General features: G+C 39.0%; 1 protein-coding gene and 1 long non-coding RNA gene across 7 annotated transcripts; one reads left to right on the plus strand and one right to left on the minus strand.

Annotated features, from left to right (window-relative positions):
• Positions 1–39460: 39460 nt before the first annotated feature.
• On the minus strand, positions 39461–103946 carry LOC101415912 (zinc finger protein 596-like). Of its 6 annotated transcripts, XR_011650194.1 has the most exons (9): positions 103812–103926; positions 101939–101999; positions 72640–72753; positions 64808–64892; positions 63064–63190; positions 61440–61532; positions 60821–60912; positions 57109–60373; positions 50349–50969 (listed from the first exon to the last, which is right to left on the minus strand). XR_011650194.1 is itself a non-coding variant. In XM_071218754.1 (8 exons), exons 4-8 carry the CDS (start codon positions 64838–64840, stop codon positions 39570–39572), a joined length of 387 nt encoding a protein of 128 aa, XP_071074855.1. In that variant the 5' UTR covers positions 64841–64892; positions 72640–72753; positions 101939–101999; positions 103812–103926; the 3' UTR covers positions 39461–39569. The 6 variants fall into 6 exon arrangements, 4 of the variants coding, with proteins under 4 accessions (XP_071074855.1, XP_058163745.1, XP_004484358.1 ...); XM_071218754.1 differs by lacking the exons at positions 50349–50969; positions 57109–60373 and adding an exon at positions 39461–39611; XR_011650195.1 differs by lacking the exon at positions 101939–101999 and having other exon boundaries at positions 103812–103915.
• Positions 103947–140827: 36881 nt separating this feature from the next.
• Positions 140828–142158, plus strand: LOC131280726 (uncharacterized). Its single transcript, XR_009188427.1, has 2 exons — positions 140828–141013; positions 141923–142158. It is a non-coding gene; the product is annotated as an uncharacterized lncRNA (long non-coding RNA).
• Positions 142159–144179: the final 2021 nt, after the last annotated feature.

The raw sequence follows: 144179 nt of genomic DNA on the forward strand, positions 1-144179 counted from the left end.
TGAATCTGGACTCAGATGGGATCTCCCTTCATAAGACTTCCATGCTAATGTGCTGGAGGTGCAGTTAATGTTGGGGTTTAAGATATATTTAGGGGATTTGAATCTCTGGACTGACAATGTGATAGCCAGATCCTGAGCCTCAACAGACTCCAGCACCTACAATCTGATTTATTGGACTTACCACACTCAGCTAAGATGGAGGTGAAGAAGGACAACCACCACACCATGGATCCTAGAGTGATTACAACTGAAAATGGGAGGATTGCATCCAGCATCCAGGTGGAATCTGAGCCTCCTCTTGACATAAAGGTGCAACGGATACAACCAATCCAGTGTCCACATAGAAGAGGTGGCATTGGATTGGGAAAAGGGGACATAATGGACAAAGGGTAAGGGGAAAGGCAGGAAGAGATGAGAGGTGGAGGCGTCTTCGGGACATGGAGCTGCCCTGGATGGTGCTTCAGAGGTAATCACCGGACATTGTAAATCCTCACAGGGCCTACTTGATGGAATAGAGGAGAGTATGGGCCATGATGTGAACCAATGTATATGAGGTGCAGAGGTGCCCAAAGATGTACTTACCAAATCCAATGGATATGTCATGATGATGGGAACGAGTGTTGTTGGGGGGGGGGAGAGGGGGGGTGGGGGGGTGGGGTTGAATGGGACTTCACATATATATTTTTAATGTAATATTATTACAAAGTCAATAAAAAAAATTAAAAAAAAATAAATAAATAAAAGTGCGCCATGTTCCATCTATTCTATTCTTCCCTCCCCTTCACCTTGGAGTCTAGATTATTCACTTTCTTTTTCTTTAAATTTATTTCTCTACCCATCCCCCCCATTGTCTGTTCTCTGTGTTCATTCACTGTGTGTCCTGTGTCTGCCTGCATTCTTGTTAGGCAGCACCAGGAATCTGTGTCTCTTTTTGTTGCATTGTCTTGCTGTGTCAGCTCTCCATGTGTGTGGTGCCAATTCCTGGGCAGGCTGTACTTTTTACACAGGGTGACTCTTCTTGTGGGGTGCACTCCTTGCACATGGGACACCCCTACATGGGGGACACCCCTGCGTGCCATGGCACTTCTTGCATGCGTGAGCACTGTACATGGGCCAGCTCACTGCACAGGCCAGGAGGCCCTGGGTATTGAACCCCAGACCCCCTATATGGTAGGTGGATGATCTATCAGTTGAGCACATCCGCTTCCTACCACTAAGTTTCAATTTCTGAAAAATAAGGTTAATAGTTACATGCAATAATTTTGAGGGCTTCACATATTTGTCTGTTTTCTTTTATTAGGCACGGCCTATATTTTCAAGGAATGCTTGTCCCTCTAATTGATGATATAGCAGGACTCTCCAAGATGGGATTTTAATATTTCTTGGTTTTTGTGTGAGTCTCCACCCACTGAGATAACACCCTATAAGATTAACACTTAAATAGTACGTAGAAGCCCACCCCAAGGGCACCCTTTCCCACATATCCCCACCCCACTGACACCCTGCACCAGTGTCCCTCCCCTGCCATATTTGCCAAATGGACATTCCCACCACACATGAATGAATCTTGAAGGACTTTTTTTTTTGCTTTATTGAAGAAATTTACATCCAAATTACTTTCATGTTTTTTAAAAAGTCATATAAGCAGCCAAGAAGAAAATGTAGGAAAGTGGATTAGGCTCAAATGATAGAGCATCCACCTACGATATTGGAGGTCCAGGGTTCAAACCGAGGGCCTCCTGAACCCTGTAGTGAGCTGGCCCATGCACAGTGCTGATGTGCACAAGGAGTGCCATGCCTGCAGGGGTGTCCCCTGCATAGGGGAGCCCCATGGGCAAGGAGTGTGCCCCACACACCCCACATGAAGAAAGCACAGCCTACCCAGGAGTGGCGCCACACACTCAGAGAGCTGATTCAGCAAGATGACACAACAAAAAGACACAGATTCCTGGTGCTACTGACAAGATACAAGCAGATACAGAAGAACACACAACAAATGGACAGAAAGAGCAGAGAATGGGAATGAGGGGGTGAAGGGGAGAAAAATAAATAAGTAAATAAAGTTTAAAAATAAAAAATAATATTAATTTAAAAATTAAAAAAGAAGAAGAAAATGTGTATAGCTTCCACAGGAATAAGGACAAACAAAATGGGGTTGATGATTGGCCCAAATGATATTTCTTGAAAGAAAAAAATGTAATATTTAATCTTTCTTTTGAAGCAGGGTAAGTGAACTGCACATGTCTTAAATAAGATTTTCTTACTTTAAGAGAAGAAAGAACTGATAGCCTGTTTTTATGCATTTTAAATACAAAATACAAAATCCATTCCTTTGACCATGATGAGGGCAAAAAATATGGTAAGTAAACTTATGTGACAGTCACCTAAGCTCCAGTGTGTAAGCCTAGTACTGAAAGCAATTTCTACATACTCACTTGCCAAAGGTGGAGATTACTGTGCTTACTGGTAATTTATGAGATGGGTGGTCTGTTTTTATATTAGACTCAGTTCATAACAGGTTAAATGTAAACAAAGAAACCTTACATTTTCACCTCTGATATTTGATGCACATCAGCTGCCAAATTTTCTTTAGGTTCTTGATTAAGCTACAGAAAAAAAAAATGAGTTTTAAGAAAAAGGCAGTATAGTTAGGCCAATAATTTATTAAGGAAGGGAGAGAAGAGAAATGGCAGAAAATAACAGATTATGGGGCCCAGGTAGAGGAAAGGGGATGAAAAGAGATAAAGAGTTCTGATTTACAAACTACGGTTACCCATTACAGGTTACAAATACCCAGGTTTTACTTGCATGCTCTTCCAGGCAGCAGTAAAAATCTAAAAGCAGGGGGCATTTTGCTTTGCTTGCCTTTTAAACTATTAATTATTCTACCCCTTCGCTAATGATAGGTGAGGAATCCCAGCTGCTTGCTGTTTTGATTGATTACCCCCAGAAGGACCTAATGATGAGGCCCCTGGAAAATGTCCGGGGTGTCTCCTGGTTTCTGGTGGATACCTCATTCTGAATGGGAGTTCTCACAAGTTCTTCCAGTGGTCATCTTGTGAGGTATTGTGAGCACATGATCAATGGCAGCAGTTTTTCTGCCAGGTTCCAGATCCATCTATTGATTCCTAATCTACTAGCCTGCCTCACATCCACTCTTAGCAAATCCAAGAGAATTTCTCTGACAGATGGCAAATATCCTTAGATTTGCATAACTGGCAATCCAAACTACTTACTTATTGGCTACCAGCTACTAGTGAACATAAAAGTAGGGAAATTAACTACTTATATCTTATTTCACATTTATTTTCTTATGATAAATGTGGTAAAGTTTATAAGGTTCATTTTATGCTTGACCTCTATGAAACCCTATAACCTTAAATTTTGTATGAAAATATAAAAGTATCTAAAAATCAACACATTACAAATTTCTAATGTTACAGTCTATAAGCCCTTTAGACAGCTATAGTAGAAATTGAAGGAAAGATGAAAACAATCACAAATTCTGTGTTGGATAAAGAAGAAAACTGAGACACCTCCATTCTGCCAAACTAGGAAAAATAATATTCTGATTGATCAAGTTCATCCATTTTCTTATTCCAAAACACATGCTCGGCTGCAATCTTGAGCCTCACCTGTCATGGCCCCAGACTTCAACTCATGGCTCCTGCATCTTTGCTGTCTGTGGGCAGGATTTATCTGAAAGGCTCTGAAGGTGTAGAAATATGACCCCATGTGTTGTGGGGCAGTTAGGGGCAGATGCCACCCCACCACCACCACACCCTCTGCAACTCTTGCTGGCCCCCTCCCCAACCCCCATCTGGCTGGTTTTCCCTGGGTAGGTTCTCTGTGCCACAGTGGATTCTTTTTTTTTTTTTTAAGATTTATTTTTATTTATTTAATTCCCGCCCCCCCTCCCCTGGTTGTCTGTTCTCTGTGTCTATTTGCTGCGTCTTGTTTCTTTGTCCGCTTCTGTTGTCGTCAGTGGCACGGGAAGTGTGGGCGGTGCCACTCCTGGGCAGGCTGCACTTTCTTTCGCGCTGGGTGGCTCTCCTTACGGGGTGCACTCCTTGCACATGGGGCTCCCCTACGTGGGGGACACCCCTTTGTGGGGGGGCACTTCTTGCGTGCATCAGCACTGCACATGGGCCAGCTCCACACAGGTCAAGGAGGCCCAGGGTTTGAACCGCGGACCTCCCATGTGGTAGACGGACACCCTAACCATTGGGCCAAGTCCGTTTCCCGCCACAGTGGATTCTGATCTGGGCTGTCACAGAGCTCCCAAAGGTTTGCCTGAGCCTGATGGGAACACATTCTGTGATGCTTCCAAAGCTTTGATACCGAGGAAATGTGGTGTCTTTCTTCCCCAGGAATTCTGAAGACCAATTTCTGAGACACTTGAGTTTCAAAGAGAGGGTGTAATTTTGGAAAAGGAGGAAAAGGAAAAGGAGGTCAGTCACCTTAAATCTTCCAAAAACTGCCTCCTGGATCTGTAGAAATTCTGATGCTCTGTAACATCAGGATGCTTTTGAGTAATTGGGGTGAGGCTGGCTCAGGTTGTTTGTTAATGAACATTAAGGGGCTGAACAGGATGGCGGTTGGTACCAAGCCAGGGTGAGTCACAAGGTTACAGTCATTATCAGAGATCAAGGTCCCAGGGGAGGGGGATACTGAACCAAGGACAGTGAGTTATAAGGTTTGTCATATGGATATTAGGCAGAGGAAGTTGGAATGGTTACCCTTTCAATAGAAATATTCATATACAAAGGTAATATCCATCTGGAATAATCATCACAACCTTAGGTTTTTAGTTGGAAATGGCAGCATATAAAGGCTGAGTTCTATCTAGCAAGTTTCAGTAATTTCAAACATCAACCTTTAGCTGTTTTATAATTTACTAGAAGTAAAAAGGCTTCTATATAATGATTAAGAAATCATAATTACTTGTTAATTCTTAAGTTTGGGTTACGCATCCAGGCACTTCCTCCAGTCTGGCTTATCACTTGCAGGATCTTTCCTCATTTTCTCTAGTGAATGAATCCTCCTTCTGCAAATGTCCCTGATGCTAAAGTACTTCCCCATTCTGTTTCCCTTCTCTCTCCACCCAGTGGACTCTAAGTTCCATGAGAGCAGCCACTCAGTCCACTCTCCTCCCTGAGAAGAGATCCCAAAACACAGCAAGCCTGCAGGCACCCTGGGCCCCCCCACCTCAAGGGCGGCCAGATGGGATGGAGGATTTGGACATGGGCTCTCTAAGCTGGCAGGTGACTGGAAGGCCAGGAAGAGAGCTGCTGATAGTAAGGGAATGGCTGAGCCTGAAGCTCATGCTTGGGAGGGCCCAATGAAAAAGGTGTTGGCCTGGGGCCAGGAATCAGCCAAGGTTGCTTCAGGATGTGCAGCAGCCACCAGTAATGTTCTATTGTGGTCTCTCCACATCTGAATCCTGCCAGCTTATGAGGAAGGATGAATGGGCCCCTGTGTATGTCTATCTTGTGTCTGTCTATTTCTTGGGTTTATTGTTTTTCCTTTTTTGCACAGGGGCCTTGGAGTTGCTGAAAGTGTTTGGCTTCTTGTGAGCAGTGGCCAAGAACATCCCCGAGGGGACCTAAGGTATAAGTTGATGGGTCTTGTCCCATGGTGACTGGAGGACATGGGGAGTGTGTAGGATGGGCCTCTGGCAAAGGAGAGGGATGTTCCTTTGACTCATCCCTGTTATGCCGAGAAGGCAACAAGTGCCAAAGGTGACCCAGGTGTGCATCATTTACTTGCACATGCCAAATGGTTAGGGGCCTGATAACCAAGAGGAGGTCTAGCAGGTGAGGGGCCTTGGCATCAGCATTTGTGGACTCTGCTGTCTGCACCAGGCCTGGGCTTGTGCAGGACTTAGAGAGCCAAGGAAGGACCTGGATGCAGCTGGCTGGCTGTGCCACTCTGGGCAGGATCAAGGTGGAGAGGACCACGCAGGTGGTAGGAGGAGCAGAAGGTAATATGGCCTGTACATGTATGTGCATATATTCAACTTCTCTAATTCTGTATTCAAACTTGCCCATACTTCTAAGGACCAATTAAGTGATATAGACCCCATGGGCTCTGTATATTCAGGAAGGATGTAAACTGTGTGTATTCAAGCTTACATTCAGATATAATGTGGGTGGTATGTTTATTCAAGCTTACCTGGTGTCCAAACAAATCCCTAGATGTTAAGAAATTGAAACCTGATCTAACAGAAAGTTCTTTTTTTGCCAAAAGCACCACTTGACCCCGCTCCTAAATTCTCTGCCTAAACGGGACCTGGAAATTCTGCTCTGGGCTCAGTTTTTGGACAGAAGTCTGCTGGGCCTGGTCGGTCATAATAAAATTCCTTCTTCTCACAAGAGTCTTGTGTCCTGGTTCTCAATACCATGATCACTGATTTCTCTCTGCTGCCATAACATTTCCAGGGGCTCTTCCAGGATTGCTGCAAAGGCCTGAGATGGCAGCATTTGTTGCCCCTCTTGGACACCTCCACAAATGCTGGGAGGACCTAGGCAAACTCTGGCCCAGGGTGCCCCTGGACCCCATTAGTCCAGAAAAGAGATTGTGGACTCCATCAGAGTCTTCCTGGAAGAAACTGGAGACACCAAAGGGTTTGAAGAAGACCCTGAGAACAAAGCAGAGGAGCTCTGCACACAAATGGGTAAGACTCCCAGGGGCATAGTTTAGGAAAGCCTAAATCTGAAAGTCAGAAGGGGAGCCTGATCAACTCCCAAGAAAACCTGAGTACTCCCAGGAAGTTCGAGAGGAAACCATCTTCTCTAGGTCTGAAAAAGGAAAGGAAGGAGGGTGGTTGTATGTGTGTGATTGTGGAGACTGAATGAGATGCAGAGACACTTCTGTGGGGTGAGTGCGGAGCCCCGATCTGTGGTTCCATGGTGACCTCATCTGGCAAAGGGTGGTCTGGGGGGCCTCCCTGCAAAGGGACCCTCTTCTGAGTCAGGGGTTTATACCAACCCACTAAGGCTAAGAGATGCTGTAAGTCCCCACAAGGGGAGCAGCCAGAAACGGATGAAGTGAAAGGCTGAGTGAGTGTTGCTCAGTGCTGATGCAGGGTGGAAACATGAGGAACACACAAAGTAGGACCCCATTAGGGTGTATGCTGAAAAACTTCCCAGGCATTCCATGGAGATGTATATGGCATAAAGTTCCAGCCAGAGAAGCTTAGAATGCTTTGTGAATTAAAATGGCCAACTTTTGGTAAGAGCTGGCCCCAGGAGGGTACCTTTGACCCCCAGATCATCCGTAGAGTCTACGTTGTGGTAACCAGAAAACCAGGGCACCCTGACCAATTCCCATACATTGATGCCTCACAGGGCACTGTGAGTCAAAGTCCTCCCTGGTTAAGGAAATATGTAACTAAAGAAGCCAGGATTTGCCTGATACAAAAGCCCAGAGGTGCTGTCCAGGGGACCAGGTCAAACAAGTTCCTTGAGAAGGGTCCAAAAAAAGTGAGCTCCAAATCTAGTTCTGACCCAATTCTGAAGGAACCAGATGAAAATGATCTCCTGCCACCCTATGTGGTTGCTCCTACCACACTATGCTGAGGAGTGGGGATGAGGTACCTTCCCCAAGCAGCACAGCCTCATTGCTCCCACAGCCACCTCCCCCAAGCAGGGCAGCCTCTTCACCCCTGCAGCCAATCTTGGCCCCTGGCAGCATAGTGCTGACAGTTGGTCAGGAAGGAGCACCAGAAAGACAACTCAGGTAATGGGGAGACAGGTGGAGCAGGAGAAGGGCTGCCCTACAGCTACGTCTCCATGAAGCCTGAGCTCCAATTTATTATGATGCTGATGGCCAGGTCCAAGGAGGAAACTGAACATTTGTGTACCAACCCTTCACTCCCACTGACCTTTTTAACAAGGAGTCACAACCCAATATAGTCAGAGAAACTTCAGGCCATGACAGACCTCTTCCAGTCCATCATACAAACCTACAAACCCACCTGGGCTGACTGCAAACAATTTCTCATGACCTTACTCAATTCTGAGGAAAGAATATGAGTCACATGAGGAGCACTAGCCTAGCTCAAAGAACACTCACCTGTGGGAACCCTGGAGAGTGACCAATATGCCTGCACACAGTTCCCAGATGAGGACCCCAATGGGATCCCAATAATGTGACTGGGCTCAATCTACTAGAAATCTTCCACAGGGCCCTAGTTGAAGGGTTCAAAGCTGGAGGTCAAAAGGCAGTAAACATGGCTCAAACAGCTTAGATCTGGCAGACTCTCAATTAAAGTCCTGCTCAGTTCTATGAGAGACTGTGAAGAATTTCATGTATACACACCCTTTAAACCCAGATGCTCCCAAAACCCAAACAATGGTCAATGCAGCATTTGCCACCCCATCATAGGCTGACATCTGAAGAAAGCTACTGAAGTTAGATGGGTTCACTGGTATGAAGGCTTTCCAGCTCATGGAGGTAGCCACCCAGGTTTATGTCAACTGTGATGTAGAAACCAGAAGAGAGGAAAACCAGGAAATGAAAAAGAAAGCAGACCTTCTTACAGCAGCAATAGGAAAAAAAAAAAAAAAAAGCAGCACTATGTCAAGGAATGTGAACTGGGATGCCTCTGCCCCAAGGAGAGACCACCCAATCCTAGGATGAAATCAGTGTGTGTACTGCAAGGCGGAAGGGTACTGGAAGCAGGAGTGCTCCAACAAATCACCCAACCCATCACCTCCAAGAAGGTAGCCCATACATTAGCCAGGAGAGCAAATGCGGCATGGCAAACTAAACCCTCAGTTCACAGAAATTCAGACTTGTGGGAATAGAGGGCTCTGATGAAGATTATTAGGACAGATTGGGCTTCTATTCTCTCAGCTGCATGGAGCCTATGGCCAGAGTCCAAATTGTGGGCTACACCATACATATGATGGTCAACACTGGGGCTCAATACTCTGTGATGACCAGGCCAGCCAGGCCATTATCAAAAGGACATGCCACTATCATAGGGGCAACTGGTAAAAGCACCCAGCAGCCCTTCCTTCAAACCAGAACCTGTAACACTTGGGATAAAGAAGTCTCTCTTGAGTTCCTGTATCTCCTGGAATGCCCAGTCCCCCTCCTGGGTCAGGTCCTGCTGTCTAAATTACAAGCTCAGATTACCTTTAACACCATGGACCAATCTACACTAACATTTGGACCACCAAAGCCTCCAACAATACCATTAACCCTCCCTCTGCAGGAAGAATGGAGACTGTTCTGCCTCAGTCACCAACCTAAGGCCACACAGCTCCCCTTTAAAGATGTACCTAAAGTTTGGGCAGAAGGCAATCCAACAGGGATGGCATATGCCATTTCCCCAAATGTTGTTGAAATAAAGCCCACAGCCAGCCCAGTAAGCATAAAATAATATCCTGTTCCATATGAAGCACAAGAAATAATCTGGTTACATATTCAGAGACTGCTGAACAAAGGCATACGAAAGCTGCGCCAGTCTCCATGGGATACCCCACTCTTCCCATTTAAAAAGGCTGATGGGGATTACCACCAGGTTCAGGACTTGTGAATGGTCAACTCAGCAGTAGTAAGCCTACACCCAGTGGTCCCCAACCCTTACACTCTCCTCAGCTGATACCCTCATTGGCAGTCTCCTTTTCATTTCTGGATCTCAAAGATGCCTCATTCTGTATTTGAAGAGTACCCCAAAGTCAACCAATCTTTGCCTTGCATGGGACAATCTGAGATCCAGCAAAAAGCAAAAACTCACCTGGATACAGCTCCCTCAGGGATTCAAAAACGTGCCCACTATTTTTGGATATGCCATGGCCAGTGATCTTAAGCTCTTTAAACTGAAAAGCCATAATTGTTTCCTCCTCCAAAATGTAGATGACCTCAACCTTGGAAATCCCACCTATCAAGACTGTGCTAGCAGAAGCCATGCCCTCTTAGAACATCTGCAACAAAAGGTTTATTGGGTGTCTAAAAAGACTGCCCAAATCTGCCTACCTCAGTTTAAGTATCTAGATTATAAAGTAGCACAGGGGCTCCATGAATTAGGACCTGAAAGAAAAGAAGCAATCTGCAGCCTCCCCGAGCCTCCAACTCACCAAAAGTTGTGAGAATTCCTCAGAATGGCTGGATTTTGGAGTTATAATGAACCCTTTGTACAAAGTCACAAAGGGAGGAGGTTGTAAACCCCTGCTCTGGGAAATCCCACAGAAAAATGCTTTCATCACTTGAGAGTGGGCCCTGATGGAAGCACCGAGTCTTGGGCTTCCAGATCCCAGTAAATCATTCTACCTCTACATCCATAATCACCAGGGCATCACAATGTGAATACTCACTCAGTACCTGGGTTCCTGGCAAAGACCTGTAGCCTACCTATTCAAACAACTGGACACTGTAGCCCAAGGATGGCCCTTGTGCCTACAAGCTATAGCTGCTGCAACAATGCTAACACTAGAAGCCATGAAATTAACTTTTGGGCAACTATGATTGTTCAGGTTCCACATGCAGTAGTCACAATCTTCGAAGCCAGAGGATCGCCCTGGCTTACTAACAGCCACCTGGTTAAATATCAAACTTTATTATGTGAAAATCCATCCATCCAACTGGAACTCATAAAAACTCTGAATCCTGCTACTTGCTACCTGTTGAGCTGAGAGTTCCAGAGGGGGACTGGACATAGCCATCCCAGGTCCACAAGATGGAGGAATAGAGTATGGATTAGAGTGGACTTAACTGGTGTTCTGCTGGGGAACTATTGCGATTAGTAAGGGAAGAATTGTATTGTATTCAAACTTGCCCAGACTTCTAAAAGCCAATAAATGAACTGTTGGGATTAGTAATCGAAGAAAATGTGGCATTGGTGTGGAGAAAGTGGCCATGGTGGATGCTGGGGGTAGGGAATGGGAGGAAGAGATGAGATGTGGAGGCGTTTTTGGGACTTGGAGTTGTCCTGGGTGATGCTGTAGGGACAGTTACTGGACATTGTATGTCCTCCCATGGCCCACTGGTTGTAACGTGGTAGAGTGTGGGCTATGATGTGGACCATTGACCATGAGGTGCAGTGGTGCTCAGAGATGTATTCACCAAATGCAAGGAATGTCTCATGATGATGGAGGAGACAAAAAAAAAAAAAAAAAGCCAATAAGTGATATAGACTCAATAGGCTCTGTGTATTCTGGAAGGATATAGACAGTAGGTGTATTTGAGCTTAGATTCAGATGGAATTTTGGTAGTATGTTTATTCAAGCCCCCTTGGTGCCCAAACAACCCCTAGACCCTAGCAAACTGAAACCTGATCTAACAAAGTTCTTTTCACACCAAAAAGCACCACTTGATCCCACTCCTATATCCTCTGCATAAAAGGGACATGGAAATCCTGCTCTGGGCTTGGTTTTTGGACAGAAGTCTGCAGGGCCTGGCTGGCTGTAATAAAATTCCCTTCTTAGAAGTCTCACATCCTGATGCTCAATGCCATGATCACTGATTTCTCTCTGCTGCCAGAACAAAGGTACTGGGTTAGAGATAGCCATTGTCCAGGTTGGGATGGCAAAAAGAAGAGGGAGGGAGGGAGAGAGATAGAGAGAGAGTGATGGACCTAGAAAAAGCACCTCACATTTCCAGATGGCTTCCCTCCAAGTGCTAACCAGGCCCAGTTCAGCTTAGCTTCAGAGATGAGAGACATCAGTCATATTCAGGGTGGTAGTACAGAGAAATGGTCATTGCTGCAGCCTGGGCCTTCAAGAGCCTGAACTGGATGGTGCTGTGGACCCTCACCAGTTGCAGGTGCTATGGACCCCTAGTTGCCAGCTCCAGGATATGAGCCCCTGTTCCCCACCACCCAGGCACCCAGGTGGGAAGAGTATGCCTCCTGATTGGCTTGCACCCACACAACAGGGAGACTGCAGTACCTGGAAGTCAGGTTAGGCAGTCAGCCTGCCCTGGCAGTGTCCAGCTTAATGTCTGGAGAACTAGAGGCCAAGGGCTACCTGGGCTCACAAGCATTCCACCAGGCATGGACCAAAGTGTAGGGCTTCAGCTTTGCTTCTGACATCCCATTAGGCCAGATATCCACAGGGGATGTGACCTTGGTCCCTAAGTGCTGTCCCACCTTGCCCATTCCACCAACTCAATACCTAGAAGGACCCACCCTCACTCAACAGCCACACACACTCTTTCCCAGTCCACACATGCCCCACACCTGCCACTGCCAGAACCCAACTTTCCCTAACCACCCAACAGGAACCACCAATACTCCTGCTGGCTACCCCAGGAGGCAGCACCCAGCTTGAGTGTCCCTTTCTTGCAAGCCCTTGGGTTGCCAGTTCCAGCCAGCAGACTTGACTGAGCAAACCAGGCCAGGGTGAAGAGGAAGCCCAACATCTTGTTTTCTGCTCAGCTCTCAAGACCATTTCTTTTCTAGCAATCCCAATTGGGTCTCTTCCCTTGCCTAGCCTCCCATCGGGTTCATCCCTTCCACCAGGTGTCCTATCGCTGGTGAGTCTGCAGCACTCTTGCTATTAGCTGTCTTAGGATGAGCACAGCACCTGCCCCATGCCTGGCTCAGTCCTCAGCCCTTAGAACCAAACTGGGAACCACCCAACATGGAAAATTGATATTTGCCCAGAGCACTGGGGATGCAAGAGCCACAGGTGCCAAGGTCCTGCCTGACCCAACCATGTGACTGCATGCAACACAAGCTATTGTGCATTGGGGCCATCCACTCAACTTAGCAGTTGGAGCCAAATTGGGAACCCGATTGGTTCAGCTATGACTAGAAACAGCAGCCATTTGTCAAGATGGAGACTGGTAGGTTCTGGGCTTGGAGGAGGTGGTCTGGATGCATCATCACCTGGAAAGAGATGCCCTTGGAGCTGGGAACTGGTGTCAGCTATTAGGACAGGTAGATCTGTGGGTAGAGATGTGGGATACCATGAGCTGGAGCTCAGGCAGAGGTCACTTGGTACAAAAGGCAGAGCCTCCACTCACACCTCCTTGGTCTTTCCTGTCTGTGGACATGCTTCTTCAAAAGGCCCTGGCATCACAGAGCTAAGGCCCTGGAGTTGGCAATGGGGTTAGGGACAGATGCTGATCCACCCCTCACCCCCACCCCACTGGGGTTCTCTCTCGGCTTCTTCCCATTGGAGTCCTGCAGGCCTATACTTGCTCAATTTTTCTTGCAATTATGTCACAACTTCCCCAAAGGTAGTTACCCAAACACAACAGGTGGTGTTGGAAATGTTGTTACCATAACTACAGCTATTTCCAATAGAGGGGTTTGCTGGGTCTGGTGCCACAAAGGAGATACATATCTTTCAGTGAGAAGGTGATTTATTGTGAGAGCACGGCAAGGAACTTGGGGATCTTCCCAAAATTAGTTAAAAGTGAGAATGGGAGCTAGGGTTTTTATGAGTAAAAGAAGAAAAAGAAAAAGGGGTAGGTGAGAAAAAAGTTAAAAAAGAAAAAAAGGGGGCAATTCTTCCAGGGACCTTTTGAGGAGAGTACATTCAACTTTTCAGTTCTGCATTTTCAAGCACTTATTCTTGGTTTCATCAGCCAAAAAACAAAACAAAAACAAACAAACAAACAAAAAACATACAGTTTAGATATTGTTGTATGGGAACCTACATGTAAGACCTTCATGACTAACCTTCTCAGCCAACCCCTCCAGGATATCAAACTTTTTTTTGTTCTCTGAGGATAGTTACAGATTTACTGGATACTCCTGACACCATTCTGTCTGGTTTTACCTTGAGACATTAACTTATTCCTGTAACAAAACTGAGAAGGTCTGATTCATATCCCTCAGAGAACTAAGTGCAAAGAGTAAACTTCTAAAATTAGATGAATAGAAAACCAGTTCGATTAATGTATTAGAATTTAAGCAGTTCTGAAAGAGCGTAAGTGAATAAATTTTTTAGTAAACACATTTCCAGTTATCAATGTCAAAAAAACAAGTGCTTGTCCAGCTAATATATAATCAAGTTTGGCAATGTTGTTGTCTAAAAGAAGATAAGATAATGAATCTGATGCCTGGTGCTGTGCAGCTCTAGCTGTAGCAGTAGATCCAGTAAGTTTGGCTGATAGATTTCTAATTATGTTTTCATTTGTCTTAACCTCTAGCCAAGGTAGCAACAATCTGCCAAAACAGGCAAACCCAGAATCACAAACTTCCTGGGTAAATCCTTCTTTTGTCTGATAATGTAGATTGTGGGGACTAGCCCAGTAAGAAATTTCAGATTCATTATAAACTCCTAAAGGTGCAATGAGGACAGCAAGTGCACTTTGCCCAGACATTTACCACTATTAAAAGCCAGACAAATACATTATCAAAACCCCCACAATTTTTACAAGAAGGAAAAATGCCCTTTTTTCACTTTAAAAACTTTTTGTTTAATTAGAGAAGTTGTAGGTTTACAGAAAATCATGCAAAAGATACAGCATTCCCATATAAATCCCCACTTTTAACTACTTTGCACTAGTGTGGTATTTTTGTTACAAGCGATAAATGAATATTAAAACTGTACTATTAACTATAGTCCATAGTTTACATTAGGGTATATTTTTTCCATATAGCACCTTATCATTAGCACCTTTCATTAGCATGGTACATTTGTTATAATTCATGAAAATACTTTGTAATAATTAACTACACAGTCCATCATTTACAATAGGGTTCACTGTGTTGTACAGTCCTATGTTTTATCTTTTAATTCTTATTTAGTAATATATACATGACTTAAAGTTTCTCCTTTTATCCACACTTACATATATAATTCAGTGCTGTTAATTACCTTCTAAATATTGTGCTACCATGAGCACCATCCATTTCCAAAACTTTATAATCAATCTAAACAGAAATTCTTTACAAATTAAGCATTAACTCCCCATTCCCTATCCCTAAAGCTGTCCTTGGTAACTTGTTTTCTAGATACCAACTCTATAAGTTTGCTTATTCCAATTATTCCATATCATGAGATCACACAATATTTGTCCTTTTGTGTCTGGCTTCTTTCACTCAGCATAATGACTTCAAGGTACATGTTGCATGTATCAAGATTTCATTCCTTTTTATGCCTAAATAATATTCCATTGTGTGTATATACCACCTATTGTTTATCCATTAATCAGTTGATGGACACTTGGATTGATTCCTTACAAGATTCACTTTTAACAAAACATTACCATTAGATACTTTTATCAACTACATCAGAATAGGCATCAGGATGGGATACAAAGTTCTTCCATAAGGAACGTAACTCAAAGACACCTTAAAACAGATGAAATTTGAGAATTACAAGTTATCTTAAGAACTAATAAATCCAAAACCTTCCTTTTTATAAATGAAATTGAGACCAAGAAATTTAAAGTAGGATTCTTTTAAAAGGTAAGTCAGAAACAGGTGTAGCTCAGTGTTGAGCACCTGCTTCCCATGTATGAGGTCCTGGGCTCAATCCCTGGTACCACCTAAAGAAAAAGTAGGTGAGATGATCTTACTCTTTCCACAAAACCCTCCAATGGCTTATCTCATTCAGAGTGACAGTTTATTGGATCTGTACTTCCCTCCCCCACCAATCCTGTTTCCTATTGCTTTTCCTGGGCTCACTATTAACCAGCTACCCTTACTAAGGTTTCTACAAGATGCTGTGCATGCCTCACAAGAAGATTTTGCACTTCTTGTGCCCTTCACCTCTTTCTGCTCTTCTCTCCTGTTAAAGATTTGCAATAATTAACAAGCTGTAGCTCAGTTTCCCATGATATACACTGGGAAAAAGGCAAACCCCATAAGCCTATGTGTCCAAGGGCATGGCATTTCCTCGCAGGTTAAACCACATAGAGACAGGAGTAAAGGGAAATGGAAACCTTCCTTACCTGGGTATCAGAGGGAGATAAAATCCCTACAGAGCAAAGAAATATCCGCTCTTGCAGCATTCCAAGAAACCATAACTCCCTAACCCACTATATTATAGTCACTATCAGGAAAAATTTTCACCTCTAGGGCTTCCTCTTGGCCCCTGCACCTCACTCAGACACTCAAACCCCTCCCACCAACTATCATTTCCCCACCTAGCAAAGTTCTGTATAAATTCAAATTCCCCACTTCCAGGAGTGGGCTGAAGTTTCTGTTCAGACTGCCACCATGCTGGTGGTGGTGGTGGTGGGGGGAGTCTTTTCTTCAGACCCCCTCTGTCGGGAAAGCTTCCCAATAAATTCTCTGCCTGTGGTCATATCTGTCTCTGTGTCCCAGTAAGCACTGTTTTTCTCCAACATCTCCCATATACCTGTATTCTTTACTTTCTCAGTTCTTTCAGGTCTTGGTTCAGTTGTCCTTTCTTAGTGATGTTTTCCTTATTTAAAAGGACAATTCTTACCCCCTGACACCCTTACCCTTTCCAGATCATTTTTCTCCAGAGCAAGTATCACCTTCTAAAGAATAGTATATAATTTACTTGTTTAGTTTATTATCAATCTTTCCCTACTAAAATATTAGCCCTAGAGTCAGAGGTTTCATCTCTTTTGTGCAGATTTAACTCCATTACTAGGTACTCAATTAGCATTTGTTAACTTAGTAAAGTGGTTTGCCAAAGGTCAACAAAAATGTTACTGAAAAAGCCAAAAGACAATCCATGTTTATGTTGTGAAATCTATCAGAAGATTCAGGCTACTGCTGAGGATATATACAGCAAGTAAGAAATTTCCCTCTCCAGGTGGAACAATGAAAAAGGAATGGAGTGAAGGCAAGCAAGAAAGGAAAAAACAAAATAAAATCAACATGTGTATATAAGATATTTAAAAGTTAAATGCAGGAAGGATTTGCACCATATCTCATGACCATCCATGCAAATTTTCACTAAAGTGAGATAAACTCTTTGAATTTGAAACAATAAAGATGAATCATCCCAAATAAGGGTTCGTATCTTTATCAATGCTCAAATCCTTTTTGAACTGACTTCTTTTAATTCTTCAAGTGTGCAAACTGGATAGGATTTTTGGTAAACACCATGTCAGGTGGATTCAAAGAGTGTGCCATGGAGGGTGATGGAACCAGACATCATCTTTGTGGAGCAGAAAGAATACAGGCTTTGAGGTACTTGTCTGTCTTGACCATATACTAGGTTGAGCCAGATATTTGGGCAAGTTTTTTATCCTAGTTAAAATTTGGTTTCCTTCTGGAAAATGGGAATGATAATATGCTCCTCACAGGATCCTGAGGGTTATCTAATAATAATCCACCCAAAGTACTTAGTATAGTTATTATTCACAAATGTGTTGTACCTTGGCAATGCCAAGACAAGAGTTCCAAAAATATTTGAAATGAAAATATTAGTGACATAATGGTATCTTCCCCCAAGTGGATACATTTTTCAATACAGAGAATGGAAGCATCTCCTCCTGGTTTTTAGTTTCTTCATTGGACAGGACCATGTCTTCCTGTTTCTTAGTATAGCTTGCAATTTTTGTTGATGTCTAGGCATCTGTTTATCTTGATGGGTTTATTCAGTTGATTTTGTTGTTGTTGTTGTTTTTTAGTGTGATAAGGTTTCATTTCAACACTTCATTCTTCTCATTCTATTTCCTTGCTCTTGTCTATGTTCCCTTGAACAGTGGCAGGGCATATGTGCCACTTCCAGGCACAGGGGCAAAAAACTCAAGAATTTTCTTTGGCTTTATTATCTTTCCGGTACCCTCCTAGAAGACCCAAAGCACACTCCCACTCTATATGTATATAATGAAGCTGGCAGGGCGAAAGAAGTCTGTTCTCCTCTCAATCAGATACAATTCATGAGTTTTACCTTTACTCAATATCTCAGGGGTGGGGAGGGGAGCCCTTCCTTGGGAGAGGATCACTAACTCACAGCTTGCTGTTTCAGCCTCTTTCTCTCTGTCCCTGACTCTCCTGGGAGTTGTGAGACCATATAATGGTCTGCTGTAACCCACAGCAGGTCAACAAGGCAGCCCTTGGTTCCCTCTCAGTTGTTTTAGTGAGAGCTTAGTTTTATCTATCTACCCCATCAACCATGTTCCCACAATTTCCCTTGCTCTTTTTGACACTTTGTTCAGTGCAAGCCATAATTGTCCTGACTTTACAATAAGGATATCACTACCATCCTGATCAACCAGCCTGGATGGTGAAATCTTGGCACCTCACATCCAAGGCAGTCCTACAAAAAACTCTCAGTCATTTGGAGTTAAGTGGGAGTTACGTGTGGAGAGGGATCAGTTGATGTTCTAGCTGCAGCCTCTATTTAGCTGAACCCTTCAGCGACTTTCCCTCTTCTCATCATTCTGGTCTTTTAAGTCATTCTATAGTTTTCTTTATTCTGTTTCTTGTTTCATTGTTTCTATTCCACTTTCCTAATCTTATTCTTCTATATGTTTTACTTGGGTTAATTATTCAATTTTCTAGATCTTGTACAGTCCCTTTCCTATTTTTTACTATTGTTACAACTATTATTCTTTTTCTCTTCCTATTTCTCTGGTCATAACTTTCTTTTCAAGGGAACATAGACAAGAGCAAGGAAATAGAATGGCATAATCCAAGAAAAAACAGTATACTGGAAGCACATAACAGCAGATTTGAACAGGCAGAGGAAAGAATTAGTGTTGTGGAAGACAGTACATTCAAAATGAAACAGATACTAGAACAGATATTTAAAAATATAGAAAAAATCCAGTAAGGACTTAGGGATTTGAAGGTCAATATGAAAAACACAAACCTATTCATTATAGAAGAGAAGGGAAAGGGGACAAAAAGAGTGTTGGAGGAAATAATGGCTGAAAATTTCCCAACCCTATTGAGGGAGATGGACACACATGTCCAGGAAGCACAGTACACCCCAAACAATATAAATTCCAACAGAGATACACCAAGACATGTATTTATCACATTTTCCAAAGCTCAAGACAAAGAGAGAATACTGAAAGCAGCAAGAGAAAAGAGAACCATCATATACAAGCCAAACTTAAAAAGGTTAAGTGCTGATTTCTCATCTGAAACCATGGAGGCAAGATGGCACTGGGATGATATAGTTAAGGTGCTAAAAGAAAAAAAACTTCCAGCCAAAAATTCTCTGTCCATCAAAGCTGGCAATCAAAAATGAGGGGGACTTCAAAATATTCACAGATAAACAGAAATTAAGAGAGTATGTCAATAAGAAAACCGCACTTCAAGAAATATGAAAGGGAATTCTGCAGTTCAAATGGAAAAAACAAGAGAGACAGAGTTGGAGGAGAGTTGAAGAACAACTAAAAAGACAGGAAGAGAAATAAAAATAACATGACATATATAAACTCAAAGAAAACATGGCTAATGTAATTCTCTGATAGTAATAACTTTGAATGTTAATGGGTTAAACTCAACAGTCAAGAGACACAGATTGGCAGAATGGGTAAGGAAATATGACCCATCTATATGATGTCTACAAGAAACTGACCTTAGACCAAGGGATTCAAGGACGCTGAAGGTGAATGATTGGAAAACAATTTTACAAGCAAACAATAACCAAAAGAGGGCAGGAGTAGATATACTAATATCAGACAAAATAGCCTTCAAATACAAAACTGTCATAAAAGACAAAGATAGACACTACATATTAATAAAAAGAGTAATCTTTCAAGAAGAAAGAACAGTTATAATTATTCATGCACCCAACCAGGGTGACTGAAAATACATGAGGCAAACACTGAAAAGACTAAGTGGAGAAATAGATACCTCTACAATTATAGTGGGTAACTTTAATACATGATTATCACCATTAGACAGAATACTTAACAGAGAATCAATAAAGAAACAAAGACTTTGAATAATACATTAAAGGATCTGGACCTAACAGATATATACAGAACACTACACCCAAATGCAGCAGGATATGCATTCCTTTTGAGTGCATAGTGATCATTCTTCAAGATAGACCACATTGAGACCACAGAACTCTCAATGAATTCAGAAAGATTGAAATTATACAAAGAAATTTCTCTGGTCACAATGGAATGAAGCTGAAAATCAGTAAGGGTCAGAGAACCAGATTATGCAAAAAACATATGAAAGTTAAACAATGCACACTTAGACAAACATTGGGTCAAGGAGAAAACCTCAAAAGAAATTAGTAACTACCTTCAAATGATTGAAAATGACAATAAAACATACCAAAACTTATAGGATGCAGCAAAGGCTATACTGAGAGGGAAATTCATAGCCATAAATGTATATATCAAAAAAGAAGAAAGTGCTGAAATAAAAGAACTAAGTGCACACCTGAAGGATTTAGAAAAAGAACAATGAACTAGCCCCAAATGAAATAGAAGGAAGGAAATAACAAAGATTAGAGCAAAACTAAATGAAATTGAAAATAAGAAAGCTCTAGAAAAAATAAAACCAAAAGATGGTGCTTTAATAAGATCAAATAAAATTGACAAACCCTTAGCTAGACTAATAAAAAAAATGAGAGAAGATTCAAATACACAAAATAAGAAATGAGGAAGGGGATATCACCTCTGGTTCCACAGAAAGAAAGTATCATGGAGGATACTTTGAAAACTTATATCCCAGGAAAGTGGATGTGGTTCAAGTGATTGGGCTCCTGTCTACCATATGGAAGGTCCTGAATTCAATTCCTGGGGCCTCTTGGTGAAAGTGAGCTGGCCCATGTGGAGAGTTGGTCAGCACAAAGAGATGAACCACATGTAGAGCTGCCCAATGGTGATGCAACAAGATGACACAACAAAAAAGAGACACAGTGTAGGGACACAGAAAACCAGGAAATGAAAGCATCCCAAGCAATTGAATGACTCTCTCCAACATTGGAAGATCCTGCGATTGGTCCCAGCGTATCTTAAAGAGAAGACAAGGAGACACAGAGAAACATACAGCAAATGGACACAGAGAGAAGACAGCATGTGCGAGCAGCATGGGGAGGAATAAACAAATAAAGTACATCTTAAAATGTTTATATGCCAACAAGATGGATAATTTAGAGGAAATGGAAAAATTCCTAGAAGCAGAGAAGCAGCCTACATTGATGAAAGGAGAAACTGATGAACTCAACAGACCAATGACAAGTAATGAGATAGAATCAGTCATCAAAAACCTCCCAACTATCAAGAACCCAGAACCAGACAAATTCAGAGGTGAATTCTACCACACTTTCCAGAAAGAACTAACACCAATCCTGCTTAAACTCTTCCAAAATAGAAGTAGAAGGAACATTGCTTACTTCATTTTATGATGGCAATATTACTCTAATACCAAAGCCAATGACAGTGCAAGAAAGGAAAATTACAGACCAATCTCTCTAATGAAACTTGATGTTAAAATCCTCAACAAAATATATGCTAATTATATTCAATAACAAATCAAATGAATTATACACCATGACCAAGTGGGTTTCATCTCTGGTACACAAGGGTGATTCAACATAAGAAAATCAGTCAATGTAATACACCACATGAATAGATCAAAAGAAAAAATCACTGATCATATCTATAGGTGCAGAAAAAGCATTTGACAAAATATAGCACACTTTCCTGATAAAAACCCTGAAAAGATGGGAACAGAAGGAAACTTTCTGAACATGGTAAAGGGTATATATGAAAAACCCACAGCTAACATCATATACAATGGTGAAATACTAAAATCTTTCCCTCTAAGACCAGAAACAAGACAAGGATGCCCACTATCACCCCTCCTATTTATCATTGTGTTAGAAAGTTCTTCAGAATAAATAACTATAGATGGGCCATATGATCCATCAATTCCACTGGTGGGTATATACCTATTATAATTGATAGCAAGGACAAACAGATATATGCACACCAATGTTCATAGCAGCATTATTCACTATTGTCAAAGGTTGGAATCAACTTAAATGCCCATCAACAGATGAATGGATAAACAAAAAAATGGTATATACATACAAGGGAATATTACTTAGCTGTGAGAAGGAATACAGTATGAACACACAGGATAACATGGATGAATCTTGAAGACCTTATGTTGAGTGAAGCAAGTCAGGTATTGAAGTACAAATATTACATGACCTCACTGATATGAATTAAACAAATTGAGCAGACTCAAAGAGCTAGAGTCTGGAAGATAGGTTTACAGGAAATAGAAAGGGAGAAGAAGGTTGTGAACCAATGCCCATATGGACAAAATCTATGATAAGGTGTAAGTGTGTAGTTGTGCAGTAAAGGAATATGACAGGGGTGTAGTGATAATATTGGGTTGGGCAATGCAGGTTTAACAGTGGGGAGGGTGGTTTGGATGGTCCATGGAATGGTGGGGAGAGACTTGGGGGAGGTAGCATGTGAACAGTGGATATTGGTGAGTACATGGTTGAAACTACAATGCCGGGAAAGCTCTTTTGGCAATATGACAAGGAAGAGTTAATGATTTAGAGTGCTTTATGGGTATTCAGGAGAGGGTGCATCTGGAGCAGGCTTCTAGGGAGTGTGTGAGTGATCATTTTGTCATAGTGTGAAGTATCAGTGGGTGGAGACCCACATAATGAGCCAGAATGAGTTGGACTCCCATCCTGGGTAGGCCTGGTATGTTCTCAAACAGAGGAGCAGGAATCTCTCAAGAGCATGGGCAGTGCCTAATAGGAGAGGATGGGCAAGTGTGTCAAGCCCTCAGTATTGTTGAAAGTAACTATTGATCTTGCCCTTCAAGAAGTGAAGCCTGGTGGTCGTCATGGGCCCCAAGGGGAGTAGGAGGGAAGAACAGTATGGATGGAACAGAGGTATTTTGGAAATGATAGAAGTGTTCTACATACCTTGCAATGGTGGATACAGGCCATGTTAAATTTCATCAAAAATTTATGTTTTTACCCCAAAATGCAAACCCTAATGTAAACCAGTGACCTTAGTTAGTAGCTATGTTTCGATATTTGTACATGAGTTGTTATAAATGTATTATCCACATATAAAAGGATTATTAATATGGGGAGGGGGTAAAGGGGAAGGATATTGGGTAAATGGGACTTCCCTGTATTCTTTATGTTATTACTGCCAACTAAAACTCCTTTGAAGGCAAAATGAAAAAAATAAGACACTGTGAGAACAAAAGGAAGAAAATGCCATTGCACATACAGCACAACATATTTTACAGTGATGAAAGGCAAAATGGCAAAAAAAAAGTAATATTTTTCATTATTTTTAATATCCCAGTTGTTCATATTTTTTAGTTTTTAAAAATTTCCTGTATTTTATTTCTTTTTTATTTTGTTTTTTTAATTTGTTTTTCTAAAGACACATAGACCACAAAAAATGTCACATTAAAAAATATGAGGTTCCCATATAGCTCAAGCCCCACCCCCCCACTCTTCTCACATCAACAACCTCTTTCATTATTGTGGCACATTCAATTACATTTGGTGAATACATTTTGAAGCTCTGCTACATGCATGGATTATAGTTTACATTGTAGTTTATACTGTCCCCCAGGCCATTTAGTGGGTTGTGGTAGGATATATATGGTACTGCATCTATCCCTGCAATATTCTTCACGACAACTCCAAGTCCCAAAAATGCCCCCACATCACATTTCTTCTTCCCTCTCCCTGCCCTCAGCAACTCCCGTGGCCACTGTCTCCACATCAATGATACTATTTCTTCCATTGCTAGAGTCACAATAGTTTTATAGTAGAATACCAGGCTGTCCAATCTAATCCATATTTTATTCCTCCATCCTGAGAACCCTGGGATGGTGATATTCCACCTCCAAATTGAGAGGGGGCTTAGACCCCACTGTATTTTTTTCTTTTTTAAAAAGGTTTATTTATTTCTCTCCCCACCCCCATTGTCTGCTCTCTGTGTCCATTTGCTGTGTGTTCTTTTTTGTCCACCTGCAATCTTATCAGTGGCAATGGGAATCTGTGTTTCTTTTTGTCGTGTCATCTTGCTGCATCAGCTCTTTGGTGCCATTCATGGGCAGGCAGTGCTTTTCTCACACAGGCAGCTCTCCTTAAGGGGTGCATTCCTTGTGCTGGGGCTCCTCTATGCAGGGAACACCCCTGTGTGGCATGGCACCCCTTGCATGCATCAACACTGTGCATGGGCCAGCTCACTACAGGGGTCAGGAGGCCCTGGGTTTGAACCCTGGACCTCCCATGTAGTAGGTGGATGCTCTATCAGTTGAGCCAAATCTGCTTTCCAGATCCCACTGTATTTTATTTTTATGTTTAAAATTATCATTATTATTTCATTTTCTTATTAATTTCTTATTTATTTATTTTTTGGCTTCATTTTAGAAGGCATTTTGGATCACAGATATGTTACAACCATGGCATGGGAGGACCATTGGTGTGGGGTGTCAGTGATAGGGGATACATGTGAGTAAGTTCACCTGGGCGTACAGGGCAATGACTAGTGAAGGAGGATGGTTCATTGATGGGCCCTTGAGACTGATAACTATGCTTATGAGCCTTTGCTATTGAAACTGAAATTTAGCCTAGGGTTGTAGGATGCCTAAAATTTACCTCTTGGGAGACTCCTTGTTGCTCAAATGTGACCTCTCTCTAAGCCAAACTCAGCATATATACCAGTAACTTAACACCTGCATGGGACATGATGCCCAGGGATGAGCCTCCCTGGCACCAAGGGATTGCTACCAAATACCAACAAACAATGCAATTGGATAAAAAAGAAAAAGACCTTGACCAAAATTGGGAAAAGGCAAAGTCATGGATTTACATAACTAAGAGAAGTCAAAGTGAGTTGGGAGGGCATTCCAGAGGTAATGCTTATGCACATCTCAGCAGGAACTTTGACAGCCAAAGTAGATACTACTCCAAATAGCAGGGCTCCTGAAGGCTCTGGAAACATCCAGACACTAAAGTCAGGGAAAATAGCTCAGGAGTTTGGTCCCTTGTCAGTGGACCCTTCTTTGGAATTTATGCCCCACAGTGTGCCTCACTTGCTCTTCTATTCTTCTATGGAATTTATAATTGGTACTAAATTTGGTAGGTGTACATCCCCAAGAGAATTAAATCTTTGGGCTTTCCTTATGCCAGCTGGGCTCTGAATCCCAACAGAGTTGCAACACTTCAATTCATTGGACTCACTCAGGGCAACCAAAAGAAGGAGGTGATGGATAACCAACATACCAAGGAACTGAAAGTGTCTACAACTGCAAGCAAGAGAGACCCATTATTGGCCATATGGGATCAAAGCTCTCCTCAAATGTGGAGTGGGCATCAGCATCCCAGAATCCTCAGGTTTGAGAAATGAACCATGGACTAAAGTAGACTTGCTGGTATTCTTCTGTAGACTTATACTGATTCTAGCAATGGAAGAAATATCACTGATGTGGAGGTAGAGGCCACTGGAGATTCTCAGGGTAGAGAGAGGGAAAAACAGGTGTAATACGGGGGAATTTTCAGGACTTGAGAATCATCCTGAATGACATTATGATAACTAATACAGGCCATTATATATCTTGTCATAACCTACAGAATTGAGTGGGAAAGAGTGCATACTATAATGTAAACTACAATCTATGCTTAGTGGCAATGCTCCAAAATGTGTTTATCAATTGCAATGAATGTACCACACTAATGAAAGATGTTGCTAATGTGGAAAAATGTGGGTGGTGTGGGGGCCAGGGCATAAGGGAATCCCCTATGTATTTTCTGTAAAATTTTTGTAATCTAAGTATCTTTTAAAAAAGAAAAAATGAAAAGAGCAAAAAGAAAATCAATTGAAAGTATACATGTGGGTCTATTATGGTATTCTCTATCTTGTTGTGTTGATTTGTTTGTCTATCATTCCACCATTACCACACTGTCCTTTTTTTTAAAAAAGATTTATTTTATTCCATTTCTCTTCCCTTCCCACCCTCCATTGTCTGCTCTCTGTGTCCATTCACTGTGTGTTCTTCTGTATCCGCTTGCATCCTTGTCAGGTGGCACAGGGAATCTGCGTCTCTTTTTGTTTTTTTTTGTCATCTTGCTGTATCATCTGTCCATGTGTGTGGCACCATTCCTGGGTGGGCTGTGTTTTTTGGAAGGGGTTGCTCTCCTTGTGGGGTGCACTCCTTGCACATGGGGTACCCCTATGTGGGGGGCACCCCTGTGTGGCATGGCACTCCTTGCATGCAGAAGCACTGTGCTTGGGCCAGCCCACCATGTGGACCAGGAGGCCCTATGTATCAAACCCCAGACCTCCTAAATAGTAGGTGGATGCTCTATCAGTTGAGCCACATCCACTTCCCACACTATCTTCATAACTGTAGCTTTGTAATAAATCTGAAAATCTGAAAATCTGAAAAAGAAAGAGTGGGGGGAAATTCCATCATGACCAGTCTCCCAAGGAGGTGAACTGCTTGGGCCAGTGTTGGATGTTGGCAGCTCTTCATGGCCCACTTCTCATTGGAGAGGAGAGTCTTGTGCCATTTGAGTGTTCAGTATTTATACACCTCAACATGTGGGGGATCTGTCAGTGAGAGTCCTCACCCTGAGAAACAGTAAGGGCTACATATTTCCAGTTTCTGGGTTTAAGGATGGTGGGATGATCAGGGCTTTCCATTAAACCTAACATATGTATCAGGCTGTGGAATGGAAACATGGTGAGGCATGTGCATACAATAGATGTGGGAGTAGTCAAGGCTGGGAGATGGCCTGTAGATGTATCCCTCACCTCTCTAGCATATTAGATTCTCCAGTGTGCCCTCTGTAGGCACCAGTTGTTGTATATTGGTCTATTTTGTCATATCCTGAAATAGTATTGTTGCCCATAGTAATATTAAATTCAGGTGGGCTCAAAAGAAAGAATCCTCAGCATCACATCATTTCATTACAGTAGTCCTTAGGAACTTCTCCTATGGATGGCCTGGTGACATTTAGGCTTTCAATACATAGTAAGCATTTCTTCCCCAAGGTTGTGGCAAACTGTGGGGAGACCTTGTGATTCAAAAGGTACCTTTCATGCCAAATGGACTCTATCTTTCTTGTCTATAGACTGGTTTCCTTGAAACACTAGGTAATATATTCAGTAGGCCAGTGTGGTCCACCCTATTGACAGTTTGGCTGGAATGATGTGGAGTAAAGGCTCAATGCTGATAGATATGGCAGATTGCTAAGGTTGGTGTCTTCAACAAAAGCCTGTAACATTCAGCACATTGGATTAGGGGATTGTATATCACTGTGAGATAACCTGGGGAGAGAGAGACAATATCATTTAATACCTCTCCCTTACTTCCTGGAGGTCAAACTGTTCTTGCCCAATAACTTCAGGTGAGGGCTGCCAAGATATGCCCATCCAGGCTCTCTGTTTGAGCTCTGAAGCATGATTTCTGCAGGGACCCATTATCTCCTTTACTTAAGCCAGATCTTTCTTCCCTTATCATCCAGTCAGGGGGAGGTGAGTCAAATCCTGAACAAATTTGATAGAGCCAATATTGTTACACACCTGTACTGATAGGTCAAGAGTTCCAGGTACAATCAGATGATCCAAATCCTTGGCATTCTGTTGCACCTATCCATGTTCCCATGGTGTCCCAAAGGAGGGAGTCACCTGCACTAACTCCAGGTTGGAATTGGGGGGTCCTTGCAGTAACACCACTGCTGCCCAAATCACAAATCACCCCTGTAGGATTTGTTCTCAGATTTGTACACTGAAATTTGGATTCCTTTCCAAAAACATCACCTAATCAGGCAACTGCCTAGACGTCCTCTTAGATCTATTTCAAACATACATTGCATTGTCATGTTTCTCTTCTACTGGAATACAGCTTTCAATGTCCAAATAGCTTTAATTGTACAGGAGTTTTACATAATAAGTTTTTCTTCCTGGTTGCCTTTATGTAGTTATTACTTGAATCATATATTCCAGTGCTCTATCACCACAGCTTAAAGATCATAGGGAGAATGAAAGGCCAGTATCGTGCAATGAGAGCATGTCCATTGCTGGGCTAAATGTGCTGTTAAAGAGATACACTGTTCAATTGGAGTCTTGTATATCAGATCACATAGTCTAAGTGTTCCTCCAAGACCACAACGGTGGTCCCAGCATAAATATGATGCATGTGAATTGTTGTTCCATATCTTGAGTATCTGTGTAAAGTGGTGAGATGTCAGTGGAACCTATGACTGATGATAAGCATTCCAATGTGTTTACGTTGCCACTCTTGTGCAGGGCCTAACTCCCAGAAGATATAGCCCACCACACCATGCTGTACAGCTTAAGTGCATTGTCATAAGTCACATGACTGTGCTGTGTCTTTCACCTCTGCCTCTTCTAGAATGAGTCCTCATGTTTTACCCATTCTTGAATCTTTGGGACTTCTGTGTCCTACTCTGTGGTGGATTCAGTGGACAATCATTGCAACTTTTTGGCTGGCATGGATATTTCACTTATGTTCTGCTTTAAATAGCCTTTGTCAAGAATGTCAAGAGTGGTGACAAATATATCTTCTTTCCACCTAACAATCTGTTTCCACAGCCACTGTGCCTACAAGGAGGAGCTTCCTATAATCCAATCATTGATTTGCCAGTCACTGGACAATATGATAGTTATCTTGCAAGAGTTCATGGATCTATAAACATATAATAGAAAGCTGTTAGAGTAATTTGCACAGCCACCATCACAGAAATATTTCAACCCATTGGACAGAATGCCCTCATCCAGTCACTGTCAAAAAGTGCCCATTCCTGGGACAGATCAGCATAGCAGCCCAATGGCTGCCATCAGCTGTGAGTTTTGCAGTTTGATCTGTGAACTGAGACATACTATCAGCTGGATCGTCATACTTAGCCTAGGAGAGGCAGAACCATCCTCTGTGGGCTGTCTGACCTCATTCAGCAAGGCAGAACTTTGTTCATAGAGCCATCTAACTCCCTAAGGTCCTACTGAGGCTTGCTCTTGGATGTAACATTGCCATTTAATGGTGGAGCTTTGTTGAACCTGTCATATTTTATTAGTAGGATTAGTGAGTACCTACATGAATATGGCTGATTTTTGTCTTAGAGTCAACAGAAGAGTAATCAGTGGTTAAATGCTCAGTCTTCACTAAGGCCCACTAACAAGGTGGAAGCTGCTGATCAGAAGGTGGGAGGGGTACTTAGTGGCCACCTTCCATAGTTTGCATGTCCAAAACTCAAGGGCTGGTACACTCCAGTAGGACTTTATAATTGCAACAGACTCTCATGTGTGTAACCTTTACTCCCAGAGGTCTAACAAGTTCCATTGGCCCTAGTGGTAGAGGCTGTGTCATTGTGTGTTTCTGACAAAGTGGTCACCACAGGGACAGGTGTGGGCTAGGAAAAGGGGTGTGCATGATCTGAAAGGGGTTTGGGGCCTTCCAGAGCCTGAGCCAGGCTGTGAAGTGTGGGGCATTGCTTAGGACCAGAGGGAACACCTTACCTGGTGGGGTGTCAGAAGCCATCAGAGGTGTGCCTCATTGGAACCTCGAGGGGCCCTTTACCCTTGGTCTCTGGTCAACCAGAGAGATGGCCCAGTGCTGCTAAGGCCAGCTCACCTTCTGACCACCACCCTGGCCCTCAGAGTGTGTACTTGAGCCAGGCAGACAGTGTACAGCTGGGGCAGGGCACCCAGGTCTTGGTGGCATCAAGGAAGTCCCTGTGGCCTGGAACTAGGGACTGGAGGACCTAGGCCCCTGCTGCTGTGTGAAGCTCCACAGGGCCTGCTGCACAGCCTGATGCTTGAGGATCTGGGCCACAGTAGCTGTAACATATGGCTATACTAGCTTTTTTTTTTTTTTAAGATTTATTTATTTATTTATTTCTCTCCCCTGAAGTCCTCTGATCTCAGAAGGTAAGCAGGGTCAGACATGGTTAGTACTTGCATGGTGACTGCCTGGTAATACCAGGTGATATAGGCTTTTGACAGCCATAAGTCTGTCTTTCTGTCTCTTCTTTTGTCATCCACCCCTAGAGCATGGCTCCCTCCAGTAAAGGCCTCAAGAACTTTCACCCTGCAGTGTACCCTCACGGTTGCCTCTACCATGTCCCCTGCTGACCATGGCATTTGCAAGTGACACCAACCCAGAGCTGGTGGTGATGTTGACCCCAACTGTGGATGCAAAAACTCCTCACCTGCTAGAACTCTTCTCAACCATCAGGTCTTTAGCCCTTTGCAACTGCATGAAAATATTGTACACAAGGCCCTGTCCACCAGTTCTCACCAACCTAGATCTTTGGTGCTTTCCCTGGCACAGAGATGGACCAAGGGAACATACATTCCTTTTTCACCTGGGCCCCATCCTACAAACTCTCCATGTCCACCAGTCCCCAGTGGACAGGACCCACTATCCACCCACACATCAGATCCCCTTGGGCATGTCCCTGACTAGTAATTTCAAGAAACCATGTGGCACTTTTAACAACTCCCTGGCCTCTCTGTATACCAAGGAAAAACAACAAATTGCATGGGAAACAGGCAGACAGGCAGGCAGGCAGGTGGGCAGGCAGATAAAGGTAGACAGGGAGACAGAAATATCCCAGAGGCCCAGCCCTTACAGGATGGCTGGATTTGGACTGGAAGATGCTGAGAGTTACAAGGAGCATCCTCCAACCTTGGCTAATTCCCGTCCTGGAGGGCACACCCCTGGGCCTCCTTCCCTGGGGTCAGAGGACTCATGCTTGCTGCAAGTTGATCTTGTGCCAGGGTCTCTTCTTCAGTATGGAGGAGGGAGGACTGAGTGGTCTGCTCTAATGGAGCTTAGCATTTGGTGCATGGAAACCACCAGAAAACAGAGCAGGAAGTCAATGTAGCTATCAGCAGGGTTTGCAGAGTGAGGATTTACCTGCCAGGGAGAACTCTGGTGTCCCCCAAGAGAAAGCCTATGAGAAAAGGAATCCCTAAGAGGGGGAAGAGTCTGACATTTTTCTGAGGTCTTGTAAACTGCACAGAATGTATTCCAGCTGCTCTTAGAAGAATCATTAGGAGCTCTGCACCTGGCCAGGACAGAATCCACTGTGGCACATAGATCTAGCGGGCTAGTGCCCAGTGGGGGATGGGGAGGGAGTGGGCAAAGACTTTCACAGTGTGGGTGGTGTGGGGTTGTGAGGCAGCACCGTACCCAACCCAATCACACCCCTCAGAGCCATAGCACTAAGCCACAGGAGCCTTTCCAAGGAAGTTTGCCCTCAGACCACAAAGTCACAGGAGACAGGAGTGAAGGCTCTTCCCAGTGCACTAGGCTGTGGAGGCTACTGCTGTCAGGGAATTGCAAGGAGTCTTTGGAGTCCTGCCTCTCTTTGCAGATTCCTCAAGATCTGCCTAAACAAAGTCATCCCCATTCTCAGCTCCATGGGCATCTCCTACCAGGTGATGATACCTTCAGATGACCTGCCTCCAAGCCCACCTATGCCAATTTCTGTTGCAGTTCCTGGATTGGGTTTCCAAGATAGAGGACTGGGTGGAGCTGCTATGTGGCTTTTACTGTTGAGTTGAATAGACAGCCCATGGTACAGTGAGTGTGTGTTGCTTTACTGTACATGGGTAGACCAAGCAGGACCTTTGTGCCGGTGGGTTCCCCAGCACCAGCCCTCCAGGTAGATATTGGCTTTCCACCTGAATGATTCCAGTTGGACCTGAAGGCTAAGGATGAAGCCAGCCCAGAACACGTGTACTCATCCTAGGGAGGCCAGAAGCAGGAGTGCCATGACCACATGGGCAGGAGAATGTTGCATGGGATGGGTGCATCCTATGGGAAGATAGCCATGGGAGAACTTGTTTGGGGCTCCCTAGAAGAAAAACATTCCTGAGTGCTGGGTGGAAAATAAGGCCTTGGACATCCTCCTCACCCTAACATGGAGCTGGGTGAGTCAAGTCTGCTGGGTGGGTGGGGCCCTGGCCTAGAGGCTGTCCAAGGACATGCTAGGAAGGGCCTGTTGGGCTGCGCAGCTACCCACTGGGCAGGCCAGAAGAGGGCATTGGTGGCTCTGGTTGGATGGTTGGGGAAAGATGTGTCCTGGCAGAGGTGTGCATAGTGAATGTATGGACTGGGAATGGGAGTGTGTGAGGTTGTTGAGTGGGGCTTGGGGGCTTTCCAATAAATGAGCCAGGCTGGGCAGGGCAGGACAGTGCAGAGGACCTGAGGGGACACTCCCTGAGGATGCCCAATCTGATGGGATGTCAGAAGCCAAGCAGAGGCTGGACTCTTTACCAACCACCTAATGAAGTTCCTGGTACCCTGGGGATGCCTTGGCTCTGGTCTGCCATATGGGTAACTGAGAACAGTCAGGGCCATCTCAATGCCTGATCTGGCTTCTGGTCACTTCCCTGGCCCTCAGTGTGTGGGCATGAGCCAAGAGTGAGGCATACCGCAGTGGCCAGGGCACCTGGGTGGCTGGTGGTGGTGAGCAGGGTCCAGTGGCCTGGAGCCAGTCTCCTGAGGCTCCAGGCTATGACAATCAGCATCTATGGCTATACCACCTTGAAAGCATCCAATATAGTCTGATGTCTGATCTCTAAAGCTAAGTTGGGTGGGGTCTGGTTAGTAGTTGGTTTGGAGACCTTTTGGTAATACTAGGTCTTGTAGGCTTTTTTCAGCAGAATTTCTCTCACACTCATGCATACTATTTCTCTTTTGCTGTCTCTCTCTCCCTCTCATTCTGGCAGCCCATGCCCAGAGCATGTCTCCCTCCATCCAATGTCTCCTGTCACTCTGCAAAAGCTCTGAATTGGCACCATTGCCTCTACCATGCCACGTGTCCATTGTGGCACAGGTAGGCAGCTCCATCCCAACCATTCATTGGCTTTCCCCAACCAGCACAAGGCCAGTCCTGGTAGGGGTGGTGGAGACCCTGACTACAGAAGCAAAGAACCCTCACCTGCTAGACCTATTCTTGGCCATTGGGGCCCTAATTCCCCTTGGCACTCACATGCAAATGGTGCCCAACAGTTGTCACCCTTCTCCTTTGCTGCTTTCCCTGGCATGAAAGGGATGAAATGAGGGAAAATCTCTTCCCTTTGCAACTGGACCCTGTTCTTCATGCTCCCAGTGTCCTCCATTCCTCAGTGAACAAGACCCACCACCCATTCCTCAGCCCCCCTTGAGCATGTTCATAGTCACTGATCTCTAGCAAGCACATGTGGCATTTTCAGCAATTCCAGGGGAGCCCTGTGTAGATGAAGGAGAAAAAACAAACAGTCCAGGAAACAGACAGACACATACCAAGGGCCCATCAGTCTTCCTGCAAAGGGAAGATGCCTTGAGAGACCACATTCTGGCACATTCTGGAGACTCAAAGTTGCTGATTCCCAGCACTAGGCCAGTGCCTCCCTTTCAGAGCTCAGCCCAAGTACAAGCTCCTGGCTCACCAGTCCCTCTCAATTCCAAGCTTCTTCCTTGTCCACCAGTCACCCACTGGATCAGAGGGCCCAGGCCCAAGGACTGTGGTCTCCATCCCATCTGTCTGCCTCCCTGAGCTTCCTTCCCTCCAGATCAGAGGGCCCAGACTGGCTATAGATGTGTTCTGTGCCAGGATCCATACTCAGGGATGAACGAAGAGCTGGCTGAACGACTTGTTTTCATGGAACTTAGAATTGAGTGGGGGAAGACCAATGAGAAAAACAACATGGAGTCACTGTAGGATAGGAGAGGTTTGTGGAGGTTGGGCTCCCTTGCAGTGGAGAATGAAGGAATGCTCCTCCACTCAAGTGATAGCTCACTGGGAGAAAGGTCACCTGAATGCCTGGAAGTACCTCAACCTATGCTTGGAAATAACATGGAAGATGTTCCCCTCTCCCTTGAGTGGACCTTCAGAATCTCAGCATTCACCTAGGTCAGAATCCACTGTGGCACTAAGACCTATGTTGGGTGGTGTTGGGTGGGGAAGGGGCTAGTGTGAGATTGCTGGATGTGGAGTGGTGGGGCAGCATCAGTCCTAACCCTACTGCAAACACCAGTACCATAGCTCTGTGCCCCAAGACTTTTCATGAAAGCCAGCCCACAGATGGCAAAGGTACAGGAGGTGTGAGTGAAGGTCAGGATCCAAGACAGAGAGCTTATAGGATTCATGGAGGCTCATGATGGCTGCTGAGCTTGACTGTGGATTAAGAAAATGGATGAATATGGTTAAGCAGAAATGATCATTTTCCCAGTTTGACAGGACAGGATGTCTCACCTTTCTTCTTTATCCATCTGAGAGTTTGTTTTCATCTTTCCTTCAGTTTCTATGATAAATTTCTTTTTTTTTTAAAGATTTATTTTTATTTATTTAATTCCCCTCCTCTCCCCCGATTGTCTGTTTTCTGTGTCTTTTTGCTGCGTCTTGTTTCTTTGTCCGCTTCTGTTGTCGTCAGCGGCACAGGAAGTGTGGGCGGCACCATTCCTCCGCAGGCTGCTCCCTCCTTCGCGCTGGGTGGCTCTCCTTATGGGTGCACTCCTTGCGCGTGGGGCTCCCCTACGCGGGGGACACCCCTGTGTGGCACAGCACTCCTTGCGCGCATCAGCACTGCGCATGGGCCAGCTCCACACGGGTCAAGGAGGCCCGGGGCTTGAACTGCGGACCTCCCATGTGGTAGATGGACGCCCTAACCACTGGGCCAAAGGCCGTTTCCCTTCTATGATAAATTTCTAAAGGACTGATACCATTTACTCAAAAGAGTAAATGACCTAAGACTCATCCTAGAACATTAGCTCTGAGAGGAGAGTGAGGGAGCTGTACTTACAGTGGTGGGGGCTTTTAGCAAAGATGTTATCCCAGCCTTGGATAAGACATAAAGAGAGAGAAGAGCATGCATATGTGCCAAAAGAAGCCAGAGAGGGAGAACAGACATCTGAGGGAATTGAGCAAGGTTATTGGGGCAAGATGAGAAGCAACATAGGCCACCTGAAATAGGCCTAGAATATTTTATTCTATTGTCTTGCCCATCAATTGTTATATTTATCTAAGACACAATATTTAGGATAGATTAAGTAAGTGAGGCTGAAACATCTTCTTACCCATTTTGAGCATTTCTGTCTATAGTAGGTTAGGAAAAAAAGGGGTTAACTTTCACAGAAACATACTTTGCTTATTCTGCTGCTTCCACCCTGCTCCCATCCCTCTCCATATATTTTCTGTAAATAAAACCCAAACTTATGGTGTCCTGTGAAAGACCCATGTGATCTGCCTTCTTCTGAGCTCTGCAATTGCATCTCCAACCAAATTTTGCTACTCTCTCTTCTGTTCTTTAAAATGGGGAACTGTTTTCCCTATTTTAGGCATTTGCCCTTCTTGTGACTGCTGCTAGAAGTCTTTTTCTTAGTACTTTCCATGACTGTGTCCCTCAAATTCTTTAGAGCTAAGCCTGAAGTTCACTTCATCTCCTCAAATGAAAGGTCTTTGTAATCACTTATACTTTATTAGTGACCATAATAGTCTTTTTAAAGATATATTCTTTTTTCTTTAGTTTGGTTTTTAAAATTTGTATTTAGAGAAATTTAGATTTACTTTAGAGAAAAATATAGGGAATTCCTATATAACACCCCCTGCATCCACATATGGTTACCCCTATTATCAACACCTTTGTGTGTTCCATTTTTTACAATTGATGAACCAATATTTAAACATTGATAGTAATCAAATTCTATAGTTTATAATACTCTTTAATTTATTCAAAACACTACATGGAACAATGGCTATCTTTACTGGCATTTAATTAGGCCAGCTGGTAATAAAGCACCATTAAGGTGACTGTGATTTACTACATTGCCAGTTTTTTAGTGTAAGTGCACATTCCAGGTTGTGAAATAAGAGCAAAGGTATCAAGACTTATTGTCCTCTTCTCTCTGAATGTACAAATACTCAACACTCAAACAGTACAGTCTCTCCTCTCCTAGTGGGTCATGTAAAGCAGCCATCTACCAACTTTGGCCTGAGCATTTGGCCTCCCTTGCAGACCGGCCATGATTGAATCTTTTCTCTTGCTCTTTGGTCCATTTGTGCTAAGTAATAAAGTGTTCATTTATTAAAATATTTTTTGTGACTGAGCCTATTTCCAAGATGCACTGCAGAGGAACTTGCACCACTGATTTGGGAGCTGCAAGCAGAGTACCTTGCAAATTATAATATGGAATTGGTCAATTTTGGGGAAATTATTTTCATCTTTTCATACATTTTGTATGGTGGCATCTTGAGCAAAACAGAACCGATGATTTGTGAGCTGAACTGAGGGATTACTCTTGTCTACCATCCTGGGTAGAGTTAATGACCCACAATTGAAGTACCTATGGCATGTTGTCTACATCCTCTGGAGGAAGAGTACCAATAAATGGGACTTTGAGAGACCCCCATGAATTTCAAGGAGTTGAATTGCTGGTTTGATCCTGAGATAAATGTGGTTGGGCTTCCAATGACTGGTATAGAGTCCTGGCCCATGGGTTCTTACATCTCTTCTAATTCTGGAACTAGTATTATCCACAGTCAGGCTTCCAAGACTAATACTGAGGTGAGTGTCAGACCAGTCATTATTCAGGAGACTATTAGAATTGAAGATGGTGACCTTGAGGTGAAAACAAATTTATGAGACATTGGAAAAGATGACAAGTAGGGAGCTGAAGTACTCAATCCTTCTACCACAACAACTATAAACAGGCAGGAACTATCTGAAACAACTATTTCAAATGTCCAGAGACCAGAAGAACACTTTACAACATACAGGGAAGAGCAGGAGGAAGAGGCCAATTAATTATGGTAAAGAATTGTAATTGCTGTCTCTAAGTTGCAGCTCCTGGTGCCCATTTGTACAATCTCACAGCAGGCCACCCCCCATGGGGTACACTCTCTGGCTAGCTGGTATGGACAGAAAGGGATATAGAAATCCTTTTACTCAAGAACCATGGAGGCACAACTGATCACTGATTTCAGCTTTTGATTATTGAATTTAGATCACTGAGTACTGGCTCTGAGGGAAGATATTGTTTCTACCTGCTCTGGACACAGTTGGTGGCAGTCAATGTTTCAAACTTTCCTGGAGAGGGACAGAGGCATTGGTGATTAAAAGATGCAGTTCTTCCCCAGGGCTGTGGGGGGCATTAAGCTGAAGTGTTGCAGTTGCTTGGCAGGCTAGGAACGCTCAGCTCCAGGAATTCACCAAAAAAGTCTTGCCCTTAGTGTCCTTCTCCATGGGACACAATAGAACAAGTTTGCATCCCCTTCATTGGTCCCTGGCCCAGTATGGCTGGGAAACAACAACTTGGGAAATTCATCCCTGGGGTGACCTTCCTACAAGAAAATGAAAGAAGTGTAAAAAGTATAGAAGTGGACAGTCTGGGACAAAGTTCTGCCAGTTTCAAATATTCCAGCAAGGGCAGTCTATATGCTAGGAAAAGAGCAGCCCAACTCCTGTAAACAGTGGGACTCCAAAAGAACAAAAAAGCCACAGGACAAGAGAAAGAACCAGAAAGACAGGGAAAACAGTGCACATTATATTTGCCTTTAGCAAACTTTTCTGATAGGAAGGCTGAAGCCCAAGAAAATGTTTGTCTTCTCACCAGTTGGTTACAAAATGAAAAAAAAATGCAACCCAGAATTAACATTTTAAATATTAATACATAGAGTGTGCAACAAAAGAACACAATTCAAAGAGAGAAAAAGGAAATGAAGCCCCATCCAAAGGAAGAAGATAAAAATACAGAAATCACCAAAGAAGATGAGAATTTGGACAAACAGAAAAAAATCTTTTAAAAAGAGATGTTAAAAATTCTTAAGTGGGTGAATATAAGTTCAGTTAAACAGCTAAAGGATATCAGAAAAACAATAAATGAAATCACGTGAGAGTCTAGGTAAAGAGAAATTTTTAAAAGTAACAAAAAAATAGTACTGGAGTTGAAGACCCAATAACTGGTATGAAAAATTGCTAGGTGGGCTTCAAGAACAGATTGCAGCTGGCAGGGAACTTGAATAAAGACACTTGAAATGAGTCAGGCTTAGGAGCAGAAAGAGAAAAGAAATCTTAAAAGTGAAAATAACCTAAAACATTAATTGCATACCAATATACCCATACCATTACCCATACATTCAGATGGAGAAGAAATCTAAAAAGGGCCAAAAGGGATATTCAAAGAAGTAACAATAAAGAACCTCACAAACTTATAAGAAGGTGTGAATATGCAAATTCAAGAAGCTCAGAGATCACTAAACCTGATAAACATGAAAAAAAAATGCCACCAAATATTGATTACATGACCAAATGCAAAGGACAATGAGAGTGTTCTGAAAGCTGCAAGAGAAAATAAACATTTTACATACAAGGGAGTCCCAATTTGGTTGAGTGCTGATTGATTTCTCATTAGAAATCAATGGAGGCAAGAGGATAGTGTGTTGAAATACTTAAAGTACTGATGGAAAAGAAGTGCCAGCCAAAAATCTGTATACATTGTGTTGTTCTTGCAAAAATGAGGCAATCAATTAAACAAAAACTGAGGGAATTCACCACGACTAAATCTGTCCCACAAACAATGCTAATGGGAGTTTTTCAGACTGAAATGAAAGTACAGTAGAAAGTGCTTCAAAGCAGCCTAAAGAAAAAATGACCTGCAGTAAACGTAGCCGTTTGGGTAATTGTAAATGCCAGAATTATTGTATTGTATTGCTTGATATGTAACTCCAATTGTTGCTTCCTACAAGCACTAAAATGCAAATGCATACAAGTTAATGATAAATCAAGGCTATTGTACCTACAATGTACAGACGTATAGGTGGTTAGAAGTACCAAAAAATGGTGAGGGTCCAGAATTTTATAGTTTATATGCATGCTATTGAAGTTAAGTAAGTATTAAACTAAAGATAATTGTTATGTATTTAGTATGTTAAATTTCAACCTCATGGTCATCACAAAGAAAGCAAATGAAAAACATATCAAGACAGAAATGGGAAGGTACTAAATATGATACAATAAAAAAAGTACATTAATATTAAATAGAAGTGAGTGTTCCAAGCAGGGAGCCATATAAAGTTACAGCTTGCCACCAAATTGAGAGGGATACATCAGACCAAAGGAAGACTCAAGACAAGTTCAGCTTGGTGAGCAAAGAACATTTATTAAGGGGCCTCATCCACAATGACCCAGAGGGTAGACTCTTTTGGAGAGTCTAAGACTTGTCATGGCCTAAGTACTCAACTGTGGCAGCAGGCAGAGAGCATGACACTTCTGAACCTTGAGCCTCACTTGCCACGGGGCAAGAGGGGTCTTAAATATCAATGGATATGTGTGGATGGAAAGGGCATATGAGGGGGGAAACATGGTTAAAAAGTACAGTGCTCAAGACATAATCAAGGTCCAGAAAGTCACAGTGCTTTCCAGCAGGGCAGAAGTTACACTTTCACAGTTACTATGTAAAATGAGCATTTATAATGTTGGACGGTAGAGCTGAAGTTACATCTTTACAGTAATTACTAAGGCATCTATTGATACAAAGGTGGTCAAGCACTTCACAGATCAGATTATTTTTAGAGTTTCTGGGAGAGAAGTCTATGCATGTATTTTATTTATCAGTCATGTACTCACAGTTTTTTCTCAAGACTTGCTGTATAACTATTAAGAAATGAAATGGAATTCCGGGAGTGGGAGAGTTTAGGTGGGAGGTGCAGAGGGGCCAAGGAGTGTAGGTTCACTTTTCTGGTCCTCCCCTTTTATTGAGTTTGGAGGAGCATATCAGCTGACTTGAGGAGAGCCTAGGAAGAGAGAAGAGGCAAATCTGGTGAGAGAGCCCTGGGATAGCAAACTCCCATTAGCCCTGGCATAGGAAACTTGGTCTGGGAGAAGGTGGACTCAGAAAATTAACTAGACCCCTTGTAGCACACTTAAGGGAGAGGGACAGTAGGATGTGTTTTGCAGGCTTCCAATAGCATATTTAGGGTTCCTGGCAAGGGGTGGGTGCTCTCTCAAGAAATTAAGAGTCATTATTTTCTCAGGTGAGTTGGTTCACCAGGGACCCATTTAAATTTCCTGCAGGAGCCCTCATGCAGCCTTCCTGCTGCGTTGGGAGAGAGGAAAGTGAGGAAGGGAGAAAGGGGAAGGTCAGACTCCTATGCAGTTTATTCAATTGCAAAGAGGATTCTTTGCCTGAGGCCTTGTCTGGTCTTTTTTGTTGGTTTGTTTTCTTGTTTTTTCTTCCTCTTTATCCTTCCCACCACCCCTTTTTCTTTTTCTTTTTTCTCCCTTCTCTTTTTCTTGCTCTTTTTTTTCTCTCTATCTTTTTCCTTTTTTCCTTTTTTCTTTTTTTAATATTAGTGCTGCAGGCAACATTTCTTATTTGCTGTGCTTCCTCATCCTCAATTTTCTCTTTTCTATGTGTACAGATTTTGGTTACCAATGCTTTCCCCTTTCCTTTACATCATTCTCTCCTCCATCATTTACTGTTTCTCTTACATTCCACCTCTCTCTGTTTAACCCCCAATATTTCTGACTTTTTATCTCTAATATCTCTAATCAGTTTTCTATTATTTATTCGCTCTTTATATTATTGTCCTCTCTTTTCTTTTTCCCTCTCTCCTGACCACACTGACCTTTTAACTCATAGTATATTCCTCCCCATATTCAGTTTAATATCTCATTATGGGTACTCCACTTTTTTATGGTTATAACTATACACAGCTTACATAAGTTCTATATCCATTCTCCTAGACCTCAAATGGTTCTTCTGTTAACATTCACTATCAATACTACTATTATATTTTTCTTTCTTACCCCTTTTGCTTTCTCTGGACCTAATATTTTCCTTCAAAGGACCTTAGCCAAGAAAAAGGAAATATAATAATAAGAAAAAAGTTACAAAGAGAAGACTTAACATGCACACATAAACAAATAATTAAACCCCAAGACTAGATGAAGAAGAAAATCAACATAATAAACCCAACAAAAAAAAATGATGACCAGAGAGCAACAAAAAACTACAGACCATACCAATAATCAGGAAAACATGGCCCAATCCAATGAACAAACTAAAAGCCAGGAAGAGAAGTGGAGCATTGAACAAGTAATTAAAGCTCTCAAAACATGTATCATGGACCAATTCAATGACATGAAGAAAGAGATTAAGCATATTAAGAAAATACTTGGAGAGCAAACAGAAAAAACTGTGATCAAGCACAAAAAGATCACAGAGATGAGGAGGATCAATAGCACAATCCAAGAAATAAAAAATACACTCTCAGCAAATAAGAGCAGATATGAAGAGGCAGAGGAAAGAATTAGTGATGTGGAAGACAGTACATCTGAAATCAAACAGATAGTAGAATTAATTGATAAAAAGTTAGAAAAAATCCAGCAGGGACTTAGGGAGCTGAATGATGATGCAAAACACACAAACATATGCATTATAGGCATCCTGGAAGAAGAAGAGAAGGGAAAGTGGACAGAAGGGGTGTTAGAGGAAATAATGGCTGAAAACTTCCCAAAACTATTGAGGGAGATGCATGTACATATCCAAGAAGAAGAACGCACCTCAAACAGCATAAATCCCAACAGATTGACCCCAAGACATATACTTGTCAAATTATCCAATGCACAAGACAAAGAGAGAATACTAAAAGCAGCAAGAAAAAAGAGAACCATCAAATACAAGGGAGGCTCAATAAGATTAAGTGCTGATCTCTCATCTGAAACCATGGAGGCAAGAAGGCAGTGGTATGACATAGTCAAGGTACTAAAACAAAAGAATTTCCAACCAAGAATACTCTATCCAGCAAAACTAGCCTTCAAAAATGATGGAGAGTTCAAAATATTCACAGATAAACAGAAACTAAGAGAGTATGCCAACAAGAAACCTGTCCTTCAAGAAATACTAAAGGGAGTTCTGCAGGAGGAAAGAAAAAAACAGGAGAGACAGAGTTGGAGGAGAGTGTAAGAACAACTAAAACTACAAAAAGAGGGAAAAAATCAAACAACATAAGACAAACATAAATCCAAAGAAAATATAGCTAACATAAGTAATTCCTTGAAAGTAATAATACTAAATGTCAATGGATTAAACTCAACTGTTAAGAGACACAGATTGGAAGATTGGATAAGGAAATATGACCCATCTATATGCTGTCTACAAGTAACTCATCTTGAATTTCCTTAGGGATTTAAGGAGGTTGAAAGTGAATGATTGGAAAACAATCTTACAGGCAAACAATAATCAAAAAAGGGTAGGTGTAGCTATATTAATATCAGACAAAATAGACTTTAAATGCAAAACTGTTGTGAGAGACAAAGATGGACACTACATATTAGTGAAAGGGATAATCTTTCAAGAAGAAAGAACAATCATAAATATTTATGCCCCTAAGAAGAGCACATTCAAATATGTGAGGCAAACACTGGAGAAACTAAGTGAAGGAATAGATGCCTCTACAATTATAGTGGGGGACTTTAACACACCACTGTCACCATTGGACAGAACATATCAAAAGAGTCAATAAAGAAACAAAGACTTTGAACAATAGATTAAAAAATCTGGACCTAATAGACATATACAGAACATTACACCCAAATATAGCAGGATATATGCTTTTCTCAAGTGCACATGGATCATTCTCCAAGATAGACCACATGCTAGGCCACAAAGAAAGTCTCAATGAATTCAGAAAGATCAAAATCATACCAAATAATTTCTCTGACCACAGTGTAATGAAGCTGGAAATCTGCAAGGGCCAGAGACCCAGATTTGGCACCAAGATATGGCAGTTAAACAACACACTCTTAGAAAAACAGTGGGTCAAGGAGGAAATCTCAATAGAAATCAATAACTACCTTGAAACTAATGAAAATGATAACACAAACTATCCAAACTTATGGGATGCAGCAAAAGCTGTACTGAGAGGGAAATTCATAACCATAAATTCATACATCAAAAAAGAAGAAAGAGCTAAAATTGAAGAACTAACTGAACAATTGGAGGAAATAGTAAAAAAAAAAAAAAGCAAACTAATCCCAAAGAAAAAAGAAAGAAAAAGAACAAAGATCACAGCAGAACTAAATTAAATAGAAATAGGAAAGCACTTAAAAAAATAAACAAAAAAAAGAGCTGGTTCTTTGAGATCAATAAAATTGGCAAACCCTTAGATAGACTAACAAAGAGAAAAAGAGAGAAGATGCAAATACACAAAATAAGAAATGAGAAGGGTGATATCACCACAGACCCCAATGAAATAAAGACTATCATAGGAGGATACTTTGAAAAACTGTATTCCAACAAGAAAGAAAAGAAGATTTAAAGGAAATGGGTAAATTCCTAGAAACACATAAGCAGCCTACATTAACAAAAGAAGAAATCAATGATCTTGACAAACCAATCACAAGTAAAGATATAGAATCAGTCATTAAAAACCTCCCAACTAAGAAGAGCCCTGGACCAGATGGCTTCACTGGTGAATTCTACCAAACATTCTGGAAAGAACTAACACCAATCGTGTTAAACTCTTTGAAAAAACTGAAACAGAAGGAACATTGCCTAACTTATTCTATGGTGCCAACATTGCCCTAATACCAAAGCCAAACAAAGACACCACAAAAAAGGAAAATTAGAGACCAATCTCTCTAATGACCTTGATGCAAAAACCCTCAACAAAATACTTGCTAAATGTATTCAACAACACATTAAATAAATTATACATCACAACCAAGTGGGCTTCATTCCTGGTATGCAAGCATGGTTCAACATAAGAAAATTAATTAATGTAATACACCACATAAAGAGATTGAAGGAAAAAAATCACATGATTACATCCTTAGATGCAGAAAAAGCATTTGACAAAATACAGCACACTTTGTTGATAAAAACACTGCAAAAGATAGGAATAGAAGGACACTTTTGAACATAATAAATGGTATATATGAAAAACCCACAGCTACCATCATTTACAATGGTGAAATCCTAAAATATTCCCCTCTAAGATCAGGAACAAGACAAGGATGCCACTATCACCCCTTCTGTTTAACCTTGTGTTGGAAGTAATTGCTCAAGCACTGAGGCAAGACCCAGATATAAAAGGAATTCAAATAGGAAAGGAAGAAGTCAAAATTTCACTATTTGCAGGTGACATGATCCTATATATAGAAAACCCTGAGAAATCTACAACAGAGCTTCTAAAATTTATAAATGAGTTCAGTAAAGTTGCAGGGTATAATATCAATGCACAAAAATTGGTAGTATTTCTGTACACTGATGATGAGCAACCTGAGGAAGAAATCAAGAAACAAATACTTTTACAATAGTAAATAAAAAAATCAAATATCTAGGAATAAATTTAACCAAAGATGTAAAAGACTTATACACAGAAAACTGCACAAAACTGTTCAAGGAAATCAAAGAAGACCTAAACAATGGAAGAATATTCCCTGTTCATGAATAGGAAGATGAAATGTTATTAAGATGTCTATCCTACCAAAACTGATCAACAGATTCAAAGCAATCCCAATAAAAATCAACACAGAATAATGAACTGGAAAAACTAATGATGAAATTTATTTGGAAAGGAAAGAGGCCCTGAATAGCCAAAGACATATTGAAAAAGAAAAATGAAATTGGAGGACTCACACTACCTGACTACAAAACATACTATAAAGCTACAGTAGTGAAAATGGCATGGAATGGCACAAGGATAGACACACTGACCAATGGAATGAATTGAGAGTTCTGATATAGATCTTCATATATACAGTCATCTGATATTTGACAAGGCCACCAAGCCCACTCAATGGAAGAGAATGGCCTCTTCAACAAATGGTGCCTAGAGAATTGGATATCCATATGTAAAAGAAGGAAAGACGATTACCATCTCACAACTTAAACAAAAATCTCACAACTTAAACAAAAAAACCAAAAAACAAAAATTACCTAAATGTAAGACCCATGACCATAAAGACCTTGGAAAACAATGTAGGGAAGCATCTTCAGGACCTTGTAATAAGAAATGGCATCAAGCAGCAAAAGAGATAAATGGGACTTCCTCAAAATTAAAGGCTTTTGCACCTCTAAGGAATTTGTCATGAAAGTGAAAAGAGAGCCTACACAATGGGAGAAAATATTTGGTAACCATATATCTGATAGGAAACATATCCTGCATATATAAAGAATTCCTATATCTTGAAAAGAAAAAGACAACACATTTAAAAAATGGGAAAATGATTTGAACAGATGCTTCTCTAAAGAAGAAATACAAATGGCTGAAAAGCACATGAAAAAAAATGCTCAAAATCCCTGGCTGTTAGGGTAATGCAAATCAAAACTACAATGAGATACCATCTTACTCCCATAAGACTGGCAGTTATCAAAAAAGCAGAAGACTACAAGTGCTGGAGAGGATGTGGAGGAAGGGGGACACTCATCCACTGCTTGTGGGAATGCAGAAGGATCCAGCCATTCTGGAGGACTGGTGGTTTCTCAAAGAGTTAGCTATAGATGTGCCATATGACCCAGCAATTCCACTGCCAGATCTGAAAATAAGGACCAATATATGTACCAATATATGTACACCAATGTTCATAGCAGCATTATACACTATTGCCAAAAGTTGGAATCAACCCAAATGCCCATCAATGGATGAATGGATAAATAAAATGTGGTATATACATACAATGAAATACTACTCAGCTATAAGAAGGAATACAGAACAAACACATGTGATTACACAGATGAATCTTAAGGACCTTATGTTAAGTGAAGCAAGCCAGGCATTGAAGGACAAATACTACATGACCTCAATGATATGAAATAAGCAAACCAATCTGTCTTAGAATGCTAAAGACTGGAAGACAGGTTTAAAGGTATCTGGGGAGGGAGAGGAAGGTTGCGAGCTGGTGCCTACATGGGTGAAGTCTATGATAAGCTGGAGGTAAGTATTTGTACAGGGAAAGGATAAAATGGGGGCATAGGGATACCTTTGGGTGGGGCTTTGTGGGCTTGAGGGGGGCTAGGATTGGGAGGATGGGTCAGATGACCCAAGGAATTGGGGGCAGAGCTGGGGGGATCCGTTGAATATGGGAGAATGTCAGGTAAATGGTTGAAACTAAACTGTTGAGAAAATTCTTTAGAAAATATAAGGAAGGATCACGTGTTTAAGGTGCTTAAGGGGGGACATCTGGTACAGGGGCAAGCTTTTAGGGAGTATGTGAGTGATCATTTTGTCATAGCATGTTATGTCATTGGGTGGAGACCCATACAATGAATGTGAAGGTGTACCCACATCCTGGGGAGACCTGATGTCCCCAAAGAGAGGGAATTGTGTCTCTCGAGGGGATTACTGGCTCCCGATTAGTTAGGGCAGTCTACTGTGTCAAACCGTCAGCATTATTGCAGTATCTGTAAATCTAGTTCCTCAAGTAGTGAAGAATGAGTGTCACAGTATGCCCTGAGGGGAGGGGGAGGTATAGCATGGATGGAAGCAGGGAACTGGGGGGCAATGGAAGTGCTCCACAAGATCATGCAATGATGGGACATGTCAACTTACATCTAAAGTGTAAAAAAGTCTATAAACTAAAATGTAAACCATAATATAAAATATAAGGAAACAAAATTTAGAAATCTGTACAGTCTAAAATATAAAAAATAATGTAAACCAAAATGGAACCATGTTTGATAGCTTTGTTTCAAAATTTGTACATCAGCTGCAGCAAATATAACATGAACATGTAAAGAGGTTATTGCTGGGGAAAGGGGAAAAGGGTTTGATGTTTGATATCTGCGAGTCCCCTATATTGTGCATGTGAATTACTGTGATCTAAAACTTTTTTGAAGACAAAATTAAAAATTAGAAACAAGGATGTAAACTCTGAGAAAGAAATGAAAGTGCCTTGCCACTGTATGTACAGGGCAACACCTATCACAGTGATGAAAGGCAAAATGTTAGAAACAAAGCTTTATAATATTTTTCATTTCATTAATACACCAATTTATTTTTATTTTAGTATTTCTAAATTACTATGTATTCTTTTTCTTAACTTTAAGCCCATCACTGTATTTCAATTTCCTATTAATTGAATTTGGCAATATTATAGGATTCATTGTTGAAGAACTATGACAGGGGAGGAACTCTGATGTGGGATGTTATTGATGGGGGGCACATGGGGAGGGAGTTCTCCAGGGCATGTATATAGGGAACATAAATATGTTAGGATATATTTTTATAGTAGTTACAGTTACAAACGTCAACTGAGGGAGTGCTGAGTTCCCACCCAGGGGAGCTCTGTCACATTCCCCAATGGAACAACAATAATCCTCTGAGTGCAATGGCATAGATCAATGAGGAAGGATGGTCCAATAATGAGCCCTTGATACTGATGACTATGCTTAGGAGCCTGTGTGCCTGAAATATGAACTAGGTCTAGAGCTGTAGGGTGCCTAAGATTTGCCTCCTGAGAGCCTCCATGTTGGTCAAATGTGGCCAATCTCTAAGCCAAACTCAGTATGTAAACGCATTACCTTCCCTTCAATATGGGACATGACTCCTGGGGATGAGCCTCCCTGGCACTGAGGGATTACTACCAATCACTAACTGGAGAAGCAACAATAAAGAGACCTCAAATAAAGGGGTCAACTCAGGCCAGCAGAATATCTCAGCCTACATGTTTGAGCAAATGTTAAAAACTGCTCTTTGACCTTGAATAAAAGGAGGAAATGGCAAAGACAAATGAGTTGATATGGCTAAGAGTCTTCCAAAAAGATCCAGAAGGTCATCAGAGGGGTTGTGTTTATGCACACCTCAGCAGGAACCCAGAAAAAGTCACAGTAGATACAACCCTAGGTACTGGTTCTCCTGAAGGCTATGGAGATCCACAGGGTATGTAGTCATGGCAGATGGATTTTGGAGCTCTGTGCTGTCAGAGGGCCCTACTTTGGAATTTGTGCTCCTGAGTGTGATGGAGCTGGATTCAGATGTCACTTTTCTACACATGCCTCTTCTGTCACTTTTACTGAAACTGTGGCTTGTGCTAGGGATGGTCCATACTCAGGAGACTTGAATCTCTGGACTGCCCATGTGCCAGCTGGGCTCTGAGCCTCAGCAGAGTGGCAATTCCTACTCTCTGGTTTGTTGGTCTTGCCCCGGTCAGCTAAGAGAGAGATGAAGATGGTCAGCCACCACACCAGGGAAACAAGAGTGCCTATAACTGTAAGCAGAGGAAATGTATCCATCATCCATGTGGAATCTAAACCCCCTCTGATCTGGAGGTGGAGAGGACATCATCATCCCAGTGTCCACAGACTGGAGGAATAAAATATGGACTAGAGAGGACTTACTGATATTTTACTACAAAACTCTTGTGACGAGTAATAGAAATTTTAGCATTGAGGTGGAGAAAGTGACCACAGTAGTTGCTGAGGGCAGGGAGAGGGTAGAAGAGATGTGATGTGGGGACATTTTTGGGATTTTGAGTTGTCCTTAATGATATTGCAGGGCCAGATGCTGGACTTTGTATATCCTGCCATAACCCACTGTATGTACTGGGGGAGAATGTGAACTACAGTGTAAACTATTATCTGTGTAGTACAGCAGTGCCCCAAAATGTGTTCTCTGAGTGTGATGAGTATGCCGCAATGATGAGAGAGGTTGTTGTTGTGGGAGGAGTGGGGGTGGGGTGGGTGGGTTATACAGGAACCTCATATTTTTTAGTGTAACTTTTTTTGTGATGTATATATCTTCAAAAATTACAATTTACAAAAATGATGCGGTGAGGGTGGGGAGTGGGATATATGGGAACCTTTTATGTTTTTTGTTTTTTTATATTTTTTAATGTAACATTCCTTGTGATCTATTAACTTTAATTTAAAAAAAGAAAAAAACCAATGAAATGTTTCTGTGACTAGAAAGGGAAAGAATTGAAGGAGATGTGGAGAAAATGCAAAGCCATATATGCTATAGTGAGAGACAAAAGCAGCATAAGACAAAGTGAAATAGAAAAATGACAGAAGTTCTATATTTTCAGTAGTGCCTTTAAATGTAAACAGATGCTGGATATTATATACCCTGCCATAGCCCACTGAATGTACTGGGGGAGAGTGTAATCTACAATGTAAACTATAATCCTTGCGGTACAGCAGTGTTCCAAAAGGTATCCACCAAATACAATGAATGTGTCACAATGATGAAAGAGGTTGTTGATGTGGAAGGATTGGAGTGGGGTTTGGGGTATATGGGAACCTCTTATATATTTTTTGTGATCTATGTATTTTTTAAAAGGCAATTAAAAAATTTAAAAATGTAAATGGAATAAACTCCAGTCAAATGGAAGAGATTGGCAAAAGGTATTAAAAAGAATATACAAAATATATCTTCTCTGCAAGAGATTTATCTTACATTAAAAATACAAATAGGTTGAGGGTGAAATATGGGAAAAAATAAATACCATACAAGTAGTAACCAAAAGAGAGCTGAGATGGCTATGTTAATATAGGACAAAGTAGTCTTTAAATCAAAGATATATATGAGGGACAAAGATGGTAATTACATAATGACAAAGGGAAAAACTCAGTAGGAAAGTGTAACAATTATAAATATATATGCACCTAAATGCAGAACCCAAAAATATATTAAGCAAATCTGACAGATTTGAAGGGAAAATCAAAAATTCTACATTAATAGTAGGAGACTTTAACACACTACTCTCAATAAGATGTAGAACATCTAGTGGGGAGATCAATAAGGAAGTATAGGACTTAAGTATATTTAAGTATAGATTCATCCAACTAGACCTAATGGACATATATAGAACACTGTACCTGACAAAAACAAAGCCCATATTTTTCTCAGGTATGCATGGATTGTTCTCCAAGGTAGATAATGTATTGGGTCACAAAACAAGTCTCAATAAATTTAAAAATATTGAAATCAAACCTCGTGTATTCTCCAACCACAATGGAATGAAGTTAGAAATAACTAATGAGAGAAAAGGGGAAAATTCACAGATATGTGGATATTAATCAATATAATCTAAAACAACAAATAGTATAAAGAGGAAACCAGAAGCATAATTGGAATATATCTTGATCTGAGTAAAAATGAAAATACTACATATCAAAACTTTTGGGATGCAGTAAAGGCAGGGCTAAGAGGGAAATTTAAAGTTCTAGATGCTAATATTAATGTTGAATAAAGAGTTCAAATCAAAGATAACATCAAAACTGTAAGAACATGAAGAGCAAACTAAACCAATAGCAAGCAGAAGGAAGGAAATAACAAAGAGCAGAGATAAATGAAAAAGAAAATAAGAAAATAGAGCATTAACAAAACCATAAAGATCAATAAAATTGACAAACATTTAGCTAGACTGAAAAAGAAGAAAAGAGAGAGGATAAAAATAAAGAAAATCAGAAATGAAAAGGGGGATATTATTACCATCCTTACTGAAATAAAAAAGAGCGGTAAGTGGACTCTATGAACAAATGTCTTAGTTTGTCACAAGCTCCTGATGCAAAATAACAGAAATGGTTTGGCTTTATAATTAGAATTTTATTTAGGGTAAAAATTTACAATTCTGAGGCCATGAAATGTCCAAATCAAGATATTGGCAGAGTTGCTTTCTCACCAGTGTTACCTACTGGTGATACTGGGGACCTTCCATGTGGCAAAGCAAGATGATTGCCATTTTCTCTCAAGGTCCCTGCCTTCCCTTACAGAATCTACCATCTCCTGAGCTCAGCTGTGGACAAGCAGTCATAGGATTTTTCTCTTCCAGGGCTTCATCTGCAGTCTTGGCTGCAGATGCAGGGAAATTCTTCCCAATTTCACCTGTGGGCTATCAGGCATATGGCTCTTCTCTTCAGGCTTGAACTATTCTGTGGGCTAATCCTCATGGGGTATGGTGCATAGATTTTGGCTTCTAATGATCTTTAAGTCCTTTCTCACATGGCAGGATCAAACATGGCATCTTCCATTTTCTCTTTGTCTTAATTTACATAAGGCCTAGCAAGACGGTAGAATCCCAAACTGTGTCATGCTTCATTGATGTAGTACAATCAAAAGGACCCCATGTCCAAGAAAGGGATTAGTTCAAAAACGTAATCTTTTACTTTTTGTAGTCACAAGATGTATGACAATGAATTATATAACCTAAATGAAAAAGAAAAATTCTTAGTACTTAACCTACATTGACTGAAGAAATAGATCACAACAAACCAATGTCTAATAAAAAGATTGTAACCATAATCAAAATGTCCCTCCCACCAACACCATTTGAAAGCTATACTGTATTTAATTGAATAAAATGTGGTATGAGAGGGATCAAACAAAGTATGTCTCCCAGAAACCCCTCAAAATGCTCCCACCAAAGAATAGTTAAGGACTACATGGCTTCACCAGAGAATTTTAACAAATATTCAAAGAAGACTTAAGTTTAATTTTGCTCAAACTCTTCAAAAAAAAAAAAAAAAAAAGGAAGAGGAAGGAAAACTACTTTGAGGCCAGCATTACTTTCATAGTAAATCCAGATAAAGATACTACAAGAAAAGAAAACTAAAGACCAAAATATCCTTAATTTAGAAGTAAAAATTCTCAACAAAATACTAGAAAACTGATTCCAGCAGCATATTAAAAGAATTATACATGATGATCAAGTGGTAATTATCCCTGATATGCAATTGTTTCAACATGAGAAAAGTCAATTAATGTTACCTACCAAGTAAAAGAATGAAAGAAGATAACCACATGATCATTTCAATAAATACAGAAAAGGCATTTGACAAAATATAGCACCCTTTTTTGATAAACACTTAGAACACTAGGAATAGAAGGAAACTTCCTCCACATGAAAAAGGGCATATATAAAAAGCCCACAGGTAATATCACTTAATGGGGAAAGACTGAAAGCCTTTCATCTAAGATCAGGAATAAGACAAGTACTCTGTATTCCCTGTTATTCGACATTGTAATGAAAGTTTTCACCAGAGCAATGAGGCAAGAAAAAGAAATAAAGACATCCAAATTGGAAAGGAAAAAAGTAAAACTTCCCCTTTTTGCACATTTTATCATCCTATATGTAAGAAAATCAAGAAAAATCTACAATTTCCTAGAAATAATAAATGAATTCAGTAGATTGGCAGGTGCCAAGAGAAAAACCTAAAATCAGCAGTGCTTCTATACACAAACAGTGAACGATTGAAAGTGAAGAAAAAAATCCATTCACAGTGACAAATTAAAAAATTAAAAGTAAAAGAATAAATTTAACCAAGCATATAAAGGACTTGTAAAGAATACTAAAAAAATTGCTAAAGGAACTTTTAAAAGATCAAATAAATAGAAGGATATCACATGTTGATGGGTTGGTATCACATCCTGATGTCAATACTACCCAAAGCAATTTATAGATTCAATGCATTCCCAATTAAAATTCAAAAGTTCCTTTGCAGAAATGGAGAAGAAAACCATAAAATTTATAAGGATATATAATAGGACCTGAGTAGCTAAAGCTACCTTGAAAAAGAAGACTGAAGTTGGAGGACTCACACTTCCCAATTTAAAAAGTTATAACAAAGTCAAAGTAATCAAAGAGCAGGGTAATGTCATGATGACAGACATAGAGAAAAATGGCATAGAACTGAGATCTCAGAATTCAACCCTTACATTTCTGACCAAATAATTATTGACAAAGTGGGAAAGACCTCTCAATCTGGAAATAATTGTCTTTTCAGCAAATGGTTCTGGGAAAAGTGGACCACCATGAGTAAAAAATAGATAGACCTTTATCTCACACCTATATACAAAAATAAACTCAAAATTGTAGGATTCCATTTATATAACATAATTATAAAGGTGAAATTAGATTAGTAGTTATGTAGGGCTGTGGAAGGATAGAGGGATTGTGAGGTGAGTGCTAAGGGGTGTGGAGTTTTTGTTTTTTGTTTTTAAAGATTTATTTATTTCTCTCCCCTACCCCCCAGTTGTCTGCTCTGTGTCCATTTGCTGCATGTTCTTCTTTTGTCCTCTTCTGTTGTCAGCAGCATGGGAATCTTTTTGTTGCATCACCTTGCTGTGTCAGCTCTCTGTGTGCAGGGCCATTCTTGGGCAGGCTGAACTTTCTTTCACACTGGGTGACTCTCCTTATGGGGCACACTCTTTGCATGTGGGGCTCTCCTATGTGGGGGACACCCCTGCATGGCACAGCACTCCTTGCACACATAAGCACTACACATGAGCCAGCTCCACACTGGTCAAGAAGGCCTGGGGTTTGAACCGCAGACCTCCAATGTGGTAGATGGATGCCCCATTTACTGGGCCAAGTCCACTTCCCTTTTCTTTTTGGATTAATGACATTTTAAAAAAAAACCTTTTGGTGATGAAGGCACAACACTGTATTATACAAAGATCCAGTGATTATATTCTTAGGAGAGATTTTATGGTATGTGAATATATCTCAATAAAACTGCTTTAAAATAAATAAACATTTAAGAATAGCCAGAAATGGCAGCTAGGGAAATATAGAGAGATTGAGAGGTGATGAATTTTTTGTCTCTGTTTTGTTTATTATTATTGAAATAATGAAGATGTTCTAATAATGAAGTGATGAATACAGTACTATGTGATCATGCCAAATACCACTGACTGTATATTTTGGATGGGTTGAATGCTTTACTAATATGTATCAATAAAACTGACTCTTTATAAAACTTAGCAGTAAGGTTTCCATATTTGCATGCTCTGGATCTAAATTTTTAAATAATTAATGTCAAAGACAGGATTTCCAAATGATGAACATCATAATGACATTGCCCATGGGCATGTTGGATTTTGGAGTCTATTAGATATTTGATTGTTAACAAGATGATTTTCAGTGCATTTTGCCTGAGTACTTCCTACTGGTCATTAGTGATGGTTGCTGGGAATAATCTGGACTTCTGCATGGCACAGTGAACTACTGTGTGCATGATTCCCACATGCAGTGATAAATATTCTAGTCACTGAGATGAAGTATTGTTTCCTCTGAGATTAGGAACAAAGTGGCCACATTTGTTCCTCTTCAGATTTTAAATTTTGACCCAGGAAAGGAAACCAGGGAATTATATTCATTTATGTAGGGAAGACTCCAAAATCACAAAACTCACACATTCTCCTATCCCCAAATCTGTGACATTCCACTGTTGCTATCCATAAAATCAGCCACTAGATACCCAATCATTTGCCCAAACACCTCAAACAATATTCCTCAGAGAAACAAAATTACTCATGCACACAACCTCATCAATCTCTGAATAAATGATTTCCCATGATGTTTCATTCAATGTACTCTCCTGCATGAATTTTCTGAAAAACTTTCAAGGGTTTTCGTTCTCTAATAAAGACTCTCCCTCTTATTTCATGTTTTTGTGGTTATTCTTATACTGCGTTTTCTTTAGTACACTAACGTTTATGTTTGATTGAATGTTACTACAGTGATTACATACTATTTCACTCTTGTGGAGTTCACTCATTTAATTTAAAGGATAAATTAGGAATGAAGGCAATCCCACTCTGAGTACATGTACAGAATTTCTTATATGTGATTTTACGGATTAGCTTAACAGAGTGGTAGATGAGGCTTTTCCAATTCCATTATATTTACATTATGAGTTCTTTCACATGGTATATAATCTAACAATCTACTAAGGGCTTTGCTACATAGATGACATGCATAATAATTTTTGTCAGCATAAAGATCCTTAGATTATCTGAAGTAGTACAGATGACTATAGTTACTTCTGAACTGATTAAAAACATAGGAGAGACAATCAGCAAGATGGTGGCAGAGTAAGTAGTTCCTAGTCAGCTTGTGCTACAAGGTAGTTAGTAGTCAACCAGTTACCTGAAACACCTGTTTGAGGGCTCCAGGAGACCACAAAAGCATCCTGCAACATCCTTGGAAGAATGGAAGGAGGAGACTGTCCATCTGCAGAGAAGATTCCTAAGTAGAGCACTCCACACTTTGGAGGCCAGTTCCCATTATCCACTGGTGGCACAAGTTACCTTGAGAGCTACTCTGTGTATGACTGGAATTCGAAGCTCTACTTCCCAAAAATGGGAGGAAGAGACTGTTGGACACCAATTTAAGCTACTGATTAGTAAATTTAGTGGGTTAAAGTATAATCCTAAGAACAGCTAAAATTTGGACCAGTCACCATTTAACTCTGCCCCCAGCATAATGGGAAGAGGGGTGGACTGAAAATCAGAGAGCTGGTAGGGACAGGCTTCTTTCCATCCAAATCAGACTGTAGCTCTAGCCTAAGCCCCACTCCCAACTATGGCAGGAAGGAGGTAGGGGTATTGCTTCTGCCTCCCTGGGAAAATACAGGCCATACCATGGAGGCTTGTGATCACCATACTGCAGCAGCACATGCCACTTCAGAATCTGTTCTGTGGCTGGGATTGGAAGTTCCATTTCCCGAAGACAGGGGAGGTAGAGACAGATGGCCACTGACCTCAGTTAGTAAAATCTGTTGGCTAAAGTATAACCCTAAGAGCAGCTTAAGTTTGAAACTGTCCAAGTCAGAAAGAGGTCAGTAGATGCCATTTTGACTCTACCCATGGCAGCAGGGGAAGCTGGACTGATTGAAAATCAGTGATGGCTAGGGATTGGCATCTTTCCACTCAGATCAGTCTGCAGCCATAGCCTAGGTTTCAGCCCCACCTCTAGCAGGAAGGAAGCTGCAAAGACCTGCACCATCCTCTCCAGGTAACTGCAGGTACATTCAGCTGGCACAGATTGAATAGTTGGAAGACTACTGGGGCAATTGTGGCCATTTTGGACTCACACCTGCACTTCCACCCCCACCCCAGGGAGAAGATGAAAGGGTGTGAAGCTTCCTCAGTCCCTCGGGGCAACTACAGGCTAGGCCTGTACAACTTGGTTTATTACACATGGCTGTAGCCCTGTATTTACCCCTGGCAAAGGAGAAAGGTGGAATAAGCTTCATTGATCCCTAGGGCAATGTGTGCAGTTTGAGCCTCTACAAATTACAGCACCAACTATATTCTTGCCTCCTACTACACAACCAGTAAGGAAGAACAGGCAAGAAAACCCTAAACTAAAGATAGAAACTGCACCCTAAATAAATACATCTAATAAGCCAGATGCCAAGACAGCAATAAAAATTTACAATCCATACCAAGAAAAAGGAAGATATATCACAGATGAAGGAACGAGCCTCCAGACGACATAAAGGAGTTGAGACAACTAATCATAGATGTTCAAACAAAACTCCTGAATAAATTCAATGAGATGGTTAAAGAGATTAAAGATTTTAAGAAGACACTGGATGAGCACAAAGAAGAATTTGAATGCATACAAAGAAAAAGAGCACATCTTATACGAATGAAAGTACCAGTAAATGAAATTAAAAATACATTGGAATCGTGTAACAGATTTGAGGAAGCAGAAAAAGGATTGATGAGCAGGAAAAAATGGCCTTTGAAAGTGAACATACAAAAGAACAGATGAAGAAAAGAATGGAAAAAAATAAACAAAATCCAGGGAAGTAAATGACAGCAAGAGACATGCAAACATATGTGTCATGGGTGTCCCAGAAGAGAAGGGAAAAGGGGCAGGAGTATTTGAAGAAATAAAGGTAGAAAATTTCCCAAACCTATTGAAGGATATAGATATCCATGTCCAAGAAGCATGATATACTCCCATACAAATAAATCCAAAAAGACCAACTCCAAGACCCATACTCATCAGAATGTCAAATGCCAAAGACAGAGAGAGAATTAGAAAAGCAATGCATAACATATAAGGGATACCCAGTAAGATCAGTATGGATTTCTCATTAGAAACCATGAAGGCAAGAAGACAGTGATATGATATATTTGAGATACTGCAAGAGAAAAATTTCCAGTCAAGAATCATATTCAGTGAGACTGTCTTTCAAAAATGAGGATAAGTTTAGAATATTCACAGATAAGCAGAATCTGAGTTTGTAACAAGAGACAAAATTTCAGGAAATACTAAAGAGTATGCTACAGTCTGAAAAGACAGGAGAGAAGCTTGGAAGACAGTCTAGAAATTAAGATTATGTCAGTAAAAGTAACTAAAAGTCTCAAAAGAGTGGTGAAAGTGAAATATGACAGATAAAACACAAAGGTTAAAATGGGTGAAATAAGAACTGCCTTTAGAGTAATAACATAGAAGATTAATGGATTAAACTCCCCAATCAAAAGACACCAACTGGAGGAATAGATAAGAAAATATGAGCCACATATATGCTGTTTTCCAGAGACTCACCTTAGACCCAAGGATACCAATAGTTTGAAAGTGAAATACTGGAAAAAGTTACTCCATGCATGCAGTAATCAAAAAAAAAAAAAATAGGAGTAGCTGTACATATATCAGTTGAAATAGACTTTAAAAGACACTAGTAACGTGCAATCTGATGAAGAAGTCAGGAAAGAAAATTCCATTTGCAATAGTGACTACAAGAATCAAATATTTAGGAATAAACTTAACCAACAATGTAGGACACTCACATTCAGAAAAGTACAATGCATTGTTAAAATATATTTTAAAAGACCTATATAATTGGAAGAGCATTCCATGTTCCCAGACAGGAAGGCCAAATATAACTGAGATGTCAACTCTACCCAAATTGATATAGAGTCAATGTATCACAATAAAATTCCAACAGCATTTTAAAAATAAATAGAATATATGATTATCAAATTTGTTTGGAGGGATAAGTGGTCCCACATGCCAGAAACAACTTAAAAAGGAAAAGTGAAGTTGGAGGACTATCATTTCCACACTTTAAATCATATTACCTAACTACAGTGGTGAAAACAATATGGTACTGGCATAAAGACACATACACCAATGGAACTGATTTGATGATTCAGAAACAGACCCTCACATCTATGAGCAAATGCTTTTTGCATAAAGACACATACACCAATGGAACTGATTTGATGATTCAGAAACAGACCCTCACATCTATGAGCAAATGCTTTTTGATGCTTATCAAACTCATCCAGCTTGAGCAGAACAGTTCATTCAAAAATGGTGCTGAGAGAACTGGATATCCATAGCCAAAAGAAAGGAGGAGGACCCTATCTCACACCTTATACAGAAATTAACTCAAAATGGATTGAAAACCTAAATATAAAAGAACCATGGAGCTACTAGAAGAAAATGTAGGAAAAATTATCAAGACCTGGTGGTAGGTGGTGGATCCTTAAAGACAAGAGGAGGACTGAGATGAACTACTGATGCTTAATGTATGTAGAATTTTTAAATAACTTTACTGTAGAATTGTGAAAATGTATAGAGTTGATGTTAACACATTAGAGTCAATAACAGCTGGTTTGTAATGGGAATGTAACTGGAAAGTGTAGTCTAGGGATGTACATGTCAGTTGAAAGAAATCTAGAGAATAAACTAGGGACTGGATAACAGTAAACCCAGAGGTGGATGAGAATTGTTGATCTTACAGATGCAAGAGTGTCCTTTGTGAGTGAAATCAGAAGTGTATCACAATTACAGGTTGGTGGGAATGTGGTGAAGCATGGGAAAAATATAACTGGAATGACATATGGGCTGTGGTTAACAGCAATACTGTAATATTCATTCATCTATGCCAGAGAAGTATTGTGCTGATGGGGGAGTATGGAAAAAGTGTGTCACATGTACACTATGGACCATGGTTAGTGGTAATAATCTGATGATATTATTTCATAATCTGTAATAAATGTTCCACCATGGTGTGGTATGTTGATAGAGGGGTATTGTATGGGAATCTTGCACATGTGCATGACTGTTTTGTAAGTTCACAATTTCTATAATAAAAATATATCTAAAAAATAATAATCAGGAAGATTAGGGAGAAAATATGCCAAATGTAAGATATGGACCATAGTAGTAAGATTTTGTTGATATTCTTTCATAATTTGTAACAAATGTCTCAAAAGAAAGCAATGTGTTGGTGGTGGGTTGATATATGAGAGCTCTGTATGATGTTATGATGTTGTATGTTTCACATGTTTGCTTTGTAAGTTCACAATGCTTACTATACACTTACTGTTTATGTATGTTAATATATAAATTATATAAAAATAACAATAGGGTCAAGTTGGGGGAAAATCCAACAGATGTAAGATAAAAAAAGAAAGGGGAGGAGATATGGCTCAATGTGGTTGAGCAACTGTTTCCCACATGGGAAGTCCCAGGTTTGGTCTCCAGTGCCTCCTTAAAAACAAGCAAACAAATGAAAAACACAACTTATGGGAGCCAATGTGACTCAGTGGTTGAGCACCAGCTTCCCACATATGAGGTCCAGGGTTCAATCCCTGGCCCTGCTACCTAAAAAAAAAAAAAAAACAACAGTGTTTATTCACTCTTAGTTTTCTGGTGTATTTTAGGTTAAATATATGGCTGAAGTCTCTTTCATTTTCAAAACATTTATAGTATGAGTTGTTTCATTTAAAGTCAGAATATTGCCTGGTGGCTTTCCCAAATTCTTAACATTCATAGGAATTCTCTCCAGTTTGAGTAATTTCCTGTGGCCTAAGGCTAGAAAAATTAAGGTTTTCACATATATATGATATTATGGTTTTTATCCAGCGTGAATTCTCTCATGTTGCTGGAGGGCAGAATTACAAGTGAAAGGTTTCCCACACAGACAACATTTATGAGGTTTCTATACAATGTGAGTTCTCTCATGTCTTTTAAGATTAAAATATTGACTGAAGGCTTTCCCACATAAATGACACTTATAGGACTTCTCTCCAGTGTGAGTTCTTCCATGTCTTTGAAGACAAGAATGTCGACTGAAAGCTTTCCCACATAGATGACATTCATGGGGTTTCTCTCCAGTGTGAGTTCTTTCATGTTGTTTAACAGAAGAGCGATAAGAGTAGCCTTTCCCACAAATACGACATTTATAGGGTTTCTCTCCAGTGTGAGTTTTCTTATGTTCTTTAAGATTACTACATTGAATGAAGGCTTTCCCACATAGGTGACATTCAAAGGGTTTTTCTCCAGTGTGAGTTCTCTCATGTCTTTGAAGACAGGAAGGTTGCTTGAAAGCTTTCCCACATAGATGACATATATGAGTTTTCTCTCCAGTGTGAGTTCTCACATGTTGTTTAAGAGATGAGCGATGAGAGAAGCCTTTCCCACAAATATGGCATTCATAGGGTTTCTCTCCAGTGTGAGTTCTCTGATGTTGTTTAAGATAAGAATATCGACTAAAGGCTTTCCCACATAGATGACATTCATGGGGTTTCTCTCCAGTGGGAGTTCCTTTGTATTGTCTGAGGTCAGAGTTTTGCATACAGTTTTTAGCACTTTGGTAGCATTTATATGCTTTATTTCTAGGTTGAGCCCGCTTATTTTGCTTAAAAGATGAATGGTCATTGAGGACTGTTGCAAGTGGTTTCCTGAAATAGGATTTCTTTCTCAGGTGAATTAATGCATGCTGGGTCACTGTGGATGTTTGAGTAGAATCTTCTTCCAAATAATTACATTTAAATGAATTCTTTTGGATGTGAGATTTCTGCTGTAGGGAATTAGATGAGAGATTGTAAAACATTTGTCCATATACATGAATTTCTTTATTTCCTTACATATGAAATCTAAATTACTCCACTAATGATAGTCTCCAATTAAAATATTTACCATGTTCATTTCATGTACATATTATTCTACTCCACAGACACAGATTTTCTCTATTATAACAATCTAATGCAGAGGTATCTAATCACTTTTGAGCTTCATGGCAATTAAAAAAGATTGTATACGTGAAGCCTGTCTATGCTATTCATTTTATATATGAGCTCAGGTTAGAGTTTGTGTTTAGGTAAATTTCTACCTAAATTCAAACAATCACAGATTTTTGCTGGACTAGCACTTATTCCCAACATTAATTATGATTTCACGACTTTACTGAATTCCTAATTTATTCCATTCCATGGTGGTTTACTAGGATTCACAAAATTAAGCTTACCAATGACATGATTTTAGGAGTGTCTTTCCTACAGGTAGGTTGGTTGAATATTATTTCTAACATTTCCCATACCTTAAAGGTACTTTTGCTCCCTGTAGTAATTGAAAGAAAAACAGAATAAATTGTTAGAGTAGCATTAGGTGGATGAAAATTTCAAAAAGTTCTAAGTATCCCTTTTAGTATATTTCCAACATTCACTATTAGCTGGGAAAGAATATCCAATTAATAAATACTCCAAGCACTAGAAAACATTATAGGACATAACAATCAGAAAAGATTTTCAATCATATAATATGAGAAAAAGAAGCTGGGATGTCAGGAAGGTAAAAAAGAGGGAATAATCTTCCAGGAGAAAGATCATTATGTGAAAGTTTAATTGCAATAACAAATGAATATCCCTTTCCCAATGTCAGTGACATTTGAACAAAGCTTGAGAAGCATATGGAATAAATACATGAAACTAAAATTTCCCCAGTATCATCTGTTACACTGAAGAAATCTTAACTCATGTAAGGAAACCTGAAGAAATCATAACTCACTTAAGGAATCCTGAATTTAATATATTCAAGTACATACTCACTATAACATGAGACCCCTTATCCTGGTCCTTAGAGCTCACCTGGACTCTGGTATTGAGGAAATTCTATTCCTTCTCTCCACACTTCTTCTTGTTCCAACTGGGAAATCACATTTGATTTGCAGGCTTGATGTCCTGTTTATATGAAAGACAGTTACCTGGATTTTGAGTTGTGAGAGTAACAGAGCATGATCATGATGTACATGGCAGGTTACCAAAGAGTAAGGTAGGCACTGAAGGTGAGCAATGGACCAATAACTTGAACCCAGATCATAGAAAATATTTCAACAGAAATTTTAATTCTTGACCTTTTGCCCATTTCAATCAGGAGCACTTTTTGTTGCTATCCATACACTAGTACAGAGACTGCACAATCATCTGTATTCTAAAAGAGGAGAAATTTATGTTACCACAGTGACTGAATATTATGTTAAAAAGTAGCCCAATAATTGGTGTATACTCAGGAGACCTGAATCTCTGAACTGTCCATGTGATGGCCATGCTCTAGGCCTCAGCAGACTTGCAGCTCCTACCCTCTGGTTTCTTGGACTTATCCTGGCCAGCTGACAGGGAGGTGAAGAGGATCAACCACCACACCAGGGAGCCAAGAGTGCCTACAGCTGCAAGCAGGAGAATTGCATCCATCATCCATGTGGAATCTAAACCCCCTCTTGATGTAGAGGGGGACTGGACATAGCCATCCCAGGTCCACAAGATGGAGGAATAGAGTATGGATTAGAGTGGACTTACTGGTGTTCTGCTGGGGAAATATTGTGATTAGTAAGGGAAGAAATTGTAGTAGTGATGTGGAGAGGGTGGCCACGGTGGCTGGTGATGGTCGGGAGAGGGAAGAAGAGATATGGTGTGGGAGTATTTTCAGGATTTGGAGTTGTCCTAGGTGGTGCTGCAGGGACAGATGCTCGACGTTGTGTGTCCTGTCATGGCCCACTGGCTGGACTGGGGCAGAGTGTGGACTACAATGTGGACCACTGTCCATGTGCAGCAGCGGTTCTCCAGAATGTATTCACCAGGTGCAGTGGATGTCCCACATTGATGGAAGAGTTCGTTGATGTGGGAGGGGTGGCATGGGTGGGGTGGGGGTATATAGGGGCCTCATATTTTTTAATGTAACATTTAAAAGAAAATAAAGAAAAAGAAAAAAAGTAACCTAATAAACATAAATTCCACCAGAATGATCTAAATCCTGTGTGGAAAAGGGTATATGCAATGATTTTACTACTGTGTTCTGAAGCATCAGCATAGCTCTTGGAGAAGGATATTTATTTCACCACAGTCAATTATTCATTCAAAAAGTATTCATTGAGTTTCCAGTACAACCATGAGTGTTGTTAATTGAGATTCAAGAAAGACATTAAATTGCGATCAAGAAGATTAAATTCTATTGGGGTGAAGTAGATGTAAATAAAAAATAAAGAAACAAATTCATTTAGGCAGTTTTATGTTTTAAAACACAATACAAATCTATTAAAATTATTATATAAAAATATAAGAGGAAATAAAGATTATACAATATAGAGAAGCTGATTTAGATAAATGAGCAAATAAGTAAATGGAAGATTATTTATAATAACTATATAGGTAGATATGTTAGATTGATTGTAGATAGATGAGACAGACAAAGATAGTAGATAAATTTGAGTCTCACCAACTGAGACCAGGTTTTTGAAATTCTCCAGCATCACTTCTCTGAACAGCTTTCTCTGGGATGTGTCTAGCAGGTCCCACTCTTCCTGGGTGAATTCTATAGCCACATCCTTAATGTTCACTAACTCCTAAAACATTACAGAAATATGTGTTCACACTGGCTATCTTTACCAATGTCCTGAGTGTGATGTACAAAATAAAAGCACTAACGAAGCAGAGACTGTGTATATATATCTCAAAATGCTTATGGAGTTCTAGTTACATCATCAATGCTGAACTGCCATCTGCCTTTCAGAGGCACTCACAGACACACACATACTCTGCATACATAACACCCCATTGTAAAAGAAAATCATAATACATGGGGTATGATATACACCTGGAAATTTCTCAATAAACTTGTAATTATGCCTTTTTGCTGCTGATTGTAAAAGTTTCATTTAAGCATTCATAACTAAATCAATTTTTCCCAACAACTTTAAGTAAATTTAAAGACTTTTGTAAGCCAAGAGATATCTACGATATGTCATTTAAAAAAATAAGTATGGTTAGATTATCCACCATATATCCACCTATATGGACGAATTCATTTTCCTCTCATTTATAAAATCATTTAAAAAGATGTTATGCACTTTGACAAATACAATAAGTGTGAATTGCTTTCTATCTAAATTCAATTCACAGGACTATTATTCATTAAAATGGCAGGGAACCTTGAAGAAATATCCAGAATTATGCAAAACTGAATAGGTTTCACACAGAAATCAGGATCAGTAATGCCTGCTTTCCTCAGTGCAACATATCTCAGGTATCCATTATAGTGTATTGATAGAGATGTCAGGGTCACAAGCCAGGGACTCCTGAAACAGTTGTACTGATACATGGCCTTAGACCGACCATTCCCGTGGGAGGAGGCAACCCAATCTCAACTTCTTCTGGGACCTACAAATAGCAGTTTTCATTGTCTCTCTTTTATCTTCATCTCATCTGTCTGGGAAAGATGAAAAGAATCTTATTCATTGCTTCTGGTCTCTCCAAACCTTTAAAAATTTTCACAGAGACTTAAATTTTATTCTACCTATTATACAGCTCCTGAATCCACAGTTACAATGAAGGAAAGAATAATTCCTGTACTTTGCATCCATTTATAAAATTTGAATAAATTTGATTTAGAAAACTAAAGATGGGAAATTTGAACAATAGTGGTATAGGTAATTTTAGTTTTCTTTTAAATAAATTTCAAAGTGTGCATTACATCAAAACTTCAAGAAAATTAAAATTTGGGGAAAATATGCCTACCCCAACACCCCAGGACCAATAATGTTGGATTGACTGAATGTACCAGCTGAAAACCCAGCTTCCCTTCTGATTGTAAACTTCTGTTCTTATTCATTTCTATCACCTCTACTCGCCACATGCCATGGCCAATCTCAGGTACTAACATTATTCATGAACTCATTATTTATCCAATGAGCCCAAGGGTTTGTTAAGAAAAAGAAAACATCTCTAATATTTTCAGAGAATACACAGCCCTTATGGAAGTTGGAACCCAATCTTGTAATAGTTGGAAGGAGATTACTCACTGGTCAGTCCCCAACTTAACATAATTACTAAAAAGTCCTGTATAAACTTAATTTAAGCTCAGATCCTTGAAAAGCTCCTGTATACACTCAGAATAGCTACATCAATAGGAGAAACCTTCACATCTGTTGGCAATTTCAGTTAAAAAAGAATCACCTACTCACCTGTGATTGCATTGTCAATACCTTAGCCGACATATATCTTCCTCTGGATTTTTACTCACAACCAGACAGGCAAAGGTGAGCAAAGCTGAGAATGGAGAAAGAAGCCTTAAGACTCAAGTCTTGATCACAATTTTTAGATCCACTGATAATGAATGACAAACCCTTCCCTGGGAGTATCCCCAGCCAAATCAAAAATAGGAACATGAAGAGTGCTCCAAGAGAAATAAGGGAGGATTCTTCTTTCCCAGGGACAAGAGGCTGGAGGGCTTGTCTTCGCTGGCTAATAATGATGATATGATTACCTTTAATATACAGATAAGAACAGGAAAATCTATGAATTGTATTTATTAATTAGCTCATGATGTTCAGAGACTTTCAATTCATCAATGATTCCAGAACACAGAAATCCCTGACCAAAATCGCATCTGGAATTAGGTCCTCACCACAAGAGGAAGCAGATTGGAATTTCTCAGTTATAATTATTCTTGGATTTTGTACTAACATTGCTTCTCTCACATGCATTTCCATCTTCTGAACTCTCATTCCCTTCCTGCTCTACCATGAACCTGAACTTCTGGATACATTTGTTCTAAATCATCTTGGTTCTTCTACATGTGATGGCTAACAATGAAACCCCCTCAACACTGAGTTCTACATCTCACCCCAGATATGTGGAAATAAACTAAGAAACTTAAGTACTTATATTATTATGGGGTTGTTCAGAGCTAAGGTTAACTTAGCCATTTGTACTAGGAGGAAAAGGACTGCATTCAGTATGTTTGGAGTTTTACATATTTAAAAAAATTAAATCTCAATAACCCAGCTGATAAGGTTAATTTACTCATTTAACAAATGTCCATAGAGGCACAGAGTGTTGAAGTAATATGACAAACTCACATGGCTGGAAAAAGACATATCTAGAGTTTAAATTTTCCTTCCCATATTCCAGTTTCAAGTATCTTAAGGGTGACATGCCATGCCTAGGTATCACCTGGAATTTCGCATCTCATTTCAATAATCAGATCCTCACCCTGTTGCCAAAGCTTCCTCTTCATACAGTTTGTTACAATTACTCCCCTTTCACAGGTTCTCCTGTCACAAGGAAATCTCCATTGCTTTGAATCCATTTCTCAAACATTAGTTTTCACCTCATGTAATATTTACTGCCAGAGGTTTTCCAAGCATATATATTTGAGCATATTCTTCCTAAGAATATTTCTGATGTCACTGTATTTGCCCCATCTGTCAGTAAATATCTTACTATTTACCATATCTGACCACAGAAGAGAGCACGCTAATTTCCTGTCATGTTTATTACTACATGTGACAGAACACATTACTAAGTTCTTGCTTTATATCTAAATGCAGAATCACAACTCCTAGTGCATTCAAATATATCTGGGAAACAGACTACATCTTGATAACTGAGTCAGTCTTTCATCTTCCATAACTACTTCAAGTCCTATAGTTTTGAATACCATATATTCTTACATTTCAACATTACTTTTACCAGATGAGATTGACCTCATAATAACCAGGTGAATAATGTAATTTAAAAAATCACCTCAATTTTGTACCATAATGTCTACAACTAGTCCTGTATTCATACTTATTAGCTACTTCTTTCTTATTGAAGGGTCATCACCTGATTAAGTTCAATGTCTCCAAACGAATTCCCATCTTTCCTTTCTTATGAAATCCTTACCAGCAACCTCTCTTTCTTATCACATCAATCACCTCATCATCATCCTTGTTTCTCTTCTATTATGAATCAAATATCCCCTGTGCCTATTCCCTCTCTTGTGCCTGATCTCCTTTTCCTTCTTTCACAACCAATCTACATGAGCACTTTTACCCTTTTCTCACACAGTCTAAAATGATGAGTTAATAATACCAAAGACTAGCTTTTAAATAAATCATGCTATCTCCAATAAGCTCCCCATAAATAAATACAATGTATATGCCTCAGTTTATAACTTGGAAGTAAAGAATTGGAACTTTTAGAAGTAAAGAATTTTACAACTTTCTTTTTCCTAGACTTCTCTGACATCTCAGTCCCCTGAGTGTATTCAAGCTAATCCAGTCACTTCTCCATCTTGTAGTTTGAAAGACACTTCTAAAACAATATTATTAGAACTTCTCAAGGCTGATTTGTTGCCCCCTTTTTCACCCATTTCTGTATACTGTCATGACAATCTCACATATTCTATTCCTTCAGTATTACACTGTTGACTCTAAAATGACAATGTTCACCTCTATTTTCATAGAGGCACAAAAATCAAATATAACTCAAGTTATTATCCCAGAAATCTAAAAAAAATTTCTCCTTTCCTAGAGCTTGCTCTCTGATTAACCTAGATGTCAATCAAGATGAATAAAATCAAGATATGCCACTTTAAGAAAATATTTTCCTTCAAATTCAGTAAATTTGAGTTAGGACTCCTCTAGGCATCCCAGGATTGAGTAAGAAATCATCACTCAGAAACAAATACATTTATGCTGAACTATTATTTCAGCACTGAACACTATAATCATCCTTCATTTCCATGGAAATTCCCTCATTTCTTCACTGCACCCCAACCTAAGGTGTCCTTTGCCTTTCTTAGAGCCTATATTACAATTCTACTATTCCTTCAGGCCATTCACATAATTTCTTATTATACATTTATTGGTTCACTTGTTGGTGTCTCCTCCTGGTTTAACTGCATAAAACCCTTCCCTGACTTTCCCTTTGAAAATGAACAAATAATTGTAATTCCAGAAATATACTGTATACCCACAATAAGTTAACCTGACCCCAGATGGCCTGGGTCCAACTGTCTGTGGTCAAATGAAATAATACTTTCTAAATTAAAAAAAGGACATTTGCAAAATAAATTAGGATTCTTCTGCCTAGTTAAAATTCTCTCCCTTATTCATGAGAACCCAAATGGACTGAGAATGCAAGGAATCCTGCATCTTAGTGAGTATGCCTTTACTACATGTAGTTCAGAGCTGCTTTGTCTCTAGAAAATCACCATTTTGATGGTGGACTCTGTTTTAATGAAGCTGATAACATCATCAGGCCTATAATCCCAAAGATACTACTTGATTAACTCAGATGTTAGTTAAGATAAATCTACTCAAGACATGACTTGTGTTATTCACTTCCTTCTGAGTCTCTCAAAACCTTCCTGCCTTATCCAAGAGGCCTCACAGTTTTATGGATTTTTGTTTGTGCTGGATAAGTACTCTAAAGCACCTATAGCAGAGGATCCTTACTAATCTATATATCTAGGAGGCACTGAAATCAACCAGTATTTTCTCAGTCATCCATGTAACTCTGTATAAGTAGAAATATTGTGCTGAAAAATATACAAGGAAATTTTTAATTGTTCTAGAATATGTATATTTTATTATCAAGCAAGGATCATTCAGTATAGGTCTTGTTATGTCAGATTTACCCTCAAACTTCAAAATATTAGGGGTTTCCCAAAATAAATGATTAAGTTTCATTGTTGATTTTCCTATAAGTTGGGTTTTAAGGAATTTTTTTAACAAAAATTATAAAATTGTTCAGATATAACTTGAAAAATAGAAGATCAAATTATTTCTGCAGAGAAATCAAGCAATGTATTTCTATTTTAAATAAATGTATTTATATCCAAATATGTATATTGTCATTATTTTAATTCACTACTGAAATTAAAATAATTGCATTTACTTTTGTATCATGCATTTTAAGTAATCAATTATTCCATTTTCATAGTTTTTTTATATAGTCCTATGGGCTTTCAGCCTTGTTTCTGTAACATGATTAAAATGTAATAATGTATGTGTAACTTACCAAGCACCATAGGATAGATATATTTCTGCAGGAAAGCACATGAAACTCTCTACTTTGATAGTAACCAGACCTGTTAGTTCTTTGTAAAGAAAAATGCATGATTTAAATATGCAATGCTATATTTGATCTATTATCTTTTTCAACATGAGAATTACAGACCCCAGGAATATTACATATACTGATGTTACCCAGAGAAGAACAATAGAGAAACTCCCCAGACAGCTCAACTCAATGATTAAATTTCTTTTTTTTTTTTTTGAAATCTGTATAAAAGCTGTAAGAAAACCCCTCAACAGGGAGGCCAAATTGAGACTGGTTAGATTTCCTGTTCTCCACTGGCCAATAAAACCACTTTTCCATTTTAGCCTAGTTTAGTGTGTCTATTATGGTCTGCTGGGCTCTAAACCCATGGATCCTTCTGATCCCTGTTGTTTCCAGGCAATATTTTTCAAGAAAGTGACACTCTTTTTTCATAAATGTGTTTAGGTTGGAGGCCAACTTTGAGTTATGCCTGTCTGAAAGCACAGCATCATACTAGCAAATACAGTGTATAGTCTAGTCCTATGGGTTTGAGTCACTTTAGAAGAGACAATTTAAAGAAAAACTGCAAAGCTACTTTGTGTACATGACCTGGATTTATTTCATTTTTGGAAATAGAAAATCTCTCAAGGAAATACCAATATTTTGAATGAATAATAGCACCAGTTTCTTTATTGAGCCACCGTGTGATGGGTAACTTCATTCAATCTGGTTAGGATTACCAGAAGAACATGAATTTCAAAAGTTAATGGGTCTCTCTAAGTTACTGAAGAAAAAACAATGGGAAATTCAGTGCAAAATATAGTTTTGGGTTTGTAACTCAGATGGATATTTGGGCTGGAAAGTGTAAATTCCATAACCATAGGTGATAAGTAAGTCAAAGGAATGGAAGATATTGCCTAGGTAGAAAGAAAGAAGGGCGGGCTTGAACTGAATTCCCAGGAGTTTCAAAATGTAACATTTCAGTAACAGTTTGAAAATATGTAAGATACTGTCAGAAAAAAATCCAAGAGAATGTTCTGACCTAGGAGACCAGGACAGAAATGGATGATAGAAGCAGGAAATCAAGGAATTTGTTGAGAAACTTCTCAAGGGCAGGGTATGTAACTGCAGAAGGTATAAGCCATATCAGAGTGCACTGAGAAGTGAGCAGGAGGAGAGGATAAACCCTCTAATTGCTGCTCATAGAAAAAGTTTGGCTTCAATTGGCAAGAGAATTAAAAAACTGTGTTAGGAAAAATCACTTACCAATCAAAGTTAAATATTTTAAGATAGTATTTTCAAAGAATCAATGTATGAAAATGACAGTATTTAAAATGGTAATGGCATAGGACAGGTCACATCTCATAGTTTGGAGAACTCCCAAGAATCCAAAACTTAAGAGGGGACCTTGAGGTCTACTCTATTCTGAGCAAGCTCCAAAGAAAAAAAAACACACTTTCCTCTTCTCCCAAAGTTCTGTACTGTTTGAATTCATTTTTTTTTTTATGGCAAAGAACAACCTCTATTTGCATTTTCTTTGTATAGGGAAGACATTTAATAAATCCAATGAGTGGTCCATCCCAGGGAGAAAATCCTGATTGCACACACTGCAGTAATGAAATTAATCAGGGTTTCATTCAGTGAGATGCATTCTGTTCACCTTGATTGAATTTACAAGATAATTAAAAAGTTAAGATCCACCTGTGATTTTGGAAAAATGAGCTAATGTCATTGAGAAGGATGACTGAAAGTCTACTTAATTAATTAATTCATCAAATACTTCACAGTACATTCTTTGTAACAGGAAATATGCAAAGTACTAGAAATACAACAGGGAACCAGATATACTGGTTTTTATATGGACAAAGTGCTGGAATTCTCCAGAGGAAGGATGGGATTAAAAATAAAGTGAAGAGTTCTGGGAAGATTGCACCTAAGGAGATTTGTAGGAATCAGCTATCTGATAAAAACAATACAGAAAGAGACAAAATCTATCCAAGGGACTTGCTTTGGAGGTCAGCAGATCAGGAGAGTGCTATACAACTCCCAGGAGGCTGAGGAACAGAGATAAAGAACCCAGAACAACAAATGTGAGTTCCCAAAGCCCCATAATGGCTGGGAATTGCTCCCCTCGCACACTCCCAATATTATAAGCTGGGATAAAACCCCAGGCTCACCACAGCCAATGGAGAGGGGAACAGATGTCTTCCTCCCTGTCAACTGTTACGAGGTAAAAGGGAAGGGGAGGTAGAGAGCTTCTCTTCAGTGAATTTGGCCAGCAGAGCTATAAAAGGAAAGCAAAGAATGAAACAACTCTGTGGAAGCATGTGCAGATGAGTGTCATCTGGTGGCTTGTTTGGAAATTGCATAAACAAAAATTTCTTTGGGGTTTCTCTGTACCCTAACTGCTGGGAGCAAATCTGCACAACATTAGTCAGTCCCTGGTACAATTTTGATAACCTAAGCTGGGCAATTTTTAAGTGTTAGTGTAAGTTGAGCCATATATCAAAGAAGAGGTGTGAAAAAATAGGCAAGAAAGAAAAATTGGCCAACAGAGTAAATGCACCAAAAAATTCAGATGTCTAGACATCAGCCAAAAACATTACAAGTCATACTAGGAAACAGGAAGAGTTGGCCAAGACAAAGGAACAAACAAAATATTCTGAAGAGATAAAGGATTTTAAAAAATTAACCAATGATGAGAACACAACTCTCCTAAGCCAATTCAAGGAATGGAAAGAAAATATGACTAAAGAGAAAAGGATATTAAGAAGACAATGGGTGAGCATAAAGAACAATTTGAAAGTCTGCAAAGAAAAGTAACAGACCTTATGGGATGAAAGGCATGGTAGATGAGATTAAAAACATATATTGGAGGCACATTAGTGCAGATTTGAATTGCTAAAAGAATTAGTAATTTAAAATACAGAACATATGAACTGAAAAAGGCAGGAGAACAAAAAGGGAAGAGAATGAAATAAATGGAATAGGGTCTCAGGGACTTGAATGACAATGTGGAACATACAAACATTCACATTATTTTTTCCCAGAATGAGAAGAAAATTTTAAAATTGCAGAAAAAATATTTGAGGAAATAATGAATGAAATCTTCTTAATGCTTTTGAAGATATAAATATCAATATCCTAGGACAAGTCACCCCAGAGAGAAAAAAAAATCCACATAGACATTCCCTGAGGCACCTACTATTCAGAATTACAAATACCAGAGATAAAGAGAGGATTCCAAAAGCAGCAAGAGAAAGGAAAAGCATCAATTACAAAGGAACCACAATAAGAATAGTGATGACCTCTCATAAGAAACCATGGAGGTGAGAAGAGAGTGGTATGATGTATTTAAGGTATAGAATGAGAAAAACTGTGAAGCTAGAAACCTGTATCCATCAAAGTTGTCCTTCAAAAATGACAATGAATTTAAAGTCTTCACAAACAAAAAACTGATAAAAATATGTTAAAATAGATCAGAATTACAAGTGATACTAAAGGAAGTACTGTAGCTTGAAAGGAAAAAAAGGGTGAGATACTTGAAGAAGAGAAAAGAAATAAAGATTATTATGGAGGGTAAATTAAAGGGTAAAAAAGACAAAAGTAAGATGACAAGGGAAAGCTAAAGGACAAAATGGATGTAGTAATGCCTTTTAAATAATAGTAATGAACATTGATGGCTTGAATTCTGCAATCAAAAGACATATACTGGTAGACTAGAATAAAAAATATGAGCCATCTACATGAAGTCTATAAGAGACTCAGCTCAGACATAAACACATCTCAGGGTTCAATGTGAAAGGTTGGAAAATGATTCTGTGCAAATAGTAACCAAAAAAAGAGCTGGAGTAGTGATACTAATATTGGACAAAATAGACTTTATACACACAATTGTTATAAAAAAAGATGGAGAAGGTCATGATACATTAATAAAAAAGGCAATTCACTGAGAAGAAATGAATACACTAAATATGCAACTAACCTGAGTGCCCCAAGATACATGAGCAGATGCTGGCAAAACTGAAGAGAGAAATAGATGTCTCTGGAATAATAGTTGGAGACTTCAATTTTCCACTCTCAACATTGGATAGAACATCTGGACAAAGGATAAAGAAACACAGGACTTAAAATGATATGATGAATGAAGTAGAACAGACATCTATAGAATACTGCATCCCAAATCAGCAGAATATACACTCGTTACCAGTGCTCATGGATCCTTCTCCAAGGTAGACCATATGCTGGGTTACAAGACAAGACTCAATACATTTAAAAAGACTGAAGTTATACAAAATACTTCCTGTGAGCATAACAAAATGAAGTTGAAAATTGATAATGAGTGAAAAAAGGGAAAATTAATATATGGAGATTAAACAACATATTCTTAAATAATCAGTGTGTAGAAGCAGAAATTGCAAGAGAATTCAGAAAATATCTTGAGATGAATGGAAATGAGAATACAAAATATCAAAAGCTCTGGGACACCACAATGAAAGAGCTGAGAATGAAATGTATGTGGATCAAGTGATTGAGCATCTGCCTCCCATTAAGTATTTTCTGGGTCCACCCCTGGTACCTTTTCAAAACAAAATAAAACAAATGAAAAAATAACTCTCATTGGGGAGCAGATGTAGCTCAGTGGTTGAGCACCTGCTTCCAATGAATGAGGTCTTGGGTTTAGACCCAGTACTTCCATAAAAAAAGAAGAGCTAAAATAAAAAATCTACCGGCTCTCTTAGATTAAACAGAAAAAGAAGGGCAAACTAATTGCAAACCAAGCCAAAGGAAAGAAATAGCAAGGATCTGAGCAGAAATAAATGAAATAAAAATCAAAAAAGCAACAGAGAGTATCAACAAAACTAAAAATTGCTTCTTTGAAAAGACCAATAAAATAAAAAACCATTAGCTAGATGAAAAAAAGACAATATGTAAATAAACAAAATCACAAAAGAGGGGACATTTCTACTGACACCTCAGAAATAACAGAGATCATAAGAGGATTATATGAATAACAATAAGTCAAAAACCTAGACAAAGTATAAGAGGTGGACAAATTCCTAGAAATACACTAACTACCTTCAATCACCCTAGAAAAACAGAAGACTTCAACAACCAGTCATAAGTGAAGAAATGAATAGTCACCCAAAACATCCCAAAGATGAAAAGCCCAAGACCAGATGTCTATACAGGTGAATTCTACAAAACATTTGTAGCAATTTGATGTAGTTATGAATTCCAAAAAGAGATAGTGGATTATGTTTGTAATCTGGTCTCTACCTGGGGATGATTAAGTTATGATTAGGGCTTTGTTTGGGCCATATCATTAGGCAGATAAAAGGCATGGCAAAGGACAGAGTTGAAGCTTGATGTTTGAGTTTTGATATTGTAGTTTGATGCTGAAACATTAAGCTGGAACCCCAGGAAGTAAGCACACAGAGGAAAGAGAAGCAAGCCCCAGGAAGAGAGGAACTGTGGACCTAGGAAGGAAGCCCTGGGAAGAGAGGAACCCTGAATCCAGAGAGAAGCAAGACCCTGGAAGGGAGGAACCCAGCAAGCCTGAACCCTTGCAGACATCGGCAGACATCTTGCTCCAACATGTGAAAATAGACTTTGATGAGTGAAGTAACTTAAGCTTTATGGCCTGGTATCTGTCAGTTCCTACCCCAAATAAATACCCTTTTAAAAGCCAACCAATTTCTGGTATTTTGCATCAGCACCTCTTTGGCTGACTAATATAACATTCAAGGATGATTTAATACAAACCTTGATCAAACTCTTCCAAAAAAATTAACAGGAAAAAATGCTATGAAACTCACCCTATGAAGCTAAATTCACCCTAATACCAAAACCAGATAAAGATAATGCAAAAAAAAGAAAACTACAGGGAAACGGACTTTGGCCCAGTGGTTAGGGCGTCCGTCTACCATATGGGAGGTCCGCGGTTCAAACCCCGGGCCTCCTTGACCCGTGTGGAGCTGGCCCACATGCAGTGCTGACGCGCAAGGAGTGCCGTGCCACGCAAGGGTGTCCCCCGCGTGGGGGAGCCCCACGCGCAGGGAGTGCGCCCGTGAGGAGAGCCGCCCAGCGTGAAAAAGAAAGTGCAGCCTGCCCAGGAATGGCGCCGCCCACACTTCCCTGCCGCTGACGACAACAGAAGCGGACAAAGAAACAAGACGCAGCAAATAGACACCAAGAACAGACAACCAGGGGAGGGGGGGAAATTAAATAAATAAAAATAATAATAATAAAAATCTTTAAAAAAAAAAAAAAAAAAGAAAACTACAGACCAATACCTCTAATGAATATACATTAAAAAATTCTCAATAAATACTTGCAAACTGAACTCAAAAGCAAGTTAAAAGAATTATATACCACAATCAATTATACACCACATTCATAAACTGAAGAACAAAAATCAGTTTGCTGATTTACAAAATCAACACAATCTCAATAAAAATCCCAACAGACTGTTTTGCAGAAATCAAAACTACAATTACCAAATTTATTTGGAGGGAATGCATCCCTGAATAGAAAAAAGTTTTTAAAAGGAAGACAAACGTTAGAGCACTCTCACTTTCTGACTTGAAAGCATATGACATACCTACAGTAGTAAAAAGCAGAACGGTACTGACATAAAGACAGATTGACCAATGGAACCAAACTGAGAAGTCAGAAATAGACTCTCATATCTACACTTCAAGTGATTTTTGTCAAGGCTGTTATGCCCACCCAGCTGGAGAGAAGAGTCTCTTCAACAAGTGGTGCTGGAAGAACTTGATAGCCATATTGAAAGAAAGAAAGAGGACCCCTATCTCTCACCTTAAACAAAAAGTAACTCAAAATGGATTAAGGGCCTAAATATAAAAGCAACAATCATAAAATCTCAAGAAGAAAATGTAGGAAAACATCTTCAAAATATTGTGGTAGGTTGTATTAAAATTTATACCAAAAGCATAAGCAACAAAAGAATAATTAGATCAATGGGACCTCCTCAAAACTAAATATATAATCAGGAGAGATTATTTAGCAAATATACATTGTATTATAAACTTTTACTCACTCATTAATTCAATAAATATATTCACAGTCCTTAAAAAAAACAAAAACAAAACAAAAAACACTTTTTCACCTCAAAGTATTTTGTCAAAAGGGGGAAAAGGCAGTGACTCAATGGGAGAAAATATTTGGTAATCACATACTGGATAAGGGTTTAATATCCATGATATATAAAAAGAACATAGAACTCAACAATAAAAAGACAACCTACCAACTAAAAAGTGGGAAAAAGGCTTGAAAAGACAATTACCCATAGAAGAAATATAAATGGTCACGAAACACATGAAAAAAATGTTCCTCATCACTAGGAATTAGGGAAATGCACAACAAAACTACAATGAGATATCAATTAGACTGGCTGCTTTTAAAAAGTCAAAAAACTGTCAATGTTGGAGAATATGTGGAAAGATAGGAACACTTATTCACTTTTGATGGGAATGTAGAATGATATAGTCACTGTGGAGGTTTGATTTGCAGGTCCTAAGAAGTTGAATATAGACTTGCAATGTGATCCAGCAATATCATTACTAATTATATACCCAGAACTGAGTGCAACATCATGAACAGACATCTGCACAACAATGCTCATAATGGCATTATTCATGATGGACTAAATTTGCAAACAACCCAAGTATCTACCACTTGATGAACAGATAAACAAATTGAGGCATATACACAAGCTGGAACATTGTGTATAAGAAAAATGAACTCATGAAGCATATCACAAGGATGAACCTGGAGGCCATTATATTGAGTGAAGCAAGCCAGGCACAAAAGAACAAATACTGTATGATTCCACTATTTTGAACTGAATATATTATGTAAATTCATTGAATTAATTATTAGAATATAGGCCTCCAGATAATAGAATGATGGTAGAGAATGGAAAGCTGAGCTTTGTGCAGAAGGGGTTACAAGATTTTTTAAAAATCTATGGAAATAAATGGAAATAGTGAGGGCACTTCTTGTCATTTATGACTAGCAGAGCTATTATATGGGTATGACAGTGGTCAAAAGGGAAAGCCTAAGAATATTTATATTACTATAAAGAAAGCTAAAAAATGTAACATGGAACTGTGTATAACAAAGTGAAATCTCATGCAAAATACAAATATGGGTGATAATTGCATATATGACTGTTTTACAAAATAAATATAATAGAGAGAAGGAAACAATATCAGCTATGTATGGAAAGGGAAGCATAGAGAGAGAGAGAGGTGATGAGATTTTTATTTTTGTTCTTTATCTCTGGAATAATGAAAATGCTCTAAAACTGAACTGATTTCACAACTATTTGGTTTTACTCAATACCACTGATTGTACACTTTGGATAGATTGATGCTTTGTAATATGTATCAATAAAGTTCTTTTTAAAGACTTACTTATTTCTCTCCCCTTCCCCCCTATGTCTGCTCTCTTGTGCCCATTCTCTTTGTGTTCTTCTGTGTCTGCTTGCACTCATGGCAGCACCAGGAATCTCTCTCTTTTTGTTGCATCATCTTGCTGCGTCAGCTCTCCATGTGTGTGGTGTCACTCCTGGTTGAGCTGCATTTTTTTCACATGGGGTGGCTCTCCTAATGGGATGCACTCCTTGCATGTGGGGCTCCCCTACATGGTGGACACCCCTGCATGGCATGGCACTCCTTGTGCACAGCAGCACTATGCATGGGCCAGTTCACCACATGGGCCAGGAGGCCCTGGGTTTGAACCCTGGACCTCCTATATGATAGGCAGATGCTCTATCTATCAGTTAGGCCACATATGCTTCCCATCAATAAAGTTAAAAAAAAATGACATGAATAAATAGGAAAATTTGTGATTGGCATTAATGTGTCAAAATCAAAACAGGTTGGTGAGAAGTATGTAGGAGGGCATTGTCAGTGCATAGACCACATAGTACTCTCTAAAACATTTTATTATTACTACTTCTCATTAAATAAAATAAGAAATTGGTTTTAGGCTTTGTTTCTGTAGGGAAATTTAAATGTAAATACTTAGAGTACTATGCAAATTTATGATTTTTTTTTTAAATTAAAAGTGATAGTTTTATATGTAAGTAAAATACAGAAAAAAATAAAAAGTAAAAATAAAATATTTTTAAAAATTAGGATATTAAAAATAATAGTTTTTTATTCATTTTTTTGTCTTTATTTTTTTAATATTATATTCAAAAACTATGAGGTCCCCATATACCCCCACCCCCCTCACCCCACTCCTCCCCCCATAACAACAATCTCCTCCATCATCATGAGACATTCATTGCATTTGGTTTATGATTTTCTTACTAAGAATCGGAATTTATATTTGAATGGAATTGAAGGATTTCACTTTTTGTTAATTTCCTAATTTAAGTGGATTTAAAAAATCTGAATATAGTATTTTGCAAATATCACTAGAAAAACACTGTGAGATATAAACCTATATAGATACATATGACAATAAATTTCCCTTTATTAAATGACAGAGTTACATTGTATGAGATGAAGTCTTCTTTCTTTCTTTTAGATATGGCAATAATGTTCTCTCAGCACAATTTGTTGAATAGATTGTTCTGGCCTGGCTGGGAAGGCTTAAGGGAAGGCTTAACAGCCTTGTCAAAAATCACTTTACTGTAGATGTGAGGGTCTTTTTCTGAGTTCTCAATTTGGTTCCATGTTTACCTTTATACCTGCACTATGCTATTTTTTTAACCACTATAACTAAATAATATGGTTTAAAGTAAGGAAGTCATAGTCCTACAACTTTGTCCTTCTTTAAGCTGTTATTTTTTGTATCTTCTCTTTTTATTTACAGGGAGAAAACAGCAGAGAATTGGCATTAAGATGGACAGATTGACCAAAGAAACCATATTAAGAACTCAGAAATGCACCCTCTCATTTACAGCCAAGCGATTTTTTAAAAGATTCATTTATTTTGAGAAAACCAGCAAGATAGCAGTGGAGTAAGGAGCTCCTAGATCCTAGAATCAGCTCATGCTACAGGGCAGTTAGTAAATACCCAGAGCTATCTGGAGCTAGCAGAAGCACCTGCTTGGGAGCTCCAGGAAGCCAGAAGAGTATCCTGCAACACTCTTGAAGGAATGGAAGGAGGAGACTGCCCATCTGCATAGAAGACTCATAAGTAGAGCAATTCACACCACAGAGGCACAAGCCACCTTGGGAGCTGTTCTGTGGCTGGAATTGAAAGCTTCACTTTCCAAAAATGGGGAAGAGATGGTTGATGACCAAATTCAGTGGACTAAAGTATAATCCTGAGAAGAACTAAAGTTTGAGCCTATCCAAGTCAGAAAGTGGCCAGTAGCCACATCTTAAATCTGAGCCTGGCATGAGGGAAGCTGGGCAGACTGAAAATCCAATGTTGGTGGGGACCAGTTTCTTTCCATCTAGATCAGATTGCAGCTCTAGCCTAGGCCCCAGTCCCACCTCCAGCAGGGAGGAAGCTGCGGGGACCTGTGCCAGCCTCTCCAGGAAATTACCAGCCAGCCATGGAGGCTGTGTTTTTCCTACTCTGGTGGCACAATTCACCCCAGGAGCTAATCTGTGGCTGGAATTGGAAGTCCCATTTCCCAAAAATAGGGGTGGGGGAGATGGTTAGCTGCCAATTTCAGCTACTGATTGGTAGACTCGGGTGGCTAAGATATAACACTGGGAATAGCTGGGTTGTGAATCTGCCCAAGTTGGAAAGAGGCAATTGGGGCCATTTTGACTCTGTCCCTAGCCGGAGGGCAAGGCAGGCTGACCAAAAATTACAGTGATGGTAGGAACCAGTTTCTTTCACCCAGACTGGCCTGCAGCCCTAGATTAGGGTTCAGCCTAGCCTCTGGCAGGGATGAGGTTAGTGGGCCCTGCACCAGCCTATCCACTTAACTGCAGGTAACATTGGCTGGCACAGACTGAAAATCAGAAGTCTAGCAACACAGCTGTGGTCACCTTGAACCTGCACTGCATAGATTGCTGCCCACACCTGTAGCTCCATCCCTGCCCCAGGCAGGGGAGAAAGGGGCATGAAGCTTCATCAGTCTCTCTGGGCAACTACAGTCTAGACCTGCACAACTTGGATTATTCCACACAGCTGTGACTCTGACCCTACCCCTGGCAAAGTAGATGCTGTGAGAAACTTCACTGGTCCCTGGTGGAATAATGGAAGCTTGAGCCTCCACAGCTTATAGCACCAATTAGAGCCTTGGCTCCTACTGCACAACCAGCAAGGGAGAAAGGGCAGGAAGCCCTAAAGAGTAAAACTGCACCCAGAATAAATACTCTAGTAATCCTGAGGCCAAGACATCAACAAAAAATTACAATGAACACCAAAAAAGAGGAAGCTATGGCCCAGTTAAAGGAATAAGATAAGCCTCCAGATGACAGAAAGGAGTTGAGACAACTAAGTATAGATGTTGAAACAAATATCCTTAATAAATTCAATGAGATGGCTAAAGAGACTAAGGACATTAAGACGACACTGGGTGAGCACAAAGAAGAATTTCAAAGCATACATAGAAAAATAGGTCTTACAGGAATGAAAGGTGCAATAAATGAAATTTAAAAAACATTGGAATTATATAATAGCAGAATTGAGAAGGCAGAGGAAAGGATTGGTGAGCTTGAAGAAATGGTCTCTGAAAGTAAAAATACAAACAAATACATGAGTCATGGGTGTCCCAGAAGGAGAAAAGAAGGGAAAAGGGGCAGAAGGAATATATGAAGAAATAATGGTAGAAACTTTCCCAACCCTATTGAAGGACATAGATATACATGTCCAAGAAGCAAAATGTACTCCCATCTGAAAAAATCTGAATAGACCAACTCTGAGACAGAAACACATCAGAATGTCAAATGCCAAAGGCAAAGAGAGAATTCTGAGAACAGCAAGAGAAAAGCAATGCATAACATATAAGGGATACCAAATAAGATTAAGTGCTGATTTCTCACCAGAAACCATGGAGGCAGGAAGATAGTGGTCCGATATATTTAAGATACTACAAGAGTAAAACTTCCAACCAAGAAACTTATATCCAACAAGACTGTCTTTCAAAAATGAGGGAAAGATGAGAATATTCACAAATAAACAGAAACTGAGGGAATTTCTAAGCAAGAGACCAGGTTTTCAGGAAATACTAAAGGGTGTGCTAGAGCCTGAAAAGAAAGACAGGAGAGAGAGATCTGGAAGAGAATCTAGAAATGAAGATTATATCAAGAAAAGTAGCTAAAGGTGTCAAAAGAGTGGTAAAAATAAAATAGGACAGATAAAATTCAAATAGCCAGGAATAATCTTAACCAATGATGTAAAGCACTTGTATTCAGAAAACTGAAACACAGTGTTAAAAGAAATCAAAAAAGGCCTAAATAACTGGAAGAACATTCCATGCTCATGGATTGGAAGACTAAATATCATTAAGATGTCAATTCTACTCAAATTGATACATAGTTTCAATGCAATCCTGATTAAAAATACCACTGGCATTTTTAAAAAATTGAAAACACAATCATCAAATTTATTTGGAAGGGCAAGGGGTCCTGAATAGCCAGAAACATCATAAAAAGGAAAAGCAAACCCTCATCTCCAGACTTTAAATCATATCACCTAGTTATAGTGATAAAAACAACATGGTACTGGCATAAAGAGAGGCACATAGACCAATGGAACCAAATTTATGGTTCAGAAACAGACCCTCTCATGCACGGTCAAGTGATTTTTGACTAGCCTGTCAAACCCACACAGCTGGGGCAGAACAGTCCATTCAACAAATGCTGCTGAAAGAATTGGATATACATAGCCGAAAAAAGGAAATAGGACCCCTATCTCACATTGTATCCAAAAATTAATTCAAAATGGACCAAAACCTAAAAACAAAATCAAGAACCATAAAACTTCTAGAAGAAATTCTGGGAAAACACCTTCAAGACCTGGTGGTAGGTGGTGGATACTTAAAGGAGATAAGAGGAGGACTGAGGTGGACTACTGATGTTTAATGTATGTAGAAATTTTAATTAGCTTTTCTGTAAATGTGTGGAAATGTATAGAGTGGATGGTAACACATAGTAACAGCTAGTTTATAAATGGAGAAGTGGCTGAAAATGAATGTAAATACCAACTGACAGAATGCTAGAGACTAATCTAGGAACTGAACAGCACAGTAAACCAAGAGGTGGATGAGAATTGTGGTTGATGGTACAGATGCAAGAGTGTCCTTTGTGAGCTACAGGAAATGTACATCACCACTACAGGGTGGTGGGAATGTGGAGAAGCATGGGAAAAATACAACTGGAGTGACCTATGGACTGTGGTTAGCAGTAATAATATAATATTCTTGAATCTATGTGAAAGATGTCCTGCACTGATAATGAGGCAGTACGGAAAATGTGAGCTAAATGTACATTACGGTCATGGTAACAATCAGGTGATATTATCTTATCTGTAGCAAATGTTCCACCACAGTGTGGTGTGTTGATGGAGGGGTGTTGTTTGGGAATTCTGCACATGTGCATAACTGTTTCAAAATTGTGCAACTTCTGTCATAAAAAATATATTAAAAAATAATGGGGTGGGTTGGGGAAAAACACACCAAATGTAAGATAAGGACTATGATTAGTAGTAAGGTTTTGACAATATTCTTTCATAATTTGTAAGAAATCTCATGACAATGCAAGGTGTTGGTGGAGGGTTGATGTATGGGACCCCTGTATGATGTTATGCATGTTTGCTTTGTAAGTTCACAACTTTTACTAAACACGTTTATGTATGTTCATATGTAAATGATATAAAAATAATAATAATAGGTCTGGTTGAGGGAAAACACTTTGTTAGTACTAATATTTTGACAATTCTCTTTAGTTATTAGTTCAAAAGGTTTAACAACAATGCAACTTATTGGTGGTAGGGTGAGTTATGAGAGTTCTGTATGATGCTATGTATGTTTGTTTTGTAAGTTCACAACTATTATTATACACTTATTGTTTATGTATGTTTATGTAAGAGTGATATACTTAATTAAATTAATTAAAAAGAAAAAAGATTCATTTATTTTTATTTATTTACTTCTCTCTACTTTGTTTGCATTCATTGTCTTCTCATCTCCCTAGGAGGAACCAGGAACTGAACCCAGGGCCACATGTGTAGGCGGGAGGCACCCAAACACTTGAGCCATCTCTGTTCCCTTCTTGTTGTGTCACTCGTTGTCTTTCCCCACTGTGTCTCTTAGTTGCATCATCTCCCTGTGTCATCTTGTTGCATTAGCTTGCTCCAGACCATCACATCAGATCACTGTCTTGGTTGCCTTCTTTAGGAAGCACTGGGAACTAACCTTGGGGGCCTCTCATGTGATAGAAGCCCAGCAGCCTGTGCCATATCGACTTCCCTCAAGAGATTTTTGACAAGGCTGTCAAGAACTCACAGCTGGTCCACAACAGTCTATTTAACAAATTATACTGGGAAAACTGGATATCCATATCCAAAAGAAAAAAACATGACCCCTATCTTACACCTTATACAAAATAAATTCAAAATGGAGAGATGGGGGCAGGCTAGTGGATAAGTAAGACATTCAAAGTGCCAGCTCATCCTACAGGGCAGTTAGCAATCTAAACAGAGCTAACAAAATCATTTGGTTTTGGAGCTCAGAAGTCCAGAAATGCTTCCTACAACATCCCTGAAAGAATGGAAGGAGGAGACTGCCCATTTGCAGTGAAAATTTGTGAGTAGAGCATTCTACACCATGGAGGCCAGTCCCATCTTTCACTAGTGGCACAATCCACCTAAGGAGCTTTATCATGGCTGGAGTTGGAAGCTCCATATCCCAAAATCAGGCGAGGAAGATAATGTTGGGCAATGACTTCAGCTACTGATTAGAACATTTGGTTGGCTAAAGAATAATCCTAAGAACAGTTAAAGTTTGAATCTGTCCAAGTTAAAGAGAGCCTGGTAGTCAAGATTTTAACTCTGCCCCTGGCATGAGGTGAAGAGGGGCTGACTGAAAATCACAAAGATGTTAGGGACTGGCTTATTTTCACCTAGTTCTAATTGCAGCCCTAGCCTAAGCTCCAGCCTCACCCCTGGCAGGGAAGAATCTGGGTAAATGTGTACCAGACTTTCCAAGCAAGAACAGTGACTTTCAGGCGGCACAGCCTGAATAGGCAGACACCTGGGGCTCCTTCCCACCCCCATAGGACAGGAGGGGAGCTGTGTTTCCTTAACCTCTCAGGGCAAATTCAGGTACTTTGGGCCACATGAACTCAACTGTTATACATCTGTTTCTCCATCTCCATCCCAGGCAGAACAAGTGGGGTTGGTGTTTCCTACCTTTTCTGGGCAATTGCAGGTGCTTGTGGCCCACACAAACTGAATAGTCAGACACCTGTAGCTCTATCCCTGCCCCCCAAGCAGTAAAGGAGTAGAGCTGGGTTTCCTCAGACTTTCTGGGCAACAATGGACAACTCTGCTCACATGGACTGGACTGTTGGATGCCTATGTATCCACCACCCCCACCCTCCAATAGTATAGGAGGGGACTGGTATTTCCTCAGCCTTTATGGGCAATGGCAGGCATTATTGGCCTTCACAGATTGGCCTTTTGTGTGCCTGTGGATCCACCAACACTCCCAATAGGACAGGAGGGACTGGTGAACACAAAGAAGAATTTGAAAGCATACATAGAAAAATAGCAGATCTTATGGGAATGAAAGTCGCAATAAATTTTAAAGGGAGGCATATAACAGGATATTTGAGCAGGCAGAAGGATCATTACACTTGATTGAAGACATGGCCTCCAGAAGCAAACAAGCAAAGAGCAGATAAAGAAAAAAATAGAAAAAATTGAAAAGGGTCTCAGAGAACTAAATGATGGCAAGAGATGTGCAAACTTAAGTACCGTGGCTATCCCAGAAGGAGAAGGGAAAATGGGAAGAAGGAATATTTGAAGAAATAATGGTAGAAAGTTTACCAACCCTAAGAAGGATATAGATATCCATTTCCAAGCACAATGTACTCCCATCTGAAAAAATCCAAATAAACCAACTCCAAGACACATGCTAATCAGAATGTCAAATGCCAAAGACAAAAAGAGAATTCTGGAAGCAGCAAGAGAAAAATGATGCATAACATACAAAGCATACTCAATAAGATTAAATGCCAATTTCTCATCAGAAACCATGGAGACAAGAAGGCAGTTGTATGATGTATTTAAGATACTGCAAGAGAAAAACTGCCATCCAAGAAACTTATTATATCCAGCAACACTGTCTTTTAAAAATGAGGGCAAGTTTAGAATATTCACAGAAAAACAAAAAATGAGAGTTTATAACCAAGAGACTGGCTTTCAAAGAAATGCCAAAGGGATTGCTATTGTCTGAATAGAAAAGACAGGACAGAGGTGTTTGGAAGAGTCTAGAAATGAAGATTATATCAGTAAAAGTAACTAAAATTGTAACAAGAGTGATGAAAATAAAGTATGACAGATAAAACCCAACAGTCAAAATGACTGAAATAATAACTGCCTTTATAGTAGTAACATTGATTGTATTTTAATGAATTAAACTTCCCAATCGAAAGACACAGACTGGTGGAATGGATAAGAAAATATGAGCCATTTATATACTGTCTACAAGAGACTCATGTGAGACCAAAGGACACCAATAGGATGAAAGTACAATGCTGGAAAAAGAGATTCCACACATGCAGTAACCAAAAAAAAAAAAAAGCTGGGTTAGCTATACTTATATCAGATGATACAGACTTTAAAAGCAAAACTGTTATTAAAGACAAGGAAGGACATTACATATTAATAAAAGGGATGTTTCACCAGGAAGAAATAATCATAAATATATATGCTCATAACCGGGATGCCCCCAAGATACATGAGGCAAACACTGGCAAAACTGAGAAACAGACATCTCTACAATAAGAGTTGGAGACTTCAATACACCACTTTCAGCACTGGATAGAACATCTGGGCAGAAGATCAATAAAGAAACAGAGTGCTTGAATAATATGATAAATGGATAAATGGACTAAACCTAACAGACATATACAGAACACTGCATCCCAAAACAGCAGGAAATACATTCTTTTCAAGTGCTTATGGATTTTTCTTCAGGACAGACCATATGTTGGGTCACAAAGCAGATCTCAATAAATTCAACAAAATCGAAATTATGCAAAGCACTTTCTCTGATCATAATGGAATAAAGTTGGAAATGAACAAGTGGCAAGTAGAGGGAAAATTCTCATATATATGGAGATTAAACAACACACTCAAATAATCAGTGGGTCAAAGAAGAAATTTCAAGAGAAATCAATAAATATCTTGAGACGAATGACAGTGAGAATACAAATATGGGATGCTGCAAAGGGAGTGGTGACAGGAAAATTTATAGCCTTCAATGCTTACATTAAAAAAGAAGAAAGAACTAAAATCAATGACCTAAGCACAAAGCTAGAGGAACTAGAAAAAGAACAGCAAACTAATCCCAAAGCAAGTAGAAAGAATGAAATAAGAGAGATCAGAGCAGAAATAAATGGAATTAAGAACAAAAAAAATTGAGAAAATTAACAAAAACAAAAGTTGGTTCCTTGAGAAAATTAACAAACCCTTAGCTAGAATGACTAAGAAAAAAAAAAGAGAGAAGATACAAACAAATGAAATAAAAAATGAAAGGGGGAACCTTACTACTGACCCCACAGAAATAAGAGAGATCATAAGAGGATACTATGAACAACTTTATGCTAAAAACCTAGACAATGTAGATCAAATGGAAAAATTCCTAGGAATGTACAAACAACCTACTCTGATGCTAGGAGAAATAGAAGACCTCAACAAACCAATCATAATAAAGAGATTGAAACAGTCATCAACAGTTCCCAAAATGAAAAGCCCAGGATCAGACGGTTTCACAAGTGAGTTCTACCAAGCATTCAAAGAAGATTTAATACCAATCTTACTCAAGCTCTTCCAGAAAATTGATCAAGAACAAGAAGGAATGCTACCAAACTCATTCTATGAAGCCAACATCACCCTAATACCAAAGCCAGATAAAGATATTACAAAAGAGAAACTTACAGACCCATTTCTATAAAGAAAACAGATGAAATATCCTCAATAAAATACTTGCTAATTGAATCCAACAACACATTAAAAGAATTATCCATCATGATCAAGTAGGTTTTATACCAGGCATGCAAGCTTGGTTCAACACAAGAAAATAAATCAGCATAACACACCACATTAATAAATAAAAAAATAAAAATCACATGATCTCTTCAATTGTGGCAAAAAGCACATTTGACAAAATACAGCATCCTTTCTTGATAAAAATACTATAAAAAAATCAGAATTGAAGGAAACTTTCTCAACATGATTAAGGCCATATATGAAAAACCCACAGCTAACATTGTACTCAATGGTGAAAGACTAAAAGCTTTCACATTGACATCAGGGACAAGACAAGGATGCCCACTGTCACAACTTTTGTTTAATATAGTGCTAGAGGTTCTAGCTAGAGCAATCAGGCAAGAAAAAGAAATAAAAGGCATCCAATTTGGAAAGGAAGAATTAAAACTTTCACTATTCACAGATGATAGGATTGTATGGCTAGAAAGTCCTGAAAAATCTACAACAAAGCTGCTAGAGGTAATAAATTATTTCAGTAGAGTGTCAGGATACAAGATCAATATGCAAAAATCAGTGGTGTTTCTATACACTAATAATGCACAATCTGAGGAGGAAGTCAGGAAAAAATTTCCATTTACAATAGCAACTAAAAGAATCAAATATTTAGGAATAAACTTAACCAAGGATGCAAAGCATTTCTATTCAGAAAACTATAATGCATTGCTAAAAGAAATAAAAAAAGACCTAAATAATTGGAAGAACATTGCATGCTCATGGATTGGAAGACTAAATATCATTAAAACGTCAATTGTACCCAAATTGATATAGTCAATGCAATCCCAATAAAAACTCCATCAGCATTTTTAAAGTAAATGGAAAACCCAATTATTAAATTTATCTGGAAGGGTAGGAGGCCCTGAATAGCCAGAAATATCTTTAAAAAGGGAAAGTGGAGTTGTAGGACTCTCACTTCCAGACTTTAAATCATATTACCTAGCTACAGTGGTAAAAACAGCATGGTATTGGCATAAAGATAGACACAGAGACCAATGGAACCAAACTGATGGTTCAGAAACAGACCCTCACATCTATGGCCAAGTGATATTTGACAAGTCTGTCAAGCCCTCCCAGTTGGGGCAGAAAAGTTTATTCAACAAATGGTGTTGGGAGAACTGGATATCCATAGCCAAAAGAAAGAAAGAAGACCCGTACCTCACACCTTATACAAAAATTAATTCAAAATGGATCAAAGGCCTAAATATAAAAGGAAGTACAATTAAGCTCCTAGAAGAAAATGTAGGGAAACATCTTCAAGACCTGGTGGTAGGTGGTGGATTCTAAAACCTTATACCAAAAGCACGAGCAACGAAAGAAAACATGGATAAATGGGACCTCCTCAAGCTTAAACACTTCTGTGATTCAAAGGACTTCCTCAAGAAGGTGAAAAGGCAGCCCTGTTGATGGGAGAAAATATTTGGAAACCACTTATCTGATAAGGGTTTGATTTCCATTCTATATAAAGATCATACAACTCAACAATAAAAGAGCAAGCAATACAATTTAATGGGCTAAAGAATTTAAATAGACATTTCTTCAAAGGGGAAATACAAATGGTCAAAAAGCACATGAAAAAATGTTCCATATCACTAGCTATTAGGGAAACGCAAATTAAAACAATGAGATATCATCTATCACCAAATAGAATGGCCATTATTAAAAAAACAGACAACAGTAACTGCTGGAGAGGATGTGGAGATACAGAAACACTCCTTCACTGTCGGTGGGAGTGTAAAATGGTGTAGCCTCTGCAGAAGACAGTTTGGTGGTTCCTCAGGAAGCTAAATATAGAACTGCCATATGACCCAGCAATTCCTCTACTAGGAATATATCCAGAAGAACTAAAAACTATGACACAACCAGACACTTGTACACTGATGTTGATAGTGGCATTGTTCACAACCATCAAAAGATGGAAACAATCCAAGTGTCCATCCACCAATGAATGGATAAATAAAATGTGGTATACACGTATGATGAAATACTATGCTGTAGTAAGAACAAATGAAATTGGGACATATGTGATAACATGGATGTCTGGAAAACATTATACTAAGTGCAGTAAGCCAGTACAAAAGAACTAAATATTGCATGGTCTCATTAATATGAACTAAATACAAATAATAAACACATCGAACTAAAACCTGGCGTATAGGTTATTAGGAAATAAGAGAAGGGCTGAGAAGACTATGGATGCTTAGTGTATGTAGAAGTTTTAATTAACTTGACTGTAAAAGTGTGGAGATGGATAGAGTTGATAGTAGCACATTACAGTGAGTAGCAATTGGTTTATAAGTGGGATTGTATCTGGAAAAGGTAGTCTGGGGAAGTAATGTCAATAGAAAGAAAGCTAAAGAATAATCTAGGGACTGAATTACACAGTGAACCCAGAAGTGGTTGAGAATTTGGTTAAGGGTACAAATGCAGGACAGTCCTTCTGTGAGCTACAGCAGATGTACATCACTATTGCAGGGTGATGGAAATATGGACAAGCATGGGAAAACTACAATTGGTATGACCTATAGACTGTGGTTTACAGCAATACTATAATATTCCTGCATCAATGCCAAAGCTGTACTGTGTTGATAATGGAGGTGTATGGAAAAAGTGTGCCAAACGTATGCTATGGACCATGACTGATGGTAACAGTCTGATGATATTGTCTTATAATCTGTAACAAATGTTCCACCAGGGTGTGGAGTTGTATGGGAAATGTACACATCTGTATGACTGTTTTGCAAGTTCACAATATCTGTAACAAAAATATATTATAAAAAAATAGTATGGGCTGGGGGAAAAATACACCAAATATAAGATAAGGACTATACTTCACAGTCATATTTTGACAATGCTCTTACATAGTTTGTAATAAATGTTTCACAATAATGCAGAGTTGGTGGAGGGGTAAGGCATGAGACCCCTGTGTGGTGGTGTGCATGTTCATTTTGTAGGTTCACAATCTTTGCTGTGTACTTGTTTGTGCATATTCATGTGTGAATGATATACTTCAATAAAAATTAAAAATAAAAAAAAATACTTCAAAAGTTTGGAATTGAAGGAATCTTTCTCAACATGATAAAGGCCATTTATGAAAACCCACAGCTAACATTGTACTTAATGGTCAAGGAACTGAAAAAGTTTCCCACTGAAATCAAGAATAAGACAAAGATGTCCAATGTCACCACTGTTGTTGTCACTGTTGTGCCAGATGTTCTACCTATAACAATCAGGCAAGAAAAAGAAATAAAATGTATCCAAATTGGAAAAGAAGACGTTAAATTTTTGCTATTTGCAGATGATATGAGCCTTTACCTAGGAAGTATTGAAAAATCTACAACAAAGCTGCTAGAGGTAATAAACAATTTCAATAGAGTGGCTGGATACAAGATCATTAAGCAAAAATAAGTGGTGTTTCTATATACTAGTAATGTACAATATGAGGAGGAATCCAGGAAATATTACCATGTACAACAGCAAATAAAGGAATCAAATGTTTGGGAACAAACTTAACCATGATGTAGAGCACACACATTCAGAAAACTACAATGCATTGCTAAAATAAATAAAAAAACATCTAAATAATTGGAAGAAATTTCCATGCTCAATGACTGGAAGACTAAGTATATTTTAGATGTCATTTCTACCCAAAGTGATATGTAGGTTCAATGCAATCCCAATAAAAATTCCACCAGTATTTTGTAAATCAAATGAAAATACAATTATCAAATTTATTTTTTAGTGTAAGGGGTCTCTAATAGCCAGAAACATCTTAAAAAAGGAGAACTTTTACTTCTGGACTTAGAATCATATTACCCCAATATAGTGATTTTAAAAAAAGCATGGCACTAGCATGAAGATAGACACACAGATAAATGCAACCAAATGGATGGTTAAGAAACAGACACATCTACAGTCAAGTGCTCTTTGACAGTTTTCAAACGCACTCAGCTGAAGCAGAATAGTCTAGTCAACAAATGGTGTTGGGAGGACTGGGTATCCACAGCCAAAAGAAAGAAAGGGGACCCCTCTATCAAACCTTATTACAAAAAAATAAGCCAAAATGGGTCAAAGGCATATATATAAAAGCAAGAAGCATAAAACTCCTAGAAGAAAATGTAGGAAAACATCTTTAAGACCTGGTGGTAGGTGGTGGATTCTTTAACCTTACACTGAAAGCGTGAGTAATGAAAGAAAACAAGATAAATGGGACCTCCTCAAATTTAAACACTTTAGTGATTCAAAGACTTTGCCAAGAAGGTGAAATAGCCCACTCAATGGAAAAAAAATATTTGGAAGCCACAAATCCAATAAGGGTTTCATTTCCATTCCATATAAAGAAATCATATAACTCAATAAAAGAGCAAGCCATCCAAATAAAAAATTGGTAAATGGGGAATGGATGTGGCTCAAGCAGTTGAGCATCTGCTTCCCACATGGGAGGTCCTGGATTCAGTTTCTTGTGTCTCCTAAAAAAAATAAACCACAAGCAAAACAAATGAAAAAACCAGCTCAGGAGAGCTGATGTGGCTCAGTGGTTGAGTGCTGGCTTCCAATTTTGGGTTAAATTCCCAGCCACAGTATCTCAAAAAAAGTGCAAAAGACTTAGGTATTTCTCCAAAGAGGAAATATAACTGGCCAAGAGGCACATGAGAAAATGTTCAATATCACTAGCTATTAGGGAAATGCAGATCAAAACAACAATGAGATATCATGGCTATTATTAAAAAAACAAAAACAATAAGTGTTGGAGAGGATATGGAGGATCAGGAACACTCTTTCACTGTTGATGGGAGTGTAAAATTGTACAACCTCTGTGGAATACAGATTGGGGTTCCTCACGAAGCTAAATACAGATTTGCCATATGATCTAGCATTTCTACTACTAGGATTATATCCAGAAGAACTGGAAACTGTGAGGTGGACAGACATTTGCACACTGATGTTTATAGTGGCAGTATTCACAACTGCCACAAAATGGAAGCTACCCAGGGACACATCAACCAATGACTGGATAAACCAATGTGGTAATATACATATGATGGAATTCTATGCTGCTATAAGAAAAAATGAAATTGGGACACATATGATAGTATGGATTAACCTTGAAGATATTATGTTAAGTGAAATAAGCCAGACACAAAAGGAAAAATATTGCATAGTGTCTTGGAATTAAATATGAAGAATAAATGCTTGAAGTTAAAACCTAGAGTAAAGGATATTAGGAGATAAGATGAGAGCTGAGAACAAGTCTGATGCTTAATGTATGTGGAAGTTTTAATTAACTGGACTGTTAATGTGTGGAAATGGATAGAGTTGATGATAATACATCACAGTGAGTACAACTAACATAGACAGTCTATAAATGGGATTGTGGTTGAAAGGGTAGTCTTGGGATGTAAATGTGACTTGAAAGAAAGCTCTAGAATAATCTAGAGTCTGAAAAACAATGAGAACTCAGAGGTGGATGAGAATTGTGGTTAATAGTATGAATACAAGATGTCCTTCTATGAAATACAACAAATGCACTTCACTATTGCAAGGTGGTAAGAATGTGGAGAAACATGGGAAAATATAATTAAGATAACCTGTGAACTATTGTTAACAGCAATACCATAACAGTCTTACATCAATGTCAAAGATGCAGTATGTTAATAATAGGCTGGGGTGGAAAAATATACAAAATGTATGCTATAGACCACAGTTAGTGGTAATAGTCTGATGACAATATCTCATAATTTATAACAAATGTTCCACAAAAATGTGGTGGAGTGTTGTATGGGAATTCCACTCATGTTCATGATTGTTTTGTAATTTCACAAACTCTCTAATAAAAATATATTTTAGTAAAGGAAGTTAAATTATCTCTATTCTGAGATGACATGATCTTACATGAAAAAAAAAAATCCTGTAACAGCCACAAAAACACATGTCTACACTCATACACACATACCCCCTATTAGTGCTAACAAATAAATGCAGTAAGGTTGCAGGCTACAAGATTAATGTGCATAAATCAGCTGTATTTATGCAAATAAATTGTGAGGAATCCAAAAATAAAATTAAGAAAAATTAATTCAGAAGTATCAATAATAAAAAAATTGCTATGAATATTTTTATCCAAGGTATGCAAGATTTGTATACTGACATCTATAAAATATCATTGAAAGAAATTAAAGAGGACCTAAATAAAATAAATACATATCACTGAATGTAATAACAGATTTAATATAGTTAAGGTGGCAATTCTCTCACCAAAAGATTTAGAGATAAAATGCAATGCCTACCAAAATTTCAGAGCCCATTTTTAAAAATAAATATAATAATAATAAACAAAAAAACAAACCAACAATGAAATTCTTCACCTCTCAATGGAAAGGCTCTAATAACAACTGATATAATGAATGTACAACTATGTGATTATAACAAATGCCCCTGATGGTACACACTGGATGAATTGTATACTTTATTAATACGTATCAATAAAATTGATTTATTTTTAAAAAGCAAGTGCTTACCTTTGAAATCAGGGAATGACAGAGACACTGAATACATAAAATTATATTCGAAAAAAGCAAAACTAGAAGATATCCAATTTTATATTTCAAAACATAATATAAATCTACAGTTATTAAAATGGTGTAGAATTGATACTTCAGAAATAAACCAATATATCTACGGTCAGTTTTCAACAAACATGTCACCAAGTCTTGTACTCAGGAAAGAACACTGTCTTCACCATATGGTGGTAGAACAACTGGATATGCACTTGCAAAGCATGAATTCGAATCTTTATCTTACAATATTTACAAAAATGTAAGTCACACAGAGAGGTAAACTGAAGAGCAAAACTATACCACATATAAACATAGCAGTGATTCCTCATTACTTTGAATGTGGCAATTGATGCTTAGATATAACATTAAAATCACTAGAATTAAAAGAAAAAATAGACAAATTGTATTTCACAAAAATCAAAAACTTTTTCATCAAAGGACCCTCTAAAGAAAGTAAAAAGATAATCTACAGAAAGGGAGAAAACACTTTCCAGTTATAGAACTGAGATAGGCCTAATATCCAGAATGTATATTTTTAAAATCCCTTACCATTTAACATAAAGACAAATAATCTAATTAAAAATGGGCAAATTATTTGAATAGACATTCCTTCAAGGAATACATGAAATTGGCTAACAAACCCAGGAAATGATGCTCAACATGTTTAGACATTAGGGATATGCAAATCAACACTCCAATGTGACATGACTTCAAATCTGCTGGGATGATTATAATTTTTTGAATATCTGAAATAACTATTGGTGAGGATGTGAAGAAATTTGAATCCTTATTCACAGTTGGTAGGGATGCACAATGGTACAATCTAAGGAAAATATTTAAGCAGTCCCTCAATAAGATATACACAGAATTAGCTGATGATCTAGTAATTCTGTTACTTGATATAAAGCCCCCAAAACTGAAGAAAGATATTCAAGTAACTGTATACATATGTTCATATTAGCACTATTTACAATAACAGGTGGAAACAACCCAAATAACTTTCACATAATGAATGGATAACCAAAATGTCTTATATACATACATAGGATTTTATTTCAATCATAAAATGGAATAGAGTAATGGTATAAACTAAAACAGAAAAAACTTGAAAGCACGCTAATTGTTTCCAAAACTTAAGCCAGATACAAAGGTCACATTTTAAAAATATTCCATTTTTATGCAATATCCATAATAGGCAAATCAATTGAGACAGAGTGATGATTAATGTTTGACAGAGATTGAGGGAAGTGGGGAATGAGGAATAACTCCTTTGTGTGTATGAGGTTTCCTATGGAGGTAATGAAAATGTTCTGAAGTTAGATAAATGTACTAAATGGTGAATGTACTAAATGTCACTGACTGTACTTTTAAAATGGTTAATTTTATGTTACATGAACTTCACCTCAATAAAAAATGTACAGATACTGTTGAGTACAGAAAGCGCATGACATTTTTTTCAAAGAAATCTAATTTTCTCAAATGTAATATATATATAAATGCATTCATGTGAATATAATATTAATAGTTCTAAATGTTAATGAACATTTGTTTTGTCATATTTTTCATGCATAAATGATACCATATCATAGCAAAAATCATAGCATTTTTAAAATGGCAAATTAAAAGGAAGCCCTTGAATTCCTCTCAAATATTTGTACAATTCAATTGTGAATGAAATGGCAAAAATATTATGTCCTGCACTGTGTTATGTACTATTATCTTCACATAATTTCCCTTTATCAAAACAAATATAGAATTGTCTTCCAATACACCTTCAGATAATTACTAACATTTTATCCTATTCTAGAGAGTACTGTGTAACTTCTACCCTACAACTTCCAACCTCCATTCTACATCCCAGCAACCTGTTAAATTTTTGTCACATCACTAATACTGTTGAAATGCCCATTATTTATTCACACTTTATTCATCTTCCATTTATTTTTTCCAGGTTTATTTCAAAGAACTCCAGCCTTTTATTTATAGAGAACAAGTGTGTTATGATCCCTAATGAATCTCCAGGACCTGGAATATTTCTTGGCACACATAATGCAAGCAAAAGAAATTATTAATGAGGACTGGATGTGGATCAAATGGTTGAGCACCTCCTTCCCATATGAGAGGTCCTCGGTCCAGTCCCCAGTACCTCCTAAAAAAACAAACAACACAAAGGAAACAAACAAAATTCAGGGGAGCCCATGCAGCTAAATGTTTGTGTGCTGGTTTCCTACCTATGAGGTGCTGGGTTCAATCCCTGGCTCTGGTACCACACACACACAAAAGAAATAATGAGTAAAGAAATGAATGAATCTTCATAATTTCTCTTCACAACATAATTCTGTTACATATCCAGCATCATCTGAGAGTTATAATTTAGAACTTGTCTGGCAAATCCACTGAAGATAAACAATATGTGTCCCAGGGAATGAAACAGTGATTAGTTTTCTCATCTGTGTAATCAGGGTGTGACTCTGTGGAATGTAGTCCCTATGTGGCTGGGCTGTTTTAAAAGGGTATGCAAAAATAGAGGTTATATTCAACTTAGGAAGAAATTGGACAGGGCAGGGATTTGGCAAGAGAGGAAAGTTCCGCTTTCTTTTGGAACCTGTTTCAGAACCTAGTTGACCTCAACATTTCTTCCAATTTGGGGGTTCTGGTGATTCTCCAAACAATATATGTGAGCAGGTCACATTTACTTGTACTTTTTAAAGTCCTGACTATATACAAATTTTTTTTATTCCAAAGAAATAGCTTCCATTTTATTGTATCCACTTTTCTTCAACATTCTCATTTACTACTTTTGACTGTTTGTATCCCTTATTCATTTAGGTTTTGAAACTATTTCATTACTTTAATTGTGTTGTTCAAGATTCTAGGTCTTTAATGTTCAATACTGTAAGCAATAAACATGTGACTATTAAATTGAAATTAATTCAATTTAAATAACACCAAAAATTCAGTGCTGTAGTAGCACTAAAAAATTTCAAGTGCCCCAGAGAAAAGGTGGCATTGGAGTGGGAAAAGTGGACATGGAGGCTAATGGGTATGGGGAATGGCAGGAAGACACGAGATGTGGAGGCGTCTTAGGGACTTGGAGCTGCCCTGGATGGTGCTTCAGGGACAATCACTGGACATTATAAATCCTCACAGGGCCCACTGGATGGAATGGGGGAGAGTATGGGCCATGATGTGGACCATTGACCATGAGGTGCAGAGGTGCCCAGAGACGTACTTACCAAATGCAATGGATGTGTCATGATGATGGGAATGAGTGTTGCTGGGGGGGGAGTGGTAAGGTGGGGGTGGTGGGGTTGAAGGGGTCCTCATATATTTTTTTTTAATGTAATATTTTTACAAAATCAATTAAAAAAAAATTAATTAAAAAAAAATTTTCAAGTGCCCAAAGCTATATGTGGCTAGTGACTTCTCTAATGGGGTGTACAGATATAGAACCCTATCTTCATTGTAGAAAGAACTATTAGGAATGTGCATCTGAATCATGTTTTTTCCATTTATCAATGATTTCTTCCTTCTCTATTAACTCCTGTATTTATACCCCAATAATGTTTAATTTTATTTTAAATTTAAAGGAAGATTCTTATATCATTTAATCATCTATTTTAATTTATATAAGTATTTTATACAATACAAGATCAATAATTATCTCAGGTGTAGTGTATTGGTTTAGATTTGTGACTCTGGTAATTATTATTATTATATTATACTATTATTTTCATAATATACATTTTTATTTGTGCCGAAGTTATTCATAAAAGTTTTCCCCATTAATTTTCAGTTCATAGATTATATTTTGCATGTTTACCATTATTTCCTTCTGAATAGGAAGTACTGGTTATCCCTTTCAAAATTTTTGAGGTTTTCCTCCATCCTATTTTATGAAACACTTGTATAGTGGGTCCATGAGCATTTCAAAGGCAGATTTTTCAGGATGTGGTACTTTATTAAATACTTTATTGAATCACTGTGGAAATCATACTAATATCTTCTGAGAAAGTACTAAGGATTTTTATTGTCAAAAGATGAGATACAAGCCTATGAGATGACATATAAGCTATAAAGGCCTGAGTCCCCCATTCCAAGCCCCAGGTCAGCCACTCCGAGCTTAACTAAGTTCCTGTCTCTGTAAGTGCTCCTATCCCAGAACCTGAATCCTGAGAACAACCAATCATAACTCAACAGCTCCCTATCTCTTCCGTAGCTTTGCTCCTCTAAGTCAAGGCTAAGCCAAGTAAGGAAAACTATCTTTGCAATCAGTAAGATTATTTTCTTTAAGACTACTCTGTCCTAGTTATAGGACCATTTTGCTCTCACTCTTCTAAGCTCCCTTCCATTTTAGGGATTGTATGTTGTCTGGTTTAAGAATTGCTTAAAAAAGCTATGAGATCCATACAATTAATTTCCTTGTTTTTTTGTTTTTAATTTTTCAGTTTTGGCTATGAGGAGAGGATCCAAAGGTGACTGTCAATGACTCTGGAGACAAAGAGAAAATTAGACAAAAGTGTCTCTGAACCCTTTGTGTTTTCTTTTCTCCCCACCATCTCCAAGTCCATGGATGAGTCCCTCTCAGATCTAAGCTCCACTATTTTTGTTTGAGCTCTCTGATCTCACTAGCTGTCAGTACAAAAGTTAGCAGGTTAATCTTTTTGCTGAGAAAGTGTAAATTGAGATTTGAAGCTTGTAGACTGAGTTTTGAAGGATGTTTTTTGAAGACACTTTATGAAAAATTTTTGATAAATAGGCAAGCTATGCAGGATGTGTTTTATTAAGGGAATGGAAAATAGTTTTGTCTTAAAGTAAAATGACAGGTTGTTACAGAATGAGAAATAGGAAAATGTAGGACAATCCTGAATGGGTATAGAAAGTTGTAGGTTTTCAGAAAAGTGATTTCATCTGTCAGTATCAAGTGTGGTTAAGATTTGATAGTTGTATAAGATTTTTAAGAGTTTTCTTATCAGACAGTATCTTCATGAAAAACTAGTATTTGATTTTCTTTCTTTTATAATAACAAATTATACTTAGATTATTCTATTATTAAGAATTAATAAAATGTTTTTCTAAAATATCTGAGTAACCCGATTAGTGGGAAAGATTCTGTAACTTATCAGAAAAATCTCCTGTCCTTTATATCCTTTATATAATCATTCTTTGTTTTAGAGAACATCATCTCACTTTTGAAATAAAGTATATTTTTTACTATTGTGCTAACTCCTCTCTTTATTTTTTAAAATATTTTATTGTCACTTTCATTAGGGAACTAATGTTTCACAATTTTTCATGATCCTATTTAACAAAATGTTAAAACTTGACAACTTTTGACAGTTTCCTTCCAAAAATTGAACTATACATAGTATCTTCTTGATCTCTGGGATTTCAGAGGGCTCTTGGGAAAATCACAAAGGATTTTTTTCTTTCACATTGTAAGAGAGGTAATAAACTAGTTAGTAATAAAACTATATGATATGTTATCAGTTGCATAGGAAGTGTTATCAAATTAAAAAAGGATTTTATAACTTTCTGTTGTTTAAATTATAGGATAAAATGTTATTAATATAAACATTTCAGAAATTATATAAAGTTCTTAGAGACTTGTCAAATCCTCACTCACTGTCCATGAGTCTTCCAAGTACTGTTAAGGTTGACATTAGACAATAAAATTATTGGTCATAAGTTCACTTGTTCTTAAAATAATGTTTTGTGACCTCTCATCTGATGGTTCACTTTTGTAAGACAGCTATAAGTTAATAACGGACATTTTAAGTTCTCTGTCATCTACAATATAGTTTTTATTCTGACACTTCCCTAAAAAACATGCAATCAGCTACAAGCCAGTGTGCTTCATCTTCAACATAAAGTGCTGTCTCAGAGACCTGTGGGAAGGACTATGCCACGTTATCTGAGGCACCAGCTTCTTATGACATTCCTTAAGTAACTTTGAGAGCACACCACTGTACTGAGTCAAGATCTCCAGAATTCTAATGAATAAGCTGACAGTTTCATGAGATTGATAAAAGAAGATGTAATGAAACATAGATTACTTACTTACTAAATCAAGTGATATAGAATGATCACAGTTTTCTTTGTATTACTGCTAATATTTTATTGTTCTCTTTAGTAGATACAAGGGATCCCTTACTGAATTAAGCTATCTATAATTCATAAAGCATTCATCCTTATCTCCATACCTAACCCCTCCAGAATGTGAAAACTCTTACTGAATATTCTTAAATTTATGATACTCTAATTATTTTCATAGGTTCAATCAGGATCAATTCTCCTTGTTAATAGGAAATAATTGGAGTAAACAGTTATATAACAAAGTCTTAGGGATGTTAATTTGAGAACACAGAGGAAACTTCAAATCTATTGCATGTTAGAGCCTGCAACTTGATGCATTTGCTTGTGCTTACCCAAATTTTGTGCACCTTAAGCAGAAACCGCCAAATTTGTTAAAGCCTCAGCAAACTTAACTCTGAGGTGACCTAACATTTTTCCTCCAAAAAACTGACTTTTTATGAGAGCTTTCCACTTCATCTCTTACCCTTTACCTAAAATGCTGCAATGTTCTTAACCTTGCTACTCTGCTACCTTTATCCAATGAGGGGGCACCCCATGAATGTAAACTGGTAATTTCAAAATTAATGATTCTATACATGTTCTTATCATCAACCCAGATGTCATCCTATTTGTTAATGAGTTTTATGCTAGAAATTTTAATGGTATATCCCAAATAGCCTATACCACATACTGATTCTACAATTTTCTTCCACCATAAAGGATGAACTCTGTGCTCTTACTCAAGTCTATTTCTATCAGAAGGAAATTCTGTTAACATCTATAGTGATTTCAGCATGCTATGAAAGCAAAAAGGGCTCTTCACTTCTGGTATGCCAGTTGAAAATTGTGAACAACTAAATTATATCTCCTTTCTGCCATTTTATTCCTATCTACTGTTGGCATCATTAAATAAAGGTTCATACAATATGAGCTGAGGCTGAATATTTTGTATATTCACATGCATATTTTTATACAAAAACAGCCACTACTAAAACACTTGTAATTATAAACTTAAATTTTAACTGTCTAATTTAATTTTCCTGGCTCAAAATTTTAACTCTGGCCATCTGTATATTCCTTTTAGGAAATTCAAATTCTCCCCATATGAAACAGCTCCTAGCAGACTTATTTCTGGGAATAAGTTGAAAACTGATCACTTATTGTCACACCATGACAATCCTTAATGCATTACGCCAAAGATTATCTTCAACAAGTAAAGCACACCTGTCCTGTCCCACATGACAGGCACTCCATTAATCATAATCTGTCACAAGGATAATGTCACAGGAAATGACACAGACAAAAGACAGTCCTGGATTCTCATTAAAAGGAACCCTACCAAGTTCTCCTAACTTCTGATAATGCAACTTAATAATAGGGTGTTGAGGCATGTGTTCACATTACTCAACTAAGATAAATTCCATCAGACTCCTGGACTAATTACAGAGGCTTAAAACTCGAACTAGCCAGGGGAAGTAGATAATGTCACAAAGTAGTTATTCCCAAGGTGACAGATCAATTCCTAATATAAGCAAGTCCTCACATAGCCTCTACCTTACTAATATTTACAATGCATAAAATCTTTGTATTTTTCAATGCTTTGTCCTTGACTGGCCTGGAAAGACAATGCCACTGCCTGCTTCTCCCAGGACATGTCAAAGGAAGGTAACCTTACAGACTGTTGGAATTTTCATTGGAACTGTCACATAAACCCTAATCTATGCATACTGCAATGGAGCCCGTTGTTCTACCCATAGCAAATTTATTTCTTATCCCATATGCTTCAGTCTCTTTGGATCAAACTGTACCATTTCTTTCATATCAAATATGAATACTAGACCCAAGGTCCTCTTTACTTTGCTTTAAGCTTCTTTGGACTGGGAACCTTGTAAGAATTAAGAATTAACGAAAGTTTGCAATTACTGAATCATTCTATAGATGCCTTTCCTCACCCTTCTTTATGGTTCCTTAAAACTAGACACCCTTGTGTATACTTACTATTGAGATGGTTATTCCAGTCTGACCTTACCACTGTTTATGGTTATTTCAAAGCTAAGCTCAGCCTTGTGTATACTTGCTATTGTGCTGTTTATTCTAGACTAAACTTATATTTATTTATGGTTATTTGAAAACTAGGCATATTTACTAATTTAATTGTAAGCACTCCACCCTCTCCTTTTGAATCCAGAAGAAAGCATAAACTCCTCAAAATCAAGGAGACAGATTTTTAGGCCCTTTCTAGACCAATGATGTTTGCTAGCCTAGCAAATGAACTTTCTCACTTGGAACCCATTATCTCAGGACATTCATCTCTAAAGTGTTTTGGAAGGAAAGAACCTGCTTTTGCTCCGTTTCATCCATACTACAGACACAACTTGTTGAGAGAATTATAAAGATATCAAAGAAGAGTTTTGAATAGTTATTATAATAGCCACATACCTCAATAAACTACAAATTACTTTAACAACGTATGTTCAATTTCAGGCTTAAGGCACTGGATCTGCAAAAGATTCACAAGACAAATAAATTTTGTTCAGCTCTTCATTTGTACTCTCTATACCCACAGACACTTGGATACTAAGGACAAATTACAGTATTCCTAGTAATGAATCTATAAACATCACCTTGACTCTATTTACATTGTTCTGCCAGGCAATATTTTTGTTGTGGAAATTTTATCAGATATTTGCCTGGGCAGTAAATTACTTTAATAGCTGATAAATATCTGGGCAATATGCACTTGGTCTCCTCATAGTCCCTTAGGAATTTATAATACATCTTGAAACTTCTCAGTGGATTACTCCCCTCCATCTACAGTATCAGACAAAGCAGTATTTATACAGGGAGTTAATGATTCTGGGTTTGCCTCTTTAGGCAGTTTGCTGTTATGTTGGCTTGGGGTTAACACAAAAACAGCATTACATATTTATCAATCACAATAGGGGAAATTGCAGAATCTACTGTTAGAGCTATAGCTGCACAGCAAGTCACTAGATTTATTATCTAAACTTGTTACTTATTAGCTGAACAAGGAGGCATTTTTATAACTGTCAACATCACCTGTTGCACTTAGGTACACACTTATGGGGAAATTGAGACATAATTGCATGAAATAATTAAATAAACCACTTAGTTTAAACAAGTAAGGCCTTCCTCAAGGCCCTGATTTGACCACTTTGATTTCAGGTGGGCCAAGTCATGGGAACTGGGCTTAAGAGAATACTATAATGTTGGCATTCGGGCCTGTTATCACTCATAGTACACATTATAGTCTCCGGGGCTCCCTGGTGTAACTGTTTGCTCTCAAGGGTTTTCAATGTGTCTCCAGCCACTTGTTACCCAGCAAATGAACTGTTTCTGTCTAGGATGACATAAAAATGATGATCATGGAAAAACTGACATCATGACCACCCATGAGCTCATCATGAAAACAATCTGCATGCACTACTCCAAGACCTCAGGCAGGAAATGAAAATGGACTCAACACCTGAAGTTTTTATCACAATTTTCAATGGCTGAGAGCCACATCAAACTGACAGAAATTGTTAAACGAATGAAGTAGGCCCTGGATGGAGTCCTTCATGCAAAGTCCTACATCAGCAAACTGTAGCTTAGCTAAGTTTCTAGCTCTTTTAAGTGCTCCTCTCACCAGAACCTGGAACATAATAACCTGCCATAACTTGTCAAGTTCTTTCCTCTCTTCCTTCTCCAGGAATCTTGATCTGTTTTGTTTGTTTTTGCGCACAATTTTGTCCCCAATCCTACGATTTGTTTAAATTCTCTTCCTCACTCGTGCCCCATTTTCCATACACTTTTCATTTCTGGAACTCCCCAGTCTAGCACCAATTCAGTTCAACCCTTCCCATCCATTTTTCTCTCTGAGGCTTTTCTGCCCAAGGTTTCTTCCCTACTAGATTATCCTGCCTCTGAGAATCAGACAGGGTCATTCCAGAAAGGTAGGGTCCCCAGAAGAGTCCATTCTGCATTTAGGGAATTCCACCAACAGTGACCGGATTGAGTGAGCGAGTGCACCACACAGCCACAGCCATTCTGCTGTGGTTTTACTCCCCACCCACCCCCAAAGAGGCGCGCTTTTGTTTTCAGCACTCCTCAGCAGGTGCTTTCAGCACTGGGTCACTGTGCCTGGATATATGTGGGGTCTGACTCACTGCTGTGAGTTCCTCTAAAATCTGTTTTCCCGGGGAGAGGGATCCAGGCTGCTGGCCGCCTCTGAGGAACTCCCAAGCTGTGCACGGGACCCATTGAGAGGACAGGGAAGAAGACCGATAGGTCCCGGATGGACGTTTCCTACCTGATATTTTTCTCTTTCTTCAATTCGGCGTTTATGGAGTGCTTCTCCAGTCTCCACCGCCCTTCCGAGTGTCTGGGGAGTTTTTTTTACAGGGTATGGCTTCCGTCGCTGTGTTGATGACGTCACCCATCCGCTACTGATTTTTTTTTTTATTTTTAAAGAAGCCTTAAATTACATAAATGATACATTAGAAAGTAGAACTGACTCCCATATACCCCACGCCTTCCCCCTCCCAAACTTTCCCACGTTAACATCCCTCATTAGTGTGGTACATTTGTTAAATTGATGAATATACACTGAAGCACTGCTACTAACCATGGGTTTTTGTCAAGAGGTACCAGGGATTGAACCCAGGAACTCTTACAAGGGAAGGAGGCTCTCAACCACTGAGCTATATCTGCTCCCCAATGAGAGGTTTTTAAAATTTATTTCTTTGTTTTGTTTTTATCTGGTTCCGGAGATTGAACCCAAGCACTCAACCACTTGAGCTATATCCACTCCCTCACTAATTTTTTTCTAACTTTAACTCAACTTCAAAAAAACAAAATAATAAACAAAAGGCAGCTTAACGAATTATTGAAGCATTAATCTAAAAATTCTGTCCAATTACATTTATCTTATTTAATTCTAAAAAACTAACTCAATTGTTTCTCCAGTGTTCAGAAAGATGCATACATCAGTAGAGATTGGTTAAATGACATGACCGTCTCCTTCTTAACGAAGAAAATGAAGGAAAAATGTTTGATCATATTCATAACTCATAAAACTAAACCCATATTTTCTTACTTTTAGCATTCATATAGTACCTCCTTTGCCTTTCCTACAAAAATATTACAATATTATTGGTAATTATAGTTCATAAATTATATTAGTTGCATTTTTCCTATTTATCACCAAATTTTAACCTCTTATAGTTGAACATTTTTGCATTTATATTAACCACAATCCTCATGTACTACCCAAATCACAGTTATACAGCCCATAGACTGTCCTATAGCTGTCTTTCAATGAACATTAACCTTCCTACACTACCTCTTTCAAACACAATCTCATTTATAATAAGCAGTATGTGTAATACTCATTATAATGTGCCACTGTCAACTCTATCCATTGCCACATATTTACAATTGGCCTTATTAAACATTCTACATACATTCAATATCTTCCCCCTTCTTAATCAGCATTCCGTCTCCTACTAACATATACTCTATAGTATAACTCATATCCTACTAATTGTATTTAGTTCATATCAGTGTGAACATGAAATATTCATTCTTTTGTTTCCATCTTCTTGTAGTCAACACAATATCCTCAAGGTTCATCCATGTTGTCATGTATATCCTGATTTCATTTCTTATACCTGAATCATATTCCATCGTTTATATATATCTTTACCACATTTTGTTGATCCATTTATCAGTTGATGGGCACTTAGATTGTTTCCATCTTTTAGCAATTGTGAGTAATGCCCCTATGAACATGGGTGTGCAAGGTTATTAGTATCCTTGCTTTCAGTCCTTCTGTATTTATTCTTAGTAGTAGGATTGCTGGATCAGAGGACAGTTCTAAAGTTAGCTTCTTTTTTTTTTTTTTGCCTTCTTTTTTTTTTTTATTGACTTTGTAATAATATTACATTAAAAATATATATATATGAGGTCCCATTTAACCCTACCACCCCCACCCCACCTCTCCCCCCCCAGCAACACTCCCTCCCATCATCATGACACATCCATTGCATTTGGCAAGTACATCTTTGGGCATCCCCGCACCCCATGGTCAACGGTCCACACCATGGCCCACACTCTCCCCCATTCCATCCAGTGGGCCCTGTGAGGATTTACAATGTCCGGTGATTGCCCCTGAAGCACCATCCAGGGCAGCTCCATGTCCCAAAGACGCCTCCACCTCTCATCTCTTCCTGCCTTTCCCCATACCCATCAGCCATCATGTCCACTTTTCTCAATCCAATGCCACCTTTTCTACGTGGACATTGGATTGGTTGTGTCCATTGCACCTCTATGTCAAGAGGAGGCTCAGATTCCACCTGGATGCTGGATGCAATCCTCCCATTTTCAGTTGTAATCACTCTAGGCTCCATGGTGTGGTGGTTGTCCTTCTTCAACTCCATCTTAGCTGAGTGTGGTGAGCCCAATAAGTCAGATTGTAGGTGCTGGAGTCTGTTGAGGCTCAGGATCTGGCTATCACATTGTCAGTCCAGAGATTCAAATCCCCTAAATATATCTTAAACCCCGACACTAACTGCACCTCCAGCACATTAGCATGAAAGTCTTATGAAGAGAGATCCCATCTGAGTCCAGATTCGTCACACATAAACACCAGTTCCAAAGAGGGGCCATCTGACCTGGTAGTTAACCCCATCGGCCATGACCATAACTCCCATGGGTCTCTTTAGCCTTCGAAGGAACCGATATCTGGGGGTTGCATCTGCTTTATCTGTCTCTCTGACTCTGCTCAGTTGTGCATAAGGGCAATCCTTCTGCCAGCCTCCAGACTCTTTTTTAGAGACTCGTAGCCATATAAACTCATTTCTCCTTTCCATTTTCCCCTTACATTAGGTCAAACAGCATTTTAAAGTCATGTTATTTTATGTAGACAGGGATATTCCGCTGATCCGCGTTGAACCTTCCGTATGAGGTCATTTTCCAGTTGCATCATCAGTTGGTAGTTGATAGTGGTCCCTCGGTGCCAGGGAGGCTCATCCCCGGGTGTCATGTCCCACGCTGGGGGGAAGGCATTGCATTTACATGCTGAGTTTGGCTTCGAGACTGGCCACATTTGAGTAACATGAAGGCTGACAGGAGGAAATTCCCAGGCACAATGCTGCTCTAGTCCTTGTTCTTATTTTAGGCTTATCAGCTCACAAGCATAGTCATTAGCGTCATGGGCTCACTGTTGAACCCTCACTCCCTCCCGGTCCCCACCGCTGCACCTGGGAGACTGTCGCTGCTCCCCTAGGGACCACGACAGAGCACCACTGGCCAGGAACCCAGTACCCCCCCTGCTGTGGTTTTTAATTGTTGCCACTATGAGTATATCCAAACATTGCCATGCACCCTGGACATATGTTCTGTACAGCTCCCTGTCAGCCATATATCCCCTGTCAATGGTATCCCATACCAGTATTCCTCCATTGCCTTTGTTGAACCACTCTGTGATCCAGAACTCCCTGAAATTTGAAGCCCAATATAATGTCAGGGTCCCTTACTAGGAAATGGCATATAGCGATGGGTTTAAAGGTTATATAAAGAATACGTGTTGACTTGGAAAAAATTCTACATCCTATCTTCCCCCCCCCCCCAATTATTGAGCTTCTCTTCACAGGAGCCCTAGACCACAGCAATGCATATATATAGTATACAGCACTCGCATACATCCACCACAAAACCTTTCCCTTCCACAGCGATACTCCTACACCCTATTCACATCATATTTACTTAACGTGATGTACAGAGTCTGAGACAATAGCTTTCAAACAAGGTGACATTTGTGCTTACATTGTGGTGCATACTTTAGGATACACAGTTTTTTACCTTCTTAGTTATCCTATAAAGTTAGCTTCTTTAGGGACCCTCAAATCATCCTCTGCAGAGGAAACACCATTTACATTCCCACCGACAATGAAGAAGTGTTCATATTTCTCTACATCCTCTCCAGTACACATAGTTTTCTGTTTTATTTTTTTTTTTAGTAATTTCTATTCTGTAAGTCATGAAGTGTAATCTCATTGTCATTTTGATCTGTATTTCCCTAACAGCTAGTGATACTGAGCATCTTCTCGTGCAATTTTAGCTATCTGTATTTCTTTGGAAAAATATCTATTCAAGTCTTTCTCCCATTTTTAAATTATGTGAGCCATTTATGAAAATAAAACCCATGTTGGATATGTGTTTACTGTAGATTTACTCCTATTGAGTAGGCTGCTTTTCACCTTCTTAAACAAATTGTTTGAAGAACAAGTTTTTAATTTTGAGGAAGTCCCAAGTCTTATTTATCTATTTTTTCTTTCATTGCTTGTGCTTTCAATGTAAGGCCCAAGAAACCACCCCCTACCACAAGATCTTAAAAGTGTTTCTCTACATTTTCTTCTAGGAGTTTCATGGTTTTAGTTTTTGAATTTAGGTCCTTGACCTATTTTGAGTTAATTTTTGTATAGGTGTGAGATAGGAATCATTTTTTTGAAAAAATGGGTATCCATTTTTCTGGACACCATTTGTTGAGTCAGCAGTTCTGATTCATCTGGGTTGGTTTCACAGCCTTGTCACAAATCATTTGACCTTAGATGTGAGGTTCTATGTCACAACTCTTGATTCAATCCCCTTGATCAGTCTATCTCTCTTCACACCAGTACATGCTATTTTGTGTGTGTGTGTGTGTGTGTGTGTGTGTGTGTTTTACCACTTTAGCTAAATATTATGTTTTTTAATGTCAGGAAGTGTGAATCCTTCAATTGCATTCTTCTTTTTTAAGATAGTTTTGGCTATTCAGGGGCCCATGTCCTTCCAGATAAATTTGATAATTGAGTTTTCCTATTTTACAAAAAGGCTGTTGGAATTTGTATCAGGATTACATTAAATCTATAGATCAGTTTGAGTAAAATCAGCCTCTTAGTGATATTTAGTCTTCCATCACATGAACATGGAAAGCCCATTAATTTATTGAGATTTTCTTTGGTTTCTTTTAACAATGTTTTGTAGTTTTCTAAATACAGCCCTTTTATGTCCTTGGTTGTTTATTCCTAAATATTTTAATCTTTTAGTCACCATTGTAAATGGAATTTTTTCCTAATTCCTCTTCAGTTTGCTCAATAGTAGTGTATAGAACATCTACTAACTTTTTTCTTTATATATATTTTTTTAATTAAATTGTCTTTTTTTAAGATACATAAATCAAAAGAAAGTTACATTAAAAATGTAAGAGGTTCCCATGTGTCCCACACCCCACCCGTCCCCACTCCTCCCACATCAACAACCTCCCTCATCATTGTGGCACATGCATTGCATTTGTTGAATACATTTTGGAGCACTGCTGCACCACATGGATTATAGTTTACATTGTAGTTTACACTCTCCCCAGTACATTCAGTAGGTTATGGCAGGATATATAATGTTCAGCATCTGTTCCTGCAATATCATTTAGGACAACTCCAAGTCCCCCAAATACCCCCACATCCCATCTCTATTGACTTTTTGTATATTAATCTTGTCTTCTGCCTCTTTGCTTTAACTGTCTCTTTGTTCTTCAGTTTTATGTGGATTTTTCAGGATTTTCTAAGATAGGATCATATCATCAGGGAATAGTGAAAGTTTAGCTTTTTCCTTTCCTATTTGGGTGCCTTTTATTTCTTTTACTTGCCTAATTGCTCAATCTAGAACATCTATCACAATATGGACTAAGGGCATGAATAGTGGGCATCCTTGTTTTTTTTCCCAATTTCAGTGGGAAAAATTATCTTTCATTATTCAGTAAATACAATATTAGTCATGGGTTTTTCATATATGCCCTTTATTATATTGAGAAAGTTTCCCTCTAGTGTTGTGATTCAGAAAGTTTTTTTATTAAGAAGAAATGTTGTATTTTGTCAAATGCCTTTTCTAGATCAATTAGGATCATGACGTGATTTTTTGTCTTCAATTTATTAATGTGGTATATTACACTGTTTGATTTTCTTATGTCGAAGCACCCTGACATACCTATTATAAAACCCTTATGATCAGGGAGTGGCTGTGGCTTAAGTGGTTGAATGCATGCTTCCCACAAGGGAGGTCCTGAGTTTGGTCCCCAGTGCTTCCTATAAACAAAAACAAACAAGAAGCAAACAAGTGAAATACCCAACTCAGGGGAGTCAATGGGGCTCAGTGGTTGAATGTTGACTTCACACATACAAGGTTCTGGGTTCAATCCCTGGTCCTGGTACCCATACTCCCCCAAAAAACACTGTGTGATCACGGTGCACAACATTAATGTTGTTTTCGTTTCGGTTATGAAGTATTTTGGTGAAGGTTTTTGCATCTATATTCATTAGAGATATGGGTCTGTAATTTTCTTTTTTCATAATATCCCAACTTGGCTTTAGTATTAAGGTGAGGTTGGCTTCAGAGACGGTTTGATAGAATTCCTTCCTCCTCAATTTGTTAGAAGAGTTTGAGCAAGACTGATACTATATTATCTTTGAATGATTGTAGAATTCACCTGTGTAACCATCCAGTCTTGGATTTTTTATTTTGGATAGGTTTCTGATAATTGTTTCATTTTTTTAACTTGTGGTTGGCTTGTTGAAGTCTTCAATTTTCCTTCTAGTGTCAGTGTGTGATATTCATCTGTTTATATGAATTTGTCCAAATCATAAATATTGTCAAGTTTTTGGTGTACAGTTGCTAATGGTATCCTCTTACGATATTTTAATTTTGGTCAGTTTTAATGTCCCCCTTCTCATTTCTTATTTTATTTATTTGCATCTTCCCTCTTTTTCCTCTGTTTAAAGTGGCTAAGGATTGTTCAATTTCGTTGATCTTTTCAAACAATGAAATGTTGGTTCTGTTGATTCTCTTTGTCCAATTTTATTATCAATTTTATTTATTCCTGCCATAATCTTTGTTTCTTTTATTCTGCTTGCTTTTGGATTCGTTTGCAGTTATTTTTCTAGTTCATCTAGATGTGCAGCAATGTCTTTGATTTTAGCTCTTTCTTCTTTTTTAGAGAAAGCACTGAAAACCAAAAATTTCATTCTCAGGACTACCATAATTTCTTTTCCAAGTACTAGGAATTGAACCCAGGACCTGCACAACCACTTGAGCTACATCTGCTCTGCTGCCATAAGTTCTGATATGTTGTGTCTGTTTTCATTCATCTTGAGCTATTTACTTGATATTTATTTTGCTTGAAAGTTCTTTGAATCACTGATTATTAAAGAGTATATTGTTTAATCTACATATATTTGTGAATTTTCCTTTTTCTGCCTGTTTTTAATTTCCAAATTAATTTCATTATGACCAGAGAGAGTGCTTTTTAAATTTCAATCATTTAAAATTTATTAAGATCTGACTTACATCCCAACAAAAGGTCTGTCCTGGAGAAATGTTAATGAGAACTTGAGAAGAAGGTATATCATGTTGTTTTGGGGTGTAATATTCTATAAATGTGTATTAGGTCTACTTCTCTTATCATCTTATTCATATTACTCTATTTCCTTTATTATCCTCTGTCCAGATGTTCTATTCAATGTTGAGAGTAGTGTGTTGAAGTCTTCAACTATTATTTTAGAGATATCTATTTCTCCCTTGAATTTTGTCCATGTGTGCCTCATGTATTGTGGGGTACCTAACTTAAGTGCGTAAGTATTGGTTATTGTTATTTCATCTTATTGAATTGTCCCATTTATTAATATACAGTGACTTTCTTTATACATTATAACAGTTTTGTAATTAAAATTTACTTTGTCTGATATTAGTATCACTACTCCAGATCTTTTTTGATTGCTGTTTACATGGATTATGTCTTTCCAACCTTTAACTTCCAGACTGATTGTGTCCTTGCATCTAAAGTGAATATCTTGGGAAGTGGGTGTACCTCAGTGGTTGAGCACCTGCTTCCCATGTAGGAGGTCCTGGATTCAATCCCCAGTGTCTCTGAAAAAAACTAAAAAAATATAGTGAATCTCTTGTAGTCAACAAATAGATGATTCATATTTTTTAATCCATTCTGTCATTTTATGTCTTTTGATTGAGGAGTTCAATCCGTTAACATTTAATGTTATTACTGTAAAGGCATTATTTACCTAGTCCATTTTATTCCTTGGCTTTCTGTTGTCCAATCTTACTATTTTCTGCCTTTTAACACTCCCTGTTATCCTTATTTATTATCTTCATGGCTGCACTCTTCTCCAATCACCTCACCCTTGTCATTTCCTTTCAGGATTTAACACATCCTTTAGTATCTTCTGTAGAACCAGTTTCTTGGTGACATACTCTCAGTTTTTGCTTGTCTGTGAATATTTTAAACGTTTTTGAAGGGTAGTTTTTTTGGAGACAATTCTTGGCTGGTAGGTTTTTCTTTCAGTACATTAAATATATTGTACCACTGTCTTCCTACCTCCATAATTTCTGATGCAACTTAAGCACTTAGACTTATTGAGGCTCCTTAGTAAGTCATACATTGTTTTTCTCTTGTTGCTCTCAGAATCCTCTCTTAACTCCTGGAATTTGCCATTCTGAAAAGTGTATGTCTCAGAGTAAATCTATTCAAATTTATTATGTTATGTGCATGATATAATTCTTGAATATTGATGTTCATGTCTTTCATAAGAATTGGAAAATTTGGGTCCATTTTTTCCTCAAATATTTGTTCTGCACCTTTTCCATTCTCTTCTCATTCTTGGACACCTATAATGCATATGTTTTTGTGTTTCATGCTTTCATGAAACCCTGTTCAATTTTTCCATTCTTTTCTCATTCTGTTCTTCTGTCTTTTCCAGTTCAGATGCTTTGTCATCTAATTCACTAATTCTCTCCTCAACCAAATCAAATCTGCTATTATAAGTCTCTAGTGTGTTTATTAAAATTTATTGAAGTATATAACTCTTACATAAATGTACATAAAAATAAGTGTATAGTAATAGTTATGAACTTACAAAATAAACATATATAACATCATACAGTACACTCGTACTGCACCTTACCACCAATACCTTCCAATGTTTTAAACATTTTTAACTAATGATTAAAGAACACTGTCAAAATATTACTACTGACCAAAGAATATTCCCCAACCCATGTTATTCTTATCTTTCTAACATTTATATATAACATACATAAACACGTGTATAGTAAAAGTTGTGAACTTACAATGCAAACATGCATAACATCAACCCTCTAACACCACCTTGCATTGTCATGAGATGTTTGTTACAAATTATGAAAGAATATTGTTAAAACTCACTAGTAATTATAGCCCTTATTTTATATTTGGTGTATTTCCCCCCAACCCATCTATTATTATTTTTCAAAATATTTTTTATGACAGAAGTTACAAAATTATGAAACATTCATGCACATGTGCAGAATTCCCAAACAACACCCTTCTATCAACATACCACACTGTGGTGGAACATTTGTTACAAATAACATAATATCATCTGATGTTACCACATCCGTAGTGTACGTTTGGCAAACATTTTCCATATTGCCCCATTATCAGCACAGTACATCTTTGGCATAGATGCAAGAATATTATATTATTACTGCTAACCACAGTGTATAGGTCACTCCAGTTTTATCTTTCCCATGCTTCTCCACATTCCCATCACCCTGCAATAGTGATGTAAATTTGCTCTAGCTAGCAAAGAACACTCTTGCATTTGTACCATCAACCACAGTTCTCATCCACCTCTTGTTTTACTGTGCTATTCAGTTCCTAGATTATTCTCTAGCACTCTGTCAATTGGCATTTACATACATAGACTACCATTTTCAGTGACATCTCCATTTATAAACTGGCTGTTACTATGTGTTACCATCCACTCTATACATTTCCACACATTTACAGTAGAGCTAATTAAAACTTCCACATACATTAAATATCAGTAGTCTATCTCAGTTCTCCTCTAACCTCCTTTAAGAATCCACCAACTACCACCAGGCCTTGAATCTATTTTCCTACAATTTCTTCTTGAAGCTTTATGGCATGAACTACATTCTTGGTTTTTATTTTTAGGTTGTTTCTTATACATTTTGAGTTAATTTTTGGATATGGTGTGAGATAGAGGGCCTCTTTCCTTCTTTTGGCTATGGATATCCAGTTCTTTCAGCACCATTTGTTGAATGGACTGTTCTGTCCGAGCTGTGTGGGTTTTACAGGCTAGTCAAAAATCACTTGACGATACATGTGAGGGTCTGTTTCTGAACCATCCATTTGGTTCCATTAGTCTATGTGTCTGTCTTTATGCCAGTTGCATGCTGTTTTTACCACTATAGCTAGGTAATATAATTTAAAGTCTAGAGATGAGAGTTTGATTTTCCTTGATAAGATGTTTCTGGCTATTCAGGACTGCTTATTCTCCCAAATAACTTTGATAATTATGTTTTCAATTTTTAAAAAATGTGTTGGAATTTTTATCAGGATAGCATTGAATCTGTATATCAATTTGAATAAAACTAACATCTTAATGATATTTAGTTTTCCAATCTGTGAACATGGAATGTTCTTCCAATTATTTATGCCTTTTAAAATTTCTTTTAACATTGAGTTGCAGTTTTCTGAATACAAGTGCTTTACATCATTGGTTAAGTTTATTACTATTTGAGTTTCATCTGTCATATTTTATCCTCACCACTCTTTTGATACTTTTATTGATATAATCTTCATTTTATTTGATATATTTATTTCATTTATTTATTTATTTTATATTTTATATATTAGTTTATATATTTTATATATTTATTTTAATATATTTAAATATTTACATATGTTTATATATTATTTAATATTAATAATATAATATTAAATATTTTATTTAATATTAAATATTAAATTTAAATATTTTATATATTTATTTCATTTTATTGATATAATCTTCATTTCCCCTCCTTTTCTTTTCAGGCTATAGCACACCCTTTAGAAAATCTGGCCTCTTGGTTAGAATTTCTCTCAGCTTCTATCTGTGAATATTCTAAACTTACCCTCATTTTTTAATGCAATCCTGCTGAATATAAGATTCTTGACTGGAAGTTTTTCTCTTGTAGTATATTAAATATATCATACCACTGTCTTCCTGCATTCATGGTTTCTGATGAGAAATCAGCACCTAATCTTATCAGGTATCCCTTATATATTATATATTGCTTTTCTTTTGCTGTTCTCAGAGTTCTCTCTTTGTCTTTGGCATTTGACATTTTGATTTGTGTGTCTCAGAGTTGGTCTTTTCATATGGGACTATGTTGTGCTTCTTGGATATGGATATCTATGTTCTGAAAAAGGTTTGGGAAATTTTCTACCATTATTACTTCAAATATTCCTTCTGCTCCTTTTCCCTGCTTTTCTCCTTCTGGGACACCCATCACACGTATATTTGCATGTCTTTTGCTGTCATTTAGGTCCCTGAGACCTTGTTCAATTTTTTCCATTCTTTTCTTCATCTGTTCTTTTGTATGTTCACTTTCAGAGACAATTTCTTCAAGCTCACCAATCCTTACTTTTGCTTCCTTAAATCTGCTATTATATAAGTCCGATGTTTTAAAATTTTCAATTATTGCACCTTTCATTCCCATAAGATCTGCTGTATTTGTTTGCTTTCAAATTCTTCTTTGTGCTCATCCAATATTTTCTTTTATTAATTAAAAAAATTTTCTAAAATTTCTCTTCCCTCCTCCCCCGCCCCAGTTGTCTGTTCTCTGTATCTGTCTGTTGCATGTTTTTCTTTGTCCACCTCTGTTGTTGTCAGCAGCACGAGATTCCGTGTTTCTTTTTGTTGTATCATCTTGCTGTGTCAGCTCTCCGTGTGTGCAGTGCCATTTCTGGGCAGGCTGAACTTTCTTTCGTGCTGGGTGGCTCTCCTTATGGGGCACACTCCTTGCGCGTGGGGCTCCCCTACATAAGGGACACCCCCGCGTGGCCCGGCACTCTTTGCGCGCATCAGCGCTGTGCATGGGCCAGCTGCACACGGGTCAAGGAGGCCCAGGGTTTGAACCGCGGACCTCCCATGTGGTAGACAGATGCCCTAACCACTGGGCAAAGTCCACTTTCCTTCAATATTTTCTTAATATCCTTAATCTCTTTAGCCATCTCATTGAATTTATTAAGGAGATTTGTTTGAACATCTATAGTTAGTTGTCTCAACTCCTTTATGCCATCTGGAGGCTTATTTTTATTTTTACTAGGCCATATCTTCCTGTTTCTTGGTGTGAATTGTAACTTTTTGTTGGTGTCTTGGCATTTGGCTTATTAGAGTATTTATTCTGGGGGCAGTTTCTCTCTTTAGTTTAGGGCTTCCTATAATTTATCCCTTGCTGGTTGTCAGTAGGATCCAAGTGTGCTATAAGCTGTGGAGGCTCAAGCTGCCCTCACTACCCCAGGGACCAGTGAGTTTTCTCCCAACTTTCTCCTTTGCCAGTGGTAGTGACAAAGCAGAACCGTGTTGATTAATCCAAGTTGTGCAGGCCTTGACTGTAGCTGCCCAGAGAGACTGATGAAGCTTCACAACCCTCTCTCCCGTGCCTAGGGCAGGGATGGAGCTGCAGGTGTGAGCTGCAATCTAGGTAGTGTGGGTCCAAGATGAACACAGTTGCCCCAGTAGCCTTCCAATTATTCAGTGAATTCCAGCCAAGTGTGCAGGGCTCACAAGCCACCTCCCTGCCAGAGGTGGGTCTGAAACTTAGGCTATGGTTGCAGGCTAATCTAGGTGAAAGAAACCAGTCCCTACCATCACTGTGATTTTCATTCAGCCTGGCATCTCCTCATGCTGGGGTCAGAATCAAAATGGTGGCTACAGCCTCTTTCCAACCTGGGCAGTTTCATTCTTTAGCTGTTCTTAGGGTTATCCTTTAGCCATTCAGTAGTGAAATTGGTGACCAACTGTCTCTTCCCATTTTTGGGAAATGGAGCTTCAAATTCCAGTCACAGGATAGCTCATGGGGTGGCTCATGCTACCAAAGTAGGATAATCACTGGCCTCCATGGTTAGGCCAGTAATTTTCCAGAGAGGTTGGCACAGGTCCCCCCAGCTTCTGCCCTACTGGAGGTGGGGCTGGGGCCTAGAATAGAGATGCAATCTGATCTGGATGGAAAGAAGCTAGTCCTTACCAGCACTATAATTTTCAGTCTGCCCCACTTTTCCTCATGCAAGGCATAGAGTTAAGATGGCAGCTACCAGCTTCTTTCTGATTTGACAATTTCAAACTTTAGCTGTTATTAGTATTATACTTTAGCCTGCCAAATTTACTCATCAGTAGCTATAGTTAGTGCCCAACCATCTCTTCCTCCCCCTTTTTTGGGAAGGGGAGCTTTCAATTCCAGCTGTGGAAAAGCTCCTGAGGTGTCTTGTGCCTCCAGTGGAGGGTGGGCATCAGCCTCCATGTCATGGAGCACTCTACTCATGAATATTATCTTCATATGGGCAGTCTCCTCCTTCCATTCCTTCAAGGAAGTTGCAGGTCTCCTGGAGCCCCCAAACAGGTGATTCAGCTACCTCCAGATAGCTCTGGGTGTTTACTAATTGTCCAGTAGCAGAAGCTGACTCTAGAAGCTCCTTACTCCACTGCCATCTTGCGGTTGTCCTTCCTCTAAAGTATTTTTTTAAAAGATTTATTTATTTATTTTTATTTCTCTCCCTCCCTCCCCCCCGCCCCCAACCATTGTCTCTTCTCTGTATCCATTCACTGTGTGTTCTTCTTCGGCCCCTTGCATTCTCATCAGTGGCACTGGGAATGTGAGTCTCTTTCTGTTACATCATCTTGCTACATCAGCTCCGCATCTATATGGTGCCACTCCTGGGCAGGCTGTGCTTTTTTCACATGGGGCAGGTCTCCTTGAGGGGTGCACTGCTTGCGCATGGGAGTCCCATATGTAGGGGACCCCCCTGCATGGCACAGCACTCCTTGCACGCAATAGCACTGTGTGTGGGACAGCTTACCGTAAGGGTCAGGAGGCCCTGGGCTTGAAACCTGCACTACCATATGGTAGGTGGGTGCTCTATCAGTTGAGCCAAATCTGCTTCCTCCTCTAATGTATTTTAAATCTCTTCTATTGTGTCTCCCATTCCCCTAAGTTTCGTACTTTCATTTACAGTCTTCCAATTTTTTTCTTTATGTGCACATGGTGTCATCTTAATATATTTCATCTTTTTTAAAAAGATTTATTTATTTTTTATTTATTTCTCTCTGCCCCCCTCCCCCCCCCCAGTTGTCTGCTCTCTGTGTCCATTTGCTGCCTGTTCTTCTGTGACTGTTTCTATCCTTATCAGCAGCACTGGGAATCTGTGTTTCTTTTTGTTGCATCATCTTATTGTGTCAGCTCTCCGTTTGTGCAGCTCCATTCTTGGTCAGGCTGCACTTTCTTTTGCACTGGGTGGCTTTCCTTACAGGGCACACTTCTTGCACATGGGGCTTCCCTACGTGGGGGACACCCCTGCGTGGCACAGCACTACTTGCACACATCAGCACTGCGCATGGGCCAGCTGCACACGGGTCAAGGAGGCCCAGGGTTTGAACCTTGGACCTTCCATGTGGTAGGCGAAAAATGTTACACAAATATGTCACCCAAAAAATGTTACATTAAAAAATATGAGGTTCACGTATACCCCCATGCCCCCACCCCACTCCTCCCACATCAACAACCTCCCTCATTATTGCAGCACACTCATTGTACTTGGTGAATGCATTCTGGAGCACTGCTGCACTACATAGATAATAGTTTACCCTGTAGTTCACATTCTCCCCCAGTACATTCAGTGGGTTATGGCAGGATATATAAAGTCCAGCATCTGACCCTACAGTAACTTTTGGGACAACTCCAAGTCCCCAAAATGCCCCCATATCACCTCTCTTCTTCCCTCTCCCTGCCCTCAGCAACTACTGTGGCCACTTTCTCCACCTCAATGCTAAAATTTCTTCTATTACTAGTCACAATAGTTTTATAGTGGAATATTAGTAAGTCCACTCTAATCCATATTTTATTCCTCCATTCTGTGGACCCTGGGATGGTGATGTCTACTCCACCTCTAGATCAAGAGGGGGCTTAGATTCCACATGGATGATGGGTGTAATTCCTCTGCTTGCAGTGGTTGGCACTCTTGATTCCCTGGTGTGGTGGCTGACCATCTTCACCTTGCTGTTAGCTGACCAGGGTATGTCCAAAGAACCAGAGATTAGGAGTTGCAACTCTGCTGAGGCTCAAGGCCTAGCTGGCACATTGTCATTCCAGGGATTTAAGTCCCCTGAGTATGCACCATTCCTAGCACCAACCACAAGTTCAGTAAAAGTAACAGAAGAGGCATGTGTAGGAAGGTCACATTGGAACCAGCTCCATCACACTCAGGAGCACAAATTCCAAAGTCAGTCCCTCTAACATGGCACAGAATTCAAAATCCATCTTCCATGACCATATACCCTGTGGATCTCCACAGCCTTCAGGAGAAACAGCACCTAGGGTTGTATCTACTTTGACTCTATCTTGGGACCTGCTGAGGTATACATAAGCCCGACCCCTCTGATGACCTCCCGACTCTTTTTGGAAGACTCTTAGCCATATCAGTTCATTTGTCTTTGTCATTTCCCCCTTTTACTCAGGGTCAAAAAGCAGTTTTTAACACTTGACCCAACATATAGACTGAGATATTCTGCTGGTCTGAGTTGACCCTTTTATTCAAGGTCTCTTTCTAGTTGCACCACCAGTTAGTGATTGGTAGTAATCCCTTGGCACCAGGGAGGCTCATCCCCAGGAATCTTGTCCCATGCTGGGAGAAGGTAATGCATTTATATGCTGAGTTTGGCTTAGAGAGTGGCCACATTTGAACAATATGGAGGCTCTCAGGAGGTAACTCTTAGGCACCCTGCAGCTCTAGGCCTAGTTCATATTTCCGGCACACAGGCTCCTAAGCATAGTCATCAGTATCAAGAACTCATTATTGGACCACCCTTCCTTGTTGGTCTTTGCCATTGCACTCGGGGGATTATTGTTATTCCATTGAGGAATGTGACAGAGCTCCCCTGGGTGGGAATTGAGCACTCCCTCAGTTGACATTTACACCTGTAACTACTGTAAAAATACCCAACATATATCAGAACATTTTTATGTCCCTTATATACATGTCCTGGAGAACCCCCATCGTCAGGTGCCCCCCATCAATAACACCCCACACCAGTGTTCCTCCCCTGCCATAGTTGAACCTCTGTGTGGTCCAAAACTTCTTCAACAATGAAGCCTAATATATTGCCAAATTCAATAAATAAGAAATTGAAATATAATGATGGGTTTAAAGTTTGGAAATAGAATACATAATAATTTAGAAATACTAAAATAAAGTAAAAATTAATTGGTGTATTAATAAAATGAAAATATTATAAAGCTTTGTTTCTAACATTTTGCCTTCATCACTGTAATAGGTGTTGCCCTGTATGTACAGTGGCAAGGTACTTTCTTTCATTTCTTCCTCAGTGTCTACATATTTTCTTTTTTTTCCCTAATTTTTAATTTAGTCTTCAAAAAAGTTTTAGATCACAGTAATTCACATACACAATATAGGGGACTCCCAGATATCCAACATCAAACCCTTTTTCCCTTTCCCCAGCAATGATCTTTTTACATGTTCATGTTATATTTGCTGCAGCTGATGTACAGATTTTGAAACATAGCTATCAAACATGGTCCCATTTTGGATTACATTATCATTTATACTTTAGACTGTACAAATTTCTAAATTTTTAGCTTCCTTATGTTTTACATTATGGTTTACATTTTAGCTTATAGACTTTTATACACTTTTGGTGTAAGTTAACATGTCCTATATCCATCATTGCATGATCTTGCAGAGCACTTCCATTGCCCCCCAGTCGCCCTGCTTCTCTCTATTCTGAGCCATGGATTTAAAACCATCTGATACTGGTTAAACTCTCTGAACAGAAACCACAGTCAGGGCCTTGCCACACCCTCCCTTCTTTGTCTTTTCCTCTCTCTGTTGGTTACTCAACTACAGGTTTTATGGAGGTTGTTCACCTAGAGTGTGGGAGATGGGTGCCATTACCAGCTGTGGGTCAGCAACTCAGAATTTTCCTTTAGGCATCTTGGTCTCTTCATCCCCAGTCTCTCTTCAGTGATGTATGTTATACTCTCCTGTGCTGCAGGTCCCCAAAGCAGCTTCCTGGGATGACTTCTGTGCTTTATCCTTATTTTACAAGAAATGCACTCTGTCTAAGCTATTCCAATTCTGTCTTTACAGGACTCTCAATATTGATTTTTGTTACTGGGGTTTCACTTTTGCCCCAAACTCTAATTTCTCTTAATTCCACAGCTTTTGGAAGACTTACATCACATACTAATTTTTACAAACCTTCCCATTGTTCTTTGTTATATTTAAAGGGTGCTTGTCTCATTTTCATTTTTATAAGTATTCTGTTTACATGAGACCCTTCCCTAATATCTTTTCCTCATGAATATAGATTTTCTACTTTGCCTCTAACCCATTAGGATTGGAGGCCAGATTGAGAGAGATAATCTCCTGGGTCCCATTAATGACATATTATCATACAGTCCCAGCATCTTTTATGGGACCATTTGTTATTGGATACATTTAAGCCTAAATTCCCACTACGTAGGAATGTTCCACATTTTTCAGCATATATGGGATGCATGATTTATCTTCCCCATGAATCTCATTCAGTAAATTTAAATTATTGCTCCAGGACCATTTACATAAATGCATGTACCACCAAGAAGGGAGATAAGCAACTCCACTTGGTAAATTATAATCATATTACAAAATAACATGTGAGCAAAATCCCCCACCCATTATGATTAAACCAGGCAATATCAATGATATTATTATTTGTAATATTATTATTAGTAATAATTCACAGCAATAGGTGGGGAACATCATAAACCAAGAAAAAGCCTATAGGATGCAGGCCTACACCATCCTGTTGGCTTTTTTGTTGTTATTGTTCTGGGTGCTTTCATTGATTTGCAATCAAGAGGCTCAAATCCTCCAAGTAAGCCGTTTTTTCAAACAAAAATGTCAAATCCTGAGGTCCACATGCCATCAAATTTGGCTAATACAAGCCCCACTGTACAAAGACCTTGTTGGCTTGTCTATCTGCATTTGAACCAACAATTGAGGCAAATGGCCCAGAGTAATTGGACAAACTGGAGATGCTGACTACAGGCTAATGCTGGGGCTCCCATGTCAGTCACAAGTAGTTTAAATAACAAAGAACCTGACATGCTATTAGCAATATGCTCCCAAATCTTTCCATATGATTTAAAAGCTATTTACAAAAGAGTCCTTCCAATCATCTATTTGAGCAAAACCTTGGACTGTCAGGAGCTTTTATATTCAGCTACCATTAATTGAGACTTTAATTGTACTAATTGGGTCCTGGCTCTTTGGTCAAATTATAACAGCATCAACTTGGCTAGCTCTGCACTCATAGAGTCCCTTGGTTTAATGGATGTTTGCAAGTCAGAATCTTGGCCTTATGTTGCCTTCAAATTCTACAAGCAGTGAGAGCTCCTGAGTTGCAGGCCACAGGCCCTTTGTATGCAGTCTATTTGGGTGGGGTGGCAGGCCCCTTCTGGGGATGGATACCAGCACCAGCATAGGCCTGTTCCTGCTAGTTCTCTCTAGCAGGTTCTCCTTCATGACCCAGCCTGCTATTCTGCCCAGCAGTGCTTCAGGTGGTGTCTGGGCTTTAGCCCCTAGAGCTCTGGAGGGGTCTGGAGGTGTTGGGAGGTGTTGAGGTAAGCCTAGAGGTGTCTGGAGGTGTTGGGAGGCCTCAGTGATATCACAGGCAGTGGCAGGTCCTGGGAGAGGAGGTGGAGGCAACATGTTCTCCTTGAAGTTGCCCAGATCCACATTCAGATCCTATATTCTGTTGCTGCCCCAGATGATGATAAATTTAGTTTGGAAACAGAGAATAAAAAACTGGAGCCAGTCCTTTTCCTAGGAGAAATTGTCATAAATCAATTTTGTGCAAAAATTATTTGCAACAGACACAAGTCAATATGATTTTTTGGGAAAAATGAGATGCAGTAATTTCAAAATTTCCTTTATTCTTAACATTTTCTAAAAGAACAATCTTATACTATTAACCACAATCTTCACCCATCACCAAAAACCACTATATTATACAATCCCAATAGTAGTCTCTTTCTTTCATTGAAATATTACATTGAAATATAAAGACTACCCCTTTCTGTCAAAATTGCATTTTTAAATCTCTGTTATACTCACTATATATATTAAATATAATTACACTCACTATAATACATATTACCATCAACCCTATTCATTTCCACATATTTATAATAAATACTATTAAAAATTCTTCATACATTAAGCATCAGCTCCCATTATCAATCCATATTCTATTTCCTAGGGGTTATAAGGGGGTATGGAATTTTTCTTATTGGAGCAATGAAAATCTAACATTGAGGTGATTACAACACATCTTTTGATGACTATGAGAGTTACTGAGTGTGTGTATATTTTGAATGGATTTTGCAAAGCATGGGACTGTATAACAAAATGAATCATTTGGTGGAAGCTATATTGTGGTTAATGGAACAAATATGAGAACATTCTCTCTTGAACTATAGCAAGTATATAATACTAATACAGGGTGTCAGTAACCATAGTTTGGGGAAAAATACACCTAATGTAAGATATTGGCTATAGGTAGTAATAATGTTTTGGTCATCTTTCATAGTTTGTAACAATCATTTCACAACAGTGCAAGTTATTGGTTGTGGGGTGATGTATGGGAGCCTTGTATGATGGTATGCATGTTTGTTTTGTAAGTTCACAACTTTCACTATACACTTATTGTTTGTGGATGTTCAATTATGGATGATAAACTTCAATTTTAAAAAGTTTAAAAATTTTTCTTTATTCCAAATGTGCCTGTAATGGCATTGGAAGTTTGTCACCCATGATAAACTTCAATTTTTAAAAGTTTAAAAAATTTCCTTTATTCCAGATGTTCCAATGCCATTACAGAAATTCCATTACAGGAAACTTCTTCTTGGTGAACATGATGTACCTTTGACATGTATTGAGCAAATTGTCACAGTAAATATCACCAAAGAAGCAGAAAGTCCTAGGTGCCAAGCAGAAACTGAAATTTAATCCAACAGAATTAATTATTTATTGTAAACATTTCAGGATTGTCAGATTTTGCTTTGAAAAATCATGTCCCAACACTGCCAAAAATGTAAACCTTGCAATAATTGCTCATTATTCCCAGTCAACAGGCCTTCAGCTATTCTTTGCATTTGAATATGTTGGGGAAAATGCCACAATTCAGAAAAAATAAATGGACTCCCCTCAGAAGGTAGAGGAGGAGTTGGTGGAGCTGTTTGTGGCAACATCCAAAAAACTCCTCTATTTGAAGTTTACTCAGATTGGGACAGAGAATTCAAGAGAATGGGTGTCTCTGGGTGAAGAGTTTGTTTCATAAATGAGGGTTACATGATACCCACCTGCCTCCCAATAGACTTAGTACTTCCAAGTTCTTTAACAGAGCAAGACCTAAAGTTCTTTTTTTAAAAGATTTATTTATTTATTTCTTCCCCCCTCATTGCTCACTGTATCCATTTGCTGTGTCTTTCTTCTATGTCTTCTATGTCTGCTTTTCTTTTTAGGCAACAACAGGAACAGATACTGGGACCTTCCAGAGTGAGAGAGAGGTGCATCATCTCAGCTCCCTGGTCTGCTGCAACTCTCATTGTCTCTCCTCTGTGTCTCTTTTTGTTGTGTCATCTTGCTGCACCAGCTCTCTGCTCAATTTGCCATGTGGGCCAGCTTGCCTTCACTAGGAGGCCCTAGGAATCAAAGCCCAGACCTCCCATAGGGTAGATGGGAGCCCAATCACTTGAGCCACATCTGCTTCCTTAAAGTTCTTTTCCCATTGTTTTGTTGGAAGAAGTGTGCCCTTCCTCTGCTGGAGCTACCTTAATGGCAGTGCCTTGGTGAGAAAGGTCCTTATAAATGATGTGTTGGAGCAGTGAAAAATTGTTCAAAGAATCTGTAATGTAATAATTAGAGATCATCCACGGAGAAGTGAGATTTAAATACCAGATTTGAATAAGACTTTGTCTAATATCCTAGAAGCATAAGCAGCACTTGTAAAGCTTAAACTGTGTTAATGTGACTTTTGAAGAAACTTAAGAGACTGGCTATCTTCATTTGAAAATACTAGGTGGTTAGAATATGTAAGCCCACTTTTTAAACCCTCAGTAGAACTTTTGTGCATGCTGGAGAGCAAATATATCTCTGCAATCCTACAAGAGGAGGAGGAAGAGATTTGAGTTATTTCATAGTTTCTTTTATTCAAGTGAGGATCCTATATAAGGAGAATTACTGTAATTCAGTGTCTGATAGAGAAGGAGTGACTCATGGTCAGCTATCAGTTCCTAGACAGATGCAACCATTTAAAGAGATCAGAAAAACAGTATCCCTTATTTTTGCTATTCTTGGATGCCACATAGCAACTGTTAGAACAATTTCCAGCTGCATTCAAGTTCTGTGAATCTTCCTTAGTGATCCTGTACATCAGTACCTGCATCTCACTGTTCAGTATGCTGCTATTCAATGGCCCTCTCCAGTGGTGTTGCAAACCACTTAATTTGGGATAAGTGAAAATATCCAATTGGGTGATGAAAGGGCTTAAAATTCAGGTTGGTTTGGGACTGTTCTCTTCAGTTTACAGCAAAGGATCACACCCTTTTCCATAATCCCTTATACATTGGGAAGAGCATGTCTTATATATAAAATAGCTTTGTGGAATCTTTTAAAAGGGCAAAGAAAAGCAAGCTGTCCTCCTTCAATAGTGGACACAGCAGTGACCAAGAACTACTTCTAAAGAAAAATTCTTTAATATTAAAAGTGAAGCCAGAATTGTGGGAAAATGGCATCAGATTAGAGAGATGGGGCTCAACTCTCTCAAAAAACAATGGAGAAAGAGTAAAATGACATCTGAAGGACCTTTTTGGGGGTCAGCAGGCCAGGACAGTGCTTCACATCTCCCAGGAGGGTGAGGGACAGAAAGATGAACTCAAAACAACAAATGTGGGTTACCAAGCCCTTGTGGCAGCCAGGAAGGACTCCATTCCCCCATCCCCAAAATAATAAGCTGGGATAAAACCAATGGTCCTCTGCAGCTGCCTGAGAGGGGAGCAGACATATTCTTCTCTGTCAGCCATTACAAGGAAAAAGAGAAGGGGAGTCAGAAGGCTCTTTTTTCAGTAAATTTGGCAAGCAAAGCCTGCTTTCAGTCTCAGCTCTAGCCAGAACAAAACACAGGAAAATGGATATTGAAAGAACAAGCCTATAGAAAGGTGCACCAATGAGCACCTGCTGGCATTCTGGAAATTGCATGGACAAAACTGCTTTTGGTTCTCTCTGTACCCTAACTCCTGGGAGAAAATCTACAACCCATTAGTGAGCCCCTGGCATATTTTGATAATGTAAACTGGGCAATTTTAAAGACTTAGAACACATTGAACCAAATATCAAAGAAGAGCTGTGAAATATAAAACAATAAGCAAAAGAGAGAAACTGGCCATCAGAGTAAATTCATCAAATTATTCAGATACCTAGAAATCAGCAAAAAATTATGAACCATATTAGGAAACAGGAAGAGATGTCCCAGCCAAAGGAACAAACCAAATATACTGAAGAGAAAAAGGATTTAAGAAAATTAATAAATGCTAATCATACAACTCTCCTCAATCAATTCAAAGAATGGAAAGAAAATGAATAAGAAATAAGTTATTAAGGAGACATTTGGTGAACATAAAGTACAATTTGAAAATCTGCAAAGAAAAGTAACAGGCCTTTTGGGAATGAAAGGCATGACAGATGAGATTAAAAATACATTAAAGTCACGTAAGAGGAGATTTGAATTGCTTGAAGACAGAATTGGTGATTTCAAAGATAGAACATTTGAACTGGAAAAGCCAGGAGAACAGAAAGAGAATGAAAAATGGAACAGGGTCTCAAGGAATTGAATAACAATGTGAAACACTCAAACATTTCCATTATTGGCTTCCCAGAACAAGAGAATGGAAAAGGTACACAAAGAATATTTGAGAAGACAATAAACAAAAACTTTCCACCCTTTATGAAAGATTTAAATATCAATATCCAAAGATAACTCACTCCACACAGAATAAATCTGAATAGACCTACCCTGAGAGAGCTATTATTCAAAATGACATATATCAGAGATAAACAGAGGATTCTGAAAGCAGCAAGAGAAAAAGCAAAGCATCACATACAAGGGAATCTCAATAAGTTTAGGTGTTGACCTCTCATCAGAAACCATGGAGGGGAGAAGTGGTAAGATGTGTTTAAGGTACTTAAAGAGAAAAACTGACAGGCAAGAATTCTGTATCCTGGAAAACTGTCCTTAAAAAGTGAGGGTGACTTCAAAGTTTTCACAGACAAAACTTTACCGAATATGTTACCAAATGGCCGGAATTACAAGGGATACAAACTGGGTTGTTACAGCCTGAAAAGAAAAAAGCAAAGGCAAGAGACTTGGAGAAGAGTGTGGAAATGAAGATTATTAGGAAGGTTAAATTAAAGTGTAAAAAGTCAGACAATAGAATGATATGAAAACAAAGAGCCAAAGGACAAAGTGGATGTAGTAAGTAATGCCTTTATGGTAATAACTTTGCTGATTTTTAAAAGATTTATTTTTATTTATTTCTCCCCCTCCTCCCCACTTGCTTGCACTCAATGTCTGCTCTCTGAGTCCATTCATTGTATGCTCATCTTTTTGTTAGGAAGCACCAGATCTGAATCTAGGACTGCCCATGTGGGAGGCAGGTACCCAATGGCTTGAGCCACCTCCACTCCCAACATTGACAGTTAATGTCTTGAACTCCCTTATCAAAGGACATACACTAATAGAATGGATTGAAAATATGAACCACCTATATGTTGTCTAAAAGAGACTTACCTCAGATATAAGAACAAAGCCAGATTTATAGTGAATGGTTGGGTGAAGCAGCTGTGGTTCAATCAGCTGGGCTCCCGTCTACCATATGGGAGGCCCTGGGTTCATGTCCTGGGACCCCCTGGTGAAGGCAGGCTCGCCTGCTTGCCATGGAGTGCCACCCAGCCTGCAAAGCACAGCAGAGAGCTGGCTCAGCAAGGTGACCAACAAAAGGGGAGACAAGCAAAAAAACACAGAAGAGCACACAGTGAATGCACACAGAGAGCAGACAGCAAAACAAGCTGCAAGGAGGAGCGTAAATAAAAAATAAATACAGACACAGAAGAATGCACAGTGAATGGACACAGACAGCAGACAGCATGCAGAACGCTGCAAGGATAAGGAAAAAAGTGAATAGTTGAAAATATATATTCCATGCAAATAGTAACCCCAAAAAAGCTGAAGTAGGGACACTAATATCAGACAAAGTAGATTTTAAATATAAAATTATTATAATGGGTGAAGAACATCATTATATATTAATAAAAGTGTCAAGTCACCAAGAAGAAATAGCTATAGAAAATATTTATGCACCTAACCTGAGTGCCCGAAGATACATGAGGCACAGACTGGCAAAGCTGAAGGGAGAAATAGATATCTCTACAACAATAGTTGGTGACTTCAATATACACCCTCAGTATTAGATAGAACATCTGGACAGAGTATGAATAAAGAAACAGAGTGCTTGAATAATACGGTAAATGAACTAGACCTAACAGACATTTATAGAGCACTGGACCCCAAAACTGCTGGTTATACATTCTTTTTAAGCACTAATGGATCCTTCTCTAAAATAGATCATATGTTGGGTCACAGACAAGTCTCAATAAATTTAAAAAGATTGAAAATATACAAAACACTTTCTCTGATTATAACCAAATAAAGCTAGAAATTGATAATGGATGGAAAAAGGGAAAATTCATAAATATATGGAGATTAAACAACGGACTCTTAAATAATCAATGTGTAAAAGCAGAAATTGCAGGTCAATTCAGCAAATATCTTGCAATGAATGAAAATGAGTCCAAAACGTATCAAAACCTCTGGGACAGTGCAAAGGCAGTGCTGAGAAGAAAATTTATAGCCCTCAATACCTACATTAAAAACAATAAAGAGCTAAAATTGAAGCTCTAACTGCACACCTAGAGGAACTAGAAAAAGAACAGCAAACCAGTCCCAAACCAAGCTGAAGGAAGGAAACAGAAAGCTCAGAGCAGAAATAAAAGAAATTGATAAAAACATAGAGAAGCTTTTTAAAAAGTTAGTTCTTTGAGAAGATCAATGAATTCAACAAACCCTTAGTTAGACTGATAAAGAAAAAGAGAAGAGACACAAATAAATAATATCACAAATGAAAGGAAGGACATTACCAGTGACCCTGAAAAATAAGAGGAATCATAAGAGGATTCTATGAACACTATGCTAAAAAAACTAGAAAATGTAGATGAGATGGACAAATTCCTAAAAATGCATGAATCACCTACACTGACCCTAGAAGAAATAGAAGACCTCAACAAACCAATCATAAGTGAAGAGATTGAAACGGTCATCAAAAACGTTCTGAAGATGAAAAACCTAGTCCAGATGGCTACACAGTGAATTCTTCCAATCATTCAAAATGATCTTATACCAATTGTGCTCAAGCTCTTCCAAAAAATTGCACAGGAAAGAATGTTACCAAACTATTCTATGAAGCCATCACCCTAATACCAAAACCAGATAAAGCTACTATGAAGGGAAGCAGACTTGGCCCAATGGATAGGGCAACTGCCTACCACAGGGGAGGTCCACAGTTCAAACCCCGGTCTTCTTGACCCGTGTGGAGCTGGCCCATGCGCAGTGCTGATGCATGCAAGGAGTGCCCTGCCACGTAGGGGTGTCCTCCTGCATAGGGGACCCCCACGTGCAAGGAGTGCGCCCCGTAAGGAGAGCCGCCCAGCGCGAAAGAAACTGCAGCCTGCCCAGGAATGGCACCACACACAGGGAGAGCTGACACAGCAAGATGACGCAGCAAAAAGAAACAGATTTCTGGTGCCACTGATAAGGATAGAAGTGGTCACAGAAGAACACACGGTGAATGGACACAGACAGCAGACAACTGGGGGTGGGGAGAGAAATAAATAAATAAATAAATCTTTAAAATAAAATAAAATAAAAAAGATACTGTGAAAAAAGAAACTTATGGACCAATATCCTTAGCAAATATAGATGAGAAAATCCTCAACAAAATACTTGCAAACTGAGTTCAAAAGCATGTTTTTAAAAACTCTATATCATGATCAAGTGGGTTTTATCCCCAGTATGCCAGGATGTTTCAAAACAAGAAAATTAGTTACTGTAACAAAACAGTGATAAATTGCAGAAGAAAAATCACATGATCCATTCAATTGATGCACAAAAGGCATTTAAGAAAATACAGCACCTTTTCTTGATACAAACACTTCAAAAGATAGGAATAGAAGGAAGCTTTCTTTATATGATAAAGTGCATATATGAAAATCCTACAGTTAGTCTTGAATGAGTTCCCTCTGAGATCATGAACAAGACAAGAAGGACCACTGTCACCATTATTATTCAATATTGTGTGAGAATTACTAGCTAGAGCAATGAGGCTAGATAGAAAAATGCACACAGCTGGGCCAGAACATTCTATTCAACAAATGGTGCTGGAAGAACTGGATATCCACATCCAAAAGAAAGAAAAACGTTCCCTATCTTACACTTATACAAAAATTAACAACAATAAAACTCCAGGAAGAAAATGTAAGAAAACATCTTTAAGATCTTGTCGTAGGCAGTAGTTTCTTAAACCTTACACCCAAAACATGGACAACAAAAGAAAAAAATAGATGTAGTGGACCTCCTCAAAATTAAACACTTTAGTACCTCAAAGGTCTTTGTCAAAAGTTTGAAAAGGTAGCCAACTCAATGGGAGAAAATATTTGGCAATCACAAATCAAGTAAGTGTTAATATCCATGATATACAAAAAGATCATACAATTCTGTAATAAAAAGACAAACTATTAGATTTTAAAATGGGCAAAGGACTTGAAAAGACTATTGTCCAAAGAAGACATAGAAATGGCAAAGAAACACATGAGAAAAAAAGTTCATCGCTAGTGATTAGAGAAATGCAAATCAAAACTACAAAGAGGTATCATTTCACACCTATTAGTCTGGCCACTACTAAAAAGTTGGAAAATTGCAAATGTTGGAGATGATGTGGAGAGATAGGAATTCTTATCACTTTGGTGGGAATGTAGACCATTACAGCTACTATGGAAGGCTGTTTGATACTTCCTAAGGAAGTTAAATATAGACTTTCCATGTGACCTGGCAAAAACATTTCTAGGTATATAACCATAACTGAGAAGAGTGACATGAATAGAAATCTGCACAGAGATGTTCTTGGTGGCATTATGCATGATTGCTAAAAGTTGGAAACAAACCAGGTGTCCATCAACTGATGAATGGGTAAACAAATTGTGGTGTATAAACACAATGGAATAATATGCAGTGGTAAGAAGAAATGAAGTCTTGAAGCATGAAGCATTTGACAACATGGATGAATCTGGGGGTCATTATGTAAAGTGAAGCAAGCCAGTCACAAAAGGACAAATACTACATGGTTGCACTATTATGAATTTGATATATTATGTAAAGTCATGGAATTAATAATTAGGATATAGGTCACCAGAAATATAATGATGGTAGAGAATGGAAAGCTGATAGTTAATCTGTGCAGAATTAGGTAAAATGTTGTTTGTAAATCTTTGAAAATGAATGGAAATGGTGAGAGCACATCATGCTATTTGTGACTAGCAGAACTATTATATGGGTATGACAGTGGTTGAAAGGGAAATACTAAGGACATTTGTAGTACTAGAAGGAAAACTAAGAAATGTAACATGGGACTTTACATGGGTTTACATGGGTTTTACATAGTGAAACCTCATGTAAAATACAAATATGGGTGATATTGTATATATGACAGTTTTTACAAAATATAAATACAAATGAGTTAGAGAAGGAAATGTAAAAGCATTTATATATAGCAGGGGAAGTATAGAGAGATTGAAAGCTGATGAGTTTTTTTTTAAAATATTATTTTTATTACTGGAATAATGAAAATGCTGTAAAACTGATTGACTTGATGAATACACAACTATGTGATCACACTGAACACCATTGATTGTATACTTTGGATGGATTTATGCTTTATTAATATCTATCCACAAAATTTATTTGTTAAGAAAATGTGAAACATATGTATAAACAAACACACATACATAGCTCTCTTGGGTAATCAGATTCTTAAAAAGTATCACTCAAATTGCTTTTCTCAGTTGTGTAAAAGGATGAAATTTTCTTTGCTTAATAAAGAAAGGGCAGCTGCTTCCCATTCTCCCTCCTCAGATCATCTCCTTGTAAACATAATAAGCCAAACGGGAATACTGAACTTTTGATTTTACACTGCAACATCTTGGGCCATCTAAACTTTGGAACTGTAAACACATACTTCCAAAATTATTTCTGGCAGCACTCACTGTCTTTAGTTTACCAGGGCTTCTAAGACAAATAAGACATACTGGTGGGTTTAAACAAAAGGAATTTATTGTCTCATGACTGTGAAGGGTGGAAACCCACCATCAGGGTATCCGCATGCCATGCTTTCTCCCTGAATCTGTACTGTTCTGGGGCTAGCCCGCCAGCAATCCTTGGGGTTCTTTGGCTTGTGGATGCAGCTCTGCATTCATCATATACAAGGCTTTCTCTCTCCTCTGGTTTCCAATTTTTGCTTATAAGAACTTCAGTCTTACCCGGGGATGAGCCTCCCTGGCAACGAGGGACCACTATCAACTACCAACTGATGATGCAACTGGAAAATGACCTTATACGGAAGGTTCAATGCGGATCAGCAGAATATCCATGTCTACATAAAATACCATGACTTTAAAATGCTGTTTGACCTAAAGTAAGGGGGAAATGGAAAGGAGAAATGAGTTTATATGGCTACGAGTTTCTAAAAAAGAGTCTGGAGGCTGGCAGAAGGTTTGCCCTCATGCACAACTGAGCAGAGTCAGAGAGACAGATAAAGCAGATACAACCCCCAGATATTGGTTCCTTTGAGGGCTAAAGAGACCCATGGGAGTTATGGTCATGGCCGATGGGGTTAACTACCAGGGCAGATGGCCCCTCTGTGGAAATGGTGTTTATGTGTGATGAATCTGGACTCAGATGGGATCTCCCTTCATAAGACTTTCATGCTAATGTGCTGGAGGTGCAGTTAATGTTGGGGTTTAAGATATATTTAGGGGATTTGAATCTCTGGACTGACAATGTGATAGCCAGATCCTGAGCCTCAACAGACTCCAGCACCTACAATCTGATTTATTGGACTTACCACACTCAGCTAAGATGGAGTTGAAGAAGGACAACCACCACACCATGGAGCCTAGAGTGATTACAACTGAAAATGGGAGGATTGCATCCAGCATCCATGTGGAATCTGAGCCTCCTCTTGACATAGAGGTGCAATGGACACAACCAATCCAATGTCCACATAGAAGAGGTGGCATTGGATTGGGAAAAGTGGACATAATGGACAAAGGGTATGGGGAAAGGCAGGAAGAGATGAGAGGTGGAGGCGTCTTCGGGACATGGAGCTGCCCTGGATGGTGCTTCAGAGGTAATCACCGGACATTGTAAATCCTCACAGGGTCCACTTGATGGAATAGAGGAGAGTATGGGCCATGATGTGAACCAATGTATATGAGGTGCAGAGGTGCCCAAAGATGTACTTACCAAATCCAATGGATGTGTCATGATGATGGGAACGAGTGTTGTTGGGGGGGGGAGAGGGGGGGTGGGGGGGTGGGGTTGAATGGGACCTCACATATATATTTTTAATGTAATATTATTACAAAGTCAATAAAAAAAAATACCTAGTAGCATGCAATACTAAAAAAAAAAAAAAAAAAAAAAAGAACTTCAGTCTTATTGGATTAAGGCACAACCTAATTCAGTTTGGCCTCTCCTCGAATAATACCATATTCAAATATCCTATTTACAAATGGATACACAGCACAGTACCTGGTTTAGGATCTAAACATGCCTTTTTGGGGGGACTAGATTCAATTCCCAGCACTGAGCATACAGATTGCGCAATCACAAAGTGCAATCATTTATCTCTTAAGGAGAAAGAGATGCTTTCATTGTACTTTCTTCTGCTTTATTCTGTAAATATGTATGAAATTTATATGCATGTAAACCTAATCATTCATAACCAGTAATAAACTGTTATCTTTCTTGTTTCTGTATTGATATGGTTTTTCTTTTTTTTTTTTAATAAGCAGGATTGTAGTATTTTCCCACCATTTGATAAAAGGATATGAGTGCAGTGCCTTTAAATCAAACATCACACATATGAGTGACTTATGGAATCAGAATATCAGATCCAATGAATATTATTTTAAATCATTGTAATGTAAATGTAATCAATATTAAAGTATTTACTTTTCTTTTACAATAGCAAAAACTCATTATAATTTATAAAGAAAACTGAAGTCAGTCCCTCTTCAGCACATGGACAGCCAGGATGGCAGCTTGGAGCAGTATTTAGGGAATAGTTTTCCAAGCCAGTCTATCTGCATGGTGTTCTTTTGCAACGGCTCTCAGGAGCACATGTAAAACTGGGAATGTTGCTACTTCTGCTGGCTTCCCAAGGTGCACATCAAAGGTGGTGGCTCCATCACTACCTTCCAAGGGCTCTCCCTCTTGGTGAACAAAGTCGACCTGTTCCGCAGTACATTCCAGCAGCAGAGGAGTGGCCATTGCTAGCCTGCAGAGCAGAGCTGGAGCAAAGTAGAATGTATTATACTTCTGAGCCAGCCAGCAACCCTCCTGTGGCCTCAGGGACACTAGAGTACCTCTCATCTTCATTTTCATTTTTTTCCTGCATGGATTCTATGAAGAGGACGCATTCTAGGAACTCAGGAAATTTTTAGGAGGGGCCAAAATATGGTTATGTACTGAGATACTAGTAAAGGAGGACTAAATATAATATTTTCTGAACATTTGGAAGGAACCTGCACAGTTTTCCCTCTGAATTGATATTGCTAACCTAGGCATTTGAAGCTCTAATGATATTTATATGTAAGAATAATAATTGAAATTTGCACTATTTAGAAACCTGCTGAGTGATACTTCCTTCACATTTTTTAAATGTGAAGGAAAAATGCATGAACTTTGTTTTTTATGTCTTTCTGTCATTATAGGTCTCATTCATTTTTAAGGGATTTGCAGTCATACATCCTCTTATAGCTGTGGTGGAGATAACCAGATTTTTTTGCTGCTTTTACTTTGTCTGTATCCATCTTTCCTACTAACTACTAACAGCTACCCCATTCTAGGTCAGATCAGCAACTCAGAGAAACAGACAGCAGGAAAATGAACAAGTGTTTCCAGAAACAACTGCTAACCACCCACCCAAAAAGCTAATAGGTTTTCTTGTTTGTTTTTTTGGTTACTTTCTGTTCTCTCTAATAGGATTCAGCTGATGAAGGGTCAGTGTTCCAAGGCTATATTTTATTATTTTATATCACCTCGTTTGGGACTTTAGATCACTGTTTAAAATCATGAGGTTCCTTTTACTCCATAGGACTAATTTTTAAATGATATGCACTGTTAACTTTAAACATTGCTGTGGATAATGTAATTAAACCTAAAAATGCTTTTGATAGTGATGTTATGGTAACAATAAAAGTGACATTTTAGTTTTCAGAAACAGGGTGTTAAAATCCCACTGTGTATTGGAAACAGCTTTGCACACGAGGATTCATACCAACAGCTGGGGGTCCCCAAAGATCTCCTGAAAGTCACTGAAGACACAAAGAGCCTAAGGGTGTGGTAGAGACTCCTGGTGCTGCCCCTCTGGCTGAGAGCACTCGCTGCACTGGAAACACTGTCCCTGCTCGTAGAGGACTTGCTTGGAGGCATTTGGGCTGGCCTGATCATGTGTCAATATTAACATTCTGGTAAACTACCTGTGGCACTTTGCCTCAGAAAAATTGTAGGCCACAAGACCGAGCACCTGCATAGAATTCCCACTTCTCTCAGACAAGACTATTAACACTAAGGAATCAGAAGAGAGGACAGGAAAAAGAAATATATACTTCTCAGAATACTGGCATGCTTTTATAAAGAGCGATAGAAGCCCCCACCTGCACCCATTCCTGACTTTCGGCAGCAATATTGAGAGGAGACTGAGAAGCAGACAAAGGTGGCATCTTAGTCTGAAACACCCCTGTTTCCAAAGTGTGCTGGAATTCTAGCCAAAGCTCTGATGGGTGAAGCCTAAGCTTATTACAGCAATCACATTGAGCACCATTCTCTCCCCACCCCATTTCCTGCTTCAGAGATAAATGTCTTCAAATTTGGTTTTATTATTTAAAGTTTCTGAAATTGCTATCTTGATTAAGATTTAAATTTTTTTAAAGTAAACTGTCCATTTAACATATTTCATTCTCTAAAACAAGTTTATTTTCAAAATACTATGTTTTACCTTTATATATAAAGAAGAGACGTTGCTATTTGAACTATTTGCCTTTCAAAAATTGTACAAAAATGTCTCTGTATTTAAAATGACAGGAGTCTTTATTAAAATTTCTTAGGAAATTCACTTTCTTGATATACCCAATGTTTCTGCCAACTTGTCTAGAAAGTGAGGGCCATTTTCCATGAATACAAATAGCATTATTGTCACTAAACATTTTATAATCCTTGGTTGGAACTAGCCTCAATCCCCTTAAAGGATAACAGCATATCATGTCTTTGAAAGTATAATATTTCTCCCCTTTTAATTTAGGTGTTTTTTATTACAACTTGTTCTGAAGTCATTATTGTTTTTTTTTTGCTTGAGCATTTGCATATACTCTTCTTCCCTCACACATTCATTTCAACTCCATTAGTAATTATTTTGTTAATTTATGTTGCTTTTAAAAATTAGTTACTAAGTAGTACTATATTAAAAATAGATGACTATTTTTGTATGATAATCAAATGGTGTAAAATACATTTGTTTGTTTTATTTTTGCTGGTCAGTTGTTATATCTTAATTATTGTGCCACAATTTATCATGCATAATATGAAAAATCACTAGTGCATCCTTAAGTCCTGCCCATGGTAAAGCTGCCTGGCATCTCTGCTAGCAAAAAGGACATTGCGGTGAAGAAGTCGTGAGTGGCTGTGTACACTGTGCCAAAGGGGTCTCAGCACTCCACACCCCTTGCCTGTGATAGTGGAATGCCACCAGATATCTGACAGTTTTGGGCTTTATAGTTTGAACCTAAATGCACAATGTCTTATTGTTATTCTCTGATGAAAATCAAATTTGAAGCCAAAAATGTCTAACTTTTTAAAATGAAAGAATAGTAATTTGTACCAACAGAGAGTGAAAACTATTCAGTACATCCTTCAACAACATCTGCTCACTGTAGCAGAAACATCAAATAGTTAAAACTCGGTTTTGAGAGAAAACTAAAACCTTTGTGCCTAAAGCTATTGTGACTTGAGTTAAAGTAGAATGAGCGGGAAAGCGAATGATCTTGCTGTTCCACAGTGATGAATGGGAAGGAGATTCTGAGTGCTAAATAAAACACCCACAGGGAAAAATTTCTACATGCAGCTCATCCTCATTTTAATGCCATAGAGCTAAAAACTATGACTGTCATTAATCCAGGTGGGTCTCACTGGGAAGAAGACCCCTGCCCCACATCCCAGATGACATCAGCCCAGCCCAGGAGCTCCCTGCTAGAGGACATCAGCGCAGACGATATAGTTTCCCAGCACAAGAGTTCACTGTTGGAGATCACTCACCCCGGCAACCTAAACAATTATCAGGAAACCCAACTACAACTGAGCTGGGACAGGCTCCCATCCATGGAGGACCCCAGACACCCTCAATTTTTAAGTGACTAATCACACTGTCAAGTCTTGTTTTAAAAAGTAGACCCACCAAGTTGAGAGATTTCCTGGCAGTGAGTTTGCTTGCCCTGTCACCCTGCCTTGCCTGATGATACCTGTAAAATAGTAATTTAATTTATGCCCCCTAGTGATTCTAATACTAATTTTACCATGTTAAGTACCTGTGGATTCATTCCAATAAATCCAAATTGCCTTCAAAATTAAGATTCCTTCTAACATAACCTCTCTTGCCTAACAGGTGGCCTTACGGAGCCATCCATGCTGTGTTCTTCTTGGTAAAGCAGGACAATCCTGCTAACCTCCTAAGGTGCTCTCCAGTCATCCTCCTCTACTCTCTTTCCCCCCCTCACTGTGATTATTCATCACCCTTATTCTCTCCTCAGTCTCTCCTACCCTGGTAATGTCTGCCCCTCTTGCCCTCCAAAAGACTACATGGAAAATTAAATCTAAACCCATCACCCTTTTCCCTTGGATATTTACACAGATGTCCAATCTATATATACATTAGCTGGACTAGTCTCATAGATTGACAAGCCACAACTGCTGGATTTGCCATTGTCCTGCTTCCAAACCTTTATCCAGCTCATACATGGCCCAGAGACAGAATATATTGGAAAATTCAAACCTCTTCTAAACAACCACCTCACATGAATCTGATGCCCATCTCCTCATGGCAACTGGAGATTGCACTCCCATTTCCTCAATACAAAGCACATGTAAGTGATCTAATGGACAACTCCACACATTTGGTAAGCTTCTTTTGAAAAAGATTTATTTATTTCTCCCCCCCCCCCCCCCATCTGCTCTCTGTGTCATTCACTGTATGTTCTTCTGTGTTTGCTTGTATTCTCATTAGGTGGCTCTGGGAACTGATCCTGGGACCTTCCAGAGTGGGAGAGAGGCAATCATTCTCTTATGCCACCTCAGCTCCCTGTTCTGCTACATTTCTTGTTGTCTCTCCTCTGTATCTCATTTTGTTGTGTCATCTTGCTGCACCAGCTTTCTGTGTCAGCTGGCACTCCCATGTGGGGTGGCACTCCCATCTGGGGCAACACTCCTGCATGAGCCAGCACTCTACATGGGCCAGCTTTCCTTCACCAGGAGACCCTGGTAGACAGGAGCTCAACTGCTCGAGTCACATCCGCTTCCCCATTTGGTTAGCTTTTATGCCACACTCCTGGGCATAGGTGTCATGAGGGAATATATTTACTTTGCGTCTACTTGAGTCAGGAATGAGTCTAAACAAGTCCTAGCTCCCAGGAGCTTATGATCTATATCAAGCACCATTAGGGATACTTACAAGGAAATTCCAGTTCACAATTGCATAATTGTAAGAGACAGACATAGAAAAGATGGCATGCATATCATCTAATTTCGTACATTAGTTTAGAGATCAGTCTGATGAAGGGAGAGATCTGTGGATTTTTGCACATAAGTGAAAAATAAATATTCATGTAAAGTGAAGCAATTTTATTTTCTATTCAATATATCATGATATTATTTTTAAATATCAAATCACAGATGAATTATTTTTATAAGTAATTTGAGTTTATAGAGTATAACTATTCTCCACATCAATAAAACAGTTCCAATAAATGTACAAACTTATCTAAGATCAGATGAACACACACCCTCCTCCATTTGCTGTGGGGATAAAATGCAACTTCATAAAATTGTAAAAGAACTAATTTACATTGGCCTTATTCTTATACAAAATTCAAAGTCCATTATTACTGTTTTTGAATAATGGTGACTTACGTATTTTTAAAAATTAGGGAAAGTAAAGGGAATGCATGCAACACTCTTTCATAATTACCAACTTCTTAACCCTGTCCAGTGGTCTTGTTATAATTTGGTACCATTTCCTTTCACCTGTAAGAGTACTTCTAGCATTTCTTGTAAGATAAGTCTTGCAAAAAAGCTCTCTGTTGTATTTTAAATCTTGGAATATGTTTAATTCACCCTATTTTTAAAGAAAAACTTTCTCTTTCAAAACAATATTAGATTACAGAAGAAATAGTACACATTGCATAGATCATACAGCAGTCCCATGTTCCTTTCAACCAGCATCCTCAAATGTTAACATCTCATATAACCATTGTCTAGAAGTCAAAAATGAGAAATCAACTTTGTTACATCATTACAACACTATGTACTAAACTACAGAATTATTCCATTTTCACTTTCCAAAAAACGTCCTTTTTGTGGTTTAAGCATCCAATCCAGAATGTGATTTTGCATTTTAAAATTTATTCTATTTATTTAATTTTTAATTTTAAAAGAAGCTTTAGATTAAATGTTTCATCAAAAATATAGGGGTTCCCATATACTCTACCCTTTCTCCCTCCCACACATTCCTACATTAACAACATATTTCATTAGTGTGGTACATTTGTTACAATTGATGAGCACATATTGAAGCATTGCTGCTAACCATGGACTATAGTTTACATTAGAGTTTACACTTTGCCCTGCACATTATTATAGGCTTTGACAAAATGTACAAAGGCCTGTATCCAACACCGCAATATCATGCAGGACAATTCCAATGTCCCTCAAATACTCTTCATGTTTCACCTGTTCTTTCTTTCCCTCTCCTCAGAAACTCTTGTGCTCACTGCCTTTGTATCAATGATAGAACTTCCTCCATTGTTAGAATAATAATAAGTATGCTTTAACCCACAGTTGCTTCCCCTTTATATTTGTTCATTCCTCAGTCTTTTGGAATGATGATGACCACTCTGTTTCTGATTGAAAGGGGGCTATGATCCCATGAGGCAGGCGGATGAAATTGTCATGCTTGCAGTTATACTCTCTGTTCTTCAGGATGGGCAATGCCTATGATCTTCCTTTTGTTAGTTGTCCTTAGTGAGCCCAATGAGCTGGAGAGTAGGTACTGCAACTTTGCTCTGATTCAGAGCTCAACCAGCATATGAGCAGACTGAAGATTTAAGTCTCGGGGACATATATTATTAACTATAATTCAAATAAAAGGGGCAGAAGAGCCCTGTGTAGGAAAACATAAATGAGTCCAGCTCACCTCCACACCGCTGCACCTGGAGCACTGCAGGGGGCGAGCTGGCGGCGCCCGCTCCTTCCCCTCCCCCCTCCTCCCGCTCCTCCCGCTCTCCCCCTCTTCCCGCTCCTCCCGCTCCCCCCCTCCCGCTCGCCCCCTCCTCCCCCTCCTCCCGCTCGCCCCCTCCTCCCGCTCCCCCTCCCCCTCCTCCCGCTCCCCTCCCTCCCTTCCGCTGCGGAGGCGGAAGCCGAGCGCGAGGCAGCCGAGCCGCGGCCTTAGGGCGTTCACCGGCAGGCGGCGCGGTGCCTGTGCTGGGGCCCGCCGCCCGCCCTCTCCTGGCCCCGGGAGCCCGCCGCGGGAGGCGGCCGGAGGCGGGAGGCCGGTGCGGAGCGGTGAGGAGCCGGAAGGCTTCGGGAGCGAGACCGCGCGCTCCTCCGTGATCTCGGGCGCCAGCCGCCCTTGCCAGCCCACCCAGGGCTGGTGAGCGAGCGCCGGGTCCGCTGCCCTTTGCTGTGACCCGGCCACCCGCGCAGTGCCCTCGCTCTGCTGCTTCACGGTCACCCAGCTGGTGGTGCTGGACGAGAGGACAGCCGGGCACCTTCCCTTCCCGCTCCGACTTCCGGGGCACAGGCCCTACCGGTTTTGGCCTGGCACCTGCCGCGTGGGGTGGCCCCCCGCCCCCACACCCCTTCTTTCTCTCAGGGTCCTCCGGCCTCCCTCACGCTGTGCTGGGACGCCACCCTCCGCACAGGCCGGAGCCTGCCAGCACCCTCGCCAGGGCCTCAGGCGTGCGCTTCCTACCTGCACACCTGCCCCTGGGCCTGCCTGTCCACCCCCACCTTCAATTTTCAAGGGCTTGTTTCATTTTTGGGCTTGGTGATGCACGGAGCCTGGCACCAGTCTCCTGCTTTCCCTGGAGCACTAAAGGTCTTAGCAACTTGTGGCCTATCTGGGGGCCCACACAGCCCCACCCCCCACACACGTACACATGGCCCTTGTTTCTCTCTGCACCCACCACTGTGGCCTGGGTCGTATTCCCTACCCTGGCATGCAGTGAAGTGTGGGGTCTGTGGTAAACACCCAGCATATGTTTGTGGATGGAGGGATGTAGCCTAGATGCAGTGGGGAAGACCAGTCTCCCCACAAAATCTCAGTTTATACCACAGACTTTTGAGTCCTTCTAATTAATCTAAATATAGAACAAGCATCCTTGAGCCTGCTGCTCCAGCACAGTAGCTAGCACTGCCCAATTGGTACCCAGAGTTATCACTCTAGGATGGCAGCCAGTGTTGGAGGTCTCAGAAACAGAGCTTACTGTTGGACTTGTCCGTAGTAGACAGATTTCTCAGGGTCTTTCATCTCTGCCCCTGTCTTTTCTCTTTGTAACAGGTCTCTTTGGGCAGTGGCTTTCCTCTGTTGTGGACAGGGCATTTTCCAGCTTTGATGCCCAGAAACAAACCTTCTCAACCAGAGAAGCCATTTGCACTGAACGGCAATGTATGTGCATTTTGTTTCTTCCAAGCATTGATCATCTGGTACTTACTTGAGTGCACAGATGAACATTCCCTGGGAATAATATAATGTGCCAACACCCCTTAAATAAAGGTCTCAGTGTTTGTAACTTACAGAGTAATAGACCGTTGTATCTCTTTCCTGGGTGGAAGCTTGTTCTGCAGATGACTGGAGAGTAGTTTTGAAGGACTCGAAGGAGGTTATCCCTCTGTAGAATTTTAAACTGACCAATACATATTGGAGAGCTAGAATGCCCTCCAGTATGTGTGGGTTTGGTAGTTAGGTGTTGCTGTTAGCAAAAAGACTGGGGGAGAGGAGCCTGGGTGGAATACAGGGCCTTCAGTAAACTTTCTTTGTTTAGGCTGTGGCCTTTTAAAGGTAAATAGAACTTGGTGCTGGCAAAGTTGAACCCACTTGTCACGCAAAACATTGAAATACAGTAGTTTGTACAAAATGTTACCAGCTCATTGCTGGGAGTTTGTCACCTAAGATCAAGGATGGAAGCCAGTTCTTTTTCTTGCCTTCTGGTAAGGTAGTATTTTATCATAGAGCCTTACTTTTCATCTGGAAGCACTTTGGGGCCCAGCTCCTAAGATCTAGGCTGACACTGCCAGTTGTCCAGTCTCTAGAATCTTAAAAGCAAGAGTTTTTGTGTGGGAGAGAGATGAGAAGGGACTTGCTTGAATTATAAGGAAACATGCAACATTTTCCCTGTATTTGGCTTTTCCACCTGGATAACCAGGAGCATTAGAGGATACCCCTACCCCTTTCCTCCAGAAAACTTCATGAAATTGGATTCTAAATTTAAACTGGAAAAGAAAACAAGAAATTGGTATAAAATGGTTCTAACTTATTAGAAAACTCAGAATCCCATCAAGAAATAAGGATATTTCTAATTCTAATCTTGTGAATTTTGAGATAAATTTGGCATTTTAAAATTTGAATTTTTAAGAAGATTTTCTACTTGTCTGATCTGTAGCCTGTTAAAACGTGTTGATTCTTGTTATCAAAATGTGTTCCCTATACCAACAGCCTCACCAAATTCTGAGAGCTTGTTAGAAATGCCTGACCCCAGACCTTCTGAATCATAATGAGGCATTTTAACAAGGTTCCCCAGGTGATTCACATGCACATTAAAATTTGAGAAGTATGGTTCTATATGTTTTTATGCTAAAAATCTCATTTAGGCGCTGGCCATCAGCTCTCAGAACCATTTAATAATCGACCTTAAGCCTGAGTGTTTTCTGTAAAAGAAGCTTGTACTTCCATCAAAGGATTAAAATGATGAGTTAGCATGTAAAAATAGCACCTAACTTACTTAATTGGTGTGCAGTGAATGGTAGCTATCCCTGTTGTTAATTAATATTGTCTGTAAGAAATTTGGTGAAAATGTCACCAAATTGTGAATATATATTTAAGTTAGTGATGTTTTGTTCTCTAATAATTTAAAAGTTAAATTGATATTTTAATTGAGATGTTATTTGATAGTAAAACTAATCTGAAATATGAAAACTAATCAGTGGAATGGCATAGATTATATATTTAAAAAGTGAAAACCATATCTATCTCTTGGTTGGGAGAATGTCTACTCTGGTTATATCAAAGAATAAGAATACATTTTTTTTGTGTGTGGAAATGAGTTAGTTTAAACTATTGGCTGGACAAAATTTTCTGAAAAAACAGTAGCAATATCAGCCATCATTTAGTGTGTGCTTACCCTACCATTGTCACTTTATGGATGAGGAAATTGAGGCACAGAAGCTATAAGTCATTCAAGGTCACGTGGCTAGTAGGAGGTGGAGCTGGGATTTGAACCCAGCCAGGTTTCAGTGTGCTCTTCAATGCCTCCTTTATGCATCACATAGTGATACAGGAGACCCTGAGCCCAAGGACATTTCTGTGATCTTTGGGCAGGCAGCCTGGTGTCTGTGTGGATGAATTTTCACACACGGAAGCAACAGAAGTATAAGGGTTTCCATTTATTCATGGGTGTGCAATGTTCCTAGGTGTGCAGCTCCTCATCCTACAGGATTGTCTGCTTTTGGTGAAGGGGAAGGCAGGCCTTTTCAAAAGTTCCAGGAGCAAAATCAGCATTTCAGTTTGGAAATGGCCCTTTAGGGAGCTCTTGCTGCTT

The sequence above is a fragment of the Dasypus novemcinctus genome, chromosome 12, assembly GCF_030445035.2.
Source record: "Dasypus novemcinctus isolate mDasNov1 chromosome 12, mDasNov1.1.hap2, whole genome shotgun sequence".
NCBI lineage: Eukaryota > Metazoa > Chordata > Mammalia > Cingulata > Dasypodidae > Dasypus > Dasypus novemcinctus.

Coding starts and splice junctions, on each gene's coding strand:
- LOC101415912 (XM_058307762.2), bottom strand. CDS start 64,840: ATGTCGGCTAAGGTATTGACAATGCAATCACAG. Junction 60,913..61,439: donor TCCTCAATACCAGAGTCCAG/GTGAGCTCTAAG, acceptor CAATTACTACAG/GGAGCAAAAGTACCTTTAAG. Junction 60,374..60,820: donor CTCCTAAAATCATGTCATTG/GTAAGCTTAATT, acceptor AATTCCCTACAG/CAGAAATCTCACATCCAAAA.